General features: G+C 38.0%; 1 protein-coding gene across 9 annotated transcripts; it reads left to right on the top strand.

Annotated features, from left to right (window-relative positions):
- Positions 1-29,114: 29,114 nt before the first annotated feature.
- On the top strand, positions 29,115-140,313 carry CAMSAP2 (calmodulin regulated spectrin associated protein family member 2). Of its 9 annotated transcripts, none has more exons than XM_015071497.3 (18): positions 29,119-30,106; positions 51,310-51,569; positions 88,134-88,295; positions 100,375-100,458; positions 109,921-109,953; positions 112,752-112,893; positions 113,203-113,342; positions 120,963-121,059; positions 123,297-123,390; positions 126,755-126,837; positions 127,679-127,748; positions 128,142-130,344; positions 131,614-131,750; positions 132,107-132,327; positions 133,453-133,552; positions 134,325-134,440; positions 136,252-136,370; positions 137,372-140,313. In XM_015071497.3, the coding sequence occupies exons 1-18, from the start codon at positions 29,968-29,970 to the stop codon at positions 137,675-137,677; spliced, it is 4,506 nt and encodes a 1,501-aa protein (XP_014926983.2). In that variant the 5' UTR covers positions 29,119-29,967; the 3' UTR covers positions 137,678-140,313. The 9 variants fall into 9 exon arrangements, with proteins under 9 accessions (XP_026930440.1, XP_014926983.2, XP_014926984.2 ...); XM_015071498.3 differs by having other exon boundaries at positions 29,120-30,106; positions 120,963-121,056; XM_015071499.3 differs by having other exon boundaries at positions 29,122-30,106; positions 133,480-133,552.
- The last annotated feature ends 3,866 nt before the right edge of the window (positions 140,314-144,179 follow it).

Genomic DNA, 144,179 nt, shown 5'->3' with positions numbered 1-144,179 from the left:
AAATGTAAACCCCAAGTTTTCCCACATGATACCTCAAACGTATGCAATGATCTGCTTGGAGAGCACATAGCAAAGAGGAATACACTAAATGTTCATTTTGGAGATAGTTGACAGGCATCATTGGCTTAAAATGGATTTACTTTAAGGAACATAAAACTCACAGGGTGAAAAGCCTTGCCAGAGGTGTCCTTGGAGTTGGAACAAGGAGAAAAGGCAGCAGTGAGAGCGTTCTGCTATTCTGGGGAAGGGGCATCCATTCTAGAGTAAGGATGTGCAATGTTTCCTATGGACCAAGTGGATACCATGCAAAGATATCCTTGAAAGAACTCCATCGAAGAGAACTGTCTGCCTGGGTTAGAAGAGGCTGTGGGTGACACACCAGAGGATGGAAATGACACAGGCCGGACAACAGTGCTGCGTCAGGACATCCAGTGGGAGTTCCAAAGACCTTACTAATGTGCTCTGTGCAAGAGCCAGCATTGGATGCCTGCCATGCACTAAGTAGCCAAAAAGAATTACAAACATCACCAGATGTGGGAAACAGCCTTTGCCTCTTTTCCTCTAATCCCTTCTGCACCACTGTTTCCAACCCTAAAGAAGTCAAGAGCAGTGGTGGGGAGGAGGTAGAACTAGAACAGACCAGAACTTCACCCGCTGGTGGTTCCCAAACTGTGGGTCTGGCCTGAGCTGAGGGCAAGAGAGGAATTCTAAATTGAATGAGGGATTGGAATGTTTACTGAGATTTGGCAAAAGCCCTAAATCTGCCCTAAAAACTATGGACCCTGCTCAAAAAGTTACTTAAGGGGTGGAGAAGAGAAATCCTACTCTGAGTATGCTTTAAGGAAGTGCTGGTATGTAAAAATCATTTCCTAATTGCACCCATCCAAGTTCAGCCCATTGGACTGACATTGGTTATGCCCATGAAGTCCTATGTCCTTAGCCAGCATTCAAGACCCTCCATCACCTGTCCCTGACATATCTTCAAGTTTATATCTTAATTACTTATTCCCTCTATTCCAAACAACAATTACGTATAACTTCCCACATCCTTGTCATCTCTGCTTTTCTTGATATGCCTTCCTAACCTCCTTTCTGTTTGGTTATACTCCAGTGTTCTTTGAAAGCTTTCCCTTCAAGCCCCACTTCCTCCACAAAGTCTAACCAGCCCAGATTCTTAAGAGCCATTCCTTTCTCTGAGTTCCATATTGCTGATTGGCAATAAAATAAGTTCTTCTATCCATAAGTACTCTTAGATCACACACCCCAGTTTTCTTTGGAAAATATGTTCACCGTACACCTAGCCTCACTGCTTTATATTGTCATTTATTTTCATGTTTAGGCCCCACCTCTCATTACAGTCTCCTCAAGGGCTGTGTTTCTGTCACGATTATTTGTTTGGTTTATTTATTTTTGTCCCATTGCATCTCCAGACTTCGCAGGCGATAGATTCTTAGTGAGTGTTTGTTAGTGGTGTTTATGTTGCTGATGATTCAGTGGTTGTCCACCTCCTTTCTATGGTCCTTCCCCACTTCCTGGGGACCTCTCTCAAGTGCTTATTGCCCTTAAATATCTTCTGGACTTCCCAATACGAACCAGAAAACCGGATTAGTCACTTAACAACCGCTTCCAAAATGCTAGAATGACTAGACCTTATATCCAATTAAAAAAAAAAAAAATCCCAACTAAATGCAGCACAGAAAGAGAACCAGAAAATAGAAAACAAGGCATCAGGTCATTTCATGGGAAGCAGGGCAGAGATCTGTATAATTCAATGAACCACGAATCAAAACTGTGGACTCGTTTCCTATTTCACCAATGATCTATGGGCTAGGTTCCCAAAAGGGGCTTGTACCACTTTTTCCATTTTTGAAATGGGAACAACAATCTATTTTCCTCCACATAATCAATAAACATACTGAGGAGATGCCTGGTAGAGCACGCGACTCTTGACCTCAGGGTTGTAAGTTCAAGCCCCAGTTTGAGAACAGAGATCACTTAAAAATAAAATCTTAAAAAAAAAAATCAGTAAGCATACTAGTAGAACCAAATGAGATGATGCGACCTGCTTTGCCCTATATAGGTAATTATATATCATTAGCTCTTTGCAAGGTCATCTCTGGACAGATATAGAAATAATTGCTCTAAAAGCATACTGGTTTCTCAAAGGAAGACTTTTTATACTGTTGTCAATTTAGAAATCAAAATTTCAGTCTTTGAGGGAGTACCTGGCTGGCTCGGTCAGTAGAGCATGTGACTCTTGATCTTGGGGTTGAGAGTTGAAGCCCCACGTTGGGCATAGAGATTACTTAAAAATAAAATCTTACGGGGTGCCTGGGTGGCTCCGTTGGTTAAGCGTCAGACTTGGGCTCAGATCATGATCTCACAGTTCATGAGTTTGAGCCCGCTGTTGGGCTCTGTGCTGACAGCTCAGAGCCTGGAGCCTGCTTTGGATTCTATGCCTCCCTCTTTCTTTGCCCCTCCCTTGCTCCTGCTCTGTCTCTGTCTCTGTCTGTCTCTCTCAAAAAAAAGAATAAAAAAATTTTTTAATGAAATAAAATAAAACAAAATCTTAAAAAAATTTCAGTCTTTCAGTAATAAAATAGCTGGACCATGAATCAACAATGATTCATTTCAAAGACTTAAACAATGTAAAGAAATCCTTAACTCAAGGTCTCCTTCAAACTTTAGGTTGAAAATCATATCCTAACTTCCATTTTCTGACTTTTTTTCTCCACAAAGAACCTTGTGTGCCCTACAACAGCAGAAGGCAGTTTAAGCACAAAATCAACATTTGCTTCCAAAAGAAGCAAGTGGCCATAGTTTATGTTGAGAAACTACTACTGTATGGAGAAAAATGAAAGATGATGAGATAATCTAGATCATTCAAGAAGACAAGCCCAGAAACTGAATTGTCCAGATTATCTGTCATCATCTGAATCTGCATTGGCTTATTTCACGGATCAATCAGCCAACCCTTCATTTTTCCCCTTGGTTCTTTAAAACCAGTTTAGAGTGTCTAGAGCAATATGTTTTTCACAGAAATAGAACACACAGTCTTAAAAATTTGTGTGGAACCCCAAAAGACTCTAACAAGACAAAGCAATCTTGAGAAAGAAGAACAAAGCCAGAGTCACCATGCTCCCTGATTTCAAACTGTGGTAATCAAAATAGTATGGTATTGGCATAAAAGCAGACTCATTGATTAATGGAACAGAGTATGGAGCCCAGAAATAAACCTATGCATGTATGGCCAATTAATTTATGCCAAAAGAGCCAAGAATTTACAATGGGGAAAGGCCAATCTCTCCAATAAATGGTCCTAGGAAAACTGGACAACCAGATCACCACTTATCTCACAATATTTAATCCCTTTAGATACTTTCCAGGCCTGATTTCACTTGAGCCCTTTGCAGTGCTGAATACCACTGACTGTGCTCGTTTAGAAATTTTCTCCTTGCTTAGCTTCTGGGGAGATAATACAGAGCTGTGGTTTAAAAGCACAGGCTCTGGAGCCAGACTACCTAATTGTGAATCTTGTCTACACCTTACCAGCTGTGCCACCTGTATCAAGATTATTGAAACGTTCTCTGCCTCCATTTCATTATCTTCACAATAGAGATAATAATAAGCGGCTCCCTCAAAGAGCTGTTGTGAGATGTCATGAATAAATACATGTAAAACACCTAAAATAACCCTGGCACATACTAAAGAGCGTGTGTTTGTTACGATTAGTCTATTCATATTTCTGGTTCATCTCTGAACCCCTCGTTGGGCTTCAGTTGTCCTTGAAGGTTCCGCCTTTTTCTCCCCAGTTCCCCAAGGTTTTTGTTTCCTATGATTCTCTGCTGTGCTTCTCCTCACTCTAGACACTCTCCCCAGGGCAATAGCATCCATGTCTCTAGATTAAGTGAGCATTTACATGGTGGAGGCTCCCTCCTTAGCTTCATTAACCACCCTGATCTCTCCTGGGAGCTCCAGAATTACATTTTGTAACTGATTACTGAACAGCTACATCTACAGGTACCACAGACACCTCAAACTCATGATATCGAAAAGTGAATTAATTCCCTTCTCGCCTCCAGCTTCCTAAGCCTTCACAAATTTCCATAGTCAATGGAGAAATCTAGCAATTAGGGTAGAGCACTCTTCATTGTTAATAGCAAAGGGTATTGCAATGTTAACCCAGTCCAGAAAGAAGGGCCAGGTGCCATTTAAAGTGTTTCAGTGGTAGTCATCCCTCATAGACCATATGAAGGGTTTTGGAACAAAATGTGTGTGTCTTCAAGATAAATTTTGAGATACTTAGAGAAAAAGCATATGGCAGTCCAGGGCCGGGAAACTTCCTCTTTTGTCCTCCCACACTCATCTGAGCTAAAGCTCACTCCATCCCCTGTACCCAGCCGCAGAATACAGACAGAGAAGAGGAGGACTTGACCTGAGCTTAGATCAAGGCTCTACAATTTAACAAACACATGAGAAGACTTGATTTTTTTAGGAAGAAGGGGCACATTCTAGAAAGTGGGAAGGAAGTAAAGACCATCAGGAGGGGAAAGAGTTAGACTAGAGGGGGCTGAGGTGGGGAGGGAGCAGGGTAACCTCAGAGAAAGTGGGAGTTCTCAACTGGGGACACTGCGAGGATCTGAACAGCAACGCCCCCTGTGCTCTTACTGCCTAAAAGGGGCTGAACAAAATGGGTCAGGGGCACAAAGCGTGTTTTTCAACCCACTCCAAACCCAATATGGTTTGGATTTATCACTAGTGGCTTTGTGTAAAGAACTATTTACAGGTTCTTCAGAGCTTAGTATTTGTTTATTTCAGGAAGCAATTTTCCAAAACAGAGTCTGGAATAACGGAAGGGACCACCTCCCTTTCTCCTGAGTCACCAGCAGCAGAGGTGTATTTACCATGAAGATAATGAAGCTTCAGCTGTGGGGACACCCTTGAGCCCTTTCCAAGGCCCTTGGAGAGGCAACATACGCACCTGGTCAAATGTTTTTGTAAAATTAAACAGGAACATATTTTTGTATTCTTTTTCTGTCTCCCAACTGCCTACTTCCTGTGCCTATAAAATTATAGAAGCTTCAAGCTTCAAGCAATGTAAAACCTGAGTTGTCTGACTCTCTCGCTGCCCAGCCCCCCCACCCCCCCACAACAGACTTTGAAAATGACTCCAATATGGACTATGGAACTGTAAGGAATTAACAACTCCCCTAGAGAAACAATAACATTAATCACTAAAAATATTTCCCTTCTGAGAGAATGACTTATAGACACATCTGTTTAGGGCAAAAATAAAAAGCAGAACACCTGTTTATCACATGGGGTTCACTGATATGGGTTAATGGCCCCACATTCCAACCAATCTCCCTTAAAGGCCCTCTTCCTCACCTCATATCTGTCCAATTGTTCCCTAGGTTTTATCCAGGCTACCCTAGAAATTTGCTCCCCTCTCTCCACCTCCATCAGGCTAAGAACAGTCAGAACTAATATAAAAGCTCATCATTTTTCCCTATGCCACTACCTTGATCTCCACATGTATCTTCTTGCTTTCATAATCAATACCTTGATACTCCATTTTCTAATATGATCTCTATGTCTAATATGATCTTTCCAGAAGCAACACCTGATTATATTACTCACTTGCATAAATATGTTCAGTGACTACCATTAACCACAGGTCAACCTCAATGGCCACTCTGCCACACGGTGTTACATTTCAGCTAATGCCAAGATTTCCCAAGTGCATGTAGAGGATGTTAGGTTATTTTAACTATTTGTCACGTGGATGAATTATTTAATTTTAATAATCATTTTAATGTGTGCTAGGAAACTAAAACTAGCATATCAAAGCCATGATTTCGTGGATATCATTGCTTACAAGGGAGTTAAAGCAGGCATCGCAGTGGTAACCTGCCTGTTACAGAAATTATAGACCTGGCACTCAAGTGCCAAGGAATAAAGCTTTTACACCAGAGGAAAATGAATGGATGTTCATTTTTTATATGTTTTATACTCATATATGTATTTACCAGAAGTCCCCCCACAAGATATGCGTGATGACCCAGGAGAAGTACATCGCGAAGCAGCTCAAGTTGTAACATTAAGATATAACGGCTGGGAACTTTCACTACCAAATAATGAAAGACATGAATCCTTAGATTTGGGCATCACAAGAAGTACTAAGAAGGTTAAATAAAAATGCATAGAAACACACAGCGCACCCTACACATAGAAAAGATGTTCAGGGGTGCCTGGGTGGTTCAGTTGGTTAAACATCCAACTTCAGCTCAGGTCAGGATCTCACAGTCCGTGGGTTCAAGCCCCACGTTGGGCTCTGTGCTGACAGCTCAGAGCCTGGAGCCTGCTTCAGGTTCTGTGTCTCCGTCTCTCTCTGCTGCTCCCCGCTCATGCTCTGTCTCTATCTCTCAAAAATAAACATGAAAAAAAGATATTTCAAAAAACATAAAGGAAGTGGAAGGATACATAGAAAAAGCAGAGTAAATAGGAGGCACAAAGTAAGATGGTAGAAATAAATCTAAACATAAATGGAGATAATCTGCTCAAATAGCAGACATCGATTGTCCAGTGAGACTTCAAAAATCAATTTGATACAGCGTATAAGTGTTGGGCAAAGTGACATGGACACACGTGTTATAAACTGAATGCTGTGTCTCCCCCCCTCCCCCAACCCAAATCACACGTGGAAGTCCAACCTTTGGTGGAAAGAATAAGGTTAAATGAGGTCATAAAGGTGGGGCCCTGGTGTAATAGGATTAGTATCCTTAGAAGAAGAGATAGCAGAGAGCTTCCCATCTCTCTTTCCCTGTGTTTGTGTGTGTGGGCATGCACACACCAGGGAAAGGTTGTGTGAAGAGACAGCAAGAAAGCTGCTGGCTGCAAGCCAGGAACAGAGCTCTCACCAGAAACTGAGTCAGCAGGAGCCTTGATGATGGATAAAAAATAAATAAATAAATACATAAAATAAAATAAAATAAAATAAATTTTTGTTGTTTAAGCCAGTCAGTCAAGTGTTTTGTTATGGCAGCCCGAGCAGACTGATTAGACCACTAGCTACACATGACGTAAAATTAAAGTATTGTTCATTGAGGAAACGTAGAGGCAGAGAGCAGCGGAGGGTACATGATCTTCCTGTCTTTCATTATCCCGCAGAGACATGTGTGTAAGTGGGGGCATTGTAAATGTGTCGCTTAAAAAATCCAAAGACAGGGACTCCCTCTTTATCATTCATATCCTTTGTCCATTTTAGTTTTAAGTTGTCTTTATTCTACTTCGAATTTTCCTCTGTGGATTGTGTGTGACGGGCATGGAATTTTATTTTATTTTTCACATGACTGATCAGTTTTCCACTACCAATCATTGAAAACTTCATGCTGGGGTGCCTGGGTGGCTCAGCTGGTTGAGCGTCTGACTCTTGGTTTCAGGTCAGGTCATGATCTCATGGCTTTGTGGGTTTGAGCCTCACATCACTGCACTGGCAGCACGGAGCCTACTTGGGATTCTCTCTCTCCCTCTCCCTCTCTCTCTGCTCCTCCCCGACTCTCACTGTCTCTGTCTCAAAATAAGCCTTAAAATTTTTTTTTAAAAATTAAAAAAAAATTGGGGCGCCTGGGTGGCTCAGTCGGTTAAGCGTCCGACTTTAGCCTGGGTCACGATCTCACAGTCCGTGAGTTCGAGCCCCGCGTCGGGCTCTGAATGGCTCAGAGCCTGGAGCCTGCTTCTGATTCTGTCTCCCTCTCTCTCTGCCCCTCCCCGGTTCATGCTCTGTCTCTCTCTGTCTCAAAAATAAATAAACATTAAAAAAAAATTTAAAAATTAAAAAAAATCATTCTACATGTTTCCAGGGAAGCTGGAAGGAGAGACATTGAACATCTAGTTGAGGATAAAACAATGGGGGCTTTTTTTAATGAAAAAACACTTAAAAAAAAATTTTTTTAACATTTATTTATTTTTGAGACAGAGAGAGAGAGAGCATGAACAGGGGAGGGTCAGAGAAAGAGGGAGACACAGAATCTGAAACAGGTTCCAGGCTCTGAGCTGTCAGCACAGAGCCTGATGCGGGGTTCGAACCCACAGACCGTGAGATCATGACCTGAGCCGAAGTCAGATGCTTAACCGACTGAGCCACCCAGGCACCCCCAAAAAACACTTTTTTAAAAGTAATCTCTACACCCAATGTGGGGCTCAAACTCACAACCCCCAGATCAAGAGTCACAAGAGCCAGCCAGGTCCCCTGGGATCTTCTTGATTGGACAAATGAATAGATGAGGAAGAGAAGCTGGCATTACTGAGGAGCCGGCATCAGCCTGAGCTCTCACTGAGCTGTTTGGCTGAGTTGTCTTCACAGCAAGCTACCTCATGTAGGGAGGTAATGAGCCTCAAGGGTAGCCTCCTTGTCTCTTGTCAATAAGCAAGAAACTTAAAATATAAGGACACCAAGTTTGAAAAGGTAAGATGAGAAAAGATATGCCAGGTAAATGCTAACAAAAAGAAAGCTCCATAATCCAGCCAAAAAGCGTTATTGGGCACAAGGAGGATAATTATCCAATGTTAAAAGGAAATACTTTTCCAGAAAGACATAATAACTCTAACCTTGTGTGCGCCTAATAACATAGTCTCAGATTATGCAAAGCAAAAAGTGGTCCAAACTACAGGGAGAAACTGAGAAGTCAACAAACATGGAGGAGAAATTTTAATATTCTTCGCTCAGTAATTGATATATAAAGCAGACAACAATTAGAAAAACTACAGATATTTGAAAAACCCACACAACAAACTTAATCAAATGGATATATGAAGAATTCGTCACCAGTTATTATGGGGCATCCCGACCGGGTGGAGGCCGGTGGCGTGGGTGGTGAAAGAATTCACTCGGGGCAGAACAAAAGAGAAGTTTATTGGATACAGTGAGGTGGGCAGGACAGCAGAGGAAAGACTGTCTGTGACAAGGTGGTGGTGAGGGGCCACAGTTATAGGGTGGCATGAGGAAATATGGGAACATATAAATTTTCCCCTTTTTGGTAATCTTAGGAACTGTGCCTGGTTGTACCTGGTCAGTTCAGGCCTACAGTTATCTCCAGGTGGGTTGCTTAATGAGCCTGTTTGCATGCAGCTTGGTGGTCAGCTCAGGCCCTTCTGCCTCGATCAAGTTTCCATTGCTCAAGCCTGTTGCCTAAAAATGGCCTCTATGATAATTAGATAAATTTCATTCTTTCCAAGCATATGTGAAACGTATATAAAATACATCGCATAGGAGGCCACAAGAAAAATCTGAGCAAATATCAAATCATCAACATCATACATTGGATGTACTCTGGACACAAAGCAGTTAAGTACACATTGTTAATAAAACTAACAACACCACAAAAGTACAAATCTCATACATTTGGAAATTAATGTTAAGATTTTATTCTTTTTTTAAGAAACTTTTTTAAGGTTTATTTTTGAAAAAGAGAGATAGAGTACAGGACGGGGAGGGACAGAGAGAGAGGGAGACACAGAATCTCAAACAGGCTCCAGGCTCTGGGCTGTCAGTACAGAACCCGATGTGGGGCTTGAACTCAAGAACCGTGAGATCATGACCTGAGCCCAAGTCTGACGTGTAACCGACTAAGCCACCTAGGCGCCCTTTAAAGATTTTATTCTTAAGCAATCTCCACACCCAACATGGGGCTTGAACCTGCAACCCCAAGATCAAGAGTTACATGCTCCATGGACTGAGCCAGCCAGGCACCCTTACACTTGGAGATTTAAAAACACGTACCTGTATGTTGGGCAAAATTTTGTTAGACTTTAGATGTCATTGTTCATTGTATGTTAAAAATGTTTCTTAATAAAAACACCCTTCTAAATAATTCCAGGGTCAAAAAAGTAATAACATAAAAATACAATTCTTATAACTGAAAAATAATGAATATATTACACATTGGAATTTGTGGGCCAAAGACTAGGGAGTTCTTAGAAAAAAATTTATAACCTTAAATAGTCACATTAAAAAAGAAAAAAAATTAAAAGTGAATGAGTTGGATTCAATGAATAAAGAGAACAATAGTGTAAATCCAAAGAAAGTAGAAGGAAGGGAAAAAAAAAGAACAGAGATTAACAACACAGAAGACAAAGAGACAATAGATCAATAAAGACAGAAGTTGGTTCCTAAAAAGATTAATAAGATAGCTATGTTTCTGGCAAAATTGATTAGATAAATAAGAGAAAAAGCACAAAGAAGTGTTTTGTAAACAAGAAAAAAGACAAATACTGAGAAAGACTGAAATAATGAGAAAATGCTATGAGGAAGTCCATGCCAATAAATTTAGAAAACATACATGAAATGGAAAATTCTCCCAGAAAAACTTAACTGATCAAAACTGATTCAAGAGAAGTAGAAAGCCCGAGTAGACTTTCAACCTTTAAATAAATTGACTCGAAGGTTAAAATTCTTCCTGTAAAAACACTCAGTCATGGACAGTTTCACAGGAAAGTTTTACGAAATCTTCAACAAGATAGTTCTATTTTACACAAACTATTTCGGTTACTAGGAAAAGACAGATGCATATGAACACAATTTATAAAGCTGAGATCACCTTCATGTCACATTCAGACAAAGAAAGAACGAACATAAGGAAAATGTATATAATCTCAACCATGAATATAAATGCAAAAATATGTAAAAGTAGCCCTTATAAAAACTGATAATGTTCAGTCATTCTTAATTAAAACAAATCTAAACTACAAGCTCTTGAAATAAAAAGGAACTTCCTTGATCTGATAAAGGTATCTAGCAAAATTCTATGCCAGCATGGTCCTTAGCTGTGCAGTTAGAAACATTACTTTTAAAGTCAAGAACAAACCAAAGATACGAGCTATTACAGCTTACAGTCACCATTGTACTAGAAGTTCAAACCACAGTAGTAAGTCATGAAGAAAGAGAAAGGTAAAAAATTTTTTTAAAAAGAAACTAAACTATAAAAGACTGCACGTGATTAATTATCACAGTTATAGAAAATTCAGAGCATCAGTAAGTTATGAGAACAAGAGAGTTTTAAAAAAGTGAACTTTATTTCTCCGTAACAAAAAAAAAATAGTACCCAAATCCCTGAGATTCTTAGGAGTAAACCTTGCAAAACATGTTAGGGACCTTTTAAGAAAATAATCTGAAACTAATTGAAAGAAGTAAAAGAAGACATGTATAAATGTAGAGATATATTTTACTCATTAAAAGATTCAACATTGTAAAAAAAAAAAGTGTTCATTCGTTTCCAATTAATCTCTGAACTCACTGTCATTCCAACCAAAATCTTTATAGTGTTTCGACAAGTAAATCCTAAAACTTACATGAAGAGATGTTTTGAGGCAAAAGAACAAATATAAAGCTACGGTAAGAAAGATTGTGGCTATTAGAGTTAATGTTAGTTTAACGATAGGAAAATAGATAAATAGCAAGAAATAAAGACTTGCAAAATAGAACCATTCATACATGAAAAAGGTATAGGGCATTACACATGAGTACATGAGTAAAGAAAGCACAAATTTTTTTTTAAAGTTTATTTATTTATTTTGAGAAAGAGACAGTGCAGGTGGGGGAGGGGCAGAGAGAGAGAGATAGAGAGAGAAAATCCCAAGCAGGCTCTGCGCTACCAATGCAGAGCCCGATGCTGGGCTCAAACCCATAAAACCGCAAGATGAAGACTTGAGCCGAAACCAAGAGTCCGATGCTCCACCCACTGAGACACCCAGGCGCTCCAGCGTGAACTTTTCAATAATTGGTGGAGGAAAAACTGATCAGTCATATGAAAAATAAAATAAAATTCCATGCCTATCACACACAATCCACAGAGGAAAATTCCAAGTGGAATAAAGACAACTTAAAACTAAAATGGGCAAAGGATATGAATAGGGAAGTCAAAAGAGAAATTCAATTACGGTGAACCAAACACACAGAAAACTCACTTGTAATCAGAGAAATACAAATGGTACAAATGCAAATTATAACCAAGCTAGCATTTTCACGTATTAGGTCAGGAAAAAAAAAAAAAAAAAAGTGAAACCCTGTGCTGGTATGGATGTGGAACAGGAGACACATACCCTGCTGGTGAGAGCCTGGATTCGCATACTTCTGAGAGCAATTTAGAAATGCATATTTAGGTTGAAGGGTGCACCTTCACAATCCTCAGCAACTCTCATACACATGCCTGAGAAAATAGGCAGAAGAATATTTATTCTAACACCTTTTGCAACAGTGAACAATTAGAAATCACCTAGATATCCACAAACAATAAAATGGATAAATAAATGGTGGTATATTCACACAAAAAAATGCCATACAACAATCAAAATGAATGAATGTGAGCTAAGCAAGTGAACATGGGCAACTCTCAGCATTGAAAGATGGCATGATATCATTTATATAAAATTAAAAAATGTATGTCAGTACTGTATTTTATTACATATTCATATGTAATAAAACTATAAAAAGACACAGAGGAAAAACAGTTGGTGTGTAACTGCATCCGTGGGAGGCAGAGGGTGAGGATGAAATGGGGATAGAATATATAGAAGGTTTTAACTGCATCTGTAACATTGTATTTTTAAAAAGTTGAATCATGACGTGACTGGCTGGCTCAGCCCAGGAAGCATGGGACTCTTGATCTCAGGATCCTGAGTTTGAGCCCCATGTTGGGCATGGAGCCTACTTAAGAACAAAAGTTTTGGGGGGTACCTGGGTGGCTCAGTCTATTAAGCGTTCAACTTCAGCTCAGGTCAGGATCTCACAGTTCGTGGGTTCAAGCCCCACATCGGGCTCTGTGCTGACAGCTTAGAGCCTGGAGCCTGCTTTGAGTTCTGTGTCTTCCTCTCTCTCTGCCCCTCCCCCACTCGTGCTCTCTGTCTCTCTGTCTCTGCCTCTCTGTCTCTCTCTCCGTCTGTCTCTCAGAAATAAACATTAAGAAAAAAATTTTTTAAAAATTTTAGGTTGAAGCAAATATGGCAAAATATTCAAATTTGACAAACATCAGTGGTCAGCACTTTATGGTATTATTTTCTGTAACTTTCTGTTATATTCGCTGTAACATATTCCTTAAAATCCAGTAGAAAAATATTTGGAAATAAGGAATTTTTTTATATAGTAAAACAAATGTTGCCTGATTTATAACTTTGAATTGTTATGTTAGTTACTTAATATGATAACTACATATTGCATGATGTTAGAAATATTATTCTAACATTTTGAACTTGAGTAACGATGCCTCTTATACATTGATTTCATAACAGTGTTTTCTACTTACAGCGAATGAAGAAATCCTTTAAAATCAAACAGTGCCTTCTGAAATTGCTTCACTAGGGTAAAAGAGTGAAGACAGCAGTATTTAATGAAAATGAGGGAATGATAAAGGAAATTCAAACAGGCTGGTGTAGAAAATGGGGTTAGAGAAAGAGGAATCTGCTAAGGAAACAGGAGAAGACACAAATAAGAGGAAAGAGGAAAAGAATTTAAAGACCAACAATAAAGGGAGTAAATTGAAAAGTAATGGAGTGGGTAATTCTTTATGTAATTATAGAAATTACTTGAACAGGCAGATTTAGATGCCAGATGTGATTTAATTTCACTGAGGCCACAGAATTTTACAGTTACTAATGTCTTCTTCAACACCCTTATTTCAAGATGGGGAGGGGTGCCTGGGTGGCTTAGTTGGTTAAGCTTCTGACTTCAGCTCAGGTCATGATCTTACGGTTTGTGGGTTCAAGCCCTGCATTGGGCTCTGTGCTCACAGCTCAGAGCCTGGAGCCTGCTTCAGATTCTGTGTCTGCCTCTCTCTCTCTGTCCCTCCCCCCCCCCCCACTCAAATATAAATAAAACATAAAAAAAATAATAAAATGAGGCATGTTTCTTCTGCTTTAGGTATTTTAATAGATAAGTGACATGGAGAACATAAAAATGGAGAGTTGAGAACTATTGTATTAATCCATTCTTGTACTATTTCTATTTCTGCTTTTCCAGCAGAACATTCTCTGTAACACATTCCTTAAAATCAAGTAGAGAAAGTATCAAAGAAGAATCTTCTCTAATTAGGCCCTAAAATAAGCTTGCAACCCACAAAGGAGGAACTTGCCTACACACAGTTCCATTGCGATTACTGTGATTTTCTTTTTTTTTTTTTAATTTAAAGTGAATTATATCACAGTTAAACAGCAAACCGTGTCTTTTTTTTTTTTTTTTAATGGTTGTCTAGTCAGGAGGTAGCTAAAGAAAACCAGCAAACAAAAGTCAGCTTGGTTGGGGGATACACTGAGCTTGAAGTTTCTTAGTTTTGCTGAACTGTAAATGCACATTATTACCTAATGACATAAAAGTGCCAAAGTCATGTTGGAGTTTTCCAGATAAACTTCACTAACAGCTCCGGGAACCTTATGCTTAGCTGGTGACAGACTGGAACATTAAGTGGCTGACAAGACTCATGAATGCCTCTTTGTTTGCACAGAGTTGTGCCGTAGTGAGGACGCTGTCCTGCCCAACACTTGCCATTTAAACCTCCCTTTGCTGAGGTTTATAACTTGGCTGGAACGCTTTATTCATCATACAGCCTTCTGTCAAGGGATTAGGTTTTTTTTCTTTAAATATTTTTAAACAAATTCTGAAAACAACACACACCAAGTAAAACAAACCACACATTTTATGTAGAAACTGATTTTCTTCCTTCACGAATTATGTTCTCACCTTTTATTCTAAGACTTTTGGGGAATGGATGCAATTGGAAAAGTAGATGCTTCAGGAAGATCTTTGATCAAAAACCAATCATACTCTTGGCAAGTATTTGTTACATAGTGTAGTTTTAGTTCTAGATTTGGAACCTAGGAAGAGCTAGGACATTCCCTTGGGGAAAAGTGTGGTGATTTGTTTCCTTTTAGAGAGTTTTCTCTAAGAAAAAGAATCTGGGATCCTAGAGAATCAGTTAAAAAAAAACACCTTGTAGTGAAAACTGCATAATGTTGTTCTGAAACTACAACTATTAATATATATGTTTTAAAAGATGATGACAAAATAGTTTTTTAAAAGTTCCAGGAAATTGTGCATAATCACGGAAGTGTCACAGAACTCAAAGATTCGACAAGGCTTCTGAGGCCACTTGGCCCATCTCTCCTCCAGGCAGGACTGTTCCCTTCATTCTTTTACTCAGCACTTTCTCCAGTCCCTTTGGAATGTCTGAAGAAACACAATACAGTCCTTTGAATTACAATTGTTATTTTAGCATTTCATCAACTGGGGCAGCTTTGAGTAGAAATGATTTTTCTAAATTGAATGTTGCTTCTAATCTTCATTAGATTTAAATTTAAAGCGGTGACACTCCTTTTAATGTTGGAATTCTGTCTGGGGATGCTTATTAGTCTGGAAGGCAATTTATAGACTAAGTATTAGTTCCAACATTTACTGTGATTAGTTACCATGTTTCAGAAGAGACAGTTCTGTGTAGAGTCATGCTATAATGAGGTGATCCTATTTTTGAGTTTTTATTGCTTTATCACATGCAATTATTCCACAAAATAATTTACTATCCATTTAGATGTTCAGCTGGAAGTGTCTGGTGAAAAAGAGTTTCTTGAAGGAAAGAAATCGAGGCACAAAACACGTTATAGCTGATGGATCCCCAAGAGTATTTGCCAAGAGAGCTATTTAAAAAAGTAAGAGGCACCATCACCTCAGATTAGCAGGCACTCAAACTGAGACTCTCCCTCTCAGATTCCAGCCCCTGTACTCAAATCTGTGCACAAAAGTGGGCATAATGATAACAGCAGAATGAAGTGACCCAAATGTCCATCAAGATGGTAACACTAACTCTGTGGAATATTATGCAGTGATAAAAGGAATGTGCTGGTCTGGGAACATTTCCAACAAGCATATAAAGAACAGTACATGCAGCATGATTCCAATTACTAAACGAAATGAAGCTCCACCATCCCCCGCCCCCCCTGCCAAAAGTAAGAGACAGTTAAAATGTTTTATTTGTGAGCAACAGGAGTAAATAAACAAACTGAAAATCTTATTATCACTTAAACTACAAACTACATCTTCTGTCTTTTATAACTATTGCTCTTGGAGAGAGAATCCTCCACGTGAATCCTGCTGCCATGTTGTGAGGACACTCAAGCAGCCTTGGAGAGGCCCACTTGGTGAACAACTGAGGCCAAGAGAGTTCTAAGTAGAATGGACAACCCTATAAGCAATTTTACCAAAATCTCAAAATGCAAACTTTCTGAAAAGTGGGACAAATAGGCTTTACTTCTGTGTTTTCAGCGACTCATCCTGTCTCTGTCAGCAAATTTTCTTCTTGGAAAAAGACATTTAGGGCTGTGGATCCATTCTTTTAGTTCTATTCATCAGTAAAAACCAAGTATCTAATTAGACTGTCTAGAATCACTGTTTTTATATTGTAGTTGTTTTTATTATTTTTTTAATTAAAAAATTTTTTAGTGTTTATTTAGTTTTGAAAGAGAGAGAGAGAGAGGGAGAGGGAGAGAGAATGAGGGAGGGAGGGACAGGAAGGAGGGAGACACAGAATCAGAAGCAGTCTCCAGACTCTTAGCTGTCAGCACAGAGCCTGATGCTGGGCTTGAACTCACAAACCTTGAGATCATGACCTGAGCTGAAAAGTCAGACACTCAACCGACTGAGCCACCCAGGCACCCCATATTGTAGTTGTTTTTAAATATTCTCTCAGCTATAAATAAAATAGCCATTTCCTAAAGAGTTCATTTGAAATTCTGTGGTGCCCATCCACAATGGGCACAAAATGAATAAACATTCTAGGAGGATTGGGAGGAGGGAGGAGAGGGAGTATCGGTCTATCACATATAAATCTGTGTTTATATAAGTCATATAAACCATGGAAATGAATATTTCTTAGAGGGAGTAAAATGTAATCCTCAAAGCTTTTTTCTTCTTACCAAAGATCCAGAGTGGTTTATACAACCCTTCCTATTGCTATTTGATTGGGAAGATAAAAGGAGAGGGAGGGAGAGAATGTGGAGGGGAAGAAGGATAAGGATAGGAGGGTAGAGAGGTTGAAAGTAGAAAGTGTGTAGAGGGGGTTGGAGAAGCAAAACAGAGAGGAACATTTGCTATAATGTCATTGGTGGAGAGCAAATCACTCCCCAGGTCCCATCTCCAGGAAGACTTTAGTGACCCCTCCCCCAATGCACTGTCATATCCTTTCACTATTGCTGCATATTGATTAACCCAAAACTATCTCATGCAGTTTCTCAGGGTCAGAAGTCTAGGGAAAGTCTAGGAGTCACTATGGCTCAGCCTCCCACGAGGCTGTTCACTTTCTCTGATGGCCTGCCAGGGACTGGTGGGTGAGCTTCTAAGATGGCTCACTCACATGACTGCTAGCAGGCAGCCTCAGCTGTTCACCAGGTAGACCTCTTTATAAGCTGCTTGAGTGTCCTTACAACATGGCAGCAGGATTTCCCCAGACCAAGAGATCCAAGAGAGAAGAAGCAGAAAGCTGCAATGCCTTTTATGACCTTGTCTCCAATGATTAGCTTATGGACACTGTCCTTTGTGCTTTTTTCTTATTCTTTAGAATTGAGTCTCTTTTTTCCATCCCAAATTCAAGGGAAAGGGAATCAGGCTCTATCTTTTGAAGGGAAAATTAAAGAATTTTGAACATGTTTTAAGCCACCATGTCACTTACTCTCCTTGGGCTGGCAAAGGCGTTCTACTCTCTGCTCTCTTGTGTTGTATGGTAGGTATTACATTTACATCACTGTGACCCCATCATTCTTTTATTCAATTCATAATGAAAATTACTAGTAGAAATAATAACACACACACACACACACACACATACACAGACTATGGCCTGGACTGCACACAGTCAAAGTTGTAATGGATAAAAAATTCCTTAGAGAATCACATCTTTTTAACAAAATTATAGGTATAAAAATGTGACTCAGGGAAATTGAACCTGTTAAAAATAATGGCCACAGAAGAAAACTTACAGTAGCAAGTTGCTGTTAGAATTTGATATAAACAAAAGAGTCATACAAAAAAAAAATCTTGGTTGTAAATTTACATGGAAAAGAACTAATTCCAGTGAAAATAATCTCAGGAGAACATTAAAAAAAAAATCAAAACAAAATTGGGAATGGTTTAACTACAGAGCAGAGACAGTTGACCAAAGAACGAAATTAGTCTAATGACAGTCTCTCTGAAAACACTATCTTCACAATCAGCATTGTTGGTATAATTCTGATTAAAATGCTTGTGTTAGTACATAGAGTAAAAATGTTCTAGAGATCAAAACAGTGGAGCCTCAATATTTCTGCAGACCAAACACCTGTGACAGGGGAGCTTGGCCGGCTCAGTCAGTAGAACGTGCAACCCTTGATCTTGAGGTCGTGGATTTGAGCCCCACACCGGGTGTGAAAATTACTTGAAAACAACAAAATGCCTATGACAGTTTATCTACATTACATGTCCTTTCGGTGGGGTGGCAGTGGATGAATAGCTTTTTAAAGTTTAACATCTAAGGCAGAAACTGGAAATGAAAAGATTGACAGAATTCACTACAGAAAAACAAGTACATCCAAAAGATGCAGTAATTAACATTACATCAAAAGAGAAATGATCACTTGGAAAGATGACTGTATTTGACAGAAAAAGAGTTAATATGTTTAATGTCTATCTCTCACAAATCAATATGAGAAGAAGACAAACACCCTAATAATAAATCTTTGGTACAATCTTTCTGAAGGGCAGTGTAGCATATATATCAAAAGACATACAAAAATGACTTGGCAATTCACATTTAATTTATCCATACCTAAGAATAATCAGTGAAATAGGCAAAGGTATACTTTTGAGAGCATTCCTTATGGCAGTATTCCTAAAGACAAAAAATATAGAAATAACAAAAATATCCTATAATAGAGGCTTGGTTAAAACCTAAAAAGTAGAGGTGCCTGGATGGCTCAGTCCAAGTCATGATCTCACGCTTCCTGAGACTGAGTCTTGCATTGGGCTCTGCACTGACAGTGTGGAGCCTGCTTGGTATTCTCTCTCTCTCCTTCTCTCTCTGCCCCTACCCCACGTGTGCTCATTCTCTCTCTCTCTCTCAAAACAAATAAAAAACCTAGAAAAAAGTTTTTAAAAATTAAAAACAATACATCCATATGATGAAATTCTATTATGCATTAAGTTGATGTTTTAGATGAGTATTTATTAATATCCCTTGATATTAACATCAGGGTGCCTGGGTGGCTCAGTCAGACTCTTGATTTCAGTTCAGGTCATGATCTCATGGTTCGTGAGTTCGAGCCGGCATCGTGCTCCAGGCTGGCAGTGGGGAACCTGCTTGGGATTCTCTGTCTCTCCCTCTCTCTCTCTCTGTCCCACCCTCCCCCTCTCTTTCTCTCTCTCTCTCTCTCAAAATAAATAAAATTCAAAAAATAATAATATTAATACCAAGGTCTATTAACTGTAGTATTACATAAAAGAAACAAGTTATAAATGGGATGTACAATACAAGCTCGTTTTAGTAAAAAATGAATGAAAGGATAAACAAAGCCTGTCTCTGGGTGATGAAATTATAAGTGTTTATTTTTTCATTTGTTTTTTGTTTTCCTTTGTTTCGTCTCACTTTTTGAGAGAAAGAGTGCTCATGCACAGGAGAAAGAATATTAAGCAGGCTCAATACCCAATGCAGAGCCCACTGTAGGACTTGATCCCACAACTGTGAGCTGAGCTGAAATAAAGAGTCAGATGCTTAACCAACTGAGCTACCCAAATGCTCCAGCTTTTTTTGTACTTTTTGCATTTTTTTAATTAAATTTTTAAAAATGTTTATTCTTTGAGAGAGAGAGGAGAGAGAAAGAGAGAGAACACAAACAGGGGAGGGGCAGAGACACAGAATCTGAAGCAGGCTCCAGGCTTTGAGCTGTCAGCCCAGAGCCTGACGCAGGGCTCGAACTCACAAACCACAAGATCATGACCTGAGCCAAAGTCGGACGCTTAACCAACTGAGCCACCCAGGCGCCCCCATATTTTTTTTTTTTTTAAGAAATGACTGGATTCCTTTTATCATGAGAGAAAAATTGTGTTTTAGGTATAAAAAATGCACTCACTTGCAATTAGAAGGATGTTTTCTAATTTTTTTTTTGTATTGAGGTAGTGTTCCTTAAGTTATTTATGGTATTTTCCTGCTTTTAATGAAAGGAAAAAAACATACTTAAAAAAAAAAGTGCTGGCCAGGATTTGGGAACAGGCTGCGGTTACATCCACCTTCTTCTGATCCCACCCCCACATTTCTGCTCCCATTTCCCACTCCCACCCCAACTCTAAAAAGTTAACCACACTAGCGAAAGTGGCCCATGGAAGATAAACAATAACATTTATTTCCAGTGAAATAAAAACTTAAATGGTGTAAGGGTATCCAACCGGCTTGAACCAACCACTCTATGTGGATATTCACAAAAACATACAAGACTCAGTGGGGGAGATAATTGTTTCTGTTTGCGCACATCCAGGTGGTTCCTAGTACTTTCAATTCCAAACAAATAAAATATTCCATTTTATTTACAAGTGGTCATTATTCTGAATTATGTCCACCAGTGTAATATAACAAAAAATGTTTTAAAATACAGTAAGATATAGGTTTAAGCAGATTTTAAGTGGATTAGCGAAAGCACGAGAGTATAGCTTCTATTTTTAAGGAAACCTCTTTTATTTTGGAATGGTGGACGACTTTCTCAGCACATTTGCTTTTCTTTCCTTTTCAATTCCAGCTTTCATTTTGAATCACCTAAAAGTGAAATGTTTAGGGCAAAAATACGTTTTGACTTCTCTAGCTTCCATAAAGAATACCATTTTGCATGCCACAAGCTTTTGCCTTTTCTAATTCCCAAGTCAAGCTGTAATTTTCCTCTTCTAGTTTTATCCAGAACCTTTAAATTAGCAACATAAGAAACTAAACAGGAAGTTACATTGATCTAGAAAGTTAGGAGGAAGATGGGCAACAGATGAGAAAACTAAAGTAGGAGAAGGAAGCCACCATATCTTGTTCCCATTAATCAAAATCATACATTCAGAATTCTCCTATTACCCTGACTGAAAAGACCGAACATCAGAAAGAAGTACAGTATATTTTTTCAGCTGTCTGTAGATCATCATGAAAGGAATGATCATTGCCTGTGTCTACCAATAGTTCCAAATCTATTTTGAAAGAGGTCCACAAAAGTTTAAGCATAGCTAACTAGTGCTTTGAAGGAAGATTTGATTTACATATTTAGTGGCCAAAAAAACCCCCACAACAACTTAGCCTTTAGGCCATGACTTGTTCAAATACCAACATGTTTGAAAATACCAACATATTTGAAATTACAATAATAACTGTTTCCATAGCAAATATGATACACAAAAACAACAGATTTTGGCTTTGTTTTTCTGAATGCTGTTTGGAGCCAGTTTTGTTTAAGAAGCTAATCTGGAAGTTCAGTTGACTAGAGCCGTGGCCTCCAGACTTTGGGGTTTCACAAAGCAGCCAAGTTTCCTAAATGAATGAATAAATAAATAAACTGGAGAGTAACGAACATAGGGTTATTAACCTTTTATTTTACCAATGAGGATACAATAAAACACCATCATAATCAATGATCACCATTATTTCACAAGAGAAAGGACATTTTAACAGGAAAAAAAAAGCAAGAAGGGACTAACCTCATAATAAAAAAAATAAAATAATCCTTAAGAGGAAAAAATTAGTTTTATGAAAAAATTATTACATTTTCTCAGTACATATTTTAATAAAACATAATAGACTAGTATTCAGGAACCCCTGAGAACCACTACAGTATTAAGGAGATCAACTTTCCGTTTTTTATTCCCATATAAGCTAGTTACGTTATATTGATCTGTTCCATGGGTCTAGAATGTGTGTTAATATGTATTTTTTTTTGTCTGTTAATTCACTGATTCTTTCAACTATTCAACAAATACTATGTGTGCTCTATTATATATTAGGCACTGAAGGAGATTATAAAGCAGAATAAGATTGTCTCTTCTCTTATGGTACACAGAAAAAGTTTTAATTCGAGCCCAAACATACCATAACAGAGCACAAATAGATCAGGGAAACCTAGGGACAGAGGGCAGGGAAAGCTACACGGCACAGGTGGCATTTAAGGTTTAATTGTAAGATGAGATTTTGATGGCTTATGTTGGTCTGGTGGAGGGCATTACGGAGGAAGGTGAAAATTATCCAAACCAATAAAGCTTGGAAAGGATCAAATATGTTGAAGATCTTGAGAGTAATTTGGCTTGCTATGAATAGGAGAGTACTGGGGAAATACGGTTAGGCTCTTTTGCAGAGAATCTTCAAAGTCAAGGCAAAGGTTTAGACTACATCTAGGAAGCAAGGCATTGCCACCAAGCAGATGAATGGGGATGGAAAGACTACTGAACTTGAGATCAGGAGCTGTGACTTTCAGTGTTAGCTGTATTCTTCCCATGGAGGCTTGAGAAATTCTTTTAACTTCTCAGAGCCCCAATTTCCCATCTGTAAAATGAGATTAATCCCTATGTTACATGCTATTTTACATGCTAATGAAATTCAATATGATACAGTATTTGAATGGTCTAGGACAGCACTGGACATGCAGTCTGAAACCATTAAAGTGAATATTGTTGAATCATCAAAATTCAGGTTTAGGAAGATGATGGGTTTGAATGTGTGGGTTCAAAAAGAGAAACAACAGAACAAACTGATGGTTGCCAGAGGGGTGAGGGTGGGAGATGGGCAAAATGGGAGAAGGAGAGTGGGAGGTACAGGCCTCCAGTTATGGAATGAATAAGTCACAGGGATGAAAGTATAGCATAGGGAATCTAGTCAAGGGTATTGTAGTAGTGACCAGTGGTGACATACGGTAGTTACACTTGTGGTGAGCACAGGGTAACATACAGACTTACTGAATCACTATGTGGTATACCTGACATAATGTAACATTGTGTGTCATCTATGCTTCCATAAAAACAGTAAAGAGAAAGAGAGAGAGAGAGACTGAATGGGAGTGAAAGAGAGGGGATGAGAAATTTGGGGGAAGAGAAATGAGTAAATGGAAGTGAGAGCTATTTGGATGGCTTGCATGGATGGGATGAGAGAGGAGAGCTTCAGGATGATGACGTTTAAGCATGGAATGGTGCTCTTTGCAGAATTTGGGAGACTGTGGCCAGAAGCCCTGTGAGAGGGCAGTGTGGGGAGTTTGTTTTTGATTGTTCAATTTGAGGTCCTAGGGCTGTATCTGGGTGGAAATGGCCAGCAGGGTTAGGAAGTTAGGAGAGGAGTGAGAAGTTGAGACATAGATTAGGGAGTCACCTGCATAAGGATGAGTGAGAATTGAAGCCATAAAGACACCGTTGCAATGGCAAGAGCGAGGAAGGTGGGGACCAAGGACTGAGTTTTGAGTAGCTCCTCTACTGGCTGGGTGAGCAAACAGAGAAGGTGCGAAAGGCAGCAGAGAGGCGAATAGGAAAGAAAGACCAGGGTGAGAAAGGCCAGGTGTTCCCAGGAAGGCCATGGGGCCTGAGGGAAGGTAGATTTAAGAACAAAGGAGCACTCATAAGTGCCACATGCCTCGGAGGCCAAAGACACAAGAGCAGAAAGATCAAAACAAGGAGCTCATCGAGGACTTTTGTGAGAGCAGTTCAGTAGTGTGGCAGGAGCAGAAGTTACACTGCAGGAACAAGTGAAGAAGTCAGCTAGAAATATATGCTAACTTGTATTTTGAATGAGTAATGATGCTTCTGAATCAAAAGCTACCAAAGCATAAAAACAGAAAACTAGGTCTCTCGACTACTCCTCGGTTTCTTGTGCATCCTTCTAGGAATATCCAGGGTAATTCCATGAATACATATGACTTTTATTTTTTTATTAAAAAAATTTTTTTAATGTTTTTTTTTAATTTTTGAGAGAGAGAGAGATGTCTTGGAAATCTCTCCATTTGTTGCGATGGATCCTTACGGGAAGGGTCGCTCCCTTCCTCTACTGATGGGCATTCAAATTTTTTCCATCAAGAAGTTCATAACCCAACCCGAAATCTTCCTGGTTGACTAGGTGATACTCTACAACTCTAGATCTTGATGACTTAAGTGGTAGGACTCCTGTATTTACTAACAAACAGCTACACCCATCCTCTTCTCTCATCCCAGTGTTGATTTGGTTCTTGCCTTCATGGAAGGATTCCATTTCCTGCTCTGTAACCCCTCCTAGCTTTTCCCAATAGTCTCATCATAAAGCTTTCTGGAAATAAAAAAGTCACCCCTGCTCAAAAGATTTAAATCCTGAATGCGAGGCATCTGATTGATTTAGCCTTTAGTTATGATCTCGTAAAGTATATCGATGCCAGCCTCCTACTGAAGACTGTTGGCCCTGGAAGTATCTTAGAAGTTGCCCAAACCCACCTCTTTGTTTTACAGCAGCAGAAACCAGAGAGCAGAGAAGTGACATATGTTCCCCCGAATCGTATGGCAGAACAGGAACGGAACCCAGGGTCTTTACTCCCAAACCAGTGTTTGACCCCGAGCCAGACCTTGGTTTAAGTAGGGGATACATAAAGGAAAAATGTCTTTGGGATCTGGGAAAATATAATGCTGTGCCTGGGAACACGAGAGCCAGCATTCACTTTCCAGTTTGGACTGATTCACAGTACTGATTTGGGGAAGTCATGAGTTTCAGTTGCTCAGTTACACATTTGGCCTCATACCACATGGGCCATGCAGAAACTGTTGTGAAGGTTGATGAGGTAATCCTTATAAAATTCTGTTAGCTATTCAGATGGAAGCCACAACTGTGTCCAGAAATGATAGAATGCTGGATATACAGCGTAAACTTTTCAATCCCATATTGGTTTATCAGATGCTGCAAAACTTCAGCCAACCAAACATCTTATTGTCATCAGCTTAATCTTTTCTCCCCCTCTATTTGGTCATTCATATATACATGTTTATTTACTTATTTTGAGAGAGAGATAGAGAAAGTGGGAGAGGGGCGGGGGGGGGGGAGAGAGAGAGAGAGAGAGAGAGAGAGAGAGAGAGACGGAGAGAGAACTCCAAGCAGGCTCTACACTGCCAGCTCAGAGCCCAATGCAGGGCTTGAACTCATGAACCATGAGATCATGACCTGAACCGAAGTCAGATGCTTAACCGACTGAGCCACCCAGGTGCCCTCTTTGGTCATTAACCTGGTTGATTGCACACCTGGGTGCTAAGAATGCAATGTTGAATAAGACAGCCGAGGAAGCAAATTTTAAATGAGAAAATGTGGGGATCTCAGGGCCAAGCAGCCCAGCTCTCCTTCACTGTCCTGTCTCTATCTCTACAGGCTAGAAGCCTTGTTTCTTCACTTATAGAAATCTTCAGTGTGTCCCCTCAAAAACAAAGAAACAAAGTACTACAAAGTTATTATTATTATTTTTTACTTATTCTAATTCCTTGAGTTTCAAAATCACACAAGGTCCTCACCATTTACTTAAATCCTCTGCACCTTGGTTTCTCCATTTGCCAAATGAAGATATGTAGATTGTGGTGAGGATTATACAAATGTAGAAGTGGGCCTGATACAAAGTACTCAGTAAGAGTTACCCTCTATCGATGTAACCATTTGAAAGTGGATGATAGTATATGTAAACATGCATTCAATTAAAAAATAACTTTGTAGTGCTTAATGGTTTCTTTGTTTCTTTGTTTTTGAGGGGATACACTGAAGATTTCTTTTTCTTCAAAAAAAATTTTTTTACATTTATTTATTTTTGAGAGACCGAGAGACAGAGCACACGTGGGGAAGGGGCAGAGGGAGAGGGAGAGAGAATCTGAAGCAGGTTCCAGGCTCTGAGCTGACAGCGCAGAGCCCAATACGGGGCTCGAACTCACAAACTGTGAGATCATGACCTGAGCCGAAGCCGGACGCTCAACCAACGGAGCCACCCAGGCGCCCCTGAAGGTTTCTGTAAGTGAAGAAACAAGGCTTCTAGCCTATAGAGATAGAGACAAGACAACGAAGGAGAGCTGGACTGCTTGGCCCTGAGATCCCCATGTTTTCTCATTAAAATTTTGCTTCCTCGGCTGTCTTGTTCAACATTGCTTTCTCAGCACCCAGGTATGCAATCAATATTAGCTAATGAATGAATGAATACATTTATGAAATCTGTCCAAAGCCAGAGAAACGGAGGATGGCCACAAAGAAGAAAGTCTGGCTCACATCATAGATTTTTCCAGGAGATAGGAAATAGAAAGAGAATTATATATGTAGGAATAGTGTAACTTGCCTAATGGATAAAGAGTCAATTGCTGGAGATAAAAAAAATAAATAGCTGTGCAGTTGGACATGCTGGCCCAAAGAATCATTGGGTTTTGTTTTTGTTTTTAGTGAAGTCAGGTATCTTAAGAAGGTACTGGAGAGCACTCGATTTTGACAGTGGTATTCTGCAGAGATTTCCAATTTTTAAAAGAGATCATTCTGCAGGTGTCACAAAGAACACCCTATTAGAGTGTCCGTCTCCCTGAAAATGAATCCTTCTTCTTTGTACTCAGGGTGTTTCTCTGTTAATAATAGCCTCCTACGATGACCCCAAGTTTCACAGCCTCCCTGAAAGTAAAAGCTGCTCTTTGTGTAGGCTGCCCTCCCCCCCCCCTCCTAAACACACTCCTCCCCAACTGGGGTCATGGTAATGCCATTGCTACTAAATGTATCACCACTGAATCAAAGGACAAGTCAGAGCAACTGTCTTTGTTTCCTTCTCTTCCTCATCATGTTTATTTAGGTTGAAATGGTTTTCAATAAAATTTGACAAGCATTTACCCAGCACCCATTGTGAACAAAGCACTGTGCTAGGTCACATATGCAACATAAAGTCAATTAGGCATGGTTTCTGGCCTTGAGAATCTTGTATTGACTTGCAGATTATTATGACTGGCAAAATGTTTCAGTATCTCTCTTCAACATGTCCAGGCTATAGGTTTCTCTTAATTTGATTTGTTGCTCTAGAATTCAGTTGAAGGTGGATTTGAGTACATTGGATTTAACAGAAGTCTTGAAAAAAACCTTCTTGATCCCTCAGCTAGATGTTCTCTCTGCACTTTATAACTCTTATAGCACTTACCTCTTTTACATTGTATTATATTTATCTATGTACATGTCAGCCTTCATAATCTAGGGAGAGAACAGGAACCGGGAAAGGTGCCCAAGGAGTGGAGCCAGAAGACTGGTGCTTGTTTGGGAAGGCAGACCCAGATATGAATCAGCCATGAAATCTTAACCTCTATGACCCTCATTCCTGCATCTAGAATTACAAGATAATAATAATTCCTATTTCGCAGAATGGATATGAAAATTAAGGTAGTTAATGTGAATGTGCTTTGTAAACTAGTATTAACATGTTAATTTTCTTATCCCCTATGGGACCTAGCAAAAGGCCTTGCCTATGAGGAATATGTTTTTAATATTCATTAACTTATTACAAAATGACATCAATGACCTTATGGTGGATTCTCCTTCTTACATTCATTTCCTAGCCCACATTATTAGCAAGACTTATCGGTAGTGCTCTAGTAGGTTTAGGGTGCGGTAATTGCAGGGATTAAATGGGATCAAAGGGGCCTGCTTGCTGGCGGAGCTACCCTTTTGGATTGTGGGGTCCAACGCCCTTCCCCTCATACTTTATATGTCTTGTTTCTATCTTAAGGGCAGGTAATGTCAGGGAGGCCCTAGTAGTTAAAACACGGGCTTTGCAGAAGGACAGTCCTGGGTTCAAATCTTGGATCTGCCAGTTTACTAGTTGTGCGTTATTGGCTAATTTTTAAATTTTTCTGAGCTTTGGTTTTCTCACCTGAAAAATGAAGAACACAGGATTTTTCAGTAATTAAAATTAGATAATGTTTTAAATGCAAAATGAGGAGGAATTAGTGAGTCACATCACCTTAAGCGTTAACTGCAAAGACATCCATCCTTAGTCCCTAAATGTTAATTGAGCAACTACTATGGGGGCTGAGCAATGTACAGGTGCTGGCGAAAAACCCTGTCACCAGTAGGAAAGACAGCCCATGAGAACAGGGTGCTCTGGGAACAGTAGGGGAACATATGTGACAGCCCTGATTGGGATGTGTCAGGAACTGTCTGGGAAGGCTTCTTGGAGGAAGAGATCACTGTGAAGAGGCTTGTCAAGTAGGAGTAAGCCAGGTGGACAGAGGGACCACACCGAGGACACGGAGACCTGAGAACACGTGCCCTTTTGGGAAAATGGAGAGCAGCTCTGACAAAATGAAGCCATACAGGTTTGTCGATGCCAGATCACGGTGGGTGGCAGTTTGCTGTGTGAAAGAATTTATGCTTTATTTGGAGGAAACAGGCATTGGCAGATGCGCTCCCTCACCTAGAGAGAGCGCTTAAACGGAGAGCATGGAGTCAAGAAGACTATCCTGATGTAATGAAATTAACACAGGTGTGGAGCCTCGCAGGTTCTCAATCCTGGCGAAGCCCCGTCCGGGTGTGACTGCATCAACGCAGCCAACGCCATTCATCTCTATAATTTCGTGGTCAACCAGCGAGGACACCTAACCCTGTAGGGTCACCTCGAGCTCTAAGCGGGCTTCACGCACCTCAGCTTCGCAGCAGGCTGTGTGACCCATAACAAGCATTTTAACAAATGTCAGCGCTCTTTGCCTCGCCACCGGGTCGCTAAAGTACGAGAGCTATTGCTAGGCCTTATTGCTAACCCTCCCCTCCCTTCCTTCCCTTTCCTCTTTCAGCAGTGTAAGCAGCAGCCGCAGCAGCCAAACGCCAGGGACGAGGAGGAGGATGTCCACTCAGGCGAGCGCTCCGAAGCGATGATTAAAAAACAGCCGCACCGAAGCCGGGGCGCGGGCGGGAGCGAGGCTGGGCATGCTCAGAGGGCCGGGCTGGCGCGCGGCCGGGAGCTCGGCGGCCGGAGGGAAGCGGGGCGGGGGCGCAGGCCGGAGCGGCGCCGGCGCGCATGCTCAGTGCCCGCATCTGCTCGCTCCATCCAGTGCGGCAGCCGGAAAACCGCGGCGGCGGCGGCGGCGGCGGCTGACGGGGAGCGACCGAGCCGGGCGGCAGAAGGGGGGAAAAATACGAGGGGGGCATAGCGGATAAGGCAGGACTGAGAGCCCGGGATTCACGGCCTCTCGCGGGCCGCCGCCTTCGCCGTCCGCAGGGAGGAAGGCCCGGGAGGCGGCGGCGGCAGAGACGGCGGCCGGAGGAGGAGGAGACGGCGACGGGAGGGGAGCGCAGAGGAGGGGCCGCGCCGCCGGCGGCCTGGGAGCCGCAGTGATTTTGACGTTTTCCTCCGCTCGGTCTCCGGCGGCCCCCGACCGGGCTGCGCTGCGGGGGGGTGGGGAGGGGGCGCCCACCCCGTCCCGCGCGCCCGGCTCGTCCCTCCGCCCGCCGGGGCCTGAGGGGTCTCCGCGCTCCGCGGGAAGGGAAGGGGGAGGCGGGGGCGTGCGGGCACCGCGATGGCGGGGACATTTTCCACAACGTGATTGTTAAAGCCTCCCCCCCCCTCCTTAAAATTCCGGGCCCTTCCAGCCTCCCCCCTCCCCCCCAGCCCGTGTGACTAAACGGAGACAAAGGGGAGGCGGCCTCGCTCACACGCGCGCTCGCGGGGCGGGTGGCTCGGCGGGGCGCCGGCGCGGGGCGGGCGGACGGACCGACGGACGGACGCTGCGCCGTCACATTCCTATGCCCGGGAGGAGCGGCGGCGGCTCCCGCGGGAGGCGGCAGGCTCGCGGCGCGGCCAGCTGAGCTTCTCCTCCCCCGTCGCCGCCCGGGCGGGCCTCGCCCCGGCCCCGATGGTTTGAGCCCTTCCCTCGTCCGCTCCCGACCCCCGCGGTGGCGCGGCCACACCATGTGAAGGTTAGAGCCCGGACCTCCCGACGAGCCGCCGTGAAAGATGGGGGATGCTGCAGACCCCAGGGAGATGAGAAAGACGTTCATTGTTCCAGCCATCAAGCCCTTTGACCACTATGATTTCTCCAGGGCCAAAATCGCCTGCAATCTGGCCTGGCTGGTGGCCAAAGCCTTTGGGACAGGTAAGTGGCGTCTTCCCTTCCGTCTTTCTCCTTAGGATGCACACATCCCGGTTTTTTGTTTTTGGTTTTTTTTGCTTTTTTTTTTGTTTGTTTGTTTCCGATCAGCGGATGCCCCCTCGGTGCGTGTGTTCTCGCACAGGTTCAGGGAGATGATGGGGGACTGGGAAGACAAGAAAGAAAGGAGAAATTAGGCAGGTTTGGTCTTCGGCCAGGTGCTCCTGAATGGGCAGGTGGGATTTTACCCAGATTTCTTTTATTGGGTAGCAGAGGTGTTTTGTTGTGTTCAGTAAGCTGTTTTGTCTTGTTTTTACTTGGGGCGGTTTTGTGGTTATTTGCCTCGTCGTGCTGCGTACATTTCCCCCTCGGTCATAATTGTGATTACACCACCAAGAAATTTGAGCTGGTTTGATTATTGAAGGACGTGGACGGCACATAGTACTATATTGATTTTGACATTTGTAATGATGGCTGCTGTTCAGGCTTCCTAGAATGTAAGGTGGCCTGTGTCGAAGTGCAGTGTTGATTTTTGTTGTCATTCTCAAAGCCTGTATCATCCTTCCCTACACATTCCAGGCTCTATTAAACCAGTTACTTAAAACCAATATTCAGCTTGCTGATTGTGGGATGCTATTTTCATTTCCTGTTATCAGTGAGATATATTCCTTCTACCAACGGTATCTTGGTTTCATAAATTAAGAGAAACAAACACTCCCTACTATGGGATTTTTTTTTTTTTTTAATAGTCGAGTTTCTTTGAGGGCATGTGCTGTTGACACAGATTGTACAGTGGGGTAGCAATTAAACATTCTCTCCGTTACCCAGTCTTTGCAAAATAACAGGAAAAGGGCCTCCTGTTGTAATTCCTTAGCTGTTGCTTCAGGAACCCATGTTGTAGAGCCCTGAAAAAATTAGAGAGCTTTTCATAGGAAGATGCTCGTGTAAGGAAATTTCCTCTGATAACTTCAGGGATCATTTTGTAAGGTTTCTCTGCCCTAGTTAATAAAGTTTGGATGTGTAAAATATTGGTTGAAAAGTTTCTCAGTTTTTGCAGATATTTCTCCAGATGTTAAATAAATCTAAGTTTGGGTTTTTTGTTTTGTTTTGTTTTTTTTTAAATTTTTTGTGGGAGGAGAATGACTTATTTCCACTCTGAAGGCTGTGAAAATATGGGGGTTAATGCTTTCGTTCATTCTTCTTAAACATCATCCATAGCTGGATGTTTTCAGAGCTGCACATTTTAGTTAACTAGCAAAGGAATCTCAGTGTTTGGGAAATTATTTTAATTCGTTTTGAAGGAAACTTTAACGTGATTTTATGTTTATGACAACTTTGTTTTATTTAAATTCTCATATTTTGGTATTGAAGTAGAAAGATGTTAAGGTTTTAAAACTGGCATCAGGAGTAAGTGTAATTGAAACTCATCTTGAAATAATTTACATTTTAAAGATTTATTTGGAACTAAATGTGTAGAGTAACACATAGGAAGGAAGAAGCACAAAGTGTCCGTGTATTTTTATTTTCTGGCACCATTGATATCAGCAATGAGAATAATAGATGTATTTTGGTTTTAACGTAAGCAGCATGCTGAAGCTGATATCCATTTGGAGGAGAAATGAAAGCTATTTAAGTATTTTGGAAAGACAGAGGGAAATTTACGTGGCGACCTATGTGGAAAAGCAATGTGTATGAAATGGAAGGTAGGGGAATAACACGGATACTTTCTTTCCTTCTGAAACTGAGAGGATGCTTATAGTACAGATGTCAGAATGTTGCCCTCGATTCACAAAGGCTACTAACCAGAAAATGGCCTACTTTCGGGATATATGTCAGGCAAGTTTGCCAGATTCTGGACCGCTTGAGGAACACATTGAACACACTTAAAAAGAAAGGAAGTGAAAGGAATCTAATATCAGTGGAATCTGTTGTGTGCCAGGCACTCTGCTAGATGCTTTGCATGAAATTATACATTAGGGATTCACAGCAAGTCTGGGATGTAGGAGTTTGTTCCCCATTTTTAAAAAATGAGGATGCCAGTGCACAGGGAGGTTAAACAACTTTCCTACTATCACACTTTTAGTAAGGGTGGAGATACGTTTTCATTTGACTGACTCCCAAGGGTATGGCATTGGTGGGGGCAGGGTATACCTGCTGTATGCCTAGTACTTTAAGTACATTGCTTCATTTACTCCTACAGCAACCCTCGAGGTAGATACTGTTCTCATTTTACAGATGAGGGAACAGGTTCAGAGCTTTTAATTTGTTTGAGATTAAACATCTGGCAGGTGGTGGATTTTGCATGTCAGCACAGGTCTTTCTGACTCTGAAGTCTTTGCTCTTTATACCACTGTGCAGAGTGTGAAAAATGTGCGCATAGTACATGTTAGAAGTCTTATTTATTTATTTTTTTATTTTCTTTAAAGAGTGGGCAACTCTTAACATACTCTCCGAAGGCTTAGATGAATATTATTGGTACTTGGTTACATTTGCCTTGGCAACAGTTGGAATGGATAAAAAGATCATACTCAAAATGGAATGAGAACCAAAGTTAGAAGACCTTAAGAGGGTGACTTAGTAACAGAATTTAACACGTTATTGAGAATGTTATGTTTGTACATTTTGTTTATTCTTTAATCAACAGACTTTCAAAGTGTACATTTATATGGAGTGAACAGAAGAAAAGTCACTTCATTTTTTTTATGTAATTTTTTTTCTTCATTTTCTGCAAACATTTAAGCGGCAAATGTTAACAGACAACGTATTTCAAAGGTATTACCTAAGGGTATTCAGTTAATCTTTCAAAAATATTAGCCCAACTTGAAGTTGTGATTTACCAAATTGCTTCTTTAATGATGATATAAGAATCTTCAGTTATTAATTTAGTTTTTTTCTATGAGAAACTTTCTAACTTTTGATATATTAAAAAGTAGTCAATTTTAGAATCATATGTGTTGGAAAAGTCATTTAAAATGATAGCTAGAAATCAGTAATGGACATAGAATGAAGTTATTGAACCATACAAAATAAATAAAGCACTAGTATTGTAATACCTAGAAAGCAGTTGGAGTTTTTACTTCATTTGAAGTCTTATTTCTGAAGCTTTGAATTATATTCTTCTCATTACATTGAAAATAGTCCAAATAGCCCAAATCTTAATAGCTTATTTTGTAGAATAACACAGATACAGTTTTGATCAAATGAAGAATAAGTTTGTTTAGATGAATTTTAATAAACAGATGCTCATTACTTGAAGCAAATTCCAAAAGGGCAAGTTAAGCTGTACTGTCTCTGCTGTATTTGAACAGCTTAACCCATTTAAGCAATGATATTGCTGAGTTTGCTTTAAATGTTCTGCTCCTCTAAATCTTTTAGGGAAAATGGTGGGTACAAAACCTCTTTATGAAATTCTTGAATTTGAAATTCTTAACATGGAATTTAAGGCCCACTTCCTAGTGTTAATATATCATTTCAACTTTATCAACTATCATTCTCCCTTTTTAAAAAAATTTTTTTAATGTTTATTTGTTTTTGAGAGAGAGAGCGCGCGAGAGAGAGCACAAGCAGGGGAGGGGCAGAGAGAGAGGGAGACACAGAATCTGAAGCAGGCTCTAGGCTCTGAGCTGTCAGCACAGATCCGATGAGGGGCTTGAACTCAGGAACCGCGAGGTCATGACCTGAGCTGAAGTTGGACACTTAACCAACTGAGCCACCCAGGTGCCCCTTATTCTCTCTTTTTAAAAAAAATCATTCTCCTTTTCATACTGTTTAGTTTAATAGTATAAAATCATTTGTCCAAACACATTTTGCTGTCAAAATCCTATGTAAGCTCTAATTTATATACATGTGTAGGTTGTGATGACAACGGGTGGCATTGTGGTTAAGAAAGACTAATAGCAGAGAGGCCAGTTAGGGAAGTTATTGCAGGAGTTAAGGCAAGATACCAAGAAAGCTTATAGTAGAGTGGAAATGATAAAGCTGCTAATATTTATTAAGTACTTGCTGTGTATCAGGCACTTTGCATGTATTACATAATTTTAATTCTCATAACAGCTTTTAAGAGATGGAAACTATTAATCATTCCAATTTTACTGATGAGGAGAATGAAGCTCAGAGGTTTAGGGAACTCATCCAGAGCCATTCAGTTTATAGAGCTGGGGAGGGACACAGAGAGAGACGGAGACAGAGAATCTCAAGCAGGTTCCAGGCTGTCAGTGCAGAGCCCAACTTGGGGCTTGATCCCACGAACCATGAGATCATGACCTGAGCTGAAATCAAGAGTCTGGACAGACTGACTGAGTCACCCAGGCAGCCCCATGTTGCCCAAATATCTTATCTGAGAAATCCAATAAAGTAGGTAGCTAATAATGTAGATATGGAGTATGATTGGTAAGTTGAGGATAGAAATAATAATTTCAGGGTCTTCTGTGCATAAAATGTAACTGAAATTGTAGTAGATGTGAGGGTGATGGAATGTAGGGTAGTGAACACTTTACTTTGAGAGGGGGCGCTGAAGAAAAGGAGGCAGAATTAAAGCAATCAGAGAGTTAGAAAGAGAATTAAGAAAGTATAATAATACTGAGGCCCTGGAAGGAAAAATTTCAAGGGGGTGGTCTCATTAACCGTGTCAAATGCTGTAGGTTTTTATTTTGTTTTTATTTTTTTAAAGATTTTATTTTATTTTTATTTCTTTTTTCTTTTTTTTAAGTACGCTTCATGCCCAGTGTGGAGCCCAATGCGGGACTTGAACTCATGACCCTGAGATCAAGACCTGAGCTGAGATCGAGTCGGATGCTTAGCCGACTGAGCCCCCCAGGCACTCCTAAAGATTTTATTTTTTTAAGTAATCTCTACACCCTGTGTGGGGCTTGAACTCACAGGCCCAAGATCAAGAGTCACATGTTCTACTGACTGAGCCAGCCAGGCGCGCCTGTAGGTTTTTAAACCATGCATGCCGTTCTGATGAGGGAGGTGTGATACAGGTTGTGACTGTAGTAGAGTTCAGGAAATATATAAGGGCCATGTAACTGGAATGGTGACATTCAGAGGGAGGGAGAGGTAGGGAGGGGGAAAGGATACCACCAGCGTCAGTGATCTGTGAAGGAAGACCTCTGAAGTGGAGGTGGTAGTTAGACTTGATCCTGAGGTGAGTCAGGCTGAATGGAAAGCAGGCATTGTAGATGGAGGAGATAGTTTGTGCAGGCATGGAGTTCTGAAACCAACATAGACCAGTAGGATTGGGGAGGTTTATGTAATGAAGTGTAGTAGGAGATCCAGCTTGAAAGGTAGATTGGAACAGAATTGTTTGAAGAGCCAGGTTAAGGAATTTGGTATTTATTTTGTAGATAAATTATTCTAAGCATATTGGATTGAAAAAGTGCTATGACTAATTTGTTAAACACATACTTTGTGCTAAGTACAATTTTGAACATTTTATATTTATTATTTCTTTTAATTCTGAGAATGACCCTATTAAGTGGAAACCATTTTATTTCTTCTATAACTCTAAAGCAAGGTTTCCCAACCACAGAACTATGGGCTGGGTAATTCTTTTTTGTGGAGGGCCATCCTATGCATTGTAGGATTTTAGCAGCATCCTTGGCCTAGTTGACAGTAGTATTCTCCACCGTCATTTCCAGGTGTGACAACCAAAAATGTCTCCAGACTTTCTCAATGTCTCCTGGGAGGCCAAATGACCCCAGCATGAGAACCATTGCCATAACGATTTTAAGATATACATGCAATTTAAAAAGGGTTTTTGTACATTAAAGTCCAAATTAATTGTAAGACATCCTGATTTCAGAAGTATTCAAATGGAACATAAGAATTTAGGAAATTGGATAGTTTGCCCTTTTTGTTAATGAGCAAACAGGTTTAGAGGGCTTAAATAACTTGCTTTTGATCAACTTGTAAGTGGTGGAACCAGAATTATAGTCTAAGCCTTTATGATACTAAAATTTGTATTTTAACCCTCTATGTTATATATGCTTTCTGTAGTTCATCACAATTTTATTTTTTTAATGTTTATTTATTTTTGAGAGAGAGAGAGAGAGAGAGATTGAGTGCAAGCAGGGGAGGGGCAGAGAGAGAGGGAGACACAGAATGCGAAGCAGGCTCCAGGCTCTGAGCTGTCAACACAGAGCACGATGTGGGGCTCGAACCCATGAACCACAAGATCATGACCTGAGCCAAAGTCAGATGCTTAACTGACCAAGCCACCCAGGAACTCCAGTAGTTCATTACAATTGTATAGTATTGGAAGTGAAGGCATGAATGCATGAAAACCTTTCAAATATAAGTGTTAAATTTGTTTTGCAGAATTGAAAGTTTATTTAATCTGGGGCACCTTGGTGGCTCAGTCCCTGAAGCGTCTGACTTTGGCTCAGGTCATGATCTTGCGGTTTGTGGGTTTGAGCCCTGTGTTGGACTCTGTGCCGACAGCTCAGAGCCTGGAGCCTGTTTTGCATTCTGTGTCTCATTCTCTCTCTGCCCCTCCCCCACCGTGCTCTGTCTTTGTCTCTCAAAAATAAATAAATGTAAAAAAAATTTTTAAAGTTTATTTAATCTTCAACAAACCTGGTATTTGATAAATTAGTACAAAAATATAAAATATATTTAGCATTGGTCTGTCATTTCAGAGTCTCCTCCCCCTCCCTAATTTAGTGCAGAGATGAATACTTATTTCGGTTAACGGAAATTCCATCTCTTTATCGAGTTTTCCATGTATACTAGTTTATGGACCTTTTCCATTGGTACATTACAAATAATAATACTTTATTTATTTTTAATTTTATTTTTTTAATTTACATCCAAATTAGCCTATAGTGCAACAATGATTTCAGGAGTAGATTCCTTAATGCCCCTTACCCATTTAGCCCATCCCACCTCCTGCATTCCCTCCAGTAACCCTCTATTTGTTCTCCATATTTATGAGTCTCTTATGCTTTGTCCCCCTCCCTGTTTGTATATTTTTGTTTCCCTTTCCTTATGTTCATCTGTTTTGTCTTTTAAAGACCTCATATGAGTGAAGTCATATGATATTTGTCTTTCTCTGACTAATTTCACTTAGCACAATACCCTCCAGTTCCATCCACGTAGTTGCAAATGGCAAGATTTCATTCTTTTTGATTGCCAAGTAATACTCCATTGTATATATATACCACATCTTCTTTATTCATCGATGGACAACAAATAATAATACTTAAATGTTACATATTTACTAGTAGTGACAAGCTTGGTGCTTTAGCTGAGATAAAAGTTGTTTTCATTTATGACATTGATCACTTTCCATCCTGTGCCTTGCATGGTTTTTCCTTTCCTTCTTTAACATTGATTCTTCATCAACATGACATTTTAGATTAAAGGCCTGTACAGTAGTATCTTTGCAGTTCTCATACTACCACTTATTCCCTTTTTTTTCTGGGGCATTTTCCTGAAGTACTCTTTGTCTTGGTTTCCCTACTTGCTGCATAGTCATGGTAATAAGCATGTGTATGCTGCTTTGAGTTCACTAGAAGAAAAAATTGGGAAGCGTTAGAATTTATCAGTCTCACACTTAGGCTACCTTTACATATTCTGTGCACAGTGTGGAATGGGATTATATCTCTTATAGTAACTTCAGAGAATTATTTTTATTGAAAGTATTTTTCACTACAAACTAGACAAACTAGAGGCTGGGTATATAGCAGTAGGGAGGCCACTGGGCTCGTTCTGTAATCCTTACAGCTGTACTCCGCGGTATTATGCCTAGTAATGTTTGTGGAGTATTCTATTTTCTTAAGATAAAGAGATGGAATTTCCGTTAACCGGAATAAGTGTTCATCTCTGCACTCCATATTTCATAAACATAGGTTCCTGGGAGTGTGCGTGTATGATCTTAAAAAGGTATTTTGGAAGTGCCATATTACCAATTCCCAGCTCTCTCCTTCACACCATTTTTCTTTTTTCTTTTTTAAAATGTTTATTTCTTTTTGAGAGAGAGAGAGAGAGAAAGAAAGAGGGAGTGAGCAGGAGAGGGGCAGAGAGAGAGGGGAACAGAGGATCTGAAGCAGGCTCTGTGCTGACAGCAGCAAGCCTGATGCAGGGCTCGAACTCATGTGACCTGAGCTGAAGTTGGACGCCTAACTGACTGAGCCACCCAGGTGCCCCTTCTTTTTTCTTTCTCTTTTTCTTTTTCTTTTTCTTTCTTTCTTTCTTTTTTAAATTTTAGAGAGAGTGGAAGCAGGGGAGAGGGGCAGAGGGAGGGAGAGAGAGAGAAAGAGAATTTTAAGCAGGCTTCATTCACCCTCTTGTGTGGAGCCCAGTGTGGGACTCCTTCCCACAAGCTGGGATCATGACCTGAGCCACCCAGGTGCCCCCACACCATTTTCTGTCTCTAAAATGGGAATTGTCTCTCTCACTCTCTCTCTGCCTTTCCCCTGCTCTCTCTCTCTCTTTCAACATAAACAAGTAAACTTAAAAAAAGTAAACATTAAAAAACACCCAAAAATCTTTTCAAATGGGAATTGCGTGCAGATTCTGAGTACTTTAGGCTCTTGGATAAAAGACATTTGATGAAACATTTGAAATATTTTAAAAGATGTTTGTCATCAACCACGGTAAGTTTCAAAGTACAGTTGACCCTTGAACAACATGGATTAGAGCTGCGTGGATCCACGTATATATAGATTATTCTCAATAAACATATAGGAAAACTTTTTGGAGATTTGTGACAGTTTGAAAAAACTTGTAGATGAACTGCATAGTCTAGAAATACTGAAAAAAATTAAGAAAAGTTAGGTATTATGAGAATACAGTATAATACAACATGTAAAATGTGTTATTAACTGTTTATATTACTGGTATGGCTTCTGGTTGACGGTAGGCTCTTAGTAATTAGTTTTTTGGGGAGTCAAAAGTGATATGCAGATTTTTGACTACATGGCGGGGGGGGGGGGGCGTCGAGTTGGTACCCTTAACCCCCTGGGTTGTTCGAGGGTCAAATGTAGATGGTTTCATTTTTTTCTGCTGGCATTTTCTACTGCTCTCCAGATTCTCTTTTTCAGCTGTCTTCTTGTTTTCCCTTCTCTTTTTTGATGACATTCAAATAAAGGGGTTGCTGACCTTGTTAATTTTTCTCTAATTCATAGTTTTGTAGAACTTTGTAATGTAACAGATTTTGAAATAGCAGAAATTTGTCTTTTTTTCCAGCCACCTCCATTTTTTAAAAATACATACTAAAGATTGTGATGATATCTTGAAAATTTACTTTTTGACCCCAAAATATTTTTTGAACAGATGAGACAGGCACAGATTGAAAACTCAAAAGTTATGTCAGGGTAGTTCTAGTGAAAAGTCTCCTTTCCATCTGGACCCAGAGTCACTGCCATTTATTTAAAGCTAGGTGCCATCATCAGAAGTCTGCTTTTTAAAAGAGCTCTTAAAGTACACTTAAAATGATTAAAATGATAAATTTTATGTTATGTGTATTTTACCACATTAAAAAAAAGATCTCTTAAAAACAGTAGAAAATGTATTGAAAAGAGACTAAGATTTGCAAAGGGGAAATAAGTAGGAAGTCATAGTCCAAGTGAGAGATGATGACAACTTGAATTTGGATTGCAGCAGTGGATATGGAAAGAAGTGGGTGAATGTAAAAGATAAGACTTGGTGATTGGGCATGTGGGAACAAAGATGAGATTGTGGGGAGTGTTAAGATTGCTTCTGTTTACTGAGAAAGGGAATAATGGAAGAGAGCCAGGTTGTGTGTATGTGCAAAGAACAGCATGGAGTTTGAGGAATATCTAAAATGGTGGTGTGTGCATTAGGCCTTAAAAATTCATATGTGGAATTTAGAAGATCTTTGGGATGAGACACATACATGGTTATAAAAAGAGTAACTGCCAGTCACTTTGAAGGAAAGTACAGAGGAGAGACAAGGGGACCTAACACAGGAGAGCCAGCAAAGGAGCCAGACGTAGAGTAACCAGAGAAGAGGAAAACAAGGCAGGGAAGTATGGAATCTCAAGCATAGGGAAGAGAACACTGAAGATGAGGGAAGGTATAAGGTACTGCTGAGACAGATTAAGCAAGAAGTCTCATAAAATTCCATTGAGTTAACACCGATGAAGTTTTTGATGACTTGGCTGAGGACATGTTGAGGGCAATGTAGAAGCAAAACTGTGACCATAGTAGGTTGAAAGTTAATGAGAGTATCTTCACTTGTGGTAACAGAAAATCCAACTAAAATAGGCTTACAAAACAGAGGATTTATTGGCTCATATAACCAAAAAAATTCTGAGATAAGTTGGACTTTTGATCAGGTCCCATTTCCATTTCTTTGTGATTCCCCTAGCTGTGCCCTTCTTTATGTGTGAGTTTCATTCTCCAGCTGTAGCAAATGGCTGTAGTAGTTCCAGTCACATCCATCCACGTCCATATATCACACTACTCAGAGCTCTTTCTTAATCATTGAAAGTTGTGTACTCTTCTTTTTTTTCTTTCTCTTGAAATAAAGCCATTTGATTTTAGAAAATATCAAATATGTCCAGTAACAGTAAACTGCCATGTACTTTTCACCCAACCTCCATGATCATCAACTCATAGCCAGTGTGGATTTATCATTTACATTGATTTTTCTGGCCACACTGATTATTTGAAGCAAGTCCCAGACATTGTATCATTTCATCTATAAATATATTAGTGTGTATCTCTAGTCAGGAATACTCTTTTTAAATATAACCATGGTACTGGCATCATCACAGCACTGTCTGTCATACCACTCCGTATCCTTAGTATTAAGATTTCTCTGATTGTCTCATAAATCGTCTTTATTTTTTTGTTTTGCACTTCATTGGTTCCAATCTATATCCAAATAAGGGTCATATTTTGCAATTGGTTGGTATGTCTCTTTAAGGTTTTTTTTGGAAGGTTTTTTTTTTTTTGAAAATTTTTTAATATATGGGTTCTTCCTCTGTGTCATTTTGTCTTGCTTCCATTTATTTACTGGAGGAACCAGAGTGTTTGCCCTTTAAAATTTCCCAATTCTGGGGGCGCCTGGGTGGCTCAGTTGGTTAAGCGTCTGACTTTGGCTCAGGTCATAATCCGACAGCTCGTGAGTTCAAGCCCTGTGTCAGGCTCTGTGCTAACGGCTCAGGCCTGGAGCCTGCTTCCAATTGTGTGTCTTCCTTTCTGCCCCTTCCCCGTGTTTGCACTCGTGCGCATGCACGCTCTCTCTCTCTTTCAAAAATAAAATAAACATTCAAAAAAATTTTTTTTTAATTTCCCAAGTCTGGATCTCCATGGTATTATTTAATAGGTTTCCATAAATTGGCAGTTAGATCTAAAGAATTCTGTAGATTCAAATTTATTTTTTGGCATACTTCACAGGTGGTGTGTATTTTTACCAGGAGGTGCTTAATGTCTAGTTGTCTCTTTTTCTATCATGATTTCATATATTAGTGAGAAAGGTCTTTTAAATAGAAACTTCTCTTGGGGCGCCTGAGTGGCTCAGTTGGTTAAACGTCTGACTCTTGATCTCAGGCTCGTGAATTCCAGCTCCACATTGTGGTCTGTGTGGGGCATTAAGATTACTTAAAAATAAATAAATAATAAATAAATAAATAAAAAGAAAAAGAAACTTTTAGTATATGGTTACCCTTTGTGGGAAATTACCTTCATAAATGATAGCCTCCAAGTAAATTACCAGGCAAACTACTCCAGAGGTCACAGAAAAGAAGAGCTCACAGACCTAATTAAAATGGTTAAATGCTATGGTTTGTTAAATCAATTTACAATGAGAAGCAAGGAGAAAGAGATCAGGTAAGTTAACACATTTAAGATAGAGTGCAAGCAGGGAGAAAGAACCATACTCTGAATCCTGCAATATACAGTGTTTATATGTCCATCTCTTTCTGCTACATTAGCCTTCCCTAATGATGATGGTATGGTCACAGGACCAGAGTTGAAGTTTCAACAAGGAGGCCCACAGTGACACATAGGCCAGTGATACACACTTGCTCTCTCAGACAGACACAGGGAACAAGCATGCCAACAAGCATGCCAGGCACAGCTGTGGGTTACCAATAAGCCTGATGAATAGCCTTGGACTTTGTGTTACTTGGTCAGAGGACAAGTAGGCCAGAATGGGTGTTACCAGTAGGTGGCCAAATTAAGGACTCGTGGATATTAAGTATTCATGTATATTTAGTGTTCATCGTCTCTTGTTCGTTTGTCTCATGCGTATTGAATATAGCATGAGTATTCAGGGCTTTACATATATGTTTAGTATATCATGAATACTTAGTGTCTAGATACCTCATGAATATTTGGTATCTTTTGGGGTTTTTTCATTCTTTTTTTCTTTTTGAACATACATGATACAATCCACTTACCTTTATTTAACATATTTGAATTCTATGTTTAACAAACTTTTTGCTTACTAGTGCTTATCTATACTTAAAAGCTTTCACCTATATTTTACAAACTACAGACATATTCTTTTGTAGAATTGAAGAGTCTAGAAAGTGAAAGTACATTACACTGAGGTACAGAGAAGGCAGAATAAATGCTACTTCCTTCCCTTAACTGGGGGGAATTTGCGCCAAACTGTGTGGGTCACTGGCCCCCAAGAATCTGAAAGGGTAAAGAATAGGGAGAAAGAGCATTCTAAATAGTGACCAGAATATGCAAAGGCAAAGGCAAAGGCTCTGAAGTGTAAGAAAGTGTGATTGTTGGGAACTGAATGTGGCTAGCAGGGATGCATAATACAAGGTGGTGGGTGGAGACAGGGATCTTCCTTCTAGGGTTGGAGGGAGGATTTTAATCCTTAAAGAAGTTGGAAATCATTGAAAACCCTAGAATTCGTGGTGGCGTGTGCGACATGATCAAATTTGCTTATTGCCTATAAGCAATGGGTGGAGAATGCTTTGACAAGAGTAGGGACAAGAGTAGATGTGTGAAGACAATTAGGAGTAAATGAAGTAATTCACATGAGAAGCACTGATTGCCTGGGCCCAAGAGATGTGAGTTGACACTGTGAGAAGGGGATGGATTTTATTTGGGAGTTGAAGGAGAAGGAGGCATTAATGATGACTCCTAGGTTTCTGGCTTAGGCAACTAGATGGATTGTGGTATAGTTTGTCGATGTGGGGAATGCTGGAAGATGAACAAATGTGGAGGAAAAGACTGATTTGGGACATTTGAGGTTTCATAGTGTTTTCAGCATAATTTCAAACATGTAAGAATAGTACAGGGAACTCCTGAGTACCCTTTAGCCAGACATTTTGTTCCATTTATCATTCTCTTTCTCCCTCCCACACAAACATGTGTGTATATATATACACATAATATTTTCTGAACTGTTTGAGAATGCATGAGAGACATTGTGTCCCCTACCCCCAAATACTTTATCCCCTAAAATGGAGGATGTTTCTTATATATAATCTCAGTAAAATTATAACAATAAGGAAACTTAACTTTGATACAATATTATTATCTAATCCACAGTCCAAATTCTAATTTGCCAATTATCTTAATGTCATTATTGCAATTTTTTTTTCCCGTTCCAAGATCCAGTCCAGAATCATGCATTGCAGTTAGTTGACTTGTCTCTTTGGTCTCCTTTAACCTGAAATAGTTCTTCAGTCTGTCTTCGTCTTTCATGATGTTGACACTTTTATAGACTGAGCACCCTGAGCTGCATGCTGAGCTGGGGCTCAAGCCCCTTCCTTGGGCACTGTCTTAGCTCTTGCCAAACCTCCTTTGGCCTGTGGTACAGGCAGCCAGTTCTCTGCAAGGGCCACCTGGGCTGCCCCCTCTCTTTAGGTTCTTATACCCTCCTTTCGAGTGTGGGCCCCTATATAGCAGATATCCCCTCTGCCTTTGGTCTGAATGACTGGGATGATGGCTGCTGGTGCTGGCAGTGTCCCAAGAACACCCAGACAGTATGAAGAAAAACAAAGTGCACAGAGACGTACCTTCTCCCAGGCAAAAACTGATGGAGGTCCAGGAACTAGAGACCATTTCCCAATCCATTCCTCCTCCTGCCATCTTCTTTGGCTTTCTTTTTTCTTGTCCTTTTCTCTTCTCTCCCTTGGCTGACCCACCCTTGTACCCCCTCTCATCACTGCTGCCACCGCCACCTGTCTTTCCACCAACAGATATACCCTCTTGCCCCCTTGCATGGAACCATCTCTGCACTGCCCATAGGATTTGGGCAAGAGTGCCCGGGAGGCACCCAGAAACAGAGCTAGGAAACACACATATGCATACATAGCATAAAGTAAATATATTTCTTTTTCTGTATATAGATGGATACATAACACCATGTGTTCATACTGACACTTGGCATTTTAGTCCCAACACCACAGAGTTCGTTCTAGTCTTTCTAGTTCATTTCTAGTCCCTTCCTATATTTGTAGCTCCCCTTGTCAGTGAGAAACTTGGCACCCATTTTGAATTTGGGGTTTCTTTGTGACATCCAAGTGAAGAGTTGGGTAGGGTAGTTGGCTTATAAGGATCTGGGGCTTGGAAGAGGTGCTTTAGTCTCACAGGGTAGTGGGAGGAGTGGAGGAGGTAATTTAAGCTCAGGAATGCTGAACAGCACTTAACACGTCATTTGGTAAGTGGAAGGGTAGAGGGAGTTCACTTTTAATTGGCATCTCATTTGAAGGCAAAGCTCAGTGTTTAGGTACTTGTCATTCTTTTAGTAAACATTTGAGTGCCTGCTGTGTTCCAGGCACTATTATTCTAGGCACTAGTGACACAGGACAAAGAAGTATCCTGCTCTCCTTGAGGTTACGTTGTAGTGGAAAGAGGCAGAAATAAACAAACATATATTATAGGATAGTAATAGCTATTATATGGAGAATTAAAATAGGATGACTGGGTGGTCAGGGAGGGTATATCTGAGGAAGTGACATTTAGCTGTCATCTGAATAGAATGAGCTATCTATGTGAAGGTTAGATTGAGGAATGTTAGAAGCAGAGGGAATAGTGAGCGCATAGACCAAAAGGCGTGAACTTGGCATGCTGTAGCAACAGAAAGACTTGGGTGTCTGGAGCATAGTGGGCTGGGGGAGGGAGAGGAAGTTGAAGCCGGAGGAGGAGGAGCTGGTATGGGTGCAAAATATGGAGAAACTTGAACTCAGAGAAGTTAATTAGTGCACTCAAAATCCCCTAGCAAGTAACTGCTAAAATTCAGACTCAACCTTTTAAACTCCATTGCCCATACTTTTCCCAAAGCCCCAATTTTCCCCACTATATCATGCTGCCCCACCCCCCCCCCTTTTATTTTAATTTCAAAGAGCAGGGGAAAAGAGCAAGGGGAGGAGAGAGAGAGAGAAAGAAAGAAAGAATCTTAAGCAGGCTCCATGCTCAGTGCGGAGCCCCAGATGGAGCCCTCGACATGGGGCTCAATCCCCACCCAGCCCTGGGATCATGACCTGAGCCGAAATTAAGAGTTGGTTGCTCAATCGACTGAGTGACCCAGGTACCCCATATCGTGCTGCCTCCTAATGGTAGTGAATGTAGGTTAACTGAAAACAGGTTTGGTTTTGAGCGTTTTACTTCTTTGCAGAAGTAAAGCGTGGCCTAGGAGATAACTTTAAAGTTTTCCAAGCAGCTGCAAGGAATGAATTATGATTATTAGCACAGAATCTGGGAGTTGAGGGGAGTTTTGAAATATTAGAGTTGTTTTAGGACAAGACTAAGGACTAATATTTTTTAAAGAATAACATTTTCATTCATTTGTCAGGTATGTATTGAGTGCTTACCATGTAGCAGGCATTAAGTTAGGTGCTGGGGATTTATATCCTGGTGAATAAGATAGACCTGGTCCTTGCCTTCTGGTCATGTATAAGGGTACTCATTTTAGCACATCTTTGTTAATAGTGGGTTTTAAAAATAATTTTCCATTTTTGTAGGTAAAAAATGACTCATTGTAACTTTCTCTGATTACTGGTAGTGTCGGGTTTGTTTTTGTTTTTTTTTCCATGTTATTGATCATTTTTAGGTCTTGGTTAATTTCAAGTTCAAGGTCTATGGATTATTTTCAGTTGGAGTTTTTGCAACTCACTAGTTCTCTCTCAGTAATTGTTTTAGAAATAATTTTTTAGGTTTGGAAAATAAGGCAATATTCACATGACCGAGCATTATGATAATTTCTGAAATGCATTCCCCTCTTACCTCTCTACTCTTCATTGTTTTAAAGAAATCTGTATCATTTGCTGGCATATGTATGCAACTAGTAACTAGCCCATCTTATAGAAAATTGCCTTGAGTAAATTACTGTCTACTCCCTTTACTTGTACTTCAAGCATTTCAGGTGATTGTTAATTTCAAAACTTAGATCTAGTTAGGATTTATGATACGATTAAGGTAAGTTCTGCTTAAGTCCTGGCACACAAGAAAAACTTGTCTCTTATCCTTTGCAATTCTAGGAGTGGTGATTCACTCACCCATTCCTTAAGCATTAATTTCTTACCTTTTGTGTTCTGGAGGTGAGGGAGAGGGTGAAACCTTTTATCTTTGATTTTGTCTGTTTCCTAAAATGCTGTTTCAGTTCATTTGTTTCACAATGTGCTACAGTTCCAAACTTAAAAAAATTAGTTTTGTATAGTTAGCAAAATGATGGATATTTTTGAAGTTGTCTTTTAAGCATGTTTAGTTCTTTAAGACTTGTTTTTGAAAGTGACCTATTTTATATTACTCAATATGCAGTTTTGCATTCTTTTGGGGGGGTGGGAAAATCTGTTTTTGTCATATTTTTGAAATATTCTTTGGCTTGCTGTGGATCTTTTCCCTTTTTCTTGTGTCGGGATCTTTTTAAACTCTTTTTTTTTTTAAAGTTTATTATTGATTTTAAGAGAGAGAGAGAGCACACATGTGCATGAGTGGGGGAGGGGCAGAGAGCGAGGGGGAGAGAGAGAATTCCAAGCAGGCTCTGCAACATCAGTGCAGAGCTTGTTGTGGGGCTCGAGCTCATGAATTGTGAGATCATGACCTGAGCCGAAGTTGGATGCTTAACCAACTGAGCCACCCAGGCACCCTGCCTTGGGATCTTTTTAAAACTTACACCTTCATAACTTGGGTTTGTGGGTATGCCATAATAAAATGGAAGTAGCCCCTAGCTGCACGTCTTCTACCTTCTAGCCTTGTGATGTTGGCCAACCATTGTTATTTAAAAAATATATATATATATTTTGTGAGAGAGAGCTAGTGGCGGAGGGGCAGAGAGACAGAGGGAGACAGAGGATCTTAAAGCGGGCTCTTGATGGACAGCAGAGAGCCCATTGTGGGGCTTGAATTCCTGAACCTCGAGTTCTTGACCTGAGCTGAAGTCTGACCCTTAACTGATTGAGCCACCCAGGTGCCCAACCATTGTTACTTTTTAAGCTATTTAGCTAGATGGCTTAGAGCTAGGACTGCATTTATCAGCTGTGTGCCCTTGGCAAGATAACCTTTCTTGGGTTCCTTATCTATAAAATAGGGGTAAGAGAATTGTTAATATTGAATGACAGAAGGCATGTTTAGGACAGTGTCTTGACACACAAAGGTCCTTAGTGTTACTATATTCTAAATATATATCTGCGTATTGTCTGATTTGCCGCTTTCACCAAGTTGTTAGAAAGATTAGTAAAAGCAATAGATGAATGTTAGGTAGATGTACAGGTATGGTAGAGAAATTTGTAATCCTGATGATGTTAGTAGTCACTTTGCACACCTAATGTTTAGATACCAAGTCACCTATATAAGTCGTTTTCTTTATTGTTACAGTAAATAAAAATCTACTAGGCCTACATTTTATAATAATTACCTTAAATAAATTCTCTTTTAGAGTTGTACTACTAAATAGCTTCTTTTTAGTTCCCATGATACTAAATTTACCAGTACTGTATTCTGTAGTTTATACTGGGCTTATGTATCACGCTGAGGCAGCTATTAAGGCTGGCTCACTACTGGTTAATGTGGCTGTGAAGGAAGAAGTGTTTTCAATTATTAAATGAGGATGATATTTTTAGATGTCACCAAAATCCCAAATTGATACATCTACTCTTGACCTCTTTCCAGAGTCCTATATCCCCAGCTGCTTTTTGGATATTTTTGCTGTCGTTTCTAATCAGCATGTCTAAAACCCAGTTTATGATCTTGCTTCCAGAGTTAGTGCTTCCTGATTTTCTTTTTTCGATTAATGATACCACTGTTTCCCAGGTAACCCAGGCCTAATGGTTTTTGCCATCTTCACCCCCTCCCTTTGCTTTATTCCTGAGTCCTTTTTGGGTTTGTTTTATAAGCAGTTTTAAAAAAACATTTTTTTTTAACATTTATTTATTTTTGAGAGAGAGTGAGAAAGAGCCGAGAAGGAGCAGAGAGAGAGGGAGACACAGAATCTGAAGCAGGCTCCATGCTCTGAGCTGTCAGCACAGAGCCTGATGCGGTGCTCGAACCCAAGAACCATGAGCTGAGATCATGATGTGAGCCGAAGTCTGGTGCTAAACCGACTGAGCCACCCAGGCGCACCCCTAAGCAGTCTTTCATGTCTTTTATTCTTGTCTTCATTTCCTTATTTATGTCTGATATTTACCTCCATCAGTATTGAAGACCAGATTATTTGTCCCCAAACGTCATATCACTCTTCTTTAAAACTAAAAGTAATTCCTTGTTAGCTATTAAATAAATGTTTGGCTATTATATATGTGTTTAAAAGAGATATTACTTTTGTCTTATCTGAACCTCCCATCACAGCTTTCCTGCTTACTCCTATCCTACATGAATGCCTTTCTCCACCCAAATTGTTCAGTTTGGTATCTCTTCACATCCATTCATCCTCCCTCCCTTCCTTCCTTCCTTCCTTCCTTCCTTCCTTCCTTCCTTCCTTCCTTCCTTCCTTCCTTTCTCTCTCTCCTTGCTCTTCCCTTTGTTTAGATAGACTTGTTTTTTGACTAAGCAAATTCTGCCTATTTTTCCTATCCTATTTCTTTAAGATGAAGTCAAGTCAGCCCAGTATGATGCTTCCTGCTTTGAACTTTAAGCACTTAATTGTTCATTTAGAACAATTGTTCATTTAGCACTTAGTTTCTTTCAGTTGGTGCTCAATCATTCATTGTTTCTGAATTGCTTAACTTTATTTGTCTGTCTAGTCTTTTTGTACATTATTGGCTTCTTGAAGGTACGGATTATTTCTAATTCCTTGGATTTCCTCAGAACCATTCTGGTATATAAAATGAACATGCAATCATTACTATAATATTTGATGAAAATATTTTTCTTCTTTTCTTTATTTTAGAGAGAGAGAGAGAGTATGAGCAGGGTAGAGGGGCAGAGGGGAAGGGAGAGAAAGAGGGAGGGAGGGAGGGAGGGAGAGAGAATCTCAAGCAGGCTCCATGCTCAGTGTGGAGCCCAATGAGGGGCTCAATCCCATGACCCTGGTATTATGACCTGAGTTGAAACCAAGAGTCATATGCTCTACTGATTGAGCCACTCAGGCACCCCATGATGAAAATATTTTTCTAAATAATAGGAACTCTTCAAAAACTTTAGGATGAAAATTGCTAAGAAGTATACTAATACTTTGTGAATACATTTAAAAAATGTTCACTTTGATTAGTACTATGGCTTATTTTGAGCTTATATTAAAGCTGCCTATTCAGAAGACTCCTAAAATCAGTGATGGGGATGGTTGGCCTCAAAACCTCACTTTTCAAAGAGAAGGCAGGCAAGGAAATGGCTAAGTGTCATGCCAAACTAGCCAGAGCTATCAGGTTCTATGATTGTAGCTCCATGTTAACTTTTAACTTAGATGCCTGCCTTTACTTTTGGAAGACAAACCTCATTCTTGTGTTGGCTTTGATTAAGAGCACAGCTCACAGGTAAGGAGTGGGAAGAGGAAGCCAAGATACCTTGTTAAACAGTAAGAAGTGCTTTGTTTGTCTTGCTTTTTTAGTGATCTGGCTGCCATCAGTTGCAAAAGCAGCTCCTGAGGTTGATTTAGAAGTAGATGTTGGGAGAGTGGGACTTGACATTCTTCAAGGGAAATGGCTAGCAGAAAAAAAACTCAGACGAATTTGGTTTCCTTCTCATGTCCCATTTGTAGACTCTCCTTTCTGTGTCTCCACTGAATGTGTTAGTTGGGTGTCCAGGAGGGATTTTTGGGGTAAGGCGGAGAGAACAGTGATTTACTAGGTTAAGGGATTAAAAAAAAAAAAAGTTTGTTTATTTTTGAGAGTCGGGCAGGGGGGTGGGGGGAAGGGCAAAGAGAAGGGAGAGAGAATCCCAAGCAGACTCCACACTGCCTGCCAGTGCAGAAGCTTACGTGGGGCTCGAATTTGTGAACTGTGAGATCATGACCTGAGCTGAAGTCCAGAGTTGGACACTTAACTGACTGAGTCACCTAGGTGCCTCTAGGTTAAGGGATTTAAAAAAAAGTGTTTTTTTAACGTTTAAAAATTTATTTTTGAGAGAGAAGGAGACAGAGCATGAGCCAGGGATGGGCAGAGAGAGGGAGACACAGAATCTGAAGCAGCTACAGTCTCTGAGCTGTTAGCACAGAGCCCAATGCAGGGCTCAAACCCACAAGCTATGAGATCATGACCTGAGTCAAAGTTGGACGCTTGACCAACTGAGCCACTCAGGCACCCTTAGTTTAAGGTATTTTTGAGAGTAGTTCTCCCTTAAACTATAGCTGTAACTGCCCCTCAATAGATTCATCAGGCTAAGCAAGAAGGGTGAGAGACCAGAGAGCCTGAGATAGAGGGAGAGAATAAGTTAGGCAGCTTCTGCTTTGCAAGTGATTAGCTATACAACTTCAGTTAAGTGATTTTATGCTGTCAGTTGGCAAGGCCTAGCTTCCCCTGTAATAGCCGTTAGAGTGCGTTTTCTGGTTGACTGCTTGTATGTGAGAGTATTCGCTGAAATTAGTTTTTAGGAATCTTTTATCACATTCTATGGATTTGAGTGTGCATGTGGGAATACTTTCCCCAGAGTCATTAGACTTAGAAAACTTTTTCTTTGCTTTGTAATCTTGTTTTAGAGTATACTCGGAACAATATTTTCTGTAAAGCAAATTTCTCTTTTCCATTCCAGATTAGCTGCCAAGCTCTAATAAATTACCTTTTCAGTTAAAGGGTATTGTTATTTTTGGAAGGAATCTTCTGTGACATAATAATTATTAAATTGTGTTTCTTTATAAACATATTGTAAGAATTTCCCCCCCCTCCCCTTAATCTTTATAGAAAATGTGCCAGAGGAACTTCGAGAACCATTTTACACAGATCAGTATGACCAGGAACACATCAAACCACCCGTGGTTAATTTACTTCTTTCGGCTGAACTATACTGTCGTGCTGGGAGTCTCATTCTCAAGAGTGATGCTGCGAAACCCCTTCTGGGCCATGATGCTGTAATCCAGGCTTTAGCGCAGAAAGGTCTTTATGTAACTGACCAAGAAAAACTGGTAACTGAACGAGATCTGCACAAGAAACCCATACAGATGGTGAGTCTTTGTATACCCAAGGTTACTTAGTTTGAAGTGTATACTTTTGAGTGTGAATTGTATTGTAAAATGGAGGAAATTATGTTTTGAGATTGGATTGTCCTCTCTGCCTAGAGTTTAAAAACTTAACATTTTCTTATAAACCTCGTTTCCAAATGAAGGAAGATTTTAATAAACTATTTTGGAATGTTCGGTGCCATTCTGATAACCAGGAGAAACAATTAAATTCTTTCCAGCTACTTTAAAGTGATTTTTATGTAATTTAAAAATTTAATTTTCCCATCATAGAGACTATTTAGAGGAGATAGAAAATGTATCCTTGATTTTATTCTTGTTAGGAAAGAGATGAGATTTGTGAGTGTTCATTTGCATGCTTGAATGACCTCTTGGTGAATTTCTGCATATCATATATATTTTAGTTTATTTAATGACTAGTAATACATTCTTGTGGACAACATACAGAATGACGCTCTCTAAGCTGGCCTGGGACAAGCATGCAGGGGCTTTGTCATGAGTCTCTGGAGACAAATTCAAAGTTTAGGTTCATTGTATGTTGCTTCAGTTTGGTGTGCTACTTTCGCCTAAGTTCACAAAACGCTGAGCACCATCAAGCAGGGTATTAGAAGGAAAAACACATTTGATTAAATCATGCTCTTATATGAGACTAATAGAAAGGGAGGGATATATGTAGAAGAATATATTTAGAAATATATGAAATTATGAAGTTGAAGAAGGATGAACAAAAATTAGTTTACCAAATCTAGTACGAAATGAGGTGGTGACCTACTTTCTGCCTATTTTCCTTCTTTAAAAAAAAAACTGTTTTGTTACTTAAGAGGAATAGCGAATAATGTCCTAAGAACAATTTAGTTAATAAATTTATGGATTCATAATAGAATTACTAAGGATAACTAAGAATGTTTATTAGCTGATATGAGATTTTCAACTTGCATTGATGACTCTACATTCACCTCATGGGTTACCCTCTGATTTTTATATTGTGCTTTGTGTCCATATCACATATGTGAATGGTTTGCCAGCACTAGGGGTGAGCAGAATTCCACTTAGTGTCCTCGCAGTACCTCACGTTTCACCTCTCCAGAATCACTGCACAGATTGGATGCTCCTGCTATGATTGTTTCCGCTTCCATTATTTCAAGGCCAAGTAGATCATTTTAAAGCACATCAATGACTTTGTGAATCTGTGTTTGCTTAGTAGCTGCCCTTTCAGACACCATTTGATCTATCAGGTAACTTAGTTGTCCTTAGGATAGATTCTGTATTTTAGGTCCTCTTTAATGAGAAAGAAACAAACTTAACATTTTCTACATTATTTTCTTAGTGCAGTTTGTGCACGTGAAGATAAAATATGAAGGTATTAGTACAATCTATTAAAAAATGAGGGGTTCGGAAGACTGCCAGTTGCATTACCATCAGGTTTATTTCACACTATATTGATCCTGGTGATAGCTATGAACACATTTAAATTTGATTGCAGGAAATAGTGTTTAAGGAATGTGACTTAAGTGATACAGAATTGCTGTTTGTCTGCTTTTAACTTCTCTCCGTGGGTTTTTAGGACACTTCATATTTGACTACATCATCTTGACTCTTTACAGTGTCACCTTTATTGACCTGTGTTTTAGGTGTATACTTTCAGCTTTTCTCACAATTTGATTTAAAGCTTCTCCGGTGCTGTGAAATTTTGATTGATGACAGTGTAATATTATATTACCATTTTTCTAAAATGTATGTGAGAAAACGTCTCTGAGTACTGTTAAAGACTGTTCTTTAAGAAACTGTTTTGTTTTGTTTTAGAGTGATGAGAGCAGTAAGTTTCAGTTTTCCTTCTTTCTCCTGCCTTTTGGGAAGTATAATGAAAAATGGTGTGTTTAATTGCACTGGGTGTATTGACTGCCAGTTCTGCCCCCCACTTTCATCTCCAAATTATCTTAGTGCTTTTGGGGTCTTTTTATCGCTGTATGTTGCTTTGCAGACTTTTGTGAAAAGAGTTGCGTGGTGGTGGCAAAAGTATCAACGTAACTAGAAGGCAAGTTTGACTAAGCAGTTTTTATTAATTTTGGGTAGGTGAAGATTGAGAAAAATGCCTTTTTTTTTTTTTGAAAAATGAGAACACATGTTGGAGAACATGTTTTGTTTTTTTTCTTTATCACAGTGCTTTTATAGACCTGTTTTGAGAGTATAACCTTTAAAGTGTTTTCTTCCATATTTACATCAATGGAAAAGTATTTCAGAACTGCTTTAAAGCCAGTTAATAATTATAATGTATTAAAATTCATTCAGCACATAATCATCATCTGTAGGATTGTTAGAAGGGATTGTAGTTATGATTTGCCTGTTGAATGTTATAAATATTGTAAGACACAAATGAAAAGAATATACACAGTGTTAGAATGCATACTGTTCTGAGAACTGACCTTAATGTGTGTTTGAATCAGCATTAAGTGTATGACTGAATGGTTACCAGAGGAGGAGTTGTATACACTAAAATCATAGGGGAATATCTTTCAACCAAAAGTATTGTAGCCCAAATCATGTTATCTGTCAAATTATTTGCCAAAATAAATACTGATATTTAGGATAATGTGAAAATTGAGGGATTATAACAAATGGAGCCAAATGCTGAAAAAGACAACTTAAGAGTACAGAGAAGATTTTGAACTTTCTTCCATAGCAAAATGAATTTGCATGTGAATTGCATTCAGTCAGGTTGGGCTGGGGGATTTGATCAGTGTCATAAAATCTTAAATTCACAGAATTTTATAGCCAGAAAGAATGTTAGAAATCAGAAACCAGTATATGTATAAAACTTCCCAATGATGAGGAACATGAGTACCTGGGAACTTTGACTAAGTTCTCCAGTCCTCTTGTCAGAACTGCGAAATTAGGACGTTTAGAAGAGGATTTGGGATATGTATTTTTAAACAGGTGTTGTGGGTGATTTTTATGATCAAGAATGCATGTGAAATTTTATCTAACCCAGGGTCATTTTGTATATGTGATACTTAGAATTTAGAGAGGTTAAGTAATTTGCCTAAGGTAGAACTGTTATGTAGTAGCAAAACTAAGAATCTGCATGAACTAGAATTGTGACTTTCTAATTTACAGTGCTGTAATCTGAAGTAAGTTTGTGCAATTAAGTATCTGAAGTCATGTTTACCTAGCTGTCTAGCCTGGTTACAAATCAAACTCTTGATTGTGAATCAGTTTTCCAACCATTTTTGCATATGTGGGAAATAAGAGTTGATATTTGCAAAAGTCAATTAAGTAAATCTGTATATAGTATGTGTGGTATGAAATAATGAGATTGATTTTCGTATGACTTGCAAAATAACATTAGTCAAATCTTGTTTTGGAACAATCATTATATAAACAAAATTTATTTTGAACTGCTTTCTTTTAAATTTTTTTTAATGTTTGTTTATTTTTGAGACAGAGACAGAGCATGAATGGGGGAGGGGCAGAGAGAGAGGGAGACACAGAATCCGAAGCAGGCTCCAGGCTCTGAGCCTGACTCGGGGCTTGAACCCACGAACCGTGAGATCATGACCTGAGCCAAAGTTGGACACTCAACCGACTGAGCCACCCAGGCGCCCCTGAACTGCTTTCTTTTAATGATTACCAAAAAAAGATTGAATATTTTATTTGCCTAATGGAGATTAGAGTGGGCTGTTAGGCCACTTGATAAGTAAGGCATAAAATGTTCTCTCATGAAGTGTCAGTATTGTTATAATGGATATTTTTGGATATTTAGAAAATATAAGCTAAAAAGTTGTACATTTGTGCTACTAGCCATTAAACTGCTTTATTGTAATGGGAAGGGCAGTGAAGCTGTGGTTAAAACATAGAAAGATGATAGAAATATTTTTTTACCCTAAAGAAGGATATTCCTGTATGTTAAGAGGTGTTATTTCATTTTATCACATTTTGTGGTCTGTATTCAGCTGACCATTAATGTCTCCCTTGAATGACACTGAGAAAGAAGCCTGCAGGAAAACTTCATTAGCATGAAGTAGGTGCTCTAAACGTAAGTTTAAGCAACAGGGAACTGAGAGGTGGATGTGATGACTTCTTCTAGGGAGGATCTGGGAGGGCATCTTGGGACAGAATGACTAATAGGGTTTCAGTGGGTAGGAAAAGGGATGGGGTAAGAATGGTAACTGGGGTGAAGGAGTTGTTTGACTCAAGTTTGAAGTGTGAAATTAGGTTCTGTATTGCAAGTTACAGTGTTGACTGCATGGAGACATAAAAGTGAGATGAGGCTAAAAAATAGGTTGGGGTTAGATCATGAAGAGGCTATGAGCTGAAGTTAAGGATTTTTAAATTTTCTTTTTGGTTACAAATCAAGATGTAAGTTTTCATATTTTTTTCTTTGGTTTTTGTTGATGGTGGTGGTGATGGTAGTGGTGCTTTGTTGATTTGTTTTTTCTCTGCCTATAGTAAATAAATAAAACATTGCAAAACACTGTGGAATACTTTGTGAGCTCTTATAGTGTCAACTTAGTGTAAAATATTGCAGTTTATTAATTCTCAGATCTTTCTGATTTGTTTACATCTGTCTGTATACTTGTTCACTTCTCAGACTTTCTGGTGGTTCTTTTTATTTAGTTTATTGTGTCAGGCAGTGTGATTACACTTTATATACTGATCTCACATAATTTAATTCTTAGGATAACCCTTACAGGAAAATATATTGTCTCTGTTCCACTGATGAAGAAACTGAGGCTTTGAGAACCTAAGTAAGGTCACAGAGCAATCATAGTAACCAGTGAAGGCAGTCTTCAGACCATCTCTGTTTTAACTATAAATCCTAGTTCTTAAGTACTACGTGTGTGTTGTGTGTGTGTGTGTGTGTGTGTGTGTGTGTGTGTGTGTGTATGTATTTTATTGGTTGATTGTCTTTGCCTGGGTAATGGGGAGGTAATTAGAATACGATAGTAGGAATAGGTAATAGGAAAGTAGAAAGTGGAGAGGAAGAAGGAAGTAGAAATGGTGTGCTACCAGGAAATCTGACTGGTGGTTTAAATCTTGGTTATTTGTCCATGCTTCTTTTCAAAGTAACTTACCCATTCTGTTCCTGTCTTGAAGGTTATATTAATTTCCTCTGGTAGGGAGTAACTGTAGCCTTTGACTTGTTTGACTGTTAATAGATGATGAGGCAGAGTTACGACAGAGCCTGTCTGGGTGGATGTGGGTGTCTTGATTTTAAGAATGTGGAAGTTACCTAGTTACCATTATTTTTGCTGGACATATGAAAGATGTTGAGAACAGAGAAGCTGATCTCAGGAATATTGTGTTGTTCCTTTTTTCTTTGTCTTCCTTTCTGCCTTTCTCCCTTCCAACATATTGAACCTGTTTGGGAGCTATTCTTATGGATTTCCATGGTGGCATCATTTGTTGGAACCCAGTGTAATTTACTCACGTAGAGGCTTAAAAAAAAATGCCTCCTATTTAAGAAGATTAAAAATTGTGCTTTAGAGGAAGAGGATTATATAAATGTAACATTACAATAGTAGTTGAGATATTAATTTCTAGTCACCCTTGTATAATGCTTTGCAAAGTTATGAGCAGAACTTGTCTGTGAAAAATTATTTTAAATGCTCCTAGTTGTTGGTGAAGAGGGTTTTTAAAATTCACCTGTGGTGCTGGATCTCAATTTTCTCTTTCCCAAAAATCATGTACCTAATTTGGATTCCATTATTTCTAGGTAACATATTATATACACCTTAGTTACCAATTCATGTTATCTTTTGATATTTTATAACCATGTTTATTATGTTTGAATTAGTGTTTATTTGTAGTAATTTATTTAGAACTCCAGGTTTACTTTCTTGTAGGAATAACTTGATGACTGGTGTTTATTTTGCCAGATGATCTCACAAAAACCTTTTATATTCATAATAAAACTAAAGTCATTCAGGCCTTTTATTAACTTATTTAGTTTATTTATGGAGCTTCTGCTATGTACTGTGTATTATCTACTGTGACTAAAAAGAGTTTTTGTCCTCTAGGGTCTTACTTTCTACTGGGAATTATAGAAAAATAATCAAATTATAATACATATATTTTAGGAGTATAGAGGCAGCAAACTTGGTCCTACTCTTAATGCTGAGTTTTGAAGGAATTTACTAGGTAGGCACATGAAGGGCATGTCATAAGGTGGTTTATATGAAAATATAACAGGATGTTAAAAGGAAATGTGAGAGCATCATGATATGCTTAGGGAAAAGCAAGGGGTTTGTTTGATTGTAGCTTTAGAAATTGGGTACGTATTAGAGAATGATGAGAAATGAGACCAGAGAGTTCGATGGGGACAGGGCATGAATGACCTTTTATGTCATGCCACGTGTGTACTTTATCCTGGAAATGATAGGGAGCTACCAGTATAAGGTTTTAAACCAGAAGGGATACCATCAGATTTGTGTTACAGAATTTCACTCTGGTGGTATTGTGAAAGAGATAGCACTTATGAGGCTGTTAAAATAACTAGAGACCTGAACTAAAGCAGAGGCCTTTGAGATGCAGAAGACAGTTTGATTGGGAGAAGCATTTTTAAGGTAGAGAAGATTTTTGACTCATCAGAGCTGGGAAATGAAGGAAAAGAGAAGCTAGAATAGGACCAGCAGAAAGATTTTATCCTTTGTATCAACTCTAATTAATTGGTGATTAACTACTCGAAGCTGAGAAAAAATAGCTTCTTGGTTTCACTCTCTTCTGGGAGGCTAAGGGTCTAGATGTTAGTTAGCTTCTCCATCCTCTGTTGCTCCTGGTGCTTTTGAACCCTGATATTTTCATATAATGATGGTAAAAACAAACAAACAAGTAAAGGGACAGCTTTGTAGTTTAGAAATCTTAAATCTCTTATTTTTGATGAGAAAGATAGAGGTGACTCTGTTTTGTCCTGTTTCTTTTTTCTTCTTAGTGACCATTGGGGAAAAAGAAAGGTTGTACATAAATGAAAGTGAGTCTTTGTATATACAGAAAGTGAAATAAGATTGATATGCATTTTGTTAGAATATCTTGCTGCTTTTTTTAGTTTATGTTATATATTTACCATGAGGACAGATAGGAATTCATTTATTTAACAGATACTTAGTTCCTACTGTGTATACTAGGTTAGACACTGGTGAAGAAGTTGGATGATCTCTGCCCCAGGGGTTATGTGGGATTGAAAGAGCTGCAGTGTGGAACTGGGATGGGACCGAAGGTGCAGATTTGTGAGGATGGAATGAGGGATTAGCAGAATTGAGCATATTTGACAAATGTCAGTTGTTAATGCAACATGTGAGAGAAGTGGCTACAAGTTGTCTAGGTGCGGAAACTAACACCCTTAAGGTGCATTAACTTGCCCAAGGCCAAATAGGTGATAAAGCATGATGGTAGGATTTAAACCTTGTGTCTGCTGCCTCCAAAGCCGTGTTTATAACATTTATACCACATGGCCTTTCAAAAAGTCCAGCCAGGCTAACAAGTAGGAAAACAAGTGAGATTGTATATAGAATCTAAAAAAATCAAAAGCAAAACAAAGAAGCTCATAGATACAGAGGACAGATTGGTGGTTACCAGAGGTGGCAGGTAGGGTGTAGGCAAAAGGGGCAAAGGGGATCAAAAGGTACAAATTTAGAGTTATAAAATAAGGAAGACATGGGGAAGTAATGCACAGCATGGTGTCTACAGTTAATAATACTATATTTTGTATTTGAAAGTTGCTGAGTTAGTAAATCTTAAAAGTTCTCACAAGAAAAAAAAATCCCACATAACTATGTATGGTGACAGTTGTTAACTGAACTTATTGTGATCATTTCACAATATACACAAATACTGAGTCATTATGTTGTACACCTCACCTGAAACTAATATACTATTATATGTCACTTAGACCTCAGGTAAAAAAGCTACTGTTTCTATGGTGCTTAATAGTTTATAATGCATTTACATTTTTGTTTTTTCTGTAATGGAAAAGATAGGGCAGTTACTATCATCTCCTTTTGACAAGTGAGGAAACTTTATGGATGGATTTGTTTAATAGATCTTTTTTAAAAAAAATTTTGTAATGTTTATTTATTTTTGAGAGACAGAGACAGCATGAGCAGGGGAAGGGCAGAGAAAGAGGGAGACACAGAATCCAAAGCAGGCTCCAGGTTCTGAGCTTTCAGCACAGAGCCTGATGCGGGGCTTGAACTCACGAACCACGAGATCATGACCTGAGCTGAAGCCGGACACTTAACTGACTGAGCAACGCAGGCACCCCTAATCGATTCTTATTTAGTTCCTTCTGAAAGAGGTATATAGAAAGAGGAAGTGAACAGATCATGATCAAATAGCTAGTTAGTGACAGAGCAGAGATAGTTCCCAGGTCTTCCTGACTCCTAACCCAGTACTTGTTCTGCAGATAAATTGTGCTGCCATACTTTTCCTTGTCCTTGTCGATTATAATGTGCACTGATTCTGGGGAGGTCTGCAGAGAATGTCAGCATGAAGTACAATGTCATAACAGTGAGAGACTGTGCAGCAATGAAGGGGAATCCCAAGAATAGGAGTAGTAGGGGGGAAAGGAGGTTGTTTTGGTCACTAAGGGGACTGTCTTAGTCTGTTCAGGCTGCTGTAACAAAAATACCACAGATTGAGTAATTTAAGAACAAACTAATTTTTCTCAGTTCTGGAGGCTCTAGAGTCCAAGATCAAGGATCAGCAGGTTGGGTTCTGGTGAAGGCCTCCTGGGTTGTAGACTGCCAGTTTCTCATTGTGTCCTCACGTGGTGGAAAGGGCAGGGATTTCTCTGGGGCCTCTTTTATATGGGTATTAATCCCATTCATGAAGGCTCTGCCCTCATGACCTAATCACCTGCCAGAGGCCTTATCGCTTAATACCATTCCTGTGGGCATTAGGATCCAACTTAAGAATTTGGGGAGAAGACAAACATCTAGACCATAGCAGGTACTCTTTTCTTATATAAGTGATGTATCTCATTTAGTGACCATTGGCATATAAAGTTACATATTTTAAGAAATAGAGTGATTCACTTTGCAAAATACTGTTTTTATTTTAAAAATATTTTAGGATTCGTTTTCATAATGCTGGTTTAGAAAAATAGAAGTTACAATATCTAAGTTTCTAAAAACACGTGAAATGAAAAATATTGTAACGTTCAGTATATTTTCATTGTATTTCAAGTTTTGTTCTTATATCAAATCCATTTTCTTCTTTATATATTGAAACATATTTTGTAGTTCCCCTTTTTTATCTAGCTTTATTGACAAAAACTGCATATATTTAAGGTGCACAACTTAATGTTTTAGTATACATATTGTACATATTTATCATATTGACCCAAGTATTGTGTCAGGTACATAAGGGCTCAATAAATGAAGTGCTAATTTCTGGCCACACAGAACAGATGTTTTAGACGAATGGGATGATGGACAGCCTCTTAATTCTCCAGAGACCATGTGTATACTTCTGACCCTGCTCCTGGCCATTGCTGATTTATCTAAGGGTGAAGATACCTGGTGTATGGTGGGCTGATTGGATTGTTTACTGAGAATCTCTGAAACCCTAAATGGAGAGCACATCACAGCACAGTGATAGTAGGTGGTTGGAACTACCCCGTCATACCAAGGCAGTGCCCTAGGCAGAGAAGTCTGTGAGCCCCTGCTGCTGAGTTCCTTGGAACTGCTCAGTGTCTGTCGTTCCGAGCTTAGTGGTTCAGCTCTTCTGTAGGTTCTATGAACTATTCTAGTGTCCTCTCAATAAGTCCCAATTTTTGTTTAAATTAGCATAGTTAATTCAACATTTATATTTGGTTGCTTGCTATTAGAACTGTAGCTATACGTTAAGTAAAGAAAAAGCCATTCACTGATTTTTTTCCCCCAGTTGAAGACTGACTTTAGCTATAGGGGTAAAATTGAATTTTTTTTTTTTTTAATGTTTATTTTGAGAGAGAAGGAGAGACAGAGCGTAAGCAGGGGAGGGGCAGAGAAAGAGGGAGACACAGAATATGAATCAGGCTCCAAGCTCTGAGCTATTAGCACAGAGCCTGATGCGGGGCTTGAATTCATGAACAGTGAGATCATGACCTGAGCTGAAGTCAGATACTTAACCAACTGAGCCACCCAGTTGCCCCTAAAATTTTAGAGCCGAAAGACCCTAGCAATCATTTGGTCTGGAGTTTTGAAATTGTTTTGGCTGTGACTCACAGAAGTACATTTTACTGCAAATGTATTTACCATAGTCTAGTTAGTTATATGTATATTACAGAAACAAAAGTATTTATACTTGTGACTTGATTTTTGTTCAGTTTAGTTGGAAAAAATATTAGTTGTGACTAACTGAATTGACTATGTTATGACCCATGAATGGATTATAAACCCACGTTAAAAAGCCAATTTAGGGGCACCTGGGTGGCTCAGTAGGTTGGGCGGCTGATTTCAGCTCAGGTCATGATCTCACCATTTTTGAGTTCTAGCCCCGCATGGGGCTCTGTGCTGACAGCTCAGAGCCTGGATCCTGCTTCAGATTCTGTGTCTCCCTTTCTCTTTGCCCCTCCCCTGCTTGCCGTCTGTCTGTCTCTCTCTCAAAAATAAACATTAAAGAAATTTTTTTAAAAATTAAAAAAAACCAACTCAGTAATTCCTTTATTATTCTAGAGAAGAGCAATAAATGACAGTCTTGGTATTGAAAACTAAATAACATTCCCATGTTTTTCTTAAAAATGTATTTTGGGGCTCTTGGATGGCTCAGTCGGTTGAGCATCTGACTTCGGTGCATGTCGTGATCTCACTATTTGTGGGTTTGAGCCCCTTGTTGGGCTCTGTGCTGACAGCTTACTCAGAGCCTGAAGCCTGCTTTTGATTGTGTCTCCCTCTGTCTCTGTCCCTACCCCACTCATGCTCTGTCTCTCTCTGTCTCTCAAAAATAAATAAATGTAAACAAAATTTTTTAATTGTATTTTAATATGCTGTTGTCAATGGCTTCTGTTTTAATGAGAGAAAATATGGGAATAGAGTTTGTATGTAGACTTGCCTTCTTAAGATTTATTTTATCTAATCTCTATGGTATACTGCTGCCAGATTAATTTTCGTGAAATGACACTTGGTATCTATCTTATTTCTCAATTCAAAAACTGTAATCATTCCTTTTTTTTTTTTTTAATATGTTTGCCTTTTCATAGTTAGCCTCTAAAGATGATGGAAAACTTTTTAAAATATTTTTTTGTTTTTTTATTGAATTATTTATTACATAATTGATATGTACTATTATATTAGTTTCAGTTGTGCAGCGTAATGATTTGATATTTGTATGTATTGTGAGACAACCACAGTAAGTCTAGTTAACAGGCATTATCCTACATTGTTACAAAATTTTCTTTTCCTTATGATGAGGACTTTTAAGATTTACTCTCTTAGCGGGGCGCCTGGGTGGCTCAGTCGGTTGAGCACCTGGCTTTGGCTCAGGTCATGATCTCATGGTCTGTGGGTTCAAGGCCCACATCGGAATCTGTGCTGACAGCTCAGAGTCTGGAGCCTGTTTCGGATTCTGTGTCTCCCTCTCTTTCTGCCCCTCCCCAGCTCACACTCTGTCTCTCAAAAATAAATAAACAAAAAAAGATTTACTCTCAGCAACTTTTAAATATACAATACAGTATTATTAACTGTGGATACCATGTTATACATTATATCCTCATAACTTAAGTCATGTAAGTTTGTACATACGTTTTGACCCCCTTCACCCATTTTGCCCACTCCCCACCCTCCACCTCTGGTAACCACCAGTCTGTTATCTATATCTGTGAGCTTGTTTTTTTGTTGTTGTTTTTTAGGTGTCACATACAAGTAAGATCATATGATATTTGTTCTCTGATTGACTGATTTCACTTAGCGTATGCCCTCTAAATCCATCCATGTTCTCACAGTTGGCAAGATTTCATTCTTTTTTATGGTTAAATAATATTGTGTGTGTGTGTGTGTTCACATTTCACATTTTCTTTATCCATTGATGGACATGTAGGTTGTTTCTGTATCTTGGTATTTACAATATTAATTCTGTAATAAACATGGGAGTACATATATCTTTTCCAGTTAATGTTTTGATAATTCACTCTGCAATAATGAAAGTTTTATATTCTTTTTGTTTGTAATTAATGCCATCTTCGTAACTCATTCGAAGTAGCAAAAGCTAAGATACTTAGGATGTTGTCTGATATTACAGACCTGCCAGCAATAATTTTTAATGTTTATTGAAGATTAAACATATATTAGCTAGGACTTTTCATCTTTTGAAACAAGAAGAAAGATAAGTATATATTCGCTGTTGGTTACTAAGCTTCAGTAGATGGTACAGTAGAAGATAGTTTATATATGATACATAATTATTACTATGTAATTATACATATACTTATATAATTGGAGCACAGAGATTGAGATGTTTCAGCAGGTTTGATATAGAAATGTAGATTTTTCTAATTTGCACAATTATAGTCCATTGCTATAGAGCAGTGGGTGTTCATAGCAGTTGTCTGTAGGTGTCCCTCTCCCCCCTCCCCCGTGTGTTGAACAGAGGGATCTCCCACCTCAACCCTGTGATACCAATCCATTTTTGCAGCTTGGTGGATTATAGCAGTTTAACAAATTGTTTTTAATTCATGTCAGTGATGTGGATTTAAAAAGAATAGATGATCATTTAAAAAAAAAACTTTAACAACTGTGCCATTTGGATGCTTGCTTGTGTTCAGACACCTGGATACATGAGCTTCTGTAATAAAAAAACAATCTTTATAATACTCAGATTCCTTCCGAGTCTGTACTGTTTTGTGGCTGAAGAGGGTTACAGTGAACTATGTTACAAAGTGAGATATGTTACAAAGCTGTCCCAGAGATCTTTCTTTTCAGGAAGTTCTTCTGATAAACTTGCAGGAATGTAAGAATGCTGATTATTTTTTGCCTGAATCTGTACATTTTACTTTATGGTTAAGCTGTCAAACAAGTAAACAAAACAAGGTGACTTTAGAGAATGGTAAGGACTATGAAGAAAGTAAAAACAGGATAATGTGATCTGAGGGAATTGTATGCTATTCTCTTTAATTAGAATAGTTAGGGGCACCCTTAAATGGAATGTATTCAAGCAGAGGTCTAGATGAGGATCCGGTTAGGCAAAAATAAGGGGAAAGAGCATTGCTGACAGAAGGAACAAATTCAAAGGCCCTGAATTGATAGGTTGTCCAAAAAATAAATAAACTTCATGTCTGGGTGATAAGATTCCTAACTGAGAATTTCCTGGAGGAAACATTTTCAGGAATTGAAGTTTTAGGGTTGCATTTATTTACCATAAGCTTATATAATTTGTACAATATGAAGTACATGTTTCAGTAAGCATTTGTTGAAAATTTCTCGGCGTGGGCAATGGGATGTAGTAATGAGAAGACAGACTAAGCCCTTGCTTTCACAGAGCTGATATTTTAGTAGCAAAGACAAGCAGTAAAAAGCTAAACAAATCGCAACAATTTCAGATAGTTAAAATGCTGTGAAGAAAATAAATCCAGAAGAAGGGGCTAGAAGAAGCGGAACACGATATTTTCATAGGAGGTAGTTAGAGAAGTCCTGTCTGGAAAGTTGACATTTGAACTGAGACCTGAATACCAGAGGGAATGGGCATGTGGCAGTCTGGGAAAAGAACATTCCAGGCAAAAAGGAATAGAGTAAGGTTAATGGCCTTGATGTAGGAGTGAGTTTGGTATGTTTTAGGAACAGAAGGCCAGTGAGGTTAGTCATGAGCAAGATTGATAGGGAGAGTGGTATGAGACCTGGTTAAAGATTGTAGCCAAAGCAGGTAGAGCCCTGTAGACCACGATAAGAAGTTTGAATTTTATTCTGAGTGTACATGGAAATCATTGGAGGATTTTAAGTAGGACGATGAGTTTGATCTTGTTTACTTTTTAAAAAGTGCTTTCAGGTTGCTTTGTAGACAGTAGGTGTAGAAGGTGAGGTTGGGGTCAGCGAGAAGGCTGGGGTGAAGCGTGGGGTGAAGCGTCTGGAGAATCAGGAATTGTGTTTTAGACATGTTAAGTTCTCAGTGCCTTTTGGCTGTCGGTACTGGAATATGTGAGTCTGAAGTTCAGAAGTCCTGGGTGGAGATTTAAATTTGAGAGTCATGAGCATTAGAAGTCCATGGGACTGAATGAAAGCACTTAGGAAAAGAAAGTGAATAGAGAATCATTAAAAGCCATTATAGTAATTATAGCAGAGAAGCTTCCTTTCTCAGGATTGTCAGTATTTTAATATAGTAACATTATAGTAAGACAAAATAATTTGAGAAAAGACTAGAAAGAAAAGACACGTGTGTGAGAACTTTAGTAAATACATAGTACTATGTGCTAATATAAAATCACTATTTCTTATGAACCAGTGAGTTAAAGGTAAGAACATTCAAAAGCTTCTTCCTCCTATCATAAAGTTCTCCCAAGCATATTCTTTTGAAAAAATTAGTCTTAAGTGTTGAAAATGCAAGGAGTTGGGTGCTGTTATCTTAGTATTTGGTCAGGGAGCTGAGGAACATTCATGTTGTCCTTTGAGTAAGACTTCAGATTGCTCTGTAGAGAAATACTTGAAAGAAAAGGCAGAAAAAGCAAAGCAAGGCAGAGAAAACATTTAAAATGTGTTAGCTCAGGTTTGGTTCTGGCCCCCAGTACACAATTCGGGTGCTACACTGGCCCAAGTGAAAGGGCTCTTGTCCTTAGTTATGTTGCCCTAGAACCAAGTAATAATAAGATGTCCTTTATTTTCCTGTCACAACCAAACGTTGGACTGATTACTCCAGTAGGGCAGTGGCTATCCTGCCTGTTTCAGAGGAAAAAGAACCTGAGAATAAGAGAGAGAACTGTTCAGTGGTGGAAGGAGTGGGAGAATTGGAGTGAGAAGCAGAAGGAGGGACAGGCAGTGAGGACTGAAGGTGGGGAAAGGAGCTGGAGTGGGGAGAAGATAGCATCCAGGCAGGTGCTGCCTCTAGCTCTCTTGGAAAATCTCTAAAGAAGAGGGAGAGAACTTGGTTTTTCTCACAGATCTTCTTCATATCTTACTGGTCATAGAGAAGAGAGAACAAGAGAAGGACGACTGGCCTTTCCTTTACAGGGAGCGGGTCCTGAGCTCATGAGCACTGCTGACACATGGGCAGCCAACAGAGAAGAGGCAGTGCATGACCTAGTGGTGACATTGATATTTAAATACACCATCCCTGCAAAATGTGGGGGCCTAGTCAGTGTTTTGGAGTGTATTTCTTACCAGTATTTCTCTTTCTTGGGTATGGAGTAAAGGAAAGGATGGGGTTGCTCAGAAGAGAAAGAATATTTCCTTCTCCTTAAGTCAACTTTATGATTAAAAGGATTCAGATTTTAAATTTTTTGTCTATATGATAAAGCTACTTCAAAAAAACACTTAAAATTAGTTGGAGGAGACATGGTGAAACATCTTGTGTAATAATCTGAAAGGATATAGAATAAATGCATCTCCGCTTTTTCTTTTAGTGTCTTGTTTTTATTGAGATGTAATTGATATATACCACTGTATTAGTTTTAGGTATACAACATAATGATTTGATATATGTATATAAGCAAAACCTTGGATTGCGAGTAATTTGTTCTGTGAGTGTTCTGCAAGACAAGCAAACATTTCTAATAAATTTTAACTTGACAAATGAGCGATGTCTTGCAACATGAGTAGTACATGATGGCAAATGTCACATGATCACAACTGAGCCAGTGGTTATTCTCTCTCTCTTTCTCTCTGAGGGATTGTGGGTGATCCTCTCCCATGCTCGGATGCTTGGTCTCAGACTGCAGCGTTTGGCAGAAATCAGTGATTTTTCAGAGCATTGGAAGGTGCCCACAACTGGCAATAGTGTATTTTTTGTCACTTCAAAGCACCTATGGACAGTTATTTGTTTCACCATGCAAGAGTAAGCTTCATTCTAGGTCATTCTGGCTACCTGCAGACAGAGACCCTTTCCTCTGCTGCCTTATTGCCAGTTACATTAAATACAGTATATGACAAGAGTTTATTAATACTGTACTGTAGTCAACATCTGTGCAAGTGTATACAATGGCCCCCATGCAGAAAAAGATTTCCATTGAACCAATAGATATCAGTGATTCTGTTAGTGATAGTGAAAGTTGTCCTACACAATAACCCCCTTCTCTCCTGTCTCTCTTACACCAGCCACGAAGGTTTACAAAGGTAAGTGCAGGTTAATTTGTTTATTTTTCTTTATATTTTGTATTTTCTTTATTATTTTGTGTTACATTACAGTATTGTAATCATTTTATATGAATATTTTTGGGTTGTGGAATGAATCATCTGAATTCCCATTATTTCCTGTGGGAAAATTTGCCTTGATATACAAGTGCTTTGGATTACAAGCATGTTCCCAGAATGAATTATGCTTGCAAACCAAGGTTTTACTATATTGTGAAATGATTACCACATTTGTTATTTCTCCATTATTGAGACTTTTGTTTCTGTGATAAATGAAGAAAGATGGTACTGATACACTATAAGTACTAAAAAACTTTATCTGTTAAAGCCTGTTTTTGTAAACTTCTAGAAGTCATTTTTAGGAAAGGTGTATTATAGATTTCAGTTTATTTATATGTGTTCGAGCCAAGGTGCAGTTCCTCAAATCAAGTTCTTAATAGGGAAAAATGTTTACTACTTTACAGTTGTTCCACCCAAGCAAGGCTAATAGAAAGTATGCTTTTTATACAGAATCAGCTTCACAAAGACAGGGCCATGTTGATCATTTTTTTCCTATTTCCAGTACCTGGGCCATAGAAGATAACTGAATCAGTGAAGGAATAAGAGATGTTAGTGAACATTTAAATGAAGAGTTAAGTATATTTTGAAAGAGAAGTCATTTAGAATTACCACTAAGAGAGCAGTGGAGATTTGGTTTTGGTTTTCCTAGAGATTTGAATAGAGCGAACTGTAATTATTTCTAAAGTGAGTATTTATTGAGTTTCCAGCATTAGGTGTTCTGGGGGAGGCTCCTGAACTCAGGGAGTTTATAATGGAATTTGATTAAGTGATTAGATTGTTAGCTTTCTACTTTATCGTTTTAACATAATAAGTGTCTATCCACTTTCAGATAATCATCGGTAAAAGAGTATAGACTTTTGGTTTCAGTAGCCCCTCTCTACCTTTGCTTTTTGTGTTCAGCTGTGTTGTTAGAATATAACAATTAATATGGGTGTATCAAATCACCACAGTGTACACTTTAAGTTTCTTACACTTTTATATGTCAGTTATTCTTCAATGAAGGTGAAATTAAAAAAAAATTAACAATTCTGTTTCATATGTAACACCTGTATTTTTACCAATTTGTTTTCATGAAGTGAAGCATGCATGAGATATAATTAGGTCTATTAATACTAAGGATGTATTTTAGGAACTAAATCTAGTTACAATATAGTTTAAATTTTTGCTTATATTCTTTCATTATGTAGTTGCATTATATTGATCTAGAAATATTTTAATTATAAAAGCTGATACAGAGTTTCATTTTTTTGGCCAGAGCCATTTTTTGTAAGCATAGATAAAATTTAAAGAGTAGTAAGTGACCTGTGGCTTCTGCTCAGTTGCCCTGCATAAGATGATGAGTGCAGCGATCAGATTCTTTACCTCAGAAATCTGAACAAATCATGGGAGGAATTTATTTGTTAGCAAATTAGGAAATTAAGCAGAGTCCTGAGGTAGAGTTAGGGCTGGAGGAGCCATGGCAAACCATGTTGTTAGGGATAGGGAGAGTGCCTAGAAAGGCTTCATAACCATCTTTCCATATTGGTGAATATAGATTCATACACTCATTTTTGAAGGCTTCCCAATACTCTGTGGCATGAAAATACCATAATTTAGTTGCCTAATCCTTTGTTGATGATGTTTTGGACTTCTTCACACCAAAAGGTTTCTAAGCAAAACAATGACATGATCAGAGTTCAATTTTTAAAAGATAGAAATAATGAGGCTATGTTACCTAGCTAAGCAGGCTGAGTATATATTGTAGTGACCTTTATTGAAATAGGGAAAAGAGGAGAGGAAGGAATTGAAATGGGGGAGATAGCTATGGTAGAGTGAATAATTGATCATGGATTTAGTTTTGGACAGATTTAAGTTTAAAATGCCTTCAGGACTTCCACTAAGAAGACATGCCCTATGAGGTGTGGGCTGAAGACAGAGATTTGGGAACCACCTGAGTAGTAATGGTTAGTTGAAGCCATGGGGTTAAAATTCCCAGGGAGGGGATATTTCAGAATGAAAAGAAGGCCATGGATAGAAACACAAATATTTAAGTAATGCATAGAATAGAAGATACTGTGGAGAAGAGTCAAAAGTGTAGGATAAAAATTGAACAACCCTGAGTTGTATCAGAGTCTTCTTGATCTATATGATACCTACTTCTGATTTTTTCCCCCAGTTTGCTAATCATTTTTTGGTCTTTTTATCTCAGATAGGGAAAATATTTTAGCAACCTGTTTAATAAATACAGAACATCAGGATATATGTATAGTAATCTTACAGATTTTTCTCAAGTAGTTTTGAAATAAAAACTAACAGTACGGTTTTTTTTTTTAATTAAAAATTTTTGCGGCACATAGGTTCAGAAATTTGGGGGATATTTTGACATTTCATCACCTGCAATACTGTCTTGGTACCACTTGTGTATAATAAGCTTTTCCTTCTCATCTTTAACAAAGTTTATGTCATACCACTAGCTTCCCTATAGTTATAAGAAGAAGGCCTTGGAGAAGGCCTGAAAATGCAAGGAAAACTAATTTTTAATCTTTTATTAAATAACATTATTAAATAATAGCATCATTTGTTGAATTTTAATGATCTAAATTAGAATTTAAGTTTAATAATGTCAATATTTAATGATTTATTACAAATTAATGTTTTAATGGATTTGTATATATCTTGGTCTACCCAAATTATGAAGGTGACATTTTATATGGGCAGTACTTGTCCACTTTTTGAAGCTGTGCTAGTCATGTGTTGCCATCCAAGAGGGTAAAACAAAACTTGAGACTTTTGATCTCTTTGCATTTTTCTTCACCTTAGAGTTCACAGAGTAAAGATTTGACAGTTCTGTTGTAGGTAAGAGTATTTCTTGAGAATTATGTCATCAGGTTATTGGGGGGGGGGGGCAAGGAAAATAGCTTTGTAGCTGACTAGCATCCATTTTAAGCACACTGGTTCATGTGTTTGAACGTCTTTCAAGTGAGCATCCCTGCAACTTAGCCGGTGAGGTACCTCCCAGATCTGTAGCTCTTTGCTTTTTCTGACAGCTGTTGCTCTGTGGGCTCTGGTCAGTGTCTGTGTGTAGAGGCCATGAGACTGGCTTAGGTAAAATGTAATCATTTAGTCCCACCACTATGCCATGTTAGTCTGGGCACTGCTTGACAACGGGCATTCATCTAGAAGGAATTGGGTGACCTCTAGATACTTGGTAGGTTGGAGGAAAGGTATTTGTGCTTTTACTATGCTGTTTGAGTTTCTGCCAGAGCTATGTTCAAATGTGGTGAAACTTCCCCTGTTGTTTCTCTGTCTTAAATTGTCTTTGCATTTTCTTAAACCTAGGATTGGTAGTTACCAAGGAAGACATCGTGACCTTCCTTTTTGTCTTTCTCATAGGTAGTGTTGGGAAATGAAGCCTGACTGGGTGGTAGGGCCAAATTAGAGACAGCTATGATTGTGTTGTGTTTCTTTTTTTTCTGGTAAAGTGAGTACTGTCGGGAGCATTTTTCATACACTCCCAGCTGAAAGAAATCTGCTGACAGACTTCCTTTCAGGCAGTTTTTTCAGGGTTAAGTGGAGCTTTTATTGATGCTTATTTTCATATGATAAAGCATATTTCAGTGTATTTTATGTAGCTTGTTTTAGATTTGAGATTTGAAGCAGTTTTTGACTCAGCATCACATATGCCTGGGAAACTTTCAAATCTGGAAAGCTGTAAAGCACAAACATACTTTGAAGTACACCACATGTGACTGGTTAAAATATACTAGGAATGTCATCTTGGTTAGCAAATGAAAGAACATAGCTGTCATTTTACATTGTTGGCATAAGGTGGCAGTAATTATGTTGAGTGGTGGTGGACAGGCCTTAGCTGCCATGTATAAACTATCATAAAAATAAATCTTGCCCAGGTCACTATGGTTAGGACATTTGGAAAATACATATATTCTGTACTTAAATCTGCATCTGTTGGATATAATAATCTATTCTAGTGTTTTTTTCATAAAGACAGGGTTTTATTATCTTGGTGCTGGTTGTTTCTTTCCTGCTTACATGTCTTTGATGGCTCATTGGCAACTCCTTTATTAATGGACTAGGCACGTGAAGGTGATGTTACAGAAATCTCCTAATTTAATTCCTTAAACTATTAATGGATAATACTGTTTGTTTGGGAAAACATAAAAATAAATGATTACAATGAAGTTAGAAGATTATCTTTAAATAATAGACTATTCTGTAGGTTAATTCCGTAGTCATATACTGACTAATACCTTAAGTAATAAAAACACTGTAAACCTTTATATCACTTAGAACTTTTTTGACTACTTTGGTACACATCTCAAGTGATGTTGTGAGGGGATAAATCAGGTATTATCCACATTTAACAGAGGAAGGTGAAACTCCATGAGGTCTAAATGACTTCCTAAGGTCAGATCTTTCCTTTTAAAAACAAACCTTGTTGAAGCATAGTTTAAATAAAATAAAATATACCTGTTTGAAGTAAATAGTTTTGAGTTTTGACAAATGTATGCATTCCTGTAACTACTATTCCAGTTAAGATATAAAATGTTTTTATCATCCTCCAAATTCCTTTGTGTCTCTTTGCCTTCGGACCATCACCCTACTCCAGGATCCCATTAATCTCCTTTCTGTCACTGTAGGTTATTTTTGCCTGTTCTAGAATATCATACAGATGAAAGCATAATGTATGAATTCTTTTAAAATTGGATTCTTTTGCTCATATTTTTGAAATTCATCCATATTATATGTAGATTGTTCCTTTTATTGCTTAGTATTATTCCATTGTGTGAATATCACAATTTGTTTATTCACCTGTTGTTGTTGGACATTGATGTTTCCAGGTTTTTCACCTATTATAAGTAGGTGAGCAAACATTTGTGTTTCTCTTAGGTAAATACCTAGGAGTTGAATTGGTGGGCCATATTTATGTAAGTGTATATTTAACTTTTAAGTAGCTGCTGAGCAGTTTTCCGAAGTGGTTATGCTTTTTATATTGCCACTAGCAGTGTATGAAAGTTCCATTTGCTCCAGATCCCTGCCAACAGTTTTGGTATCATCATTTTACTTTTATCCAGTCTGGTGTGAATTAGTGTCTTCTTGTGAATTAATTTGCATTTCCCTGTAAACTAATGTAATTTAGTGTTTTTTTTAATGTGCTTATTGGGTCATTCATAAATCTCCTTTGTGAAGTGTCTGTTTAAATCTTTTTCTGATTTTCTTATTGGGCTTTTTATTTTCTTATTACTCTGAGAGTTCTTTATATATTCTGACTACAAGTCTTCTGTCAAATACTGTACATCTATTACAAATATTTTCTCCTAATCTGTGATTTACCTTTTCATTTTCTTTAAAAAAAATTTTTTTTAATGTTTATTTTTGAGAGAGAGAGAGACATGAGTGTGAGCAGGGTAGGGGCAGAGAGAGAGGGAGACACAGAATCTGAAGCAGGCTCCAGGCTCTGAGCTAAAACTCACAGACTGTGAGATCAAGACCTGAGCTGAAGTTGGATGCTCAACCAACTGAGCCACCCAGGCGCCCCTACCTTTTCATTTTCTTAATGGTGTCTTCTTTCAGGGAATTTTAAATTTTGATGGAGGCCAATTAGTTTTTCCTTTTTTCTTTTTGTTGAGAACGTATGTTCACATGCACATGTGGGGTGGGGAGAGGCAGAGAGGAAGGGGGGAGAGAGAGAGTTCCCACAAGGTGCAGAGAGCAGTGGGGGGGTGGGGGGGAAGCAGGGCTCACCCAAAGCGGGGTTTGTGCTCAACCAATACAGGGGCTCGAACTCACAAATCATGAGATCATGACCTGAGCTGAAGTCAGGTGCTTTAACTGACTGAGCCGTCCAGGAACCCCTCTGTTTTGTCCTTTGTATGAGATTTGTACAGGTTTTATAAACCTTAGAATTTTTTTCTTTTTTGGCAAGAGTTTTAAAAAACTAGAGAAGCAAAATCTTTCATATTTGTGTGTATATAAACTTTTTTGGTGCCTTCATTTCTTTGATTAGATTTTAGTTTCCATCTGGTATTATTTTCCTTCAGCTTGAAGAACTTCCTTTAACATTTTTTGTAGTGCATATCTGCTGATGTCATCTTTTCTCAGTGTTTCCTTATCTAAAGATGTCTTTATTCTTCCTCCATTTTTGAAGGATATTTTTGCTAGTTATAGAATTTTAGATTGGCAACTTTTTCTTTTAGAACAATAAAGATGGCATTCTACTTCCTGGCTTGCCTTGTTTCTGAGAGAAGTCAGATGTTATTCTTATCACCATTCTTCTGTATGTATGTGCCATTTTCTTTAGCTACTTTTAGATTTCTTTCTTTATTATTATACAGTTTGGTTATGATATGCCTTAATGTGATTTTCTGTTTGGGATTTTTTTTTTTAACTACTTGAATCTGTGAGTTTGTAGTTTTCACCAAAATTGGGAGAATTTCAACCATTATTTCTTTGAATATATCTGTCTCCCCCCCCCCCTCTTTTTTATACTACATTTACATAGCTGTTGTCCCCTGGGTCACTAAGGCTCTGTTCTTTTTTGTTATTTCATGCTTTTTTTTTTTTCTTTTGGTGCTTTATTTGGGATAATTTCTCTTGATGTGTCTTCAAGTTTACTTCAGTGCTTCCTCTGCTGTTAAGCTCATCCAGGAATCTTTCATTTTTTGTATATTTTTTACACCTTCTTAAAGGTTTGTTTATTCTATTATGAGAGAGAGAACAAGCGAGCAGGGGAGGGACAGAGAAGGAGGGGAGAATCCCAAGCAGGCTCTGCACTGTCAGCGCAGGGTCCAACATGGGGCTCGATCCCACAACTGTGAGACCATGACCTGAGACAAAATCAAGAGTTGGACACTTAACTGACTGAGCCACCCAGGTGCCCCTCCTCTAAAGTTCTTAATGTTCCAGTCTACATGGTAAGTGAATGTTAGACTGAAAAATGACTTGGTTCTAGAGGATTTAGGTAGAGTGGTGTTTACTCTTTTTATAATAGTAATTATTTTTCAAGCATAGCATTATATCTTAAGGTGTCTGATTAAAAAATAATAATAGTGTCCAGCAAGGGGTGCCTGGGTGGTTCAGTCAGTTAAGCATCTGACTCTTGATTTGGTTCAGGTCATGATTTTGCAGTTGTGAGATCAAGCCCCATATTGGGCTCTGTGCTGGGCATGGAGTGTGCTTGGCACATTCTCTCTCTCTCTCTCTCTCCCTCCCTCCCTCCCTCCCTCCCTCTCCCTCCCTCTCTCCCTCCCTCTCCCTCCCTCTCCCCCTCTCTCCGTCTCTCACTCTCTCTCTGCCCCTCCCCCACTTGTGCTCACTTTCTCTCAAAATAAAGAAGTAAACGTTTATATATATATATATATATATATATATATATATATATATATATATATGTATATATGTATAAAATGATTGCCTTTGTCAAAATGGGTACCATGGACAAGCACATTGAATTCAATGTCATGGAACTAGTTTCTAAGTCTTCTAGTCATTACTATAATACGTGTTTCATGCATATTCATTCAGCAAATGTGATCACTAATGTGTGTTAAATGTGGAGCTTCATCATGGGAACACATTCCTTGCTTTTAGGACACTTAGAATCTGGAAGGGGAAGCAGACAAGAAACTAGGCAGTTACTTTATGGAAACTGCTACTGTTAAGTGCTGTGGAACCTATCAGAGGGCACCTAATCCTAATGTAGTCAGAGGTAGGGATTAGTGGTGAGAGGGAACTTTCTGGATACTGTGATATTTTGTCTAAAAACTAAAGAAATGCATAGAAATTAGCTTAAAATTTTCTCATGGGTAAAAGGAATAGTTGACTGATGATTCCATTTAAAAGCACAGAAAAGAAGATGTGTATTTTATTCATTGCCACATAAGTACTTGTGAAATTTTTAAAAACATTTTTAGACTTTTATGGTTTGGCAGTTCTGTGTGTGTGTGTGTGTGTGTGTGTACATGCATGCATGTGTATTTGTGCTTATATGGGTATCTCTGAGTAGGCTGCCTCATATTACTACTTCTTTGATAATTTGAAATATTACTGCAAGTTGAAAACAAGAAAGGCTTATATTTCTGGTCTTATTCCTGTGTTCTCCTTCAAAGGTATATTCTGGGGCAGCTGCCTCTTGTGATTATTTCCTTTCCTGAAAGACCCTCACAGGCGTTTACTTTGTGTATGAACTAGTTAGGTTAAAAATTAAATTAATACTGACCAAAAATAAACTATTTTAAGTAGGATCCACACCTGATGTGGGGCTCGAACTCATGACCCTGCGATCAAGAGTCGCACGCTCCATGGATTGAGCCAGCCAGGTGCCCCACTATTTTTTTAATTTTAACTGTGCCTATAACTTGGGGCTCTTCTTTTTGAGAGTGAAAACTTGAATTCAGCTAAAACTTTAAACAAGAAAGGTAAATTGGGAAAATTGAGCTACCCATTATATTAATTTAGTACTTCAGTTTACTATATTTAGCAGTCTTCTAAAGGTGTAAGTGAGATAGTTTGTGTTGCATGTTAATGTGTAGTTCAAGCTGATGTGTTCACATTTATAAAAGTATTGATTATTGTAATTTCAAATCAGTGTTTTAAGAGGCTTATTGGAATACTACTCAGCAGTAAAAAAGGAATGAAACTATGGATTTATACAATAGCTTACATGAATCTCCATAGAATTATGCTGTTTTAAAAAGACACCCCAGAAATTTCATAGTGGATAATTCCATTTATGTAACATTCTTTAAATGACAAAACTGTAGAAGTGAAGAACAGATTAATGGTTGTTAGGGTTTAAGGAGAGGGAAGGGCAGGAGGGAAGTACATGTGGCTAGCAAAGGGCAGCAGGGAGAGATCCTGGTGATGGAAGGTTCTGTAGTTTCATTGTATCATTGTCAGTATCTTGATTGTGATACTGTACTATGGACTTGGAAGTTGTTACCGTTGAGGAAGCTGGGTAAAGGGTCCATGGAATCTCTGTGTTGTTTCTTACAATTGCATGTTTTCTCAAAATAAAAAGTTAATCACAAAAATGTTTTTGAAGAATAGATGTTTAAGATTAAAAAGAAATGCCACAGTTTGGAGCAGAAATAATTTCAGTGACTTCTGGCAAATGCTTCACTGCCAGCGAGGCTGAATTGTAGTGATTGAGTATTTTGTTTCTACAGTAGGACAGACTAGGGTTTGCACAATTAGCTGTTTGACTTTGGACTAGTTCTAAAACTGGAGCTATGGTTTTTTTATTGGTATTGAAGAATGAAAATATTGTCTACCTTCTGTGACTGTGAAGATTAAATAGAATAGTGCTTGTGAAGCATCTAATGTACTTGACCTATAATAAGAGATCAGTAAACTTTAGTAATTATGATGGGTTTTTATTGCCCGACTTCTATTCCTAGCGTTTTTAAAAAGTTGAATTTATTTCTATACAAATTAATTCAAAATAACATAGCTTTGTATTGTTTTTAAGGTTATTTATTTTGAGAGAGAGAAAAAACGAGAGAGAGCATGTGCGTGAGTGGGGGAGGAGCAGAAAGCAAGAGAGAGAATTGCAAGCAGGCTCCACAGAGCCTGTGGTGGGGCTCAATTCCATGAACCATGAGATCATGACCTGAGCCGAGATTAAGGGTCAAACACTTAACAGACTGAACCACCTAGGCACCCCTCTATGTATTGATATAAGAAATGGTTACTTAAACAAAAATCCAGGGTGAGATGGCTTTATAAGTGAATTCTACTGAACATTTAAAGAAGAGTTCATAGCTATCCTTCTCAAACTGTTCCAAAAAAAAAAAAAAAAGAAGTGGAAGAATTGCTTCCACATTCATTCAGTGAAGCCAGCATTACTCTGATACCAAAACCAAAGACACTACCAAAAAAAAAAAAAAAATACAGACCCATATCCTTGATGAACATAGATGTTAAAATCCTCAACTAAATATCAGCAAACTGAATTAAAAAATACATTAAAAGGAGCATTCACCATGATCAAGTGGCATTTATTCCCAGGAAGCAAGGATGGCTCAATATATGGAAATCAATCAATGTGATATATTACATTAACAAAATGGATAAAAATCATATAATTATCTCAATACATGCAAAAAAAGCATTTGACAAAATTAAACATCCATTCATGATAAAAACTCTGAACAGAGTGGGCATAGAAGGAACATATCTCAGCATAGTGAAGGCCATATATGACAAACCCATAGCTAACATTATACTAATTTAATGTTTTATGTCAATTATACTTTTAAAAAATATCGTGTTTTATATTTGAAAGTTGCTGAGAGTAATTCTGTCTTCTCACAAAAAATGATTACTTGTATATGATGAAACAAAATAATAGCTAAAAGGAATACAATTTATTTTCACTTCAGATCTAAAATTGCACAAGAATAAAATTGGTCTTGGAAGGATTCCTGGAAAGAAACCTGATTCATTTGGATGTTACTGATGCCAGGACAGTGTTGTGACCTAAAAACATTTGTGTCTTGCTTTCCATATTTATGGTATCAGTAAAGTGGCTTGAATTTCTTTTTTTTTTTTTAAGTTTTATGTTGAGATATATAGAGAGAGGCGAGTGGGAGAGAGGATCCCAAGCAGGCTCTGCATTGCCAGCGTGGAGCCCGATGTGGAGCTTGAACTCACAAACCGTGATTTCAAGACCCGAGCCGAAGTCAGATGCTTAATTCAGGTGCTGCAGTAAAGTGGCTTCTATTTGTTTTGAAACCCCAATTGAAGGCATTTCATTCTTAAAGCTGTTTTTCTTGAGTTTTTAATCTTTTTTTCTTTTTTTTTTTTTTTTTGGCTTATTGAAACTTTCTCAGGTACTGTATCTGATGGTAGCAACAAGACTGACAAGTATTGCTTAATTGGAACTACATTAAGGTTTTGTATTTTCCTGTACCCATCTAATGACTTCTTTTTTGAACAAATAAACATTTGAAATACATTCCTTATGAGGTATAGTTTGGGAAGAAAGCCACCAATAACCTAGGAATTAAAGAAGTAAACAGAAACACTTATTCTGTGGATGTATTAGCAGCTCCAGTTTTAGCCAGATATCACTCAGACAGAGCTTGCTCTATAAACATAATGTTTTGGGATAAGAATATCAGTACAAGATCTGTAAATTCATCTTTAGACCTTACCTGACTTAGGTATAGCATATATAAGGATGTATGTATAAAATGTACGTAACTGGTTTCTGTGAAAAATGAATATGAGTTTTATGTTTAGCAAAACTTTGTTTTGCTAAAAAGTTAAAAAATATTTGACACTAACATTCTGCCATATTTGCTTTTATCTTCTCTCCTCTTTCCTTCCCTTCCTCTCTTTCTAGAGTCTCTGCTAGTGTGTGTGTGTGCACACACACACACAATCATTCCAGAATCTTATGAAAACAAGAACATTTTTCTGCATAATCACAGGGCTGTAATTACACCAAGAAATTAAATGTTACAATAATATTATCTAACACATAGTCCATATTTTTATTTCTGCAATTATCATGCCTAAAATGTTCTTTATAGCTTTTTCTTTTCCTTTTTCAAGCCAGGGACCAATCAAAGATCATCTATTACTTTTTGCTGTCATGTTTTTGTTCTCTTTAAATCTAGAACAGTTGTCTCCCCTCACCTTGTTTTATTATTTCATGACATTCATATTCCATAGAATGGAAGCAAGTTAGTTTGTAGACTATACCCTAATCCTGACTTGTCTGATTGTTTCCTCCTAATTAGATTCAGATTGAAATTTTTTGGCATGAATGCTATATAGGTCATGTTGTATACTTTCAGTTGAATCTCATCAGGAGGCATATCATGTCAATTGGTCCCATTATTGGTGATACTAAGTTTGACCATATTTTCTTTTGTAATTGGGAAGCATTATGTGGAGTTGATTGCATATTGTTCCCAGTAATGCTCCACCTAGTGGTTTCATAGTCTGTTGATGATCTGTGCCAAATTAATTACAGCATTGGTGGTTGCAATATGGGGATTTTTAAAATACTGTCATTCCTTTTACATTTCTTACTTGGCATTATTCTGTAAAGAACAGCTTTGTCTTTCTTTCTCCCTAAATGATTATCATCATGAACTCATGGATGCTTTTTGTTTTTAATTCCTTGTATTATAATTCATTATTGTCATTTATCTTTTATTTTAAATATTTATTTTTGAGAGAGAGAGAGAGAGAGAGAGAGCGCGCGCGCGCATGTGCCGGGTAGGGGCAGGGGGTGGGGGGAGACAGAGGATCCAAAGCGGATGTGGGGCTCCAACCCACGAACTGTGAGATCATGACCTGGCCGAAGTCCGATGCTCAACTGACTGAGCCACCCAGGTGCCCTTGTCATGAATCTTTTTTATACCCATGTGGGCCCATATTTGGCCAGTGGGAGCCCCATGCAAGCTGGCTTGTATAATCTTTTGACATCTCCCCATCAGTCTTTGAATATTTTTTTCTCTTTGACACGCCTGTATATTCCAAGCTCACTTTGTATTTTTTTTTCTTTTTTTTGCCTCTGACTTGGAATCAGCCATTTTCTAAAGAGCTTTAGTTTTATTTTAATGGGGAACTGTTATTTAGATACCAAGATCTGGGCACAAACGTATTTATTGCTACTTTAGTAGTTATTGCGTCTAGGCCCTTTATTCAAGTTAAGGCTAGGAAAAATAGATGTATATAATCATGAGTTCTTTATTGGTTATAATTCAAAACTGAAACCATAGGGTTCTTCCATATTTGAATCTTAAAATAACTACCTGCCCTCAGGACTCCTTCCCAGAGAGGTGCACCCCCAGCCTGATGCAGCTCTTGCCTGGGGACAGTTGCAGTGCCACCTGTGCCCACCTTAATACAGCTTTACGAGATCTACCTCCATCAGTACTATCTCACCGTCCACCAGCCATGCTCTAGTTAGAGTGCCGGAAGCATTTCTACAGTTGTTTTTGTGCATTTTTCAATGTATACTGCAGCTACTTCCAGCCAGGATGAGCTGTCTGCTTGGACAATCCAGGTTACCTCCTGGTTACTTTTTTGTATATATTCTTTTTCAGTAAAGATTAGTATCAGTTTGCTTCAAGTGATCTTGAAAATAGTTCACCATTGGGTACTGTGATTGTCAAATTCACCAAATGTAAATGACAGAATATAAACCAGATGCTCATACTACCCTTATAGAAACAGATTATAGAGAACTCTCAGCTGTTTTGCTGCGTGCTCTATTTGTTAAATTTGGGCAGAACTAATGTTGAATCTCATGAGAGGGGTATTTTGAATCCCATGGACATCGTCTCCTTTGGCATAGCTGCCATTTTCACCATTCCATCTGGTGATAGCAGAGCAGCAGTGGCACTTTTGGTCCTGACCATGTTTAATACAGCTTGGGTACAACATCAGTATGTCAGGAACAACAGTGCCCTAATAACAACTAAAATCTTTGTTGGTCAACGTATATTCCTGACTTTGTGTTTAAAGCTAGTGCTTTTTGCTCTTTGGATCAACTCACTTTTGATAGGCTGGATTTTTGATATGTGAAGATTTCCTTATACCAGAGGACAGACCTTATGATTTAGAAGCATAAATTTTTGGGCGCCTCAGTCAGTTAAGCATCTGACTTCCGCTCAGGTCATGATCTCCAACGATTAGTGAGTTCAGGCTCCATGTTGGGCTCTGTGCTGACAGCTCAGAGCCTGGAGCCTGTTTCAGATTCTGTGTCTCTCTTTCTCTCTCTGCCCCTCCCCCACTCATACTCTGTCTCTCTCTCAAAACTAAACATTAAAACAATTAAAAGGCATAATTTTTTTTCTTGAAAATTTCAATTTTCATATCAACTATAGACATCTATCTCTAAGATTCTGGCTACTTCAAGGTTGAAGGGTGATTTATTTTTCTAAACAATGAGTTATTTTAGATATTATTAAAAATAACATTTGCTTATTTCCATAAGTTTGCATTCTGCATATCTTTAAGCAGGAAATATCTATATATTGATGATAAAAAGAAAAATAAATAAATATGCTAAATTCTATTTTCCTTTTGCAGTTTTTTATTTTCAATTTCTTATGGCTCCAACTAATCTAGATAAAATATATATAGTTTATTTTTAAAGATCTTTTATGATCTTTCTTAGACATTCCTTAAAATACTAAAATACTTCACTACCTAGAAAAATAAATCACCTTTCACCTTGAAATATTTATAAAGATACTTTGCAAACATATGGAATGGATTACTTAAAGCCATAAATGGTGATTTATGGGGTATTTATACTGAAAGTGTGGGAGGAGAGCATCAGAAATTAATCTGATTTTTTATTTTGGCAATAGCTTGTGTTATATAATTGACGTACCATATAATTCATTCATTTGAAGTGTATAGTGTAGTGGGTTTTAGTATATTCTGATGTGTGCAGGCATTTCCACAATTTAAAAAAATTTGTATCACCCTGAAAAGAGACCCAAGCATCTACTTAACACCCTTTACTGTCACCCATCCTATCTCCCCACCCACCCATCCCCCCAACCCTAAGTAAGCATCTACTTAACTACTTTCTATCTCTATATATTTGTCTATTCTGGACATTTCATATAAATGGAATAATATGATATGTATTTTTGTGTGTATGTGATTGGCATCTTAGCATATTATTTTCAGGTTTCATCTGTGTTCTATATATCACTCTTTATTGCTGAATTATATTCCATTGTATAGAACGTATGTATTTTGTATATCCATTCATCAGTTGATGGACATTTGGGTTGTTTCTACCTTTTTGGCTATTGTGATATTTGTGAACAGTTTTTGTGTGGACACATAGTTTCATTTCTCTTGGATATATAGGCCTAAAAGAATAACAGGATCAAATGGTAACCTTTGTTTCACTTTTTGAAGAACGCCAAACTGTTTGCACAGGGGCTACATCATTTACATTTTCACTAGCAGTGTATAGGAGTTCTGATTTCTCCACATTCTTGCCAACAATTGTTATTATCTGATTTTTAAATTATAGCCTTCCTAATGGATATGTAGTGGTATCTCAGTAGGGTTATAAGTGCTGTTTTACTTTTATCTCCATGTTAATTAAAGATAAATGAAGCTTACAGTAAGCTTGTTTTATAAATAAATGATAAAGTATAATTTTCTGAATTGGAATTAACTCTGACAAACCCCAGTCTGATATGTATATGCTGTGCATATCACTTTAGCAGAACGATTCAAATACTTCATGTTCATGATTGATTTGTTAAGTCTTGGCTCCTTCTTATACCCTTTTAGGACTACTTGGACATGGGCACTTAGAGCTACTATACCACAGTAGGCCAAGACCTGGATTCTTCTTAGGAATTTTTTTTAAGGTCCATGTCTAAATCTGATATAAGAATAATAAAAGACATGCAATACTAGGACTTACATCTTACTAATTTTTGAGACTAATAAATTTCTCACCTATAACACTTAAATGCTTCTCCTTATTTAATAGCTATTTTTATATTAAAAAAACTGTTTTCTGTCTCTCAAAAAGTAAATAAACGTTAAAAGAAATATATTTTTAAAAAAAACCTTTATTTTTGAGAGAGAGAGAGAGAGAGAGAGCAGGGAAGGAGCAGAGAGAGAGGGAGAGAGAGAATCCCAAGCAGGCACTGTGCCATCAGCACAGAGTCTGAGGCAGGGCTCAATCTCCCCAAAATATGAAATCACAACCTGAGCTGCTGGCAAGAGTTGGGTGCTTAACCAACTGAACCACCCAGGTGCCCCTTTAATTTTTTTTTAATTTTTTTTTTTTTTTTTTTTTTTTTTTTTTGAGAGAGTGAGAGAGCATGTGATGAGTAAGGAAGAGGGGCAGAGGGAGAGAGAGAGAATCCCAAGCAGGCTCCACACGGGGCTCCGTCTCATGACCTGGGACCATGACTGGAAGTGGAAATCAAGAGGTGGATGTTCAACCAAGTGAACCACCCAGATGCCTCTGTGTAATAGCATTAACTTTAATTTCTAATACATAAATGTAACTTGTTTTGTGTAGAGTCCACTGATTGGAGGTAACAAAAATACAATTTTTGTAACACAGATACAGAACCTAATACTGGCCTTTGTATGATACTTTAAGCTCTATTCAATAAATTCAGTGGAATTCTGTAGCCTTTCCTTTTTCATTGGAACTGCTTTTTATTCCGTAAGCAGTCTTTATACTGCTGATCCTAGCATATTCTGCTCTGCCCCCCGGTGGCCTCAGTGCACAACTGTTGCTTCTGCCACGGCTGTTGGACCTGCAAGATTCTGTCTTGCCTCCTGCTGCCGTATGCATTGGGGCACTGGGAGGAGTCTGCAGTGTGGATGTGAGATGGTTATGGGCTCTAGAGCCAGGCCTCTGGGTTTGAATCCCTACATCACTACCTCCTTGCTGAGTAACCCTGAACAGGTTACATAATTTTCTCATCCAGAAAACAGGTGTAATAATAGTCCCTCTCACAGGGTTGTTGTATTAAATGAGTTTAATACAAGTGCTGAAAACATTGCATGCTGAAAATATTACATGGCACATAGTATCTGTGTTAGCTGTAGTTGTTGTTATTCTGATCTTAACTCTTTAGGTGAGAAATTAAATATGTGTGCTTTATCTAGAGATATAAATTACTGTATATTGATTGTGACCTAGAGCTTATTATTTTTTTCTTACTACTGATCTTTTCTAGATTCATTATATACTTTCTGTTTTATATAGTTTTTAATTTATCTGTACCTCATATTGTAAAATTAAAGGGTAAAAAACGTCATATTAAAATTTGAAAGTTTAGTTTAAAGAAGTGGGTGATTATCATATAGACATAACTATAAGGACAATATGAGAAAATGTTTTTATTTTGAAAATGTATTACTAATTATACTTAGTGTTTACCATCCTAATTTTTGAAGTAAAGTATAGATTTTATATGTATGTTTTGCATACTATAACAAGGTAATTTCTAAGTAAGTTTTTTCTTTGCACTTTTTCCTTTCCTCTTTTTATATATATTATATGTATATATCCATACCTGTATGTATATACATATATGTATGTGTATGTATAGGGGTGTGTGTGTGTGTATCTTGAACATTATTATGGTACGGTGTTTTTTCCACTCAGTATTGTATTGTGCATATCCCTATTGTTAAATAGTTCAGGATACCATAAATAGCTCATTATGGTTGTAACATTGTTTCCTTCCTTTTTGTTATATATAATACTGTAATGGTCACTTTCATTCACATAGCTGTTTTTTCCTCTCAAATTATGTCTGTAGAATAAATTGCCAAGAAAAAAAATCTTGGTAAAGAGTACATAAATAGTTTTGTGGCTCTTGAAATGTTTTCCCACCTTTTTGTTCAAATTATGCTTTTTAATGCTATCAAATACTGATTTCTGAGAACTTTCTTCCTTAAATCATTGTGCTAGGAACAAAGATGAGAAAGACAGTCTGCTCACTAGGGCCAGAAGAGTTGAATGGAGAGGACACATACAAATAAATGACTTGAGTGAAAGGAGGTGCTAGAAGTGATAACAGTGTGCCGCTTTGACTCTGAAGGAATAACTGGGCTACCTGGGCAGTAGCAGTCTGGAAAAGACTTACTGGATAGAGTAGAACATGAAAAATGTCTGAATTTGAAACAATTATTTATGTTTATTTTTCTTTCGTGCATATGTTTATTTAGAATTTCCAAAACATATTTTTTGCCTAACTAAATAACTTAATTTCTGCCAACTGCATGATACAGTAGAAAGAGCCCATTAGATTTGGACAAACTAATTGTCTGAACTTCAGCTTCCTCACATATAAAATGTGTAAGTGATATTTCCTTTAGGGAGTTGTGAGGGTTGTAGAAAGTATATTATCTCCGGCTTTATTTCAGAAGAGATTTGACATGAAAGAACTAATATATTAATGACATACTTAGCACAGTATCTGGTACATAAGTTAGACTTAATAAGTAGGAGTCACCATTGGTTGTATGATTGTTGTTATTAAGATAAAGTATCTGCCTTTCTATAAGTAGTGCTAAATTTTTGATAGGCTAGTCTACTACCTCCTAGTCAAAACCACTTTCTTAAGCTCTAGTGTAAAGCTAGCTCCCCATTCCTTATGGTGACCCCCCAGACTAGCTTCTTCCCTTCCAACTTTCTTCAGTTCTTGCTAGTTGCCAGGTACCATGTTAGGTGTAGGAAGTATGAATATAACTAAGATAATGTCCTTGCCTTCAAGAGTCTTACTGTCTAACGAGGGAAACAGGGTTGTATACAGGTAACTGTACTATGATGAGAGAAGTCAGTGATTCTCAGCCCTGGCTTCTGGGGAACTTTTTAAAAATACCAGTGCTCATGCCCTACTTGAGATAAGTCAGAATTTAATGCAGGTATAAACACTATTTTGTAGGAACCTGTACTCATTCTATAGGAAAAATGAGTCATTTTGATTGGAAAGTGAATTGGAAAAAGCCTTTAGAATGAAGATAACAATCAGGCCAATGTCAGGACAGCAACAGCAAGGGCATGGAAACTTGAAAATTGGTGACAGATTTGGGGAATGGCAGCCTTCTCTGGCTATTTTGAAAGGAGTGTGATTTGGGGGAAGGAAATGGTAAGTTAAAAGGCTGGAGTAATAGGTAGGGACCAGCTGTTAAAGTACTTTACCTCTGTTTAAGGAGTATAGACTTTAATGTAAAATAAATGAGGTAGACTTCATGAGAGAATGTGATATGATGAAATCTCTGATTTGGAAAAATAACTAGTCCCTAGTTTATAATATCTTCAAAAGCAAATTCTAGATAGATTTAAAGCAATAGAAAAAAATAGAGGAAAATATTTCTGTATTTGTGGGGTGGGGAAACCTTTTGCAAATGTGAGATAAGTTCTGCGTCATAAAGGAGAATAGCAAGATTGACAGATTTTACCAAGTATCTATTTAGAACTTCTCTGTAGCTAACTATACTCCAAATAAAGTTGAAAATCCAGAGGCACACTAGGAAGATGTATTTGCTATCTGAATGACACAGAGCTAATATACCTAATATATAAAGAGCTCTTACAAATCAAGAAATGAAAACAGATGAACATCTCAAAGAGAAAAATAGGCAAAAGATATGAACAGGCAGTTTTCCAAGGGACAAAATACAAGTTGGTTGCTTAACATGTAAAAAGATGCTCATCATTATTCAGCGTAATGCAAAGTCAAATGAGGGTGTGTGTGTTTCTTTTTTTTAACTTTTCAGACTGACACATATGATAAAAAGTGAATGGTACCAAATGTTGACAAAAAAATGTGGGGAAACAGGCACAGTGATAACATTCTTGGTGGGAGATAAAGGTTGCTTCAGACTTTCTAGGGAGCAGATTAATGGTTATTTATGAAAACTTAAAATGTGATTGCTCTTGGGTCCAGTAGCCCCACAGTGAAGAATTATCTCTGGGGAAATACAGTGTTGTAGAATTGTTTATAATGCCAGCGAATAGGAAACGATGTAAATGTTTATCTATTTGGTGTGCATTAAATTTTTTTTGTAAGAATACTTACCAAACTGTTCACATTGCTAGGGGAGGAGGACCGGGAGGGGTAGTTTCTACTTTATGTACTTTGTAATGTTTGGAACTTTTAAGCGTCAGGGTGTAACAACACTTTTGTATTTAAAAACAAGCAAACACGCACAACACAAAAAGGCAAAGGAAAGACTGGAGGTCCTGGGTTGCTGGACGAATAGGATAAGGAAAAAGCTGGAGCCAGGAGAATCAGAGAGTCCTTTGCCTTGTTCAAGTGTGAGAAATGTTGATGGTCTGCGCGGGAACTGTGGCAGTCAGAAAGAGGAAGACGGCAGATTTGAGAGACATTTTAGAAGCAGGATCTATAAACTTTTTCTACTATGTGGTTATGAAGCTTGAGGAAAGAGCATAGTCAAAGATGCTCTGAAGTTTGTAAATTGTATTATGGGTAAATGATTACAACATTATCAAAAATAGGAAAAACAGGAAAAGGAACATTCCCTGAATAGAAGAAAATGAGTGTCTTAAAGATCCTCGCTAATTATTTCAGTGATAAGTTTGTTTGGTTCAGTTAGCTTATCTCTCATTTGTGCTTTCTTGTTAAGGCTTATCTTCTGTAGTCTTTAGTTCTGTTACTTTTTGTTAGGAATTGTTACTAATATTGTAAAATATATAAATAGCAGTTTCTAAGTGTAATTTTTAAACTCTGTTCTTGTTTTATATTTTCAGAGTGCTCATTTGGCCATGATAGATACCCTAATGATGGCTTATACCGTAGAAATGGTCAGTATAGAGAAAGTAATTGCCTGTGCTCAACAGTACTCAGCTTTTTTTCAAGCCACAGATTTGCCCTATGATATTGAGGATGCTGTCATGTACTGGATAAACAAGGTAGGAATATGCTCACTTGAGTAAAAATGAGTCTCCTAACCAGAAAAAGTACAATCTTTAATCATATATTGCCACTCTGCTGTAGATTGCAGGTTTTGTCTGCTCCAAGTTCTTATTCTCAAATATATTTTTTAATGTTTATTCATTTTTGAGAGAGAGAATGTGAGCGGGGGAGGGATGGGAAGGGGGGACAGAGGGTCTGAAGTGGGCTCTGCACTGACAGCTCCAAGCGTGATATGCGGCTCGAACTCATGAACCATGAGATCATGACCTGAGCCGAAGTTGGATGCTCAACTGACTGAGCCACCGAGACACCCCTCTTATGTTGAAATCAACCCCTGATGTGATGGTGTTAGGAAGTGGGGTTCTGGGAGGTGATTAGGTCATAGCCCGCATTAATGGGATTAATGCCCACATGAAAGAGGCCCCAGCAAGCTCCCTTGCTCCTTCTGCCATGTGAGGTCACAGCAAGAAGATGGCCAGGAAGCAGGCCCTCCCCAAGCACCAGACCTGCTCGTCCCTTGATCTTGGAATTGCCTGCATCTAGAACTATGAGAAATACATTTCTGTTTATAAGCCACCTATTCTGTGATTATTGCTGTTACAGCCGTCTGAACAGACTAAGGCACACTCCATTGTTGTTTTTGTTTTAAATCAAAATGAAAGCTAAAGTTGTTTAAGTTACTTAAAATTTCCCATTACCTTTTGATTAAAAAAAATCTGTTAAAATGATGAAAATAGATTTCTGTATATTCTACAATATCTGTAATTACATTTAATAATGATTTCGTTCATATCAGATTATTAGAAAATTTCCAGCACTCAGAGTAGGGTGTTCTATACACTGTGGGTGTTCAGTGAGTATTTTTTGAATCTAATGAAGTAATTCCTATTTCCTATTCTCTGATTCTTAGGTTTGCTTGACTGAGTTGCATAAGACTGTATTGATTGTAGATTTCTCTTGGAAATTTTTATGGAACTGTGATTAGTTATTTATGCTCTGAAGATGCTTAAATTGTCAGCTTATTACTCCCTTTGCCAAATTGACTGGTTAATTCCTCCTGATCTGCATTTGTTTGTAACTATCACTCCAGAAAAAAATGAAACCTTACCCATGAGCAAGACCTGAGCAGATCTAAAAGAAATTGTACCTTCAGGTATCCTTCCTTGAATGCTTGCATAATGAGAAGCTAAATGTAAAAAACTTCATTTATCATCGTTATCAGTATCAAGGTAGAAAGCCCATTTAATACTCTGCTCCTGGAGTTCCTTGATTTCTTCCTCCTTAGCTCTGGACAATCATCAGGATGTAACCTTCACATCTTCTTGCAAACATCTCATTCTTTTTTTTTTTTTTTAATTAATTATTATTATTATTATTATTTTTAATTTTAGAGTGTGAGCAGGGGAGGGGGGCAGAGAGAGAGAATCTTAAGCAGGCTCTGCACTGAGCATGGAGGGGCTTGATCTAATGGCCGTGAGATCAAGACCTGAGCTGAAATTAAGAGTTGAACACTCAACTGACTGAGCCACCCATGCACCCCACAAACATCTCATTCTTAAATAATTCCTTCACTTAGTCAAATACGCCTACTGTTAACAGTGTTCAGCTTCATCATGAGTTCCAAACCATTGCGGCTGTTAATTCTTACAGTCTCAGTTAAGATTTCTTTTTTGAACTAGATTCTTGCAAGTACTGTCAGTTACTTTGCCTCCTTTTCTCTCCCTGTGATTTATGTGACACAACCCTGGTTGAGCTCAGTTACCTGCTTTCTCTCTAGGGTGCAGCTATGGATATAAAGGAGAAATTTACACAAGGAAGCTAGTTTCGCTTTAAATTCATAAGCACAGACTTCAAATAAACACTCAGTGCTTACTGCCAGGCCAACAAGTGTGTCCCTAAGAAGTTCACTTTCCCACACTTGAAAATTATTTCATCCTTTCTTCTCTAATCCTCAGACCTTCCATAGCCCATCCCTTGTTAACGGTCAGTTGAGGACCTTGCCTCATCCTTTTTTTGAGACCAGAGATGGGAAGTCATCAGGTGGGAATTTTCTTTTTGCTACCAAATCTGTAAACCTTTCCACATCAGTATTCATTGTCTTTCTTTCTTTCCTGCTTTTTTTTTTTTTAATTTTTTTTTCAATGTTTATTTATTTTTGGGACAGAGAGAGACAGAGCATGAACGGGGGAGGGGCAGAGAGAGAGGGAGACACAGAATCGGAAACAGGCTCCAGGCTCTGAGCCATCAGCCCAGAGCCCGACGCGGGGCTCGAACTCACGGACCGCGAGATCGTGACCTGGCTGAAGTCGGACGCTTAACCAACTGCGCCACCCAGGCGCCCCTCTTTCCTGCTTTTAAAGTGGAGAAAGTGACCCCTCCCCCTTCCTGTCAAAGACCAGTTTCTCATTACTTACTCTGCTTTCTTCCCTTGTCTTTGTCATTGGTCCTCTGTTCAGTTCTTGTCATGCTTCCATGTGCGTTACAGTCCCCAGGGAACTTGTTAAAATGCAGGGTCTGACTTTATGGGGTTGGGGTTGGGGTTGGGGTGGAGAGTCTGCATTTCTAAGAAGCTCCAGTGATGCTAATGCTACTGGTCTGTGGACCACACTGTGATTCCCTCACTCTCCTGAATCATCCAGTTCTCCCTCCCTATTGGACCATTCTTACAAGAATACAGACTTACACTAGTGTTTCCCATTCTGATAAAACTTCCCCAACCCAATTCCTCCATACACAGAACTTCTCCAAAGAGTTATTTCCTCATTCACTGGCCTTCTCTGCATTCTCTCCCATCCCCACCCCTGTACTGAGTTGGTTTGGGAGTTGGCTTTCATCTTGACAAATCCAGTGAATACTTCTCTGTACTCCTCTTAAATTCAGCCTTTACTTCTAAATCATGTGTGACCCTTCTAAAGTTTTGGTGGAGAACCCAAGGTGTTTACCTTGGTGTGGGACTCGAGTGCCACACCAGCTCCCCCGTAGCAGGCAGCTTCTTCAGCCTCTCAGCAGTTGTTCCCCCCCCTTCCTCCCCCCACCCCCACCACCCCCTTGACTCTTTTGAGTCTTTCCTACACGTGCATAGTTCAGGGCTCAGCCAAGGCTTTGAGGGCAGTTTAGATGTGCAACTGGGGTGTCCCTCCACCGTGATTCCTTCTTTTCCAGGATCTTCCTCAATATCCAGCCATTCTGACAGTCTCCGATTTCTCCCTCAGTTCTTCAATCCAACACAACTAGTTTTCTGCTTGGTTCTATCCACTGTGCATTGTGTGAATTGAGGAGAAAGCCCTTGAAAAACATAGATTTCACTCAGCATATTGCCTCCTTTCAAAGGTCACATCCTTTCCCATTTCTGTCTGCTTTTGATTGCTCTCCAGTACCTTCAGCAGTTGCTTTTTTTGTACTTTGTCCAGTTTATAACTGCTGTTCTGGGGAGCTTAGTGTGATACATGCTATTCCACTGTTATCAGAACAAAATCTCAGAATATCTTTTTAACAGTGTAACTTGAATCATGTCATTCCTTTATTAAAACTTTTAGGGGCTTCATTTTACACTTAAAATGCAGAATGCACCAAGGCCTACATCCTGTGCATTTCTCCATTCTCAGCTTGGGGCCACTGTTCTCCTCTCACACTTCACTCACTTCATTCTAGCTGTCTGTCTCTCCACCGGGCCTTTGATCATGATGTGTCCCGTTCCGGGGCAGCTCATCTCCCGGTTTTTGCACGGCTTCCATTCCATTGTTTCTTTCTTTGTTGATAAATATTTTTTTTATTTATTTTGAGAGACAGAGAGAGAGTGCAGGGGAGGGGTAGAGAGAGAAGGAGAGAGAATCCCAAGCAGGCTCCACACTGTCAGCACAGAGCCCAGTGTGGGGCTCAAACTCACAAACTGTAAGATCATGACCTGAGCCAAAATCAGGAGTCAGACACTTAACTGACTGAGCCACCCAGCTGCCCCATCTCAGTGTATTTATGTTTTTAGTGTTTATTTATTTTGAGAGAGAGAGAGAGTAAGCAGGGGAGGGGCAGAGAGAGAGGGAGAGAGAGGATCCCAAGCATGCTGCATGCTCTCCATGCAGAGCCCGATGTGGGGCTTGGTCTCTCAAACCTTGAGATCATAACCTGAGCCAAAATCAGGAGTCAGACACTTAACTAACTGAGCCACCCAGGCACCCCACGTCATTTCTCAATTTAGACAGCACTTTTTCCTCACAACCTTGTCTCAAGTGGGCACCTGTCAAGTCTTATTTTCTGCTGCAACACGTCTTCTTTGCATCATAGCACTTCCAAGAGTTTGTAATTATTTTGCTTAATTGCTTAAACAAACTAGGATAATCTTGGGGCACCTGGGCGGCTCAGTTGGTTAAGTGTCCGACTTCAGCTCAGGTCATGATCTCACGTTCATAGGTTCAGGCCCCACTTCGGGCTCTGTGCTGACAGCTTGGAGCCTGGAGCTTACTTCAGATTCTGTGTCTCCCTCACTGTCTGCCCCTCCCCTGCTTGTGCGCGCACAATGTCTCTCTCTCTCCAGAATGAATAAATACACATTTAAAAAAGAGAACACTAAAAAGAAATCTAAGTAGAATAATCTTTGTGAGGATAGGTACAATGCCCATCTTTCTTTTTTTAGTCTTGGTGTCTAGACTAGTGCAGTGTTTGGCAGAGAGATGATGTGTAATAAATAAAAGCGGTAGGTAAAGCTACAGAATTAAGCTAGGCCTTTTGGAACTTTGGGAATTTATAGAAGGATAAAGAAATCACTTAATTAAGAATGTTCAGCACCTTTATGCGGCCATATCCATCCTATTCAGTTTTTAGATAGAGGTTGAAAACATTTGATTCAACCTGAACCTCCTAGTGTACTTTTTCTTGCTCCAATCTACGAACACCAGCTTTGTTACTTATTTTCTCATCATGACTTCACTCTGGCCTCTCAGATTTAGTATGTCCTTGTTCCTTTTGGCTCTTATTTTGGGTTACCCTAACCCAGTTGCCATTTTTTCTGGATAATACACCCATAGGTATAAGAAACCTACCATAGAAAAGTGAGAATAATATGGCTAAAATAGCATGATTGGCAGAAAATGAATTTGAATTTAAAAATAAGCAAAATCACAGAAGACAAGATTGTACTAAATGACTGACTCATGCAGGGGTACCCACAAGTTATGAATACATGAACCTTAACATTATTTGGTTCTACCTCTCTTTCCGGTTTCATCTTGTAACCTCTCCTTTCCTCGCCATGTTTCAGCCATACTGTTTTTTCAGTTCCTCAAACATACCAGATTTTCCCCACCACAACGCCTTTGCTTATATTGTTTATTCTTTGTCTGGAATACTCTTTTTTCTATTTTTACCGTGGCCAGCTTCTCATTTTTAGGTCTCAGCTTAAGTTACTTCTCATGGAGGCCTTCTCCGACACACCCAGCCTTCCTAAAATAGGTCCTCCCTCTCACCCCCATTATTTTCTTATCTCTCTATTTACAGCTCTCCTAATAAATTGACTTTTTGGCGGGGTGGAGTTGGGGGTCTCTTGCCCTTTTTTTTTTTTTTTTTTTGGTCCTATGAGGATAGGGACCATTCTGGATTTATATATATCACTGTATCCCTAGCCTCTTACTACAATGTCTGTTACATAACTAGCATTCAGTAAATAGCTGTTGAATGTGTGAATAAATGAATGAATAATGGTTTAAAGTATCAATATATGACTGATTTGCTTTTTGAACAGAATTTAGATAAAAACTTTTTAAAAAATCATGAAGACATTTCCAAACTGATAGATCAGTTGTGACTACATAGCAGTGAATTAGAAAGTATTTCTTTTTTAACCTAAAAAAAAAAAAAAGACACACACACACCACCCCCCAAAAACAACAGAATAACTTATAAACTTTCCCAGGTTTTAGTTCCATCACCTCTTTCTGCCTAACTCTCCCCACCACACAATTGGTAAATTGATCAAAATATGTCAAGATGCATGTAAATTATAAAGCTGCTTTGTAGCACATAAATTACCAAGACAGAAAGTGTTAGTGATTTTGGCAACATGTTGGATTAAGACTACAACCTCCTGCTTATAAACACCTAGACATATGTTTGATAAACTGTAATTAGAAAAGTTTATATTACAGAGGTGAGCTTTAAAGAAGGAAAAGGAAGTCCTCAGGTGCCAGGAAAAGTGGGGCCTGGAAGTTTTGGTGGCTCTCCCACTGGGCTGTCAAGCATATGCTAGAGTTTTAAAGTCATTTGGACGCAAGGAAAGGCCTTGGTTTTGCCTGCTGTGGGAAGTAGGAACTGCAGCCTCTATTTAGACCCACAAAAGATGCACAGAAAGCTGGACCCTCAGTGAAAGGGAGCACATCAGCCATGCTTTTAACTGCCAGAAGATCCAAATACAAGTAGCTTAAAGGATTTATTATCTCACATAGCAACATATCTGAAGGTGGGACATATCCAGGGTTAGTTAATTTAGGGACTCAACAGCAGCAACAAGAATATAGGGGCTTTCCTTCTTTTCTATTCTGTTACTCTTTTTTTTAATCGTTTTTATTTTGTTTTTTGAGAGACAGAGACAGAGTGCTAGTTGGGGAGGGGCAGAGAGAGAGGGGGACACAGAATCCAAAGCAGGCTCCAGGCTCTGAGCTGTCAGCACAGAGCCTGATGCGGGGCTCGAACCCACAGACTGCGAGATCATGACCTGAGCTGAAGTCAGATGCTTAACCGACTGAGCCACCCAGGCGCCCCTCTATTCTGTTATTCTTAATTCTATACAGTGTTTCCATTTGTGGTTGTATAATGGCACCAGTGATTCCAGGGATCATACCCAGTCACAATAATGTCGAGCAAAGATGAGAGGGTCTTCTGGACTCTTTGGTTTACAAAGAAAACTTGCCCTCAGATTGTCCTCCCACCAGGAGGTCCTGTTGTCTAAGATAGATTCTTTTGCCTGTACCTAAACCATCTTTTAGCAAGAAGAATGAGGCTATCATGATTTTCTTAGGCTGATTATGAGTTTCCCTCCAGGTCTGGGAAAGAGACCTCTTTAACTGAACATGCAGGAAGATGAGCACTCAGCTGATGATCAAGGAAAATGGGAGAAGACAACAAATTAACAAAATGCTACTACTAGGCCAGTAATAATCTTTCTAGCACCTGTCAGAGAAGCAAATTTAAAAATACTCTGAAAGTTCACTTCCACACCCAAAGGCAGCGGGGGAGGGAGAGTCTTTGCTGCAAATTCAAAAGTACTGACAATCAAAAATTATGAAACACATGGAGAAGTGAGGGTTACATTGCAAGAACCTCAGAGAGTAAGGACAGTCTGAAAAAGACTATAAAAATAAATGTGTGGGTTTTTTTTTTTTTTTTTACATTTTATTTACTTATGTTTGAGAGAGAGAGAGAGCGAGCGAGCACAAGTGGGGGAGAGGCAGAGAAAGTGGGAGACACAGAATCCGAAGCAAGCTCCAGGCTCTGAGCTGTCAACACAGAGCCCGATGCGGGGCTTGAACTCACAAACTGTGAGATCATGACCTGAGCCGAAGTTGGCCTCTTAACTGACTGAGCCACCCAGGGGCCCCAAAAATAAATGGTTAAATGACTGGAAATAAAACATGGAATAAAAACTATAGGAAAGAATAAGGCCCCATGGGGACATAACGGAAAAATAACCAAAATGACTTCAGAAATCAAAAATGTTGTTCATTAAAAATCAAAAGTTTAAAATAGAAGATTAGATGTAAAGAGGGAATTACTTGCCGAAAGGAAGTTACCCAGAATGAAGCCCAGAGAGATGAGATGGAATATATGAAATCAAGATTAATGGAATTCCTAATTGGAATTCCAAAAAGAGATTACCAGAGAGAAGCGGGGAAGAGAGAATATATTTGAAGAAATACAAAATTTTCTACAACCATTGAAAGATATAAACTTTCAAATTCAGGAATCACAATGAGTTCCAACCAGGATAAATTAATACAGATCCATACCGATACATATCATAAATCTGCAGAACTCCACAAAAATACAAGACAGAGCCTCTGAAAAGAATGGCAGTTAGACTGTAGTAGCCTTCTCAGTAGTAATATTTGCGCGCAGAAGACAATGTAGCAAAGTCTTCAAAGTGCTGAAGAAAAATAATAATGAACTTAGGGTTCTAGACCTTTTATTCAAGATTAAAGGTGATACTAAGATTTGGTCAAACAAAGAAAGGCAGTTCATTACTCACCTTTGCAGAACTACTAAAAGATTGTACTTCAGTAAGAAAGAAATTGAACCTAGAAAAAAGAGGTGGGATGTAGGAAGCGATGATAAAAAGCAGAATTGTTACACATTTGTGTAAATCTAAATAAGTATTATGAAAAATCATAATATCTCATTTTGAGGCCCATAAGAAGCAAACTATAATTCTGAATGAAAAAGCATGGAGATGAAAGGGTATGATTTGATTTAAAGGCTTTCTGAGGTTTTTGTATTGTTCACCAGGAAGGTAAAATACTGAATAACTTTAGACTTATACTAAGGCAAGGATACACATTACTATTTGTATTTTAAATTAAAAAAAAAATGTTTAAAGTAATCTATACACCCATTGTGGGGGTGGATCTCACAACGCCCAGATCAAGAGTCACGTGCTGTATAGATTGAGTCAGTCAGGCTTCCCGACAGAACAAACTGAGGGTTGCTGGAGGGGAGATGGGTGGGGGATGGGTTAAATGGGTGATGGGCATTAAAGAGGGCACTTTTTGGGATGAGCACTGGGTGTCATATGTAAGAGATGAATCACTGGGTTCTACCTCTGAAGCCAAGACTACACTGTATATTAACTCACTTGAAATAAAATTAAAAATAAATAAATAAATAAATAAAATGAAAAAAATTAAAAGCTAATGTATATTTTTAAATTAATAGATATTTTAAATCTAATATATCATTTTAACAAATTTATTTTTACCTAATTCATACTACTAAAGCCAAATATTGTTTTTTGTTCTCTAGTTCACTAGTCCTCAGCACTTGTTCAGATGGTGACCTCCCTCTGAGTCATGACGAGCTCTCTAATACATCACATCCCTTTAATTTTTTTCCTTGAGATGTACAAAAAAATATCATGATTCAACTTCAGTAGTAGAACTTTCTAACCAGCATTTGGGAACTAATTATTAATAATTATTAATAAGCTGATTATTATATTCATAAAGCTAATTATTATAACAAGCTAATTATTTTACTTAACTGTTTTGGGTACCCAAGTAGGTTAAGTAGCATGTCATGTCTTGTCATGTCTGCAACATGTCTTGTAGTTTTCTTTTATTCTATTATGAAAGTTAATGAATTATCAACATGTAAAATTTTCTTATGATTTTGGTATTTAGGATGACTTATACCATTACATCACCTTAAAGTATTTTATTAAGGTTTGTTAAAGCCCTTATAGAGATTTAACTATCTGGTATAACTTTGAGGATATATTGTTTATAAGAATCTATGGAACATGTGCTATGTATCATGTACTTTACTTGGTATATTTTATATATTATTTCTGCTGTCCTCTGTGTTTTCTCAGTTGCTTATTTATTTAATTACCTATTTATTCTAATTATTTCAGTATTATCAGTTTCTGTGGGTCACAGATCCAGGCCCTGCTTCCTTGCATTCTCTCTGAGTCCGGCCAGGTTGCAGTCAAGGCATTGGCCAGACCTGTAGTGTTATCTCAACGTATGACTACAGAATGATCCACTTCCAAGTTCATGTGGTTGTTGCAGGCAGTTGGACCGAGGGCCCCAGTTTCTTACTGTCGCTAGGCTGAAGGCAAGGTTGGCAGGTTCTTGCCATGTGGGCCTCTCCACAGGGCAGCTAACAGTCTGGCAGCGTGCTTCATCAAAGCCAGCCAGAGTTGGCTAGCAAGATGGAAATTAGAATGTTATGTAACTTGATCTCTGAAGTGATATCCCATCACCTTAGTTGTGTCCTGTTGGTTAGAAATATAGGTCCAGCCCACACTCCAGGGGATCAGTGGGGACCATTTTAGAGCCATAATATCCCAACTGCTTTATGAAATAGCTTTTATTAAAAAGTATCTAAGGCTCAGAAGTATCAAGAAATTATTAAGGTCACAGCTTGTAAGTACAGGTTTTGAATCTAACCTAGGTCTTTTCTAATTCTGCTGTCTCTTCTATTTTGTTTAACCAAACCGATGATCTAAGTAAGAGAGCAACTAGGAAATCTTAGAACGCTGCAGATTCACGTACCAAAATAAATTTGTTGATTAAATTCCTTACAACCCCTTAGAAATATCATGAGTATAGAAGACTCTTAGTGACTATTGTTCATTAAATTTATCATAAATTCAAATTCTCTATTTGTTTTTAGCCAATGAACTGAATTTTAGGCAATAGAAGAGTTCAGAAAATTATTGATTTAGTTTAGAGTTATAGTGGTTGATAATGGCATAATGTTTTCCAGAGTGCCAGAATTAATAAATTTGAACTTTATTATTATTAGAGTGACCTTAAAATTATTAGCTTAAAATCCAGAATTGTTTAAACTATTCTTAAGAAATATTTTATGCAGTACATAGACTGTTTCTTAACCTTTTTGGATTATGGACTGTTTGAATAATCGTTGGGAGATAAATTAAACCTTCTCCCAGAAAAGTTCTCATACAGAAATTTTTTTCATCTAATTTAGCTGTGGCATTATGACCGCACTAAAACCCGCTCATGGTTCAAGGACATATCTATGAAATTACAGATTAAGAACTTGATTCAAAGGGCTTTATATATATATATATATATATATATTATATATATATATAATATATATATATTATAATATATATATATACACACACAATAAAATATTATTCAGTCACTAAAAAAAAGGAAATCTTGCCATTCGCAACAGCATGGATAGATCTAGAGAGTATAATGCTAAGTGAAATAAGTCGGAGAAAATACCATATGATTTCACTCACATGTGGAATTTAAGAAACAGAGTAAACAAAGGAAAAAAGGAGACAAACCAAAAAACAGACTCTTAACTATAGAGAACAAACAGATTATTATCAGGGGGTAGAGGAGAATGGGTGAAATAAGTGAAGGGGATTAAGAATATATAAGAATATACTTATCTTAGGGTGCCTGGGTGGCTCATTCAGTTAAATGACTCTTGATTTCGGCTCAGGTCATGATCTCACGGTTCTGAGCCTTGGCTCGGTGCTCACTGTGCAGACCCTGCTTGGGATTCTCCCTCCCTCCCCCGCCCCCCCCCCCCCAAAAAAAAAAAGTTTGTCTTGATGAGCACAGAGTAATGTATAGAATTGGTGAATCACTGTGTTGTACACCTGAAACTAGTATAACTATAATGCTGTATGTTAACTACACTGGAATTGAAAAGAAAATAAAATAATGCTTTGTGCCATTTGAAAAAAAACCCTAAAGTGTTTTTTTTCTTTTATTTTCTTTTTTTCTTTCTTAGTGCAAGCGGGGGAGAGGGGCAGAGGGAGAAAGAGAGGGGGCGGGGGGAAAGAGAGGATCTTAAAGAGACTCCATGCTGTCCGTGCAGAGCCTGATACGGGACTTGATCCCGAGACCCTGGGATCATGACCTGAGCTGAAATCAAGAGTTGGACACTCAACTGACTGAGCCACCCAGGCGCCCCTCCTAAAGTGTTTTCTAATGATAAGAAAACATTAATTTTAGGGAAAGTAATTTTTTTTGCTAATCTCTTTTATAAGAGATTAGAAAAAATTTATTAAAAAAATAAAGTTTTATTGTTTCCTAAGCATTAAAATTAGAAGTTGTTGAGTACCCTTTTTTCTCTAGCACTCTAAGCAACTCTTGACATATAGTAGGTACTCAGCAAATACTTAATAAATTAATGAATTAATTTCAGAATATCAAATGAAACACTTGTAAAATACTTTTTTCTGGTTGGGAAAATGAAACTTTCTCATTTGAATAGTACTGATATTTGACATCAGAGATCTGACCACAGGCCTTTCAAGGTGCATGTTATTTTATCATCATATTTGAATATAAATTCAAATTAGTGTTTTTATATTTTAAGGTAAATGAGCATTTGAAAGACATTATGGAACAAGAACAGAAATTGAAAGAACATCACACAGTTGAAGCTCCAGGAGGTCAAAAGGTATATATTTCAAAGAAAATAAGGTGTCTTTATGAGACTATGTTCACATGTATGTGTTGTTTGGGAAATACATATATTAATTAATAGATATGTTCATTAAATTGTTTTTTGGTGGTGTTGTGTGCCCTAGAAAGCAGGTCATAAATACCAAGTGAGTAGAAGTGCAAAATGAAGGTTAATCGGGTGGAGGTATTTAGGAAAAATTGTTAATGATTAGAACTCAATTTGTGGAGTACTTGGCAGAAATAATGACTTTGCCTTTGGCAAAACGTATGAAACAACAGAAAACATTTTCAGTGTACCAGCCTTACAGTGACTTCTCTTAAGACCAGCTTTTTAAATATATTCCAGTAATTGTAAGTTGTACATATGGTTATTCTGTGAAGAAAGAAGCAACATTAATATGGATTCATTCTTTAAAAATTCGTGTGGCTTTTAGAGTTTCCTTCTTTGAAAATTTGTGTTTTTGTTATAATGAGAGCTCTTTAATCATGTTGTGTAGCATTTGAATTGAGGTGTAAGAAATTATAATTATTCAGCAACCTTATTTTCCAATTTGGATTATTTAAAGTTTATTAATATACAGTTTTTCTATTCATTTTGGGCTAATGCTCCTGGTCACTGATACCTCTGTAAGAAGAGAAAGAGAAAAAAAGGAAGGAAAGGGAAAGCTGTTTTGTGTATTATCAACTTCAACAGAAAACTTTGTGGGAGACCATCTAAAATTTTGTCAGAACTTGATGTTTTGGCATCACAGTGAATTCCCTCATTTATCTTACTGACTAGCTCCTGAAAATACTATCCATACTTGATTCTTCATCCTAACTTTGTTGATGTCCTTTCCCCCTAAAGGCACATGAGAATGGAAATCTTTTTTTTTCATCACCCAGATCACATACTCCATTTCCCTGCCTTCTACCAGCTTCTGCCTCTCTCTTCCCTCCTGCTTCCTCACCCTCCCCCACCTCCCGCCATTGCCGTCCTTTCCTATTAGTTTCCCTCCTTTTCTCTTTCTCATCCCGTAGGAGTTGAAACCTCTGCCCCCAGTTTTGTGCCTGGAACTAATTGGGAGTAAGTTAGATGGCATCATCCTAAATTATAATACTAATGGCCTTTTTCCATGATTATTTAAATGATTAAATCCTATAGTATTGCATACACATCATGAACTAAATAGGGATTTTATATGCTGGCATAGGACCCAATAAACATTATTTCTGTTGGGGGAAAAATGCCATTTGTATTCTGAACAGAGTAAGTAAGCCTTACTTTTGTTAAAAGCTATATGGAATCTGGACACTACTTGTATTATACCTCTTTGACTTTTTTAAAACTATTTTTTAAGTTTATTTATTTATTTTGAGAGAGAGAGCATGAGTAGGGGAGGGGCAGAGAGATGGAGCGAGAGAGAGAGAGAGAGGGAATCCCAAGCAGGCTCTGCACTATCAGCACAGAGCCTGACGAGGGGCTTGAACCCACGAACCATGAGATTGTGACCTGAGCCGAAACCAAGAGTTGGATGCTCAACCAACTGCGCCACCCGGACGCCACTACCACTTTGGTGTTATAATAGCACTTCCCCATGCAATTTCACATATTAACCTCACAACCAATATTTGTTAAGTGAATGACTGAGTGAATGAAGGAATGAATGTGATTCATTTTTAAATATGTGGATTAATACATATTTTTATCTTAGCACAACACATGTTTTTATTTTCAAATGAATTTTCTTTTTTTTCCCATTGATAGAATCTCTGTGAAATCTATGTGAAATTGACAATGTCAATTTTACATAGTCTTACTGCAAAGTAGGTATCATCATCATGAAGAATCACTCTGTGACAGCATAAACTAGGGAAAGCAGTCTCTATTACCTAACAGTGAGATTTTTGGCATTTGAACTAGTTGATTTGGCTGGAAATTTAATCATTTCATTCTTGATTTTTATTCCTACAAAAGCAACATTCTTGACCCTGTCCTGTTTTTAGGGATGAGAGAATGACTTGATCTTCCTTATTGCTATGCGATTGGTAGGAAGTTGCCATGCCTTCCACCTACTTAAGCTAGCTTGCCTAGTGACCCAGATGCTAGCCATGTTTTCTATGATTTATCCAGCTATAGACAGAGCCCATGGTGTTGGATGATATTTCTTACTTTTTGTCCTTGCCCACCTATTCCCAACTTAGATGATCAATAAAATCTATTTTATGAAACTTTTTTTTTACAACCATCTTCCTGGTAAAATACATACATATGTTGAGGGATACTTGCACTGTATATTGTTAATGCTGGATGAAAAGTAGAATTCCAAAGCTATTTCTTTAGATTGTTAAATCTGCTAATGGTGTATTTCTGACTGTTGGATTGGTTGGTGTCCTTAAAAGGAAGGCATTTTAAGTAGTGCCATGTTTTAGGAAAATGTTTTGTTTAAAAAGTTTACTAATGTTATTTTCTGTTTGTTTTTTTTTTTCAAGTTGCTCTTTTGCTTCTAATATTCATTTTTATTCTAAAGAGGATGCCTAGTTAAATGTGAAATTCAGATAAACACCAAAAATTTTTTGGTGTGGTTGCATGAACATCTCATATTTTTATTTGCTAAATCTGACAACCCTACGTAAAAGATCTCTAAAGTTTATAGCCACGACATTAAGCCCAACATTCATTCTCTTAAGGGGTTTGTACAGAGTGCTATGGCAAAATGAGTATAGACAAAGTAGAATAGTTCTGCCACTGATTAAATTCATGACTTTTACCAAGGCACTTGACCTCTCTGGGCCTCATTTTCTTTATCTGCAAAAATTTTAAAGTTGAATTAAATGGCTTCTAAATTCTGTGACTAAAATGATTTTCAAATTTTTCCTTCTCAGTATATTAGTAAAAGTAAGGAATTCAAAGCAAAAGGTTAGTGAAAATATTAAGCAGTTGGTTATCATAAAGTTTCATATATGTATATGTTACTTGTAGTTTTATGATAACTGTGGAATACCTAAGAAGGTTTTCTAGGAGATGTGGGACTTGAACATGGCCTTAGTAGGTTTTATGATATTTGCAAAGGAGGACACTAGGTCATAGGGAATAACATAAGTTACAAGTAAAATGTATATTTAGGAATTGGTAAGTAGACCATTTGGATATTCATGGGTTTATATTCCTAAATTTACAGTAGTAGCTCTATAGAGAGTAAAGTTTGTTTCTCACAGTATTAAAAGATACATGTCTACTCGGTGCAACATTCTTCACTTTTAAAACAGAAATACTGGTGAGATATTTTATAGAAGGGTGGGAATTGGATTAAGGAATTGCCTTTGGAGAAAAGAAATTAACTGAGTTCTAGTTGCCTTTCATTTAAAGGTGTAGTCTCAAAATAGACCACACTTTCTCCAGTGAGACAGTAGGTGAATGCTTCTACATCTTTGCTTGATTACCTCAGCCTATGTGAATTTCCACTTTGACCCGAGTTCCTTAGCAATTAAAAACTATGACCAACTTTTAAAATTCTTTTTATTCAAACAGTACTTTAGATACTATTGGAAAGAAATTTTTTAAAATAACATCAACTTTTTAAAAGTTTTGTTAAATCCAGTTGTTTTTGTTGTTTGTTTTTTAAGTAAGCTCTAAAGCTCTGTGTCCAATGTGGGGCTTGAACTCACAACCCCAAGATGTCACATGCTTTACTGACTGAGCCAGCCAGGCACCCCAGAAGAAAGAGTCTAAAGTCAAATACATTTGGGAAATGCTTCCTTGTCTGTGCCCCTTTAAAAATGTTACAACCCATTTTAGTACATTGAAGGCCTACATAAGAAGCCTGTTTCTCAAATATATTTAATCTTTGACCTCTTCTGTGAATGACTTCTACTAACATCCTGTGGAATTACTGTTATTTGCAGCATGCTTTGGGGAACATTGATTTGTAACCTATAATTTTGTAATTGATGAAGTTGCCTATTTCATATATAAATATATAAAACATTTAAAGTTCTAATATAGTACATCATTCTCAGATACATCATTTGATTTGATTCTTAGACTTATTTACCTGGTTTCTTTTTCATACCATTATTTCAGTCAAATAATTTTGAAGACTTCACCTGCCTAAATTAGATCATTTTTAAGGAATTCTACCCCTAAGATTCTATTCTATAATCATAGTTTATTCTTGTGTGGACTTCTGTGGTCAATGCTGATTCTTTCTTTATACCTATTGCCAATATACTATTTTTCTTTCATAGTCATTTACTTGTGGTTACTGGTAAAGCAACTTCCCAATCTAGAATGTGCCTCTGTTGTATTATCAACCTATTTAGTATAGTTAAATGAGGAACTTAGCATTTTAAACATATTTAAAATTCAGAGATGGTACCGTGATATTTTTTCTCCAAGCAATATTTTACAAAGATGGCTTGCCCTAGAGAGATGTAAATATGAGTTAGGTATGCTAGCACTATGATTTTCATCTTTGCCTAAGAACATTGTAGAACAGATTTCTTTAACAGATATATAGGTGTTGTTGGATACATTTGGATACAGACTCAACAAAGATTTGGACTGGTATAGACTTAATATAACATTTTTTTTAATGTTTATTTTTGAGAGAGGGAGAGAGAGGGAGAGGTAGAGAGAGAGAGAGAGAGAGAGAGAGAGAGAGAGAGAGAGAGACGAGTGTGGGCAGAGGAGGGACAGAGAGAGAGAGGAGACACAGAATCCAAAGCAGACTTCAGGCTGTCTGCGCAAAGCTTGACATGGAGCTCAAACTCTCGAACCGTGAGATCATGACCTGAGCTGAAGTTAGGTGCTTAACTGACTGAGCCACCCGGGTGCCCCCTTAATGTAGCTTTTTAAGAACATTTATTTTGAAATATTTCAGACTTCTGAAAGGTTTCAAGATAGAAAAGAACCCTGTATACTCTTGACCCAGATTCATCAGTCTAAAATTTGCTGCATTAATTTTCTCTCTCTATATGTGTGTGTATGCAGGTATGTATGTGTGTGTATACACACACACACATATACATCATACACAAACACATATGTATGTAAATGTTTCTGAAACATTTGAAAGAGGGTTGCACACATCATATCCCATTACCCCTTCGTACTTCAAGGTGTATTTCTTAAGAACAAGGCTGTTTGTTTATATAATCAAAGTACAAGTGATTTAATGTCAGTATCATACTTTGATCAGACTTAGAGCCTATATTCCACTTTCGTCACTTGTCCCAGTTGCATTCAGTTGTACATTATAATTTTTTTTCAGTACAAGATCATGTCATGTATTTAGTTGTCATATCTATAGTCTTTAAACAGGACTAGTTCTTTAGCTATTCTTTTTTGCTCGTGACCTTGACATTTTTAAAGAAATCCCTCCATTTGTTTTCTTCTGATATTTCCTCATAATTAAATTGAGGGGTTGTTTTTTTTAGACTGGAATGCTATATAAGTTGTGTCCTTCTCACAGTATTATATCAAGAGGCACATGATACCCATTTGCCCCTACTAGGTGATGTTGATTTTCATTAGTTGGTTAAGATATTGTCTGGTTTCTTAACTTCATGGTTATTATTTTTACTTTTACAGTAAGTAATTTGAGATGACATACTTTGATATTTACATTTGACCCTTGAAAAATGCAGGATCTTAGGGGTGCCAACCACCCATGCAGTCAGAAATCAGATTATAACTTTTGACTGCCCAGAAATTTGGCCACTAATAGCCTACTCTTGACTGGAAGCCTTACTGATAACATGAACAGTTCATTAACACAATATTTTGTATGTTATATGTGTTTTATACTGAATACTTACGATAAAGTAAGCTAGAGAAAAAATGTTATTAAGAAAATCATAAGGAAGAGAAAATACATTTCCAAGATGGTACTGTATTTATTAGAAAAACCCATGTGGAAGTGACCTGTGCAGTTTCAAGCCTGTATTGTTCAAGGTCAACTGTACTAATTTTAATTTGCTCAATACTACAATATGTATATGATAGTTTCAGAGTCTATGTGTATACCAATGTGAAAAAGAAACCCACTAAGGAGTTTAAGATTTGTTTGCAATTCTTTTTTCTTCTTTTTTGGTTTGTTTTACCCTTATAATGCTTTTATATGTTTCCCAGTTTTATTGAAATATAATTGACATATGGCACTGCATATTGGTTAACATCCGTCATCTCATGTAGTACAATATAATTCTTCTTTCTTTAGATTGATAATATATGGTCAAAATACTGTGTTCTGAAGTTGCTTGGGTTATTCCTTTGAAATATATTTGGGTTTATTGGTTTCTGTTTTCATTTAGTTGTAGTGACTTTTTTGCACCATCCTTGTTGATTTAATTTTGTTTTTTGAATATATAGAACATTATATGATTTCCAAATTATATTAATTCCAAAAGTCAAAACTCGACAAAAGTGATAATCAGAAAGGTGTTACTCCCTCCCTGTATCTCTTCTACCTCTTTCCTACCCCTCACTCCCTGCTAACCCTTGTAGGTAACCAGTTGGTTTTATCCTCATTTTGTTTATATATATATATATATATATATATATATATATATATATATATATATATAAAATCACAGTATTATATATTGTTTTATATATAGGTAACAGATATATAACAGATATATATACTGTTTTTTATATATATATATATATGTTTTTTCTCCTCTAACAAAATATATTTAATCTTTTGCAATTTGTGTTGTTCATTAACAGTATATCCTGGAAATTACTCCATACAGTCCCTAGATACCTTCCTCATCCTTTTTTTGCAGCAGCACAGTACTCTGTTGTGTGTATGTACCATAGTTTATTCTACGACTTTCCTATGGGCATTTAAGTGTTTTCTAGTATCTTGCAATTACAAATAATACTACAAAGAATAATGTCCTTCTGTATTCTTGGATTTTCAGGGTAAATACCCTAGGACTTGGATTGCTAGATTGGAAGGTAAATGCATTTGTAGTCTTGGTAGCTAGTGCCAAAGTCTCCAAGGGGTTTGTACCATTTTACACTCCTGTTGGCAATGTAGCATAGCTCTCAGACCTACAAAAGAGAAGACATTTCGGTCTCATGAGTCGTGAGGTGACAGGTCACAGCTCTAACTCCTTAAAGAATTCCAACTTTGTGAGGTCTCCAGGAAAGGCCCGGTCAAACCAGCATCCTCCCAAAGTGGCTTGAGAACACCTAGAAGAAGTTCAGGAATTATCCCAAATCCCAGAGAGGTTATAGATACCCGGAGGATGACATAGAGCTATTTGGGGAGTATTAATGCAAGTCCTAAAACAACTAATCAGAATTTACGATGAGTCATACATATGTGTGTTGAAGACAGTGCAAAGGAATGCTGGAAATGGGAACTATTCCAGAAAATCTGAACTGCCCAGGTTGGCCCCTGTCATCAGTAAGGACTTAATAAAAATAAGAAATTTTTCACTTGTTGTCTGTGGCCTTTTAAAATGTTTTGGTCTCATAATTACATCTTAAAACAGGATTTGAAGTTGCTGTTTGCCTAGTTCTCTGAAAAGTAAAAGGAGGGGAAGTTGCTATTCACTTCAGAAATACAGTTGTCCTTCAGCAAGGAAATTTTGCTGTATATTTGAACTTATTGAAGTATGAGTTTATAACCATGAATAGCATAGATATTTATTTGTTCTTTTAGTATATTTACTTTTTTTTTTTAGTCATATTTCCTTCAAATAGCCAATCTATATGGTTTTCCTGTTCCCTTGAATACGATCACTATCACTAAATTAGGTCAGTGGAGAGGTGGGAAGAAAGCCAGAGCAGTCTGAATTAGTGAAAAGTCACATTGAATATTTTACAAGATATATGGAGTAACTTGAACCTTTACACCTCTCCTGTTTTGAATAATTGGCAATAAATTGCTTTTTATCAGTTTCCGTATAATGGATTTTTCTAGTCTCAAAAAGAAGAAAACCCGTTTTTGAAGTTTCTGTTATCCGTTGGAATCCTGACACATTATCAGTGGCTTCCTTCTTTTTGCTTCTGCTCTTATCCTTTTTATGGTTATCATAACTGTAGTTGCCAAAGACTTCTGGTTAAATGACAGATTAAAATATATGCAACAAAATTGTTAAGGTTATTCTTCCTGATGCAATAAGAAAAACTTACTGGACATGTTCTCTCTTTATGGAAAGTTGGAATTTTTCTGAGTCTTGAGATGACATTTTTTCTGATTCTTGAAGTTCTTGAAAATACTTTATTCATATTATTTTCCAAATAGTCTTATTTTTACAGTTAATTTTATGTAGGAAAAACTTTTTTTTTTAATTTTATTTTTAAGTAATCTCTACATCTAGTGTGGGGCCTGAACTCACAATCCCGAGATCAAGAGTCACACTGACTGAGCCAGCCAGGAGCCCCTGTAGGATAAACTTTCTACATAAAAGTTGAATATGAATTTTAATTCAGACCCCATTTAGTTTGGTTCATTCAACAAATGTTTATTCAGGGCTGTTAGAAATTGTGCTAGGAAATACAGAGTTAAACAATCACAAATTATTAATTCATATTAACTGAAATTATGGGTTTATTGTATTTATCATTTTGAAGAAATAAAATTATATTCTTTGGGCTACCTCCAGATAGTAAAATTAATAACATTTATATTCTCTTCATGTAAGTAGCTACTTGCCCTAGAGACTCTGTAAAAATCTTAGTAAGAATTGCCAACTAGTCTTCCGTCCATTAATTAAATGAAATTGTCATATAGTTGAAAGAAATTATGTTTTTCAAGTCTGCAATGCGGTTTGCTTTATTCGTATATTTACTGATACAGTCTTTCTTCTTTTCCCTTGGGAAAGAAACACTGCCTGATCAGACTTGCTTTACTAATGTTTAAGAACGATAATGATTGCAAATCTAGCTCTAGAATCTTTCTACTTGCCTTTTTGTGATACAGTTTTATTTTTTATTTTTATTTTATTTTTAATGTTTATTTATTTACTGAGAGAGAGAGAGAGAGAAGAAGGAGGAGGAGGAGAGAGAATCCCAAGCAGACTCTGCACTGTCAGTACAGAGCCCGATGCAGGGCTCAAACTCATGAACTGTGAGATCATGACCTAAGCCAAAATCAGAAGTCAGATGCTTAACTGACTGAGCCACCCACGTGCCCCTGGATTTATTTTTTAATATGATGTGTGATTCTAGAACTCAGAAATAAAATTCTTTGCTGCCAAAGTATACAGAATATCCTGAATATCTGAAAAATGAATTTTTGTATTGGGAGAGGAGATGAGGGGAGGAGAAGGTGGAGGTCTTTATTAGTAGGAACCTGTATATTTAAAGTATTAATTAACATTTAAAAAATACTATGAGAACTATAACTTGGAACTCCACTTTCAGAAACTTTACTGTCACTTGTTAATTAAAAACCATTCTGATGAATTTTCCCTTTACCTTTTGCTTTCCCTTTTTTCCCTGCTGCTTCCTCTGAAGTCTCCTTCCAAATGGTTTTGGAAACTGGTTCCAGTAAGTTTGCCCAACTACTTCAACTTGCTCTCCAGAAGTGTAATTACAGAATGGTATTGTTTATGTCTTGCTGGTATAATCATTTCCTGTAATTCTGTTAGTTGCTGCATAGAGATTGGATTTTATGGTATTTGATCATAATGTAAAATAAAGAGATAAAAAAATCTGGCCAAAATTTGGATTAGAAGCTTTAAAAATAGTTTAAGGTAACCATTATTTTGGTAGTCCTACTGATATTTACAGACTGTCGGTAAATAGGTGTAAAAAAAATGTATGGATAGAGATTCTCATTAGTTTTAATAACTTTAGGAGAAAAGTGAGTATGAATTGTATATGTAAATTTTTTGTATTTTAAAATATTTTTGAAGGAATCATTTACTTTCAGCCTGAGTTGTAGGGTACATTTTTTGTTTGATAAAAAGTGACATATTCCCTGTGGTCCTACCAGTATTGGACCTAAACTGTATTCAGTTCTGATTTGACCTGAAGGGTGATTCTTTCAGGATTAAATCTGGGTGGATAGACCACGTAAGAAGTATTTTATGCCCTCAGAAATAAAAATATAACTTAGAAATACAATATAATGTTGAAAGAGAAAATATGATGCCCTTTTAAATGCTAAATTTCTCAGTTTGTAGAAAGAATACAGAATGTCTCCATGCAGTAACTTTATAAAGCCATATAGTAAGATAAAGTGCAAAAGACTCTATAATTCTCATGAACTGCAAATGGGAGTTGTACAGGACTTGAGGATTAAGTTGATTTACCTGATACATCTTCTAGGATATAAGCTTCAGGAAAATGTTTTAGCATACCACTCATAAATCCCTGATAGTCTATTCTAAACCATTGGCATTTAGTGCTAAAGCCTCACAAGGCTTTGTGTGTGTGCCTTGTACAGAAGTGCTACTTGGCAGCAAGCAGTAGGACAAGTTACACAATTCAGTTCTTTGTTTCATGACCCTGAGCGCTCGACTCAGTCCAGTTCAGACTGTAGGCTGAAAACAAGCTACTCCTAGAGATCTGGGAAGTTTGGGAATGAGCCCAGCCAGTTTGGAGGATTTCTGAGAGGGAGACTATTTTGTTTCTAGCTGGCCAGAGAAAGGGGTGTAGGGATCTGGAACTGTGGCTTACTTACCAAATGTGAGAAGGGTGGCTTAAGGCTAGAAGATGCTACTGGTTGATTTCTTCTTTCTTTCTCTCCTCTCCCTTCACCTCCTCTCTCCTCTTTTTTCATGGTTGAATTTTAAACTGTCTACTAGCAGCAGAGTAAGGGAGTTTTCTAAGGATATTAAAATCAGTAATCCATTGAAGAATTTATATAATGCATGTATGTAAATTTTTTCTGAATATAGGTACTCTGAGTTTGGAACATACCATTCAGTGTGGATGCCTGGTGTGCACTGATTAAAAAGAACAAGCTCTCTGAAAATCTTCAAAAGGAAAAAATGTTCCATGAATCTTGGGTAGACAGAAATAGGAATAAATAATTCTTCATTAATGCATATACTTTGCTGAGGGATATCACTTCACCACCTAATAGTAAATATTCTTTTTCAGTAAATTATTTTTCTGTTCTTATTCTCACAAAAGTATTTTATTTCATAATTATATTTGAATTATAAAATGTAGAGATGACCAGTTCAGATGGAGTTAGAAGAAAAATTAGTTTTGGTTACTTTTTAAAAAACTTAAAATATCAGTAACCAATATAATCATACATTTTCCTAATAAAGTACTTCGGTATGCATCCTCAAGTCATCAGCATTATTCTCTTGGCTTTAGGAGAGCTAATAGCTAGTAGCAGGCCAGCCTTTCGTGATTGCTGGCTATGTGCCCAGCAGTGTGCGTGGCACTTTACGGGCGTCACCGTACTTCCTCCTTCAGTGATCCTGTGAAATAGGTACTATTATTATCCCCATTTTACCTATGGGGAAACTGAGAAATGAGAGTTTAAATGATTTGTCCAAGATCACAGAGCCAGTAAATGTCAGAAACAGGATTTGAACCTAGGTCATCTGACTCAAGGGCTTGTTCTTGTCACCACTGAGTTCTATAGCACATCTCGGTTTTTAGAAAACTCTTGTAAAGTTGTATCTGGTCACACCAGGCACTCTTTGGAAAACAAAGATTTCTTCTGTTTTTCTGAGGGGGAACAGAAATCCTTACATTTGCTCTGTCATTGAAGAAAACCTCACTTGGGAGGGTTTTTTCAGTTCCACAGTTACTACACTTCATTTATGTTATCTTAACATTCAGATACCAAGCCAGAATATCTTGGTGATATTCCAGTTCCTCAAAGTGATATTTCTTATTGCCAAATTTCCTGTAGGAATAGTATCATATTCTTAGACCTGCTCCCCAATTTTGAAAATTCTTACAATTCTGCTCAAGTGGCACTCTTGCTCTTCCCATAAAATAACTTGTGGTCTAAATTCTAGCATTAAAATAAATGCATTTTATTATCTGCAAAAGGACAGAACTGACAATTTGGATACAAAGTGTTCAGAATCTATTTTGTGATGCTTTTATATTTAAATGTTTAGGCTAAATGTCATTTCATATAAATGGGCAATATCATGTTATATTAAGTACTTTGGAACTATAATGCTGTTGCTCTGTATTTTACTTTGGTAATATTTGGTATTATTTAGAAAAGAAGGATGTTGGTGAGTAGTTTTTATTTCTCTGGATTTGTATTACTGATATAATCTACAATACTGGTTTTTTTTCCTGTATCTTGGCTGCTAGTTACTGATTTTCATCTCTCTCTCTCTTTTTTTTTTTTTTTATTGTAGGCTCGTTATAGGAAGGAGCAAACATTGCTCAAGCAATTGCCTTGCATTCCATTGGTAGAAAATTTGTTGAAAGATGGTACAGATGGCTGTGCTTTAGCTGCTCTTATTCATTTTTATTGTCCCGGTGTGGTCAGATTAGAGGGTAAGTGTTCCAGTGAAATCTTGCTGGACTACAGAAAGATGGTAACAGATATTAAGACAACAGTAACAGTATTTAGTAAGTAACGAAGGCTCTTAAAGAACCTTCTTACGTATCACCCTGAGGAAGATAGTTGAGTAGGTGTGGTAGTGCTAAGTCTCTTTGTGGAGTGACCACTGTGTTTGTATGAGTGTGTAAACCAGATTCCACGTAATTGTGTGTTTGTTCTAAGCCACTAGTTACAAAATGAATATGAAATGTATATTATCAAATTAGCCCCAAGTCATCACCTTGCTCTTTTCCTATTTGAAGATATTTGTTTGAAAGAAACCATGTCTTTGGCCGATAGCCTGTATAATCTGCAGCTGATTCAAGAATTTTGCCAAGAATATTTGAACCAGTGTTGCCATTTTACCCTGGAAGACATGCTGTATGCTGCTTCATCCATAAAGGTAATTTGTTCTTGGGTTTTTTGGGTGTTTTGCTTTAAGTTTTTGGAAAAAAATATAACTAGATATATAAATGGCATATAGTAAGGTTAGAAATTAACTGTAATATTAGTCAAAAGAGCTTTTGAAAAAAGTTTTATTTTTCTGCTTATTTTATGTCTCTCTGTGTGTGTGTGTGTTTAAATACACTGTTAGCTATAGGTTTCTTTTACAATATAAAGCTAAACTTAAAGTTATAGTACAAAATTGATCTATTGCCCTAATGTTAGCACAATGGAGGATAAGCCACTACATGTTTCTGAGTCTTAGGTAGATGCCAGTACAGCATAAAGGAGGGAGCATAAAGGAGGTTCTGGTCACTCTCACCGCCCAACAGGACCATGGAATATGTCCAGAAGAAGGAATCGTTCAGGTCCCAGGACTTGAGACAAAACCTAGGGAAAGAAAGAAGGGAAGGAAATGTGAAAATAGTCTGGAAGTGAACCTTTTAAAAAGGACTTCAATTTCATAAGTGTGTGCTTTGCTTCAGAATACCATACACACACTGCCTGTGAGTCTCAGGCCACTGCTTACAGCCATTCTTTCAAGAACTATTTAGTGAGCACCTAGTAGTATTCTGGGTACTTGGGATAATTAAGTGGACAAAACAAAGATCCCTGTTCCGGTGGAACTTGCTTTGTAGTAGTGAAGAGAGATGTGTGTCAGGCATAACTGCTTCTAAGTGAGTTAAAAAGCAGCCACTTGTCCCAGAATTTCATGATGTGACACAATACCTCATTATTCCCAGCAGCCCATAGCTACAAAGTTCTTCTATGTCTTTTATAGACCTAAATTGACCACTTCTGTTTCAGGATTTTAGGAATAAATCATCTGATAATAGATTTTTTTAAGTCTGGCTGAGAGGAACAGCTTTTTTATCATTCCAATCACAGCGTCAGCCGTAACAGAAACTGCTAATGGACCCCTCTTACCATAAGATTAGTGCCTTGGGGTTCTTTAAATTCTTATTCTCTGATACCTATTTTTTCTTTCACTCATTTCTGGATTACCACAGGTAGAAGATAGAGCCAATGGTAAAGGCATTTCCAAAATAAGCCACTATTTCTATTGACCAAAAATAGTGCCCACTCCCCACTATCTGATGCATCAGAATAGAAACGTTAATTTATTTTGATCAAAATGGAAGTTGGGGAATAACTATTTCCATATATATTTTGTTAATGCCTTTTCTTAAACTTGTCTGTTAAAAAATTTAAATACTACCCCTGTAATCACAAAGAAAAGAAATCATATCATTAAATACATGGTGACATAAGATCAAGAACATTTGTTTAAGTTGTTTACCTTGGACTGCCAACAAATAACATGTAGCCCTGATGTTTAAATCAACTTGGGCATGATCCAGATATAAAGACATTTTCTTACATCAGGCATATTTAAAATATATAACTGACAGATACACCTGGCTAGAATCAAAAAGACAAGAAATAAGTGTTGGAGAGAATGTGGAGGAAATGGAACCCTTGTGCACTGTCGGTGGGAATGCAAATTGCAGCCACAGTGGAAAACAGTATAGAGGTTCCTCAAACAATAGATCTACCATACGATTCAGTAATTCCACTACTGGGTATTTAACCAAAGAAAATGAAAACACTCTGGGGCGCCTGGGTGGCTCAGTCGGTTGAGCATCCGACTTCGGCTCAGGTCATTATCTCACGGTTCATGGGTTTGAGCCCCACATCAGGCTCTGTGCTGACAGCCCAGAGCCTGGAGTCTGCTTCAGATTCTGTGTCTCCCCCTCTCTCTGCCCCTCCCCAGCTCATGTTCTGTCTCTCTCTGTCTCTCGAAAATAAACATTAAAAAAAATTGTTAAGGGGCACCTTTGGTGGCTCAGTCGGTTGAGCGTCCAACTTCAGCTCAGGTCATGATCTCACAGTTCGTGAGTTCGAGCCCCGTGTCGGGCTCTGTGCTGACAGCTCAGAGCCTGGAGCCTGCTTCGGATTCTGTGTCTCCCTCCCTCTCTGCCCCATCCCCACTCACGCTCTGTCTCTCTCTGTATTAAAAAAAATTGTTAAAAAAGAAAATGAAAACCCCAATCCAAAAAGAAATATGCACCTTATATTTATTGCAGCATTATTTACAATAGCCAAGATTTGGAAGCAGCCCAAATGTCTGTCGATAGATGACTGGATAAAGATGAGGTGTGTACACACACACACACACACACACACACACACACACACACACGTTACTCAGCCATAAAAATTAATGAGATCTTGCCATTTGCAATAACATGGATAGACCCAGAGGGTATAGTGCTAAATGAAATAAAAAAGAGAAACACAAGTACCGTATGGCCTCACTCATATGTGGAAGTTAAGAAACAAAACAAATGAACAAAGAAAAAAAGAGACAAAAAACCCCCAGACTCTTAGATACAGAGAACAAACTAGTGGTTGCCAGAGGGAAGGTAGGTGGAAGGATGGGTAAAATAAAGGGGCTTAAAAAAAAAAAAAAAGTAACCGCAGAGAAGGCTTTGGTCACTTTCCGTATTCTTTGGTAAATTATTAGAATCACAACTTTGACTTCCATTGAATATTTGAAGACTTCAAACCTTTAAGGGATTGCTTGGTCTATGATACTGGGCACCTTGTTACTTGGTTAACTTTAATAACAAGTGTTTATGAGAATAAAGGGAGTGAGCACTCTCTTCCCCTCTTGGTGGATGTATAAACTGGTATGGTCCTTTTAGACACCAGTGTGCCATTGTCTAATCAAATTTGAAATGCACAGAAGTCATGTATGAGGATTGTTTATGGTGAATATTTAGAAACAATTCATCTTAGGAAGGACATAATTAAAATATTTTGTCATATAGCCGAGCTGGTTAAAAGGAAGGAGGTGTAGGTATTTTTTATTGATTCAGAAAGCCCTCCAAGATGTTATTAAAGTACCAAACATAGTATGATGTAATTTATATATTAAAAACAATTTTTTTTGTATTTGTATGCAAATCAATGCATGGAAAAAGGTCAATTAGAAAGATAAACACAAAACTGTTAACAGTGATTTCTTCTGAGTGTGATTAGAATTTAGGGGAGAGTAGTTAAAGCATAATTTAAATTCTGTGTTTTTTGTATCTTAATTTTTTAGCATTATTTACATTGTTTAAGAATGTTAATATACAGTTGTCTTTTTTTTTAAAATTTTTTTTTAACGTTTATTTTATTTTTGAGACAGAGAGAGAGCATGAACGGGAGAGGGTCAGGGAGAGGGAGACACAGAATCTGAAACAGGCTCCAGGCTCTCAGCTGTCAGCACAGAGCCCGACGCGGGGCTCGAACTCACGGACCGTGAGATCATGACCCGAGCCGAAGTTGGCCGCTTAACCGACTGAGCCACCCAGGCGCCCCTACAGTTGTCTGTCTTAACTAAAAGGAAAGAAAAGCTTTTAAGTGAAATTAATTTGGTATCATGCCTGGAATATGGTAACAGATTTATTGCTGTTTAATTATCATAAATCCAGAAAGAAATGATTTTTTTTAAGCTCTAGTTACTGGGAAAACTGTCTCTTACTATGCTGACATCTTGTGGTCAAACATGGTATCTTCCAAAAAAAATACCAAAGTATTTTTTCCCCTGAGTTTTATTGAATATAATTGACATACATACAATATTGTATAAGTTTAAAGTGTGCAAAATGATTACCGCTGAGGATTAGTTAACACCTCCACCACGTAACATAATTACCATTTCTTTTTTGTGGTGATCTACTCTTTCAGCAACTTTTGAGTATACAATATAGTATCATTAACTATAATCATTAGATTCCCAGTTATTCACTTAGAGTTGGAAGTTTTTACCCTTTGACCAAAATTTCCCCATTTCCCCAACCGCCCAGTCCCTGGTAAATACCACTCTACTCTCTGTTTCCGAGTTTAGGTTTTTTAGAATCTACAGATAAGTGAAATCATACAGAATTTGTCTTTCTTTGTCTGACTTATTTACTTAGCATAATGCCCTCACGGTACATCAGTGTTGTTGCAAATGGCAGGATTTACTTCTTTCTCATGGCTGAATAATATCCCACTGTATATATGCATCACATTCTCTCTACCCATTGATCTGATATTGACAGACATTTAGGCTGTTTCCATATATATATATATATATATATATATATATATGTATGTATGTATGTATGTATGTATCTTGGCTATTGTGAATAATGCTGCAATGAACACAGGAATACAGATTTTCTCTTCAAGATCCTGGTTTCCGTTTCTTCAGGTAAATACTCAAAAGTAGAATTGCTAGACCCATATGGTAGTTCTATTTTTAATTTTTTGAGGAATTGCCACACTGCATCCCATAGTGGCTGTACCAGTTTACATTCCCACCAACAATGTACAAGGGTTCCCTTTCCTCCACATCCTTGCCAAGATAAGATTATTCTTATCTTTTTGATGATAGCCATTCTGACAAGTGTGAGGTAGTTATCTCCTTGTGGCTTTGATTTGCATTTCTCCCATGTTTAGTGATGCTGAACACCAGAGTCCTTAAAATATTAATTTCTTATCAATTGACAATTTAGTTGAACACTTAGTGTTTTTCCAAAAGATCTAGCTTTCAGTTAACTATACACTAGTAGAGTGGAACCTAGGACCAGTACTTTAAATATAATTTTGTACTTTGGCTTTAGAAAATACCCTGTGGAGATAAGTGTAAAGAAAAACTGTAAATCATGGTGATCTTATTCGCAGAGATATTGCCTGTCAACAGTTTGGTATTTTGCCAGGTGACCTTTTGTTATATATTTATTCATTCAATAAATATTTATTGGCCATCTATTATGTACCAGGCACTGGTTTTGTTTGTTGGTTGGTTTTTATTGTTTTTGTTTTGTTTTGTTTTGTTTTGTTTTGTTTTGTTTTGTTTTGGGGAGAGAGAGCACATGATCAGGGGAAGGGCATGGAGAGAATTCCGAGCAGGCTTCATGTTCAGAGTGAGGCCTGATGTGGGGCTCCATCTCACAACCATGAGATCATGACCTGAGCCAAAATCAAGAGTCCTAAGCCTAACTAGCTGAGCCCCCAGGCGCCCCCCAGGCGCTCTTTTAAAAACTGAAGATGTAATGATGAACATGAGCTTTGTCCTTCTAGACTTTATAGTCTGATAGTCTGAGGAACCCTGGAAAATACGGTATTAGATGAAGCTGGAGAAATTAAAAAGGGACCCAATCAAGTACCTTCTTAAAGCCCATAACCAGTTTCCCAAGAGCAGTGGAAGTAGAGGAAGGGGTGTTATACTTTGAAAAGTTTGTTTGGCTTAATAGTCAGAAAGCTAGTGTGTTCTAAACAAGAGGTGGAAACAGTTTGAATCAGAGTAATTATGATGAATATGGAGAGGAGTAGGTGGATTCCAAAAATATTTAGGATATGCAAAACTTGCAGGCTTTGGTGATGAACTGGATATGTGGAGGGAGAAAGAAGGAGGCATCAAGGAGGACTCCTAGATTTCTGGCTTGCATACTGGGATAGTGATGCCATTCAGTGAGATAAGACTGGAATAAGGTCAGATTTGTGGGGAAGATCACTAGTTCAGTTCTGGACATTTGAGGTGCCTTTGGAATATCCAAGAGAATGCTCTGTAGACCACTGCATGTGTAAGTACAGATGGGAGTTATTTGGTAGCTGACGGGCGTGGATGGCAGTTTACAAAGAGGGGAGACATCAGGAATATCAGATGCTGCTGAGAGGTCAAGTAAGATGAAGACTGAAAAATCTGTTTGATTTAGCAACATATGTAAATCATTGGTGACTTGAGCAAATGCTGTTTTGGAGGAATGATGCACCTGAAGGCCAGACTGGAGTGGATTAGGGAGCAGGAAGGATGAAAGGAGATCGTTAGCACAGGCCTACCATAGAGAAGTGTGTGAAGAGGTAAGAAGGTGGGAGTAAGGAAAAACCGGAGAATGGGGAGTTACTGAGTGAAGGTTTTCTTTTGTTTTTCATGTGGGAGATTTGAGCATGTTTAAAAGCCAAGTAGGAAGGATTCAGCTGAGGGGAAGGATAAATATATAGGAGAAAGAAATATAATTAAGAATGTAAAGTTTCTGAGGAGGTAAGCAGGGATGGGATCCAACACATAGCCTTAGGGATTATGAGCATTCTCATTTCCTTTCTAAAAATATCAAATTTTAATGACTGCTTAAAATAGTATATATTGTATATGTTTGAATATTCTGGGAATTTATAGTTCAAAGCAAATGCTGAAAGTAGGAAACTTACCAAATTCTCTTCACCAATCATGCCTGATACTGTATAACACTCCAAACTCCTGCATTCAACCACCTACCTGACAAGTCCACTTAAATGTCTAATGAACATCTAAGAGTATTAACTCAGAATTCCTTCCACTACCTATTTATCCCAATCTTTCCCATTTCATTAAATGGGAAACTATAAGTTACTGAAGACAAAAACCTAAGTCACCCTTGACTCTTCTCTTTCTCTCGCTTCCTACACACATAGTAGCCTTCTGGAACTGTCAGGTAAGAGACGGATATTTGAAAGTCACCAGCTTAAATATGAGAAAACAGAGAATGGATGAACTCTAAATGACAGTATATAGAACTCTGAGGATTATTCATAATTAACAGGTAGGAGGAGGGCAAGGCATTGGAAAACACCGATATTTCCAATGATAATTTTGAAAACTGAAATTTAATATGAAATAAGATCTCATTAAATATTAATCAGTAGTAACAATAAGATGCCAAATACCCACAATTTAAAGGCATACTATTTTAAGTATTATAAAAACAGATTTTGTATAGTGCTATATTTTAAACTTGCCAGATGCCTACAATTAAAATAACTTTTCATGGTTTATAGCTTTCAGGATATATACATCTTAAAATATAAGCTTGTAGTAGAAATGTGCTTTTGAGGACCCTCTTAGTCTTTTCTTGTATTTCTTATAATTTTAAGCTATTTTAAAAGTTACTCACGTTTTCAAATATAAATCATAAGAGGCAAATGACCTTGTTAACTTACTATTACCTTTTCAAAGTTAGGTAGATATATTATATAAATAATGTATTTCAAAATTAATAATTTTAACAATCTAGAATCTTTTTGTTATTTAGTACCTGAATTACTGTTGAGTTTAGCATCATCAAGCCAACAGTTACCTGATTAAGGTTTGGAGAAATTTCTAGGGATCTGGAAAGAGCTTATTTTTTTTTTTTTTTTTTTTTTTTTTAAATGATAGACACTCTTTGGTGTCAAAGGCTGTTTTTCTTTTTACCGACTTTGGATGAAGAGTATCTTACATATTAAAAGTTCTACACAGAGGTATCAATGCCTGCCACATAAATTGGACTGCAATCCTGGAAATGTAGAGAAGCAGCAAAGAGGTTTTGAATAGCTGTGATAAATTTTACCTAAAAGTGTTAATACTCTGTCCCAGACTTAATAACCTAGAGTAAATATAGTCCAATGATGAATGAGATTTAAACCTGTGTTTTAATAAGTAAAACAATAAAATTATATTTATCATTACTTTCTTGGTCAAGTTTTACTTATTTTTTTTTCTGATTTTCTTAACTGTCTTATGTAGAGTAATTATTTGGTGTTCATGGCAGAACTCTTCTGGTGGTTTGAAGTTGTGAAGCCATCATTTGTTCAGCCTCGTGTTGTTCGTCCACAAGGAGGTAGTAAGTGTTCCTGTAAACAAACAAAGTTTATATAACCTCACCTGGTTATTCTATTTGAGAGAATCCTATTATTGTTATAAAACAGGTAAATTTTCTGAGATACAGGTGATGTAGGAGAGAACGGCTCTGAATTTGAAGCCTTGTGTGGTGGAACTTTTAGCTTCAGCTGTTTGCCTACTTCTTGTTGTATCTTTTATCCCCATCTCTAGCTTTTATTCCCCGTTAGATTCTGAATTTTTAACATTGTTCCCTAGAATCCACTTAAATGATGGCTTGGCTTTAATCTAGAATTTGAATTTACCATTAAACCATAAAAAGGTTTATATATATATTATATATAAAGCCTGGTATGTTTTATGATTATTACAGTATCATGCTGTATTGATTGCACATAGGAAACTAATACGGAATAAGAGGGTCACCGTAAAGATCCCTAGAAATAAAGAACAAAAAAAATCATTTTTCTAAACAAACAGATTTTCCATTGGCTTCCATTATGAAACCAGAGGTTTATTTCTATTGGGAAAAAGGAATCCTAAATTATAAGTTTAGTTCCACTAAAGAATTTTCTTCCAGGGATGCCTGGGTGGTGTCTGACTTCAGTTCAGGTCATGATCTTCCAATTCATGAATTCGAGCCCCCCGTCAGGCTCTGCTCACAGCTCAGAGCCTAGAGCCTGCTTCACATTCTGTCTCCCTCTCTCTCTCTCTGCCCTTCCCCCCTGCTTGTGCTCATCTCTCTGTCTCTCAAAAATACATAAACAAAAAAAAAATAAAAAGAACTTTCTTCCAGCATAACTAAGGAACCAGTTCTTTCTGCTGCCAGTGGGTGTCCTGCCAAACACAAAACATGATTACTCTGCATCCCAGCTACCTAGCTGCTTTCCTTGGCTCCAGATTTTGGTATTTTTCTCACCATTACCTTGTTTTCTTCCCTGTATCCTCCCTTCTAAGAAAATTAAAAGAGGGAGATCAAGAAGAAGGAAAAAAGATGTAGTCAAAGGAGAGGCATGTAACTCTAGTGAGTAGAATGAGCTTGCTTCCAGCTTTCCATCTCAGGCTAAATTCTGTGAAATACGCAATAAAAAGAGTATTTCATCTGTTCCATCTCTAAGCTGCTTAAGGCAGACTCTGAATATTAAGCCATCCTGTATCAAAGAATACCTACAGATAAACTGAGATCTTCCCTAAGGCCATGAAGTGAAGTCAGGTGTCTTTAGTAATTATCATAACCAATATTTGTACAACTTTTTTTTTTTTAATTTTTTTTTCAACGTTTATTTATTTTTGGGACAAAGGGAGACAGAGCATGAACGGGGGAGGGGCAGAGAGAGAAGGAGACACAGAATCGGAAACAGGCTCCAGGCTCTGAGCCATCAGCCCAGAGCCCGACGCGGGGCTCGAACTCACGGACCGCGAGATTGTGACCTGGCTGAAGTCGGACGCTTAACCGACTGCGCCACCCAGGCGCCCCAACTTTTTACAATTAATATAGAATTTTCACATACACTGCTTTCTGTGATTTTTTTTTAATGTTTTATTTATTTTTGAGAGAGCACGCACAAGCAGGGGAGGGTCAGAGAGAGAGAGAGGGAGACACAGAATCCAAAGCCGGCTCCAGACTTTAGGCAGTTGGTGCAGAGCCCAATGTGGGGCTCGAACTCACGAAATGTGAGATCATGACATTAAAGTGAACCGAAGTCAGATACTCAACCAACTGAGCCACCCAGGCCTGCGCCTCTGCTTTCTGTGATTTTTATCTGTGAAGCCCACTATTCAAAATACTCAACAGCTATTACATTAGGTTTCAAAGGCAGAAAGTAAATGGAGTCTTCCCCCAAGTTATTTACAAAAATGTAAACTCTACCAATGGGTTTAATTATTGACCAGTGAAATTCTGTCTCCTGATTACCAAAATACCAGCTATTTCATAAAGGGACAAAAATGACTGTATGTAACAGATTCTATAAGAGCTTCAGCAAAATTAGACATTCAGATTTATTTTTTAAATATCTGTATTTATTTTATGTTAGGCCTCTTCCCTGCCCTACCCCCATCAGTTAGCCTTAATCAAGTGAATTTTTTTTAAGCCAGAACAGTTTAGGAAGAGTTTTAAAATTTACCTTTGAAAATTATTTAAGAAGAAAATTTTAAATAAAGAAAAATTGGGATTAATTCATGAAATAATGTTGGAACATGCTAAGTACATAATTTTGAGGCTTTTATCTTTCGTTGTAGCTGAACCTATGAACGATATGCCTTCAGTTCCTGTCTTGAATGCTGCCAAAACAAACATTGTGGACGGTTCGTGTAGTTCTGACTTCACTTCAAGGTAGATTCCAGAGTGACTTTATTTTCACTATTTCCATTCTACTTGCTAATGAAATAAAAATAAAATTTTGTTACTCTTTAAAATTTCAGTTGCACTTTGAAATAAGTTTTAATTAACTTACAGAATTATAGCCTGTTTTAACTTAAATGTAATTGAAATTTATGCAGAAATGAGTGTTTCTTAAATAGGTTTTTATGAATCACACTGAAAAGTGGGAGAATACATTCTGAGTTCAGATAACCAGCTTAAAACCACACTTTCGCTGTAGAACTTGTTTATAATTGAGAACTGCTTAAATGTAGGCAACTTTTAGGCCTCAGGGGGAAATTTTAAAATTCTGTTTGTATTTAAAACTTTTTAATGATTTTTTAAAATCTTTGACATTAATTTTCTCTCTTGTTTTCTTTGCTGGTTACTATAGCTAATCAAAGATCACAATAAAATGTTTACTGTAATACTGAATCTTTATATGCAATGTTTTAGTTTTCAATATCAGGAACTGAATTCAAAGCAAAGTAAAAATTTACTATCAGGATAATCCTGATTTCTGACCCAAACATGTGGTAAAGACATTAGTTTGTTTAAAAATGTTTTTCAGCAGATCCTATAAGTAGCTTTTTATGTGTATTTATCAGAACCTAACATTTATATTGACTTTGGACTCCCTAATTTATCTGATTTTTTTAAAGTTTTAAATCGATGTATTTTGTGGTGTTTTAGAAATTCAAGCAAATCCATTAAAATACATTTTAAAAATGATGAGTAAGACATTGAAAATACTTTATGAATTCTTGGCTTAATGTAAAAATATGAGCTTGTACTGAGCTGTCACCCACTGCTCACACACTCTCTCAAGTGGGTATAAATGAGTGTGAAACTGGGACCTTGACAGAACCCTCAGAACACCCTCATCCCTTTGTGAGGGCTTCTTACCTCTGAACTGGCTGATGTCTGTGAAGTACTTCCTACAGATTAAGAAAGCATTTTCCTTCCCTTACCCTCTGATTTACTACTATGAATTGTCTTACTACTTCCATTAAGTTTTCTATTCTGTAACTATATGCCTGAGATTTTCCAGGAAGAGGTTAAGATATTGCTGATCTAGGAGCTTCTCTGTGTTTTTTCCCATGGGAAACATTTTTCTACTGTTCATTTCCTCATTGTTTTCCTGGGTTGGTTACATAGTGACATTTCCTTTCTTTGAAAATTTAGAAGGCGTTCAGTATTCTAGGTTCTAACTCTTGTACTATTAAATCTTTAAAATCTTTATGGGGTGCCTGGGTGGCTCAGTCAGTTGAGCATCTGACTTCGGCTTAGGTCATGATCTCACGGTTTGTGAGTTTGAGCCCCGTGTCAGGCTTCATGCTGACGGCACCAAAGCCTGCTTGGGATTCATTCACTCATATTCTCTCTCTCTCTCTCCCTGCCCCTTTCCTTCTCTCTCTCTCTCTCTCTCAAAAAAAAAAAATAAACATTAAAAAAATAAAATCTCTAAAACTTTCCACTTCAAGACTCGATTACCCCATAATTATTATTTCTAGGAATCTGAGTTGGACACTTTTCACATTTCTGACCCTGGAAAATGTCTTAAGACCCTCTGGAAAACTCTCTTTTCTGTTTCTCGGATAAGCTGAATGGCTACCCTTACTCATTTTCCCTACAGATGGATGTCTAAATTCTTTTCCTTGAAGAGATACTGTGTAGCTGTCAGTCTAGGATCCTAGTAATCCTCTCAAAGTCTCCATGTGGTTCACTGGAGTTCTCCCATTGTAGAATTTTTCAGGAAGGAGGGACACCTGGGTGGCTCAGTTGGTTGTGTTTGACTCTTGATTTCAGCTCAGGTCATGATCCCAGAGTCGTGGCATAGAACCCCATGTTGCTTAAGATTCTTTCTCTCTCTCTCTCTCTCTCTCATTCACTCACTCACTCTGCCCCTCTCCGCTGCCTGTACGCTTGCTCACTGTCTCTCTAAAAAAAATAAAAACCGCTTTTCAGGAAGGAGTCAAGTTTCGACACTTTCTGATAATAATGCAGTCACATGTACAAACAGGATTGCCTCTAAATAATGAAGTTATGAGGGGAAAAAAAAAAACAAAGGAAGACGGAAAAAGCAAAAGACATTTGTAGCAGCTACTCCACACACTTGGCTACTAAGTTGCTCAGCAGTTACACCAGACCAAAAGTGTCTATGCAGATGTGGAAGTGAAACAATTAATAGGAATTTAAAACGCTTTAGCCATTATTTGGAGAAGAAGAGAGTGAATATATTTTAATTACCAACTTGTATATTCAGGATTAGCCTCCCGTCATAGATGTAAGGGAGAGTAGAAACTGGGTGATTTTAGAGGCAGGGTTAACAAACAAACACGACGGGGCAATTGAGTATTCCCTGATAGTCCCTAACAAACGATCACAGACAAAACTGAGAGAAAATATGGTCTGCAGTTCAGGGAGGAAAGGCACAGGGAAGCAGATAAACATCTGCTTTGGAGAGAACAAAGGCACGCAAGTTCATCAGGTCTTGTTGCCTTTAGTGAGCTTTTGCTCACTGATTGAGCATTCATTGTTGTTTACTTTTGAACTTTTTGGTTGACTAGTGCATCTTCTTAGTTTACAATAGCCAAAAGATAATGTGATTTGAGGGATCTACAGAGTCACTACATACAACCTGTTCCCCCAATTTATTCTCAACTCATTGGGGGTGGGGATGCTTAACTTGTGCACTTGACTACATGGTAGGCTACGACACACTTCAAACTTGGAGAAAAATTTAGGCCAAATGTCATTATAATTGGAGAACTAGACTACCTAATCCCCTGTGTTAGTTTGAATAGGGTGGAATTAAATAGGAAGAAATAACAGGAAAGCTTCATATCTTTATAGGAATTGAAGTCTTCAAGGTGCAGCTCGTGATATTGATTTTGATGTAATTGTTAGAGATGTACAGACAGAGGTATGTGAGCAGGGAGGCTTCCAGGATCTTTTGCAAGGGTTTTTATTACACTTGTATTTTCAAGAGATTTAAATTTGACCAAGATATTTCAAACTGATGGATGACTTTCATTTAACTTCTTCATTTCTTGGTTTTTCTATTTGTAAAATGAAAATAATATGCCATATTTCACCTCACAAGGACACTGAGGTGTGTATGAAAATATTTCAGGCTCTTTGACTAAAAGACATAAAATATAGATACATATATGCACTGCTACTTTGGTTTAAACAATATATTGTTTTCTTAATTTTTTTTATTTAGGATAAAGAATCAGAGGTGATAGTGTTTCTAATTTCAGCCATTTTATGCAAAGTTTATATAAAAGAACTAAAACATGTTAAAACATTTTTAATTTATTTTACATTGCAGTGGGGAAGGAGCTGCATTTACACACTCTCATCATCATTTGCCTTCTAGACATTCACACCCCCAAGCTCATTCTTCAGCCTCAGGTAATATTTTTGAAAAAGCCTTGGTTAACTGGGAAATGATTGAGAATAAATGTAAATAAAAATATCCAGTCTTTTTTTTTTTTTTTTTTTTGAAGTGTTACATACACACAAATAGGTTGATCTGTTTCTCTGTACTTGCTTTTCTTTTTTTTATTTTTTTTTAATTTACATCCAAATTACTTAGCATATACTGTAACAATGATTTCAGGAGCCCATCCCCCCCTCCCACACCCCCTCCAGTAACCCTCAGTTTGTTCTCCATATTTACGAGTCTCTTATGCTTTGTCCCCCTCCCTGTTTTTATATTATTTTTGTTTCCCTTTCCTTATGTTCATCTGTTTTGTCTCTTAAAGTCCTCATATGAGTGAAGTCATATGATATTTGTCTTTCTCTGACTAATTTCACTTAGCATAATACCATCCAGTTCCATCCACGTAGTTGCAAATGGCAAGATTTCATTCTTTTTGATTGCCAAGTAATACTCCATTGTGTATATATGTGTGTATGTGTGTATGTGTGTGTGTGTGTGTGTGTGTGTATACACACACGTACCACATCTTCTTTATCCGTTCATCCATCGATGGACATTTGGGCTCTTTCCATACTTGGGGTATTGTTGATAGTGCTGCTATAAACATGGGGGTGCATGTGTCCCTTCAAAACAGCACACCTGTATCCCTTGGATGTACTTGCTTTTCTTAATAAAATGATATCTGCTTCTCCATATATAACTACTTACTTTTTAGTGCTATTAATCTGAAAATATTTGAAATCTGTTAAGTTGCTGTAAGTTAAAATTTTTTACATACTTTCAATGACTTTTTCTTTTTTGCATTTGAAGGAGGAATTAGAAGGTCTTCATCTATGTCCTATGTTGATGGTTTCATAGGGACGTGGCCCAAAGAGAAAAGGTAAACAGAGGGAATTATTTTTAGTATATTCACATTATCAACAAGTGCAGTTTTTTGAATTGCTATATTGTATACCTGCAACTAATGTAACATTGTCAACTATACTTCAGTAATTAAAAAAAGAGAGAAAGAAATGCTAATTCTGTTGATAGCTGTTGTTGATAGCCAAGTTGCAGTAGACTTTTAATTAGTACCTAATTTTGAAAAGGGCAATACAGGCAAATGGGGCTAAATTTGTTAAAGGTCGCCTGGGAGCCCTATGCTTACCTTGAGGACAATAGGATTATGAGAAATGGGAAAAGAAAGGAAGTATCACTTCAAATAATTATTAAAGGATTACCAAATCATTTCTGGGAGTGTTTAAGGATTTTCTCTTTCAATGTTTTTTTTTAGATCATCAGTGCATGGAGTTTCGTTTGATATTTCTTTTGATAAAGAAAATACTGTACACAGATCCACTCCAAACCGAGGAATCACTCGTTCTATTAGTAATGAAGGACTTACTCTGAACAATAATCGTGTATCTAAAAATATTAGGAAAAATTTGTCCTTCAAGCCAGTAAATGGAGAAGAGGAAGCAGAAAGCATTGAAGAAGAACTTAATACAGACTGTCACAGTGACCTCAAATCTTACATGCCCCTTAATACAAATGAACTAAATTCTAATGAGAATATTCATTATAAGCTTCCAAATGGAGCTTTACAAAACAGAGTACTTCTGGATGAGTTTGGCAATCAGATTGAGACACCAAGCATTGAAGAAGCATTACAAATAATTCATGATACTGAAAAATCTCCCCATACATCTCAGCCAGATCAGATTGCCAATGGCTTCTTTCTTCATAACCAGGAAATGAGTATCCTAAATTCAAACATCAAGCTAAATCAGTCTAGTCCTGATAACATAACTGATACAAAAGGTGCCTTGAGTCCCATAACTGACAATACTGAAGTAGACACTGGAATTCATGTTCCTTCTGAAGACATCCCTGAAACTATGGATGAAGATTCTTCTTTGAGAGATTATACTGTAAGCTTAGACTCTGACATGGACGATGCCTCTAAATTTCTTCAGGATTATGATATTCGAACCTGCAATCCCAGAGAAGCTTTGAGTCCTTGTCCAAGTACTGTAAGTACCAAGTCTCAGCCAGGTAGCAGTGCTTCTTCTAGTTCTGGAGTTAAAATGACCAGCTTTGCAGAACAGAAATTCAGGAAACTGAACCATACTGATGGGAAAAGTAGCGGAAGCAGTTCTCAGAAAACTACACCAGAGGGCTCTGAGCTTAATATCCCTCACGTGGTTGCTTGGGGACAAATTCCAGAAGAAACAGGCCTTCCACAAGGACGGGACACTACCCAGCTGTTGGCCTCTGAAATGGTGCATCTCAGGATGAAACTTGAAGAAAAGAGACGTGCTATAGAAGCCCAGAAGAAGAAAATGGAAGCCGCTTTTACTAAACAGAGGCAGAAAATGGGAAGGACAGCATTTCTTACTGTTGTGAAAAAGAAAGGGGAAGGGATTTCCCCTCTTCGAGAGGAAGCAGCCGGTGCAGAAGATGAGAAAGTATATACTGATCGAGCAAAAGAAAAGGATTTGCAAAAGGCTAATGGACAGAGGAGTAAGTCTCTGGCAGATATCAAAGAAAGCATGGAGAATCCTCAAGCCAAATGGCTAAAGTCTCCAACCACACCCGTTGATCCAGAGAAGCAGTGGAACCTGGCAAGCCCCTCAGAGGAAACTTTAAACGAAGGCGAGATCTTAGAATATACAAAGTCCATTGAAAAGTTAAATTCATCTCTGCATTTCCTACAACAAGAAATGCAGCGCTTGTCCCTTCAGCAGGAGATGTTAATGCAGATGAGGGAGCAACAGTCCTGGGTGATTTCACCTCCTCAACCCTCTCCACAAAAACAGATTCGAGATTTTAAACCCTCCAGGCAGGCGGGCCTGTCGTCAACCATCGCACCCTTCTCATCAGACTCTCCCCGTCCTACCCACCCATCTCCACAGTCTTCCAACAGGAAGAGCACATCTTTTTCTGTTAAGAATCAAAGGACTCCTAGGCCAAATGAATTAAAAATAACACCTTTGAATCGAACACTGACGCCCCCTCGGTCTGTGGATAGTCTTCCTCGGTTACGGAGGTTTTCACCAAGTCAAGTTCCTATTCAGACTAGGTCGTTTGTGTGTTTTGGGGATGATGGAGAACCTCAGTTAAAGGAATCCAAACCTAAGGAAGAAGTTAAAAAGGAGGAATTGGAACCCAGAGGGACTTTGGGAGAGCATGTACATAACCCAGAAGAAAAGGAGATCAAGCCTCTTGAGTCCACAGTTTCTGAAGTCCTGTCGCAGCCTATCACAGAGACAGTACGTCTGACACCAAATGAGGACCAGCTGAACCAACCCTCAGAGCCTCCTCCTAAACCTGTTTTCCCACCTGCTGCTCCGAAAAATGTTAATCTGATTGAAGTTTCCCTCTCAGATCTGAAACCTCCTGAAAAGACTGATGTATCCGTTGAAAAATATGATGGAGAAAGTGATAAGGAACAATTTGATGATGACCAGAAAGTATGCTGTGGGTTCTTTTTTAAGGTAATACTAATCTTCCCAGTTTTAGGCATTATCATTAGATGGGTGTAGCTTTTTTCGTTGTAGCCCCTTTTGTTACAAGCTGCCATTAACCCTGAAATACACTTTGGTGCTCCCCTTGGTGGACCATAGTAACATTAAAGCACAGCGAACAGGCCTCCTTTCACCACAGCCACCAGATGTGTGTAGATACACTGTTCTTGCTCCACTGCCTCTCTTGCTCACTTTCACAAAAGCCTTTTAAAAAATGTTCAGCTATTTGGATTTCTTCAAAGATTGCCAGTTTGTGAAAAGCACATAACTTGGCATTGTATGTAAGCGTATTTTAGGTTTTGTTTTTTTCTTAATTTTCAACATCTTTCCTTATGTTTGTTTCTTAAAAATCTAAAAAAAAAAAAAGATTTTAAATTGAAACAGCAAATCCTACTGGAATAAGAACCCAAGAATATTGAAGTGATTACAACTGCTAATTCTACTTTTGGTTATTTAATATTGGAAATTTGTAACTTATTTTAAAGTTGATCTCAGGGTGATGGCCCTTTATGCCTCTTTTAATGTTTAGAAATTTGAACATGAGTCATATTTTGTCTCTTAACCATATAAGATGACTTTTTTAGTAGAATACGACTATAGACATGATTGGATACAGTTTACTAATTTTGGAGACCCTTGTTACCTCTGTTCCTTGCAGAGAAAGGAACACAGAGGGGAGGAAATGCTTTAGTGTCCAACGGGCAAACACATCTACACCTTCATTTCCATTCCATCATTTATGTGATAGAACTGTGTAGGTAATTTTTTGGTGCTTTTACTTGAGTTTTCTTTGTTGAGTATATATTTTAAGCAAAATTTTAATGCAGTTTTTTTTTTTTAAAGATTTTTAAGTAATCACGCCCAACATGGGACTGCTCAAACTCACTACCCTGAGATCAAGAGTCACATGCCCTTCTGACTGAGCCAGCCAGGCGCCCAATTTTAATGCAATTTTAAAAACTGAGGGGAAACTCCCTACTTTTATTTATTAGGGTCCAAAAAAATCTTGTCTTTATCTCCTTTTTATGGTTGTTCTTTGTGAACTTAATAGGTTTTGAAAACATGTAATTAAGTAAGTTTAATTCATTTCTTCCTCCATAATTTCTGCAATGTGTCCATGTACGGTGGGGTTGGAATAGGATAGTTAGTTCATATTTTCAGTTATAAATGTGACCACAATTGAAAATAAGAATACAGGTGCCTACAACATTTCATGTTTTTCAATGAATTCCTACTTAGGATGATCAAAAAGCAGAAAATGATATGGCAATGAAACGGGCAGCTTTGTTGGAGAAGCGACTCCGGAGGGAGAAGGAGACTCAGCTTCGGAAGCAGCAGCTGGAAGCGGAAATGGAGCATAAGAAAGAAGAGACAAGGTAATAGACAACTGAATTAATGCTGATTTCTGGTGCTTTCTTTTCCCAGAGTATTGGTTGCTTGTACATTTTTATCCTCAGTTTGAGGCATTTCAAAGTAAAGTTCTCCAGAAACGTTGGTTTAAGATAACTTCACTGGTTTTTACACACAAACATATTTTTTTTTAAAGCAGTCATTTACTAATGGTATGTTTATGTATATTTTAACATTCTAAATTATCTCAAGCATATTTTAACCAAACCATTTTTTCCCAAGGTGCTGAAATATAATAATTCTCCCTTCTCACACCACATACTCTCCAGTGTCTGGTTCCTTTAGTATACAGAATAAGAAATTTAACCATTTGGTTTCTTAGGCGTAAAACTGAGGAAGAGCGCCAGAAGAAGGAAGACGAGAGAGCACGCAGGGAATTTATCAGACAAGAATATATGAGGCGAAAACAACTGAAGCTGATGGAAGACATGGATACAGTAATTAAACCCCGTCCTCAAATAGCAAAACAAAAAAAACAGCGTCCCAAATCTATTCACAGAGACCATATCGAATCTCCCAAAACACCAATAAAAGGTCCTCCAGGTAACACAGCTTACCATGAAGAGTCTGTTCATGAAAAAAAACACCAGCCTGCTCTGTCATACTAACTCAACTGTGCCTTGGTATGCTAAATTGGATCCGTTATTTGAGATGATGCATGCTCCTTATTTGGAAAACCAAAATGAGCAAAGCAAATGAGCACATTAATGACTTGATGTGTTATGTGTGCATGCATATATTCAATAGAACACATGTGAATGCTGAAACATGCAATTTAAATACTAACCTAGTAGGGAACTCTGCCCTCAGATATAATCTCTCTGAATTATTAACTACCCTCTCTATACTCGTACATTTAAGGATAAACATTGTGTGCATGGAAATATGTAGAAACACACTGGTATAATAAGGAATATAAAAACAAGAGTTCATGAGTCCCTTCTTTAAGACAGAAATGGTCAAACGTCCAAATCTATAATTTTTGGAACTTAGAGAATGTGTCTTTTCTTAAAATTTAACATGCATAGACATTTTAAAAAATTTGCATTAAAACTAAACACTGTAGAGAATTTTAGAGTATTCCCATAGTGATTCTAAAACTGAGAGAAAATAACATAACATTGACTGTTTAAAGAGACCTCTTTTGTTAACTTTTTTCTTATGATTAAAGTATCAATGTATATTAACACTTTCCTTGTGGAATAAATCCTAACAACAGTTAGTTTTACTGTTATTTCTTAAAAGCTAATTTTATTTATTGCTAATTTTATTTATTTTTTAATGTTTATTTATTTATTTTGAAAGAGAGTGCATGTGCACATAAGCAGGAGAGTTGGGCAGAGAGAGAATCCCAAGCAGGCTCCACATGGTCAGCTCAGAGCCCAAGGCAGGGCTCGATCTCACAAACCGTGAGATCACAACCTGAGCTGAAATCAAGAGTCAGATGCTTAACTGACTGAGCCACCCAGGCGCCCCAGTTCATTGCTAATTTTAATTGTGTGTGTGCTAATTTAATATAAATTGTGTATATATGCATGCAAGCATATCATGTGTTTAGATTAAAAGAAAAAAAACTATAGAAGCTCAATTTTCATATGCTGGTGTTCTCTAATGAACAGACTCTTTTCTAGCTGCTCCTTTTAAATTTCTAATTTTGTTTTTATTCAGGATCACGAATTTATCGTGTTTTTTCAGTCTCTAGCCTTTCTTTGGCATCACTGAACACAGGTGATAACGAGAGTGTGCATTCAGGCAAGAGGACACCAAGGTAAATCCATAATGTGAACATTTTTCATAGAAAGAATATGTTCCCCACAGTTATGTTATATTTTATAATGAATGAATCATAGCACAAATTTTTATAGTTTTGCTGACTGGGACTATTTGTGTTTCCGTTAAAAGAAATTTACATATAAAGAGGTCTATTCATATTTGACTGTTTTTTATCTTTTAGAATTTTAGTTCCTGACATTGATAAGGTACTTTTTATAAACTGTAAAACATTGACAGTAATTGCTGATATGGTTGTGATAAAATCAGTGTGCAGAAATAGTACATGTTTTATGTCAGTGCCAGCCTCTCTAGTTTATTTCCCATGCAATATAGTTTTTTCCCCTTAGAATATTTCTGAAGTAGGTTGCCTGACTTAGGAAAGATCTCTTTTGTATTACTGTCTCTGTCAGATATAGATTAGAAACTAAAGGTCATATCTTACTACGTTATACTATAATACCCATATATAAAGAGAGTGTTTGTAGTGACAGGCATCAGCGTTGAGTTTTAATCTTTGCATTACCATCCTAAGCCAGTAACTGCCAATTTTCATATGGAAAACACTCATCCTTTCCGTCAGCAAGGACTTATGGAGTGCCTGCTGTGTCCAGACACTTGGATGTATAGCTATGAGTAAGACAGTTACAGCATCTTTTGACTTGTAAGCTTCCAGGGTGATTTGGGTTGGCACTGTCACATACACCCTTCTGGCCCCCAAATGTTCTTCTTTTTTTTGAGACATAAAAAATATTTTATTTACCATTTAGATCCGAGTCTGTAGAAGGCTTCTTGTCTCCAAGTCGTTGTGGCAGTCGAAATGGGGAAAAGGACTGGGAAAATGCATCAACAACTTCTTCAGTGGCTTCTGGAACAGAATACACGGGTTAGTGTCTGTCCATTTTTAGAGAGACATTTTAATTTAACACAGTCATGAGAATAAATACAGGCTATACTACCGTTTCATGGGCTCATCTCTTGGTCTAGACATGGGAAAGTATGATCAAGAACACTGAGTGCAGATGGTCCCTTACAGGGAGTTCAGTTTCAATGATACAGTTGCACTTAGGGAGGTAGTGACTTGTCCCAGATGAATTGAGATCAATTTCTAAACAAAATTAGCAATAACATTTACACCTCATCCGTCTACTTCTTTAAAATGCTGGCCATTTCTGTGTTGTGGTTTGGGTCTGAAGAAGTTTGAGAGAGGTTCTATTCAGCAATACATAGGTCCTAAGTACCAAGAAAAGGCTAGAATCCACAAAGGCCTCTCTAACATCGGGATTTCAGGTATCTAGAGTTGTGCATCTTTAAAACATGTTAAGGGGGGGTGGGGCACCTGGCTGGCTCAGTCAGTAGAGCATGTGACTCTTGATCTAGGGGTTGTGAGTTTGAGCCCCAAGTTGGGCATAGAGCCTACTAAAAACAAAACGTATTAAGGGGCTCTAAAAGATAAGAAGAATGCATTGGATCCAGGAGATCATCCAGCCTCACATATCTCTATCAGGTCCTCTTCCAGCCTTTGTTTGGGTAGGCGTTATTGAAGCAAAAGCAAGTTGAAGAACAGAATGTAGGTAAGATGCTTTTAAAGAAGTGCAGCAGGAGGGAAAACGAGAAGAAATGTGAGCAGCCGTTGAGATCTGAAGTGTTAAAGGCACAGAAGGACATGCAGGGGTGGAGCAGGGGGCAGTGGAGAGTGCCTCCATCTGCTGGTGACCCACTGGAAATGGAAGCCCCACGAAGGTCTAAGGAGGCTAGAACTTGCCAACTTTCCATGTGTACTTCACTCTGTTACTTTTCCCCTCCCTATTCAGTGGCTTTTACTAGCCTCCTCCCGTGGCCTTTAATGCTTGGAATTGGACAGTATTTCCGCGGTTTTCCACTCTGCTTCTATGTTAGGTTCACTTAACAATCATGTTTACCAGGTTTGCTGTTCCAAACTTAGAGCTACAGAGTAGCAGCGATGTGCCCGACCAGCTCCTGCTGTAGGGCTAAACTGTTAAATTTTCAGGAATTATGCAAGCTGTAAAACCATTGGCAGCTTGATATTAGCCATGGTAGGAGTAATTTATATCCCAGAAATAGGTAAATGCTAATTTCCCCCCCAAAAAAACTGGTTTCTCAGCTCACTACTGAGCGTAAGGCACAGTCCCTGCCTTCCAGGATAGAGTTTAGTTAGTATGAAGCGAGGAGACTTCATAGTAGAAAGTTCCCTTCATAGTAGGAATGTTCCAGGAAAATGGCAAAAAGTGCTTCTGTGCTTTCCAGACCAAGGAGTATCATTGGTTAAAGAAAGCAAATGCTTAAAAAACTAATATATGTGGAAGAAGAAAAAGATGTAGCTTTTTCTTGTCTTTTTAAAAGGTATATTTGTTCATGGATCCATTCTGCTTGAAGTTCACCAGTAACCTTATCAGATCTGAGAAAGGTGACGCAGACAGTGTGACAATCTTAGCGATGTCTAATTTGCAGCACTACTCTCCCAGAGCAGCTTTGGGAATATCCTCAAGATACATCCCTGTGTGGATAAGACTTTTCTAATGGAGTACACAGCCGGACAGGAGAGGCCTTCAAACACAGAATTTGACTTCTTGTTATAGTGTTTCCTCAGTATAGAAACAATTGTATCATTTAAACATCGTAGTATTTCTCACTTAGGAATGGTATTTTTATTTTGCTTCTAAATTCTTACTACAGGACCAAAGCTCTACAAAGAACCCAGTGCAAAATCCAATAAGCACATAATACAAAATGCTTTAGCTCATTGCTGTTTGGCTGGAAAAGTAAATGAAGGTCAGAAGAAAAAAATACTGGAGGTAAGCATGTTTGCATAAAAATTAAATTTGGCAACAACTGTAAAATTGTAATTAAGAATCTTTCCTATCAATCCAAGAGAAAATGCTCTTCATCCCCTGCTGGGATTTTGACAGCATATAAAAGATCTGTAACTACGTTTTAATTTTAGATTGAATTAGTTCACTTTTCTAGAAGACTGCAGGCTTCATTAAGATTGGGATGGACTTGGGGGCGCCTGGGTGGCGCAGTCGGTTAAGCGTCTGACTTCAGCCAGGTCACGATCTTGCGGTCCGTGAGTTCGAGCCCCGCGTCAGGCTCTGGGCTGATGGCTCGGAGCCTGGAGCCTGTTTCCGATTCTGTGTCTCCCTCTCTCTCTGCCCCTCCCCCGTTCATGCTCTGTCTCTCTCTGTCCCAAAAATAAATAAAAACGTTGAAAAAAAAAATTAAAAAAAAAAAAAAAGATTGGGATGGACTTGGATGATAATGTAAAATTATAAATTCTTTTTTTTGTCCAGTCACTCATTCATGTTTCGTAAGTGTAAATAACATAATTTTCCTTTTTTAAAATGAGGCTGTATTGCAAAGGAGATCCTCAGTGCCTGGTTTGTTAATGCTTGTTTGACTAAGATCAAGATTCGGCAGCTATTTCTACACCAGGGGTACCTGGGTGGCTGTCGGTTAAGCATCTGACTCTTGATATCAGCTCAGGTCACGAGCTCATGGGTCATAAGTTCAAGCCCCACATCAGACTGCGCACAGACAGTGCAGAGCCTGCTCAGGATTCTCGCTTGCTCTGCCTCAAAATAAACAAACAAACAAACAAAAAGTTTCCTACATGATAATATTCACAGAAAGCCAGCCGAACCTCAGTAGTAATGTGTTCACATACATTTTTAATTAAAATGTAGTTTGTTTTTATAATATACATTTTATCTTGCCTATTCAGAATTAGTTATATAAATTTTATACAGCAAAATGTTTAAGAGTTTTTATTGTTGTTTTGTTTTGTTTCATTCTAAAGGAAATGGAGAAGTCAGATGCCAACAACTTTCTAATCTTGTTCCGGGATTCAGGCTGCCAATTCAGGTCTTTGTACACTTACTGCCCAGAAACTGAAGAAATTAATAAACTGACTGGGATAGGCCCTAAATCCATCACTAAAAAAATGATTGAGGGACTTTACAAATATAATTCTGACAGGAAACAGTTTAGCCACATACCTGCTAAAACTTTATCTGCCAGTGTCGATGCCATTACCATTCATAGTCATCTATGGCAGACCAAGAGACCAGTAACACCCAAAAAACTCCTACCCCCTAAAGCATAGGACTTGGGAAGTATCTGCTTCAGAACATTTACGGTAAATTTGCACTTCATCTTTCCTGCCTATAGAGAATCTTTCTAATTGCCAACAAGACTTTTATTAATTGAAACTGAACACTAAGCTCTGTTGTCATGAACAACTGGAATGTAAACCACAGTATTTTGGAGCGCAGAAGGTGCTGACGTAGGTGGTAAGTCCAAGTCCAGGTGATGAAGGACACGTTTTGATTCACAAATGGAGATTTGTGTCATCGGGTTTACCTGCTTGATATGAGACACACTGAAGCACTGAATTCTCACGGACACTAGTTGGACTTAGGGTTGAGATGTGGCTAAGATTACAAACTGTATGTTTTATTTGTTCCTTTTTTTTTTTTTAAACCTTTTAATGTACATGCTTGTCTTCAGATAGTTGATTTTGCTTTTTTTTCTCTCCTGGAGGTTTATTCTAAGATACCTTTGTATTTTGTTTCATGTGGAGACCATGAGCGTAGGAAATGCGCCTTCAGAGGTAACTTGCACCTTTCTTACGATGCTAAGAGAAACACTAGTGTTTAGTTTCACAATAACCCTCATGTTTTAATGGTGTTAGAGCATTTGCAAGAATTATTCTAAGTATTTACAATTCTGTATTTATTATTCACTCAAGTATTAACATTTCTCTGTTAAATAAGAGGAGGTTTTGTCAAGAGCTGCTAGTAAGTTCGCTTTAAACCACATGAGCTTAACCAAGAATGTGTATAAGAAATTGCTGATTAAATCAGTGCTGTTTTTACACCACTTCTGGCCAACTCAGAATAATTTAGATCGTTCTTTTAACAAAAAAGGCTTTCTATCTCTTTTAAAGTAAGTCACTTTATAAGCTGGCAGAAGTAAATGACACTTTGAGAGTCGTCTTTCAATCTGAAGATGTAGGGCCTCTGTCACAAGTTCTCGAGAGGTCTTTCCCTTATATTTATAACTGACATAAAAATTATATTTAGGATTTTTAAACATGTACAAAGGGCTACATTTTAATTTTAAAATAGCTTCACATTATTTTACTTATATTGAGTTTTTCTTTTTTTATTCTCTTCAAGTGGAACAGCCTAAAGTACACACTTGAAATCTTCTCTTCATGATCTTTGTTCCTTTAACAATGTATATCAGAGGGTTAGTTGGGGAAAAACTTCATTCTCAGGAAAAGACTTGAATGATCATGTGACCCTGTTATGTTTCAGTGTTGTGATAACTGTGTAAACGTAGAGGGGAGAGACAGTATTGTATCATAAATGAGATGCGGGGTTTGTTTTCTTTTGTGGGAAGTAGAGACTAAAATATATACATTTCTCTAATCGAAGTGTTTAGAGAAATAACTAATATCTCATATGATGTATTTACTTATTTTAAAAGAGAATAGGAATGAGATGTCCCTGAAGTGTACTTTTCTATTATTATAAGGCCTTTAGGCATCAGTGCATCTGGGTTATCAACATTTTCTCAAACGCTGTCAATATTTTACTGTAATTTATGTTCTTATATTTATGTATATTTGTTAAAACTGTAAAGAAAATTTCAGATTTTTTTCCAATACCTGTGCAAGATATATGTGTAGCTCAAAACTATTTGTGATCTGTTTGCATGTAAGAGACCAGGATATGTAACTCTTATATTTTAAGTGTATACATATTGTGTATATAATATATGAATATTAAGAATGGGGAATTGCACATTTTACCTTTCAGACAACAGTTTCTATCACAGAAGGAAATGATTGTCAGATACATGTTTAGATTAAGACTAGTTTAAAAAATAGTAAATCTAATCAAAATATGGTAAATAATAGTCAAAAGGAGAATAAGCACTTTACATTACTAAATTTGTTCTTTTCAATCAGATTTCCCTTATCAAATCCATCTTCTTTGTGATATTACCTGGCCATTAAATTTTTAAAAATTGGATGCAAGACAGTGGAGGGACTGTTTAAAACTAAGTAGGACCACCCTTTCTTAAATTTATGTGTGTTCAACAATGAATGTCCATAATGTCTAAAGGTAGAATGTGAACATTGCTACAAAAGTTCATTGCTCTCAGTATAATATTTTACTTTATTAATACAGAAGGAATATGGATATATTTCTTTAAGTCTGCAGATTTTTTTTTATTATGGTGCAGCTTTTTTAAAAAATTATGTTTTAAAAACTATACAAAGGAAAATTATGCCATTTCATGAAGTCTGGAGATTTCCATCAACCTTGTTGAAACACACTGGTGCTTTCATCATTAGAGGTCAAATTACTATGACGATTATTCAGTTAGGTTTTGCCAAACACTTGTCATGGTTTCCAGTGCAGCCTGTCAAATTCTGCTATTTGACACAGCTTTGGAAAGCTTTTCATTCCTCTTGACTTTTCAGTTTTGTTTTAGAATGACTGTTACAGTTTTTATCTGGCTGTTTAAAGCCAAATTCAGCTTTTTAATTATGGTTTCACAGACACTGTTGGGCAATGTACGGCGTATGGTGTGCTTACCTGTCCACTCTAGAGCATTGCTTACAGGTTTTTTTAAGATATGCTGTGCTGTAAGATACTGTCCTGTTTGCTATTTCCTGGTACAGTGTAGTTTTTCCCCTTTCATTTGAATAAAAAGCATGGCACCAAATGACGCCTTTTCTGTTTCCTGAATAAACTGTGGTTTTTTTCCCCCTAATGTTTGAACTTGGGTAAACTCATCGTATGGTTTATCTCTTAACCTATGTTTAAACGTAACAGTCTGAAGAGGCAACTTTTAATGATACTAGGCATTATCTGAATACTGACTTAGGCAGTGTTAAAAAGTCTGTAACTTTCTGTGCTAGTGGTGTATAAATGCTTCTGTTCATCTTACGTTAATTCTGTCCATGTGAAATCACTTTCCTTTGGTGAATCATTAAATTGTACCACAGTTAACACTCTGTAGCTTTGAAATTGAATGGCTGATGAACTCACCATAGCCAAAACAGTTCCTGATTTACTCTGTAAGTTTCACTTTGATTTTGAGGATTCTGTTCATTCAGACCGGAGCAATTAAAAAAGACCTGATAACAAAACGATAAAATCTTCATTAATAATTATATACCTGAAGAAATATCTGCCATTGCTAAACAGAAGCATGGCTCTCTACCTTTGATCCTTTGACAGGGTACTCAAAGCTCAGAACAGAGCCATGCTTCCACAATACTTTCTAATGTAATTTTCAGAAATAAAAATAATCATAAGACTCAGGCAGTATTGGAGAAGGACATAGAAACCAAAATGCCTTAGAACCCACACATAATTTAAGAGGGTGCTCCACGATCTGGCTACTCGATAGTTCTTAACTAGGCAGAGGAAGATGTTCTGCGGTGCAGAGGAGCGTTTTTATTTTGTAACCTGTCCACACAGAGGTAATAAAGAATAACATCCAGTGAAAGAAACGTAGTTGTGATACTCTGACCTAGGAGTCAGGCATTGGAAAAGCACACGTATAAAATGAGTGTGAAGTCCTGTCATCCCTCGGAAGTGTATAAATGCTTAAAATACAAATCTGTATCTCGTTAAAGGACAGTTTTGCTTTCAAAAGAAGCAAATGAAAACTTCCGAGTCCTTTTGGGGAGGGAGCGGTGTGTGTGTCTGGGCTGGGGCATCCCAGCTGCTCTTTCCATGAGGCTATCTAGCCTCTAGCTTCGGTCATGTGCTTCTGGCCTGTGTGGTGTGCGGGCCTGCGAGCACCTCGGGATTCCAAGTCCAGACGCTCAGACAGCAAGAATTAGTCTGTGCTTCTGTCCCATGTCACTGTGGTGTTTGCAACTAAACTCCTCTATCCACAGTGGCTTATATTTATGTCAGAAAAAGGAAAAAAAAAATGACTTCTTTCACTTTCCATTGAAGAAGATACAAGCAAACAAGTTGACAAAAAAAATGTTTTAAGACCCACTAAGGCTTTTTTTTTTCTTAAAACATGTTAAGCAAAGTCACCACGGTACTTAAAAGCACTGATGTATTTTTTTCTGTTTAACCTCAATCCGTTATTTTAGGTGGCTATCTGTTCCTTTCTTCAGTAGCCTCTGTTGGCATCAGAAGCATCACAGGGCTCAACGACACACAGGATGGCATGTGTCGTTTGCTGTGCCACAGTTTACGATTATATTCAGCTGCAGTGATTCCTGACTCCACCCAGTTATTCATACTTTACGGTTTGCATGTTTACATGAGAAAGGAAGTGCGGCTCTCAAGCCTGAAACAAATGGAAACTCTTCACGTTAATACTGCTTTAGGATTTAAAGTTTCTCATTATTTACTTATTTCTTTTGCTTTCTGTGAAGAGCCATTAACATCTCTATTTCACAGATGAGGTTGATGAGGCTAAAAAGTCGGGAACTAGCAGGGACCCAGAGCTAGGAGGTGGCAGCATCACAGCTGGAGCCTAAATTCGATTTCACGTCCCCTTCACTGTGCCACACACTGCACGTTTTCCACTGCTGTAATAAAACTACTTAGAAGTCTGGGGGCACCTGGGTGGCTCTGTCGGTTAAGCGTCCGACTTCGGCTCAGGTCATGATCTCGCGGTCCATGGGTTCGAGCCCCGCGTCGGGCTCTGGGCTGACGGCTCAGAGCCTGGAGCCTGTTTCGGATTTTGTGTCTCCCTCTCTCTCTGCCCCTTCCCCGCTCGTGCTCACTCGCTTGCTCTCTCTCAAAAATAAGTGAACGTTAAAAATTTTCTAAGAAAAAAATACTTAAAAGCATGACAGTTGCACTGGTCAGTAACGTATTTACCATTGAAGGAAAACTGAGAACTCGCCTAATAACTGTAACCAGCATCCACACAACAGCAGCCAATACCAGACTAGTGTTCCTGTGCTCTCAAACATCTCGACTTCTAAGGACAGAAGAATGGAGAAATTACAGGTGTGCTGGAAATAAATGAATGCTGCCAGCAGGCTGATCAGATGTATCCAGAAAACAGTAATTAGGTGCAAGAGACCGGGTCACAAAGACACGGGGGCTCCTCCATCAAGGAGCCCGCTGTCTGGGGGCGGATGCGGTTAGACCTTTACAAACATCTCATAAACTCTATGCGCTAATAGAGTGTGGACCCAAAGTAAAGGGCAGGTAAGCCAGTAAGATGCCACATCCTAGTGTTCTTTCGACTTGAGTTTTGAACTGCAGAGACCTCGGTTCTGGCAGCTGAGTTTAGAGGCCTACTTTATGATCATCATCGCTTGACACAACTAGCTGATTGTCAACTGTGTCCTCTTTACTTCCTTAGCCAGAGGCACCTGTGTTGCACTGTTTTCGCTCCTCTGTTGTCCCCTCCCACCAGACACAGAAAGGCTGGCTGTGCAGTCCCCTCAGAGGGCTGACCTTGAACACTTGAGAGAACCACGGACACATCTGCACGTGAGGCAGTTCATGCTTAGCTTCTTTATCCTTACAGTCGGTGCCTAAACACAACAGGTGTTCTGAAGTTATTTGTCAAATGAATAAATGAAAGAAGGCTGCCTCGTACTGTCTGGGTCAACTTCAAAATCATGCCCAAAATTTAGTTTGATTTCTGCTAGGCCCCCACGAATTTCCTGCTATAGATACTCCTGCCCTAAAAATGGAAATTCGACGTTGACTTCCCTGCTCTGACTCCCTGTGGTTCACACATACCATTTCAGGGGACCCAAGTGCAGCTTGAAAATTCAAACCACTGGTGGCTGTGACAGCGACGTTCCGATTCCCTACTTTCTCTCTTAGCTCCTCGTACTCTGCCCCTGCCCGAATTATGGCTCAGTTCTCCTCCGTGCCCTGCTCGTCTTCCTAGTCTCCGTCCAAGAAGGCCGCCAGTACCAGCTCCACTGACCCCTCGGCCCGCAATCTCCATTTCCAGCCCCGAAAGCGGCCTGTGGCCCCACTCGTGCATCCAACTTCCATCTTGGCCTTTCACCTGGAAATTACGTTGTCCTCAACCTCAAAAAACTGGTATCAACCTCCTAGTAAAACCGACTCCTTCCTGGCGCACATGTAGCCACCGTGGCCTGAACCTTTCACGTTTTCTCTTACTCCTTCCTCTTTCCCACATGGAAGGCGCCTTATGCCCGGACAACCACCAAATCCCATCAGTCTTCACACTTTTAAACTGTTCCTCATTTTCACTGCCACTGTCTCGCGTCCAGGCACTTCAACTTTGCAAGAGCGTCCAAGTAGTCCTTCCCTAGTTCTGTTGCCCACCCTCCCCAAACAGTCCCGCCAACCAGTACTCAATTTTCCTCAAACACTGCTTTCACTTTGTCATCCCCACCGGTCAAAAACTCCCACAGGGCCTTATGATCACAGTATAGAACTCAGACTCCTGAGAGCAGCATTTAAAGCCCTCACAGGCTTGCCCCAACTTGGCTTTTCAGCGACATCAGAACATCTCATAGACACCCCAAGAGGCACAATAAAACTCAGAAAAAATTGACGCTTCAAGGTAACTCATCAAAGTAATCACGAGAAGTATCATGATAGGGGTGAGAGAGGAGG

This window comes from Acinonyx jubatus, chromosome E4 (assembly GCF_027475565.1).
Source record: "Acinonyx jubatus isolate Ajub_Pintada_27869175 chromosome E4, VMU_Ajub_asm_v1.0, whole genome shotgun sequence".
Lineage (NCBI taxonomy): Eukaryota > Metazoa > Chordata > Mammalia > Carnivora > Felidae > Acinonyx > Acinonyx jubatus.
This window is presented reverse-complemented; position numbering and strand designations above follow the sequence as displayed.

Excerpts from the sequence above, each read along its gene's own strand:
- CAMSAP2 (XM_015071497.3), top strand. The coding sequence starts at position 29,968 with ATGGGGGATGCTGCAGACCCCAGGGAGATGAGAAAGACGTTCATTGTT. Across the intron at positions 30,107-51,309 it reads GGCCAAAGCCTTTGGGACAG|AAAATGTGCCAGAGGAACTT; the intron begins GTAAGTGGCGTC and ends TAATCTTTATAG. Across the intron at positions 133,553-134,324 it reads TCAGGCAAGAGGACACCAAG|ATCCGAGTCTGTAGAAGGCT; the intron begins GTAAATCCATAA and ends TTTACCATTTAG.